The 144,179-nt window shown below is 43.6% G+C and overlaps 2 protein-coding genes and 2 pseudogenes across 4 annotated transcripts; 2 read left to right on the top strand and 2 right to left on the bottom strand.

Annotated features, from left to right (window-relative positions):
• Positions 1 to 4,955: 4,955 nt before the first annotated feature.
• Positions 4,956 to 20,868, top strand: LOC135557263 (uncharacterized; annotated as a pseudogene).
• Positions 20,869 to 32,277: 11,409 nt separating this feature from the next.
• LOC135557262 (uncharacterized) lies at positions 32,278 to 41,137 on the bottom strand (annotated as a pseudogene).
• A 47,610-nt stretch (positions 41,138 to 88,747) lies between these two features.
• LOC135557481 (mitotic deacetylase-associated SANT domain protein-like) lies at positions 88,748 to 112,188 on the bottom strand. Of its 2 annotated transcripts, none has more exons than XM_064990756.1 (13): positions 111,601 to 112,188; positions 109,070 to 110,883; positions 99,342 to 99,563; positions 98,691 to 99,039; positions 97,816 to 97,885; positions 97,227 to 97,372; positions 95,124 to 95,227; positions 94,836 to 94,911; positions 94,567 to 94,655; positions 94,203 to 94,346; positions 93,998 to 94,090; positions 93,625 to 93,803; positions 88,748 to 91,123 (listed from the first exon to the last, which is right to left on the bottom strand). In XM_064990756.1, the coding sequence occupies exons 2-13, from the start codon at positions 110,588 to 110,590 to the stop codon at positions 90,862 to 90,864; spliced, it is 3,255 nt and encodes a 1,084-aa protein (XP_064846828.1). In that variant the 5' UTR covers positions 110,591 to 110,883; positions 111,601 to 112,188; the 3' UTR covers positions 88,748 to 90,861. The 2 variants fall into 2 exon arrangements, with proteins under 2 accessions (XP_064846828.1, XP_064846826.1); XM_064990754.1 differs by having other exon boundaries at positions 99,342 to 99,566; positions 111,601 to 112,155.
• Positions 112,159 to 133,696, top strand: LOC135557482 (tau-tubulin kinase 2-like). 2 transcript variants are annotated; one of them, XM_064990757.1, is made up of 16 exons: positions 112,211 to 112,263; positions 112,595 to 112,871; positions 113,837 to 113,978; positions 114,292 to 114,439; positions 114,680 to 114,753; positions 114,889 to 115,029; positions 115,526 to 115,630; positions 115,945 to 116,010; positions 116,092 to 116,184; positions 116,260 to 116,385; positions 121,547 to 121,704; positions 126,659 to 126,875; positions 128,330 to 128,529; positions 129,122 to 129,542; positions 130,088 to 130,797; positions 131,180 to 133,696. In XM_064990757.1, exons 3-16 carry the CDS (start codon positions 113,907 to 113,909, stop codon positions 131,544 to 131,546), a joined length of 2,898 nt encoding a protein of 965 aa, XP_064846829.1. In that variant the 5' UTR covers positions 112,211 to 112,263; positions 112,595 to 112,871; positions 113,837 to 113,906; the 3' UTR covers positions 131,547 to 133,696. The 2 variants fall into 2 exon arrangements, with proteins under 2 accessions (XP_064846830.1, XP_064846829.1); XM_064990758.1 differs by having other exon boundaries at positions 112,159 to 112,871; positions 131,183 to 133,696.
• Positions 133,697 to 144,179: the final 10,483 nt, after the last annotated feature.

The raw sequence follows: 144,179 nt of genomic DNA, 5'->3' as shown, positions 1-144,179 counted from the left end.
ATCCGCCAAACCCAGATTCGTCCATCGGACTGCCATGTTGTAAAGTGGCTGTTCCACTGGATGTCAGAAGGTGAATTCACCAATTTGTAAGTCGCTCTGGATAAGAGCGTCTGCTAAATGACTTAAATGTAATGTAAATGGTGAAGTGTGATTTCCACTGCTCCAGAGTCCAATGGTGGTGCACTTTACACCTCTCCAGCAGACGCTTGTCATTGCGCATGTGTGCAACTGCTCGGCCATAGAAACCGATTTCATGAAGATCTCAATGAACCATTCTTGTGCTGACCTAAACTTCCGTAGAAAATGTGCAACACTGTAGTGAGTCCCGACGCGGACGGCGTCGGGCCGTGCAGCAGAGCCGGATCTTCCAGGAAGTCATCAAACAAACTCTCTCGGACATTCGGTTTACGTTTTATAAAATAGTCACATTTTTGTCATTTTTCCACTGTCCCGGTAAATCCCACAAGAGGGCGAATATGGAATCACATTGCAATTGTACAAAACATCACCAATCACGACGTGGCCTTATCTCCTAAACGGAAAATATTTTGGAGATGAAACTTGGTGAGCATAGGTTTGGCATAATGGGCAGTTGGCCCCGAACAAGATGGCATCTAGGCCTCAACGGTTTTTGAGTTATGGCCATTTTTCTGGGATTAAAGGTCAAAAATGAAAATAGAAAAATAATTTGACTGCTTCACGTCAAAGTAAGTGAGCCTACGGTGTCAATAAAAAAAGAACCAGCCATTTATCTACCGTCATTTAAGAGAAATCGTACAATGTCAAATTGGTAATGTTCAAAAATAGTTGTTTTTTTAAGTGACAGATCCAGTTGCAGTGTGTTCATACGAATATTTTTAAAGTGTGCTTCGGAGCTCTGCGAGATATCTGTAATTTTCGGAAATAACACACACTCATTCAACCCTCCATAAATAAGTCAGTTCTTGACGTAAAGACTTAAAACTCAAAATTCTATAAGCGCCTACCCCAAGGAGGAAATGTGTTCGCTTCCTGTGTAAACTGGAAGTGCCTTAAAAGGGGGTCTTAGGTGCTGTTTTGAAGGTTTAAAAAGGTCTGATCTTTTCAAAACGTCATATGTGTTATTAGGCAACCCTCATGAACTGTAATTCAGTAATTTCTCCCAACAGATGTCAAAGAAACGCTCTCTCTCTCACACACACACACACACACACACACACACACACACACACACACACACACACACACACACACACACACACACACACACACACACACACACACACACACACACACACAGCAAGGATGAAGTGACAAAGTGCGGTGCTTAAAGACACTCAGAGCCTGCAATGGCATTACCATAGTCTCTAGGCTGTGCCGAGTTCAACGATATATGCCCCGCTTGACTGTAGCTCGCTCATTTGCTTTTGGGTGACAGTGGGAGAACCTTTAGGGTCAGAAGCACAATTTGACCTCAGGAACGTTAAATAAAGGTAAAAAATACAATTAAAATAAACCTTGACCTTGTGGCATTAACCCTTAATAGTAAAACAGGGTTTTTTGATCTCACAGATTACAATGACATCTCTCCCCATAGGAATACATTGCCTGCTCCCCTAAATTCAACCTAGAGCCTATGTGGGTTAATAATGCCTTATGAACCTGTCTTCAATGACAATCCATCAGGCCACTATGACGTCTACCTGTGTCAATTCTCAGCCTCCTTGAGCAAACGGAAGTGGTTCAATTCACACAAAAGGTATTTTGATGTACATAACCTGCAAATGTGAAAATGACTGCATTCAACCCTGTGTCGATCAGTCAATTCTTAACATAAAGTCTTTAAACTCAGCACAGCGACCATGAGAAAAAGTAGGCCCAAAATGAAGCCTGTCCCTAAATGTAATTTGCTTTTGGGTGACAGTGACAGAACCGTTAGGGTGAGAAGCACAATTTGACCTGAGGTACCTGAGGTCCTCCTGATCTGTGCAAGCCTAACCTTGACCGTGTAGCATCAACCCTTAACAGCTAAAAGAAGGTGTCTACATCAAAACAGTTTTCAATGACTTCTCTCCCCAAACGAATACATTGCCTGCACCCCTAAATTCAACCTGAAGCCTATGTGGGTTATGAATCTCTTATGAACCTGTGTTCGATGACAATCCATCAGGCCACTATAAGGTCTACCTGTGTTGATTCTAAGCTTCCTGAAGCAACCGGAAGTGATTAAATTCACCCTAAAAGTGTTTTGATATACATAACCTGCAATTATGAAAGTCACTGCATTCAACCCTGTGTAGATCAGTCAATTCTTAACATAAAGACTTAAAACTCAGGATTCTGTAAGAGTGTACCCCAATCAAGATATGTGTTTACTTACAGCTTTCTGTGCCTTAAAATGGTGTCATAGGTGCTGTTTCGAAGGGTTAAAAAGGTCAGATCTTTTTAAAACTTTAGGCAACCCTCATGAACTGTAAATCAGTAATTTTTCCCAACAGATGTCAAAGAAAAGCTCTCTCTCACACACACACACACACACACACACACACACACACACACACACACACACACACACACACACACACACACACACACACACACACACACACACACACACACACACACACACACACACACACACACACACACACACACACAGCTAGGATGGAGTGACCAAGTACGGTGCTCAAAGACACAGAGCCTATAATGGCATTTCCATATTCTCAAGGCCGTGCGTTCAACGAGATGCTCCGCTTGACCGTAGCTCGCTCTGAGTGCAGCGACCTTGAAAAAAAGAAGGCCCAAAATGAAGCCTGGCCCTAAATGTCATTTGCTTTTGGGTGACAGTGAGAGAACCGTTAGGGTGAGAAGCACAATTCGACTCCAGGTACGTTCCTGAGGTCCTCCCGATCTGTGCAAGCCTAACCTTGACCGTGGGGCATTAACCCTTAACAGTAAATCAGGGTTTTTGATTATCACAGATTACAATGACTTCTCTCCCCATAGGAATACATTGCCTGCTCCTCTAAAGTCAACCTGAAGCCTATGTGGGTTATGAATGCCTTATGAACCTGTCTTCGATGACAGTCCACCAGGCCACCATGAGGTCTACCTGTGTCGATTCTAAGCTTCCTGAAGCAACCGGAAGTGGTTAAAATCACCCGAAAAGTGTTTTTCCATACCCAACCTGCAGTTTGATAGAAATAGTGCATTCAACCCTGTGTAAATCAGTCAATTCTTAACGTAAAGACTTAAAACTCAGGATTACGTAAAGGCATATCCCAATGAGGATATGTCTTTACTTGTAGCTTCCTGTGCCAACCAGAAGTGCCATAATTGGTGTCACAGGGTTAAAAAAACAGATCTTTCCAAAACTTCATATGTGCTTGGACCGAGAAACAGCCTCGTACATTTGCAATAACTTCAATTCATTTTTACATCATGAAAATGCTGACATTTAGAAATGTCCCAGAGTCGCAAGAAATGTCCCAGAGTCGCGACCGCCTTGGCCCATAGGGATGGACCCCAACGTTTCTGTCCGATAGCTCATTCAAGGACCCCATAGCAAGTCATGGAAAAAAGTGGATTTTCAGCACCAATTAAGGTCTTGCTCGGGCACCAAATGACCTATCGAGCTGAAACTTGGGATTCGGGGTCGCCTCAGCTAGGCCTACACATAATGTCAGAACTGGACCCGCAGCTAGAACGTAACTATGTGTTTTACGTTTTTATTATGGTTTGAACAGAAGGCGTTGTGAATTTTGGGCCATCTCTGAAGTATGTGATAGTTGGCTTCTAAACGAGTTGGAAAAGGTGGGTGTGGTGTCAGTTTGTATGAGTTTGGTGTCAGAATGATATCTTATTGACTGATGGATGGTAACTTGCTGGTGACTTTTGTCCATTTGCAACGCCTTCTGTTTAAACAGTGAGGTACCATCACCAAAGTGAAATTCTGAAATCAACCCCAACGAGCGATGGAGAGGAACCAGAGGCACTGCCCAGCCTTCCCGAGTTCATCGGACCAGTCAATTTCGCATTCCTGCAGGATTTTTGAGCATTCCAAATCCGTGATGGTAAATGCCTATTGAAACATATTGCAAATGCACGTGAAAATGCTGCCCCCTATCCATAAGAAGTTTTAACAGCGTGGAACTGGACTATGGCGCAAATGAGGGGTATTGGGAAGTATGCGTCATGGGCAGTGTTATTAGTAGCAGGGGTTACTTTGGTAGCATTGTTGGGATATCATCTTCTGAGGGCATTGATGTTGAAATGTATACCGTGCTGAGTTACCTCAAGAGGAGGTAAAGTTGAATAATCCCAACTCAATTGTATATCAGGTGGCTATGGAGGAAGGAGATGAGGAGCAAAGTGAAAATGACATGGCTTGGGAACACCGATTGGAGCCTGTGTTCTGAACAGGGAAGACATGGTGAATGCATGAGTTTTTTTTAGGGACTTAATTTTTGTCGAAACCAGCAGAAAAGTATCCTGAAGGCATAGTCAGGTGAATAGAGAGTGGGAATTGTCATGTTATCAAACTTTGGTTTAGTCTTTGTATATACATTGGGGCAAAAAAAGTATTAAGTCAGCCACCAATTGTGCAAGTTCTCCCACTTAAATAAAATCCAGAAAATCACATTGTAGGATTTTTAATGAATGTATTTGCAAATTATGGTGGAAAATAAGTATTTGGTCACCAAACAAGCAAGATTTCTGGCTCTCACAGACCTGTAACTTCTTCTTTAAGAGGCTCCTCTGTCCTCCACTCGTTACCTGTATTAATGGCACCTGTTTGAACTTGTTATCAGTATAAAAGACACCTGTCCACAACCTCAAACAATCACACTCCAAACTCCACTATGGCCAAGACCAAAGAGCTGTCAAAGGACACCAGAAACAAAATTGTAGACCTGCACCAGGCTGGGAAGACTGAATCTGCAATAGGTAATCAGGTTGGTTTGAAGAAATCAAGTATGGGAGCAATTATTAGGAAATGGAAGACATACAAGACCACTGATAATCCCCCTCGATCTGTGGCTCCACGCAAGATCTCACCCCGTGGGGTCAAAATGATCCCAAGAACGGTGAGCAAAAATCCCAGAACCATACGGGGGGACCAAGTGAATGACCTGCAGAGAGCTGGGACCAAAGGAACAAAGCCTACCATCAGTAACACACTACGCCGCCAGGGACTCAAATCATGCAGTGCCAGACGTGTCCCCCTGCTTAAAACCTCTACGGGATAGGTGTCCCTAAACCGGGACGGTTATTGCTAACTAATGTGACTCGAATGATGTTGAATACAACAGCCAACATTTCGGGACATAGACATGTCTATTATTAGCTGAAAGCTAAAATGATTGTTAATCTAATTGCAGTGTCCAATTAACAGTAGCTATTACAGTGACAAAATACCATGCTATTGTTTGAGGAGAGCGCACAACAACAAAACACTTTTATAACAGCAACTGGTTTGATACATTCATCTCTGAAGGTAAATAATGTACTTACATTCAGTAATCTTGCTCTGACTTGTCATACTGAGGGTCTCAGAGATAAAAAGTAGCATAGTTGTGTTTGATAAAATCAATTTTTATGTTCAAATGTAGGAACTGGGGTCTTCAGTTTGACCCCACTGCTGTCTCTGGCTCTACACCCACCCCGCCCGGCCATCTAGATGTGTGAAAGTTAGAGTATTAAGCTAATGATCCAACATGTATGACATTCATGGGAGTGTGTAAACTAAAAAATGTTATGACCATAGCATTTTTGTATGTTCTCTATAGTTAGATGTATCAACTGACCAATTGGAAAACTCCTGGCAAACTTGATACAACATATTGTGCAGTAATGTAATTCTTCACTGGATCAGTCTGAAACTTTGGACAAACACTTCTGCCGTCTGGTGGCCAAAATCTAAATAAATTACAACTGGACTACTATCTGAAAGTGTGGCCTTTCGCTTGCATTTGGAACAAAAAAAATCAGATTCTTTTTTGGGGGGATGCATGTTTTTGTGTTTGTATTATCTTTTACCAGATCTAATGTGTTATTCTCCTACATTAATTTCACAATTACACAAACTACAAAGTGTTTGCTTTCAAATGTTATCAAGAAAATACATATAGTTGCTTCAGGTACTGAGCTACAGGCAGTTAGATTTGCGTATGTCATTTTAGGGGAAAATTGAAAAAAAAGGGTCCGATCCTTAATAACAGACTCAAACACAATCACGCAATAGGCTAAATACAGTTCGCTTCACAGCTTCCCCGGGAAAGACAACATATTGTAGTAGCAAAATATGATGTGTTGAGGTGGTGCTTCGGGAGAATAGACAGACAGAATAGATAGGTAGGGAGCAGTGGAGGCTGGTGGGAGGAGCTATAGGAGGACGGGCTCATTGTAATGGCTGGATTGGAATTAATGGAACGGAGTCAAACGTGGTTTCCATATGTTTGATGTGTTTGATACAGTTGAACGTGACATAAGTTAGAACAATAAAAGGAATAATAAAAATAAGCTAGATGGAATTAAAAAAGTACATTTGCAGAAATATAAAGGGAAGGCTCTCAAACACATTTACTCTACATGACAGAGAAGCATGTCAGTTCTATAGAACACATTTCTATCTGACCGTCCTGCCCTCTGATTACAGCTAACACGCTGTGAATGTGGGCTGTTAAATTGCTAATGACTGTCACTTGCTGCCAGTGTGATTGGCTACCAGATAAAACACCTGGGGAGGGCCACATGAGACATCAATTACTGTGTTCCAGTGGTATAGTTTACAGCTGGGCTGCCCTTGGTTGTTTGACAGTGGTGGGCCACCTACAGGCCAAAGCTCCCTTTTGATTTGGCATGATGCATGTTTTTGAATGTTTCTAAGTCTTCTGAGATTTTCTTATGCGGTGTACTTGTTACATCTGGAAATATTAATGAGTTATATATTTTTGTATTATCTTAGTGTGACATGGATTTTGCTAGCTGTTCCAGTCTCTGGTCTGTTCCAGAGTCCTAGTTCCAAGCCCAGTTCACATCCAGGTTAGTGCTACCTAATTTATTTTTTGTTTAACCAGGTAGGCCAGTTGAGAACAAGTTCTTATTTAGAACTGCGACCTGCCAAGATCGAGCAAAGCAATGTGACAAAAACAACAGTTGTACATAAACAAATGTACAGTCAATAACACAAAAGAAAAACACATGTATATATTTATTGTGCAAATGTAGGGAGATAGGGAATAAATAGGCCATAGAGGTGAAGTAATTACAATTTAGCATGAATAACACTGCTAGATGATAGATGTGTAGATGATGATGTGCAAGTAGAGATACTGGGGTGCAAGAGGGTAATAATATGAGGGTGAGGTAGCTGGGTGTGCTGTTTACAGATTGGCTGTGTACATTGATTGGTAAGCTGCTCTGACAACTGATACTTAAAGTTAGAGGGAGCTGTAAGACTCCAGCTTCAGAGATTTTTGCAATTTGTTCCAGTCAAGGATTGGAAGGATAGTCAGCCAACAAGAGCGTACAGGTCGCAGTGGTGGGTAGTGTATATGGGGCTTTGGTGACAAAACGGGTGGCACTGTGATAGACTGCATCCAATTTGCTGAGTAGTGTTGGAGGCTAATTTGTGAATGATGTCGCTGAAGTCAAGGACTGGAAGGACATTCAGTTTTATGAGAGTATGTTTGGCGGCATGAGTGAAGGAGGTATTGTTGTGAAATAGGAATTTGATTCTAGATTTAACTTTGGATTGGAGTTGCTTAATGTGAGTCTGGAAGGAGAGTAGTCTAACCTGACACCTAGGTAGTTGTCCATATATTCTGGGTCAGAACTGTCCAGAGTAGTGATGCTATTCTGGCGGGAGGGTGCAAGCAGAAATCTGTTGAAGAGCATGCACTTAGTTTTACTAGCATTTAAAAGCAGTTGGAGGTCACGGAGTGTTGTATGGCGTTGAAGCTCATTTGGAGGTTTGTTAGCACAGTGTCCAAAGAAGGGCCAGAAGTATACAGAATGGTGTCATCGGCATAGAGGTGGATTAGAGAATCACCAGCAGCAAGAGCGACATCATTGCTATATACAGAAAAAATAGTTGTCCAGATAACTGAACCTTGTGAAACCCCCATAAAGACTGCCAGAGGTCCGGACAACAGGCCCTCAGATACGACACACTTAACTCTATCTGAGAAGTAGTTGGTGAGGCAGTCATTTGAGAAGCCAGAGCTATTGAGTCTGTAATAAGAATGCGTTGATTGACAGTCGAAAGCCTTGGCCAGGTTGAATACGGCCGCACAGTATTGTCTTTATTTGAGGGTGGTTATGATATTGTTTAGGACCTTGAGCATGGCTGAGGTGCACCCATGACCAGCTTGGAAACCAGATTGCATAGTGAAGGGACTGTGGGATTTGAAATGGTTGGTGATCTGTTTGTTAACTTGGCTTTTGATATTTTTTTTTTGAAAGGCAGGACCGGATGGATATCGGTCTATAACAGTTTTGTTCGAGTGTCTCCACCTTTTAAGTGGGGGATGGCCACGGCAGCGTTCCAAACTTTGGTGATCTCAGACAATACCAAGGAGGTTGAATAATTGAATTAATCTTCTCCTTTCCCCCTTCTGATGACCAGGTGGCGAATCGCATCTCTGCATGTCTGGCAGACATATCAGTGTGGATGACGGATCACCACCTCAAGCTGAACCTCGGCAAGACGGAGCTGCTCTTCCTCCCGGGGAAGGACTGCCCGTTCCATGATCTCGCCATCACGGTTGACAACTCCATTGTGTCCTCCTCCCAGAGTGCTAAGAACCTTGGCATGATCCTGGACGACACCCTGTCGTTCTCAACTAACATCAAGGCGGTGGCCCGTTCCTGTAGGTTCATGCTCTACAACATCCGCAGAGTACGACCCTGCCTCACACAGGAAGCGGCGCAGGTCATATCCAGGCACTTGTCATCTCCCGTCTGGATTACTGCAACTCGCTGTTGGCCGGGCTCCCTGCCTGTGCCATTAAACCCCTACAACTCATCCAGAACGCCGCAGCCCGTCTGGTGTTCAACCTTCCCAAGTTCTCTCACGTCACCCCGCTCCTCCGCTCTCTCCACTGGCTTCCAGTTGAAGCTCGCATCCGCTACAAGACCATGGTGCTTGCCTACGGAGCTGTGAGGGGAACGGCACCGCAGTACCTCCAGGCTCTGATCAGGCCCTACACCCAAACAAGGGCACTGCGTTCATCCACCTCTGGCCTGCTCGCCTCCCTACCACTGAGGAAGTACAGTTCCCGCTCAGCCCAGTCAAAACTGTTCGCTGCTCTGGCCCCCCAATGGTGGAACAAACTCCCTCACGACGCTAGGACAGCGGAGTCAATCACCACCTTCCGGAAACACCTGAAACCCCACCTCTTCAAGGAATACCTAGGATAGGATAAAGTAATCCTTCTCACCCCCCCTTAAATGATTTAGATGCACTATTGTAAAGTGGCTGTTCCACTGGATGTCAGAAGGTGAATTCACCAATTTGTAAGTTGCTCTGGATAAGAGCGTCTGCTAAATGACTTAAATGTAATGTAATGTAAATGGGTTGCAACAATTTTGGCAGATAATTTGAGGTCCATATTGTTTTGCCCAGCTGATTCGTAGGGATGCAGAATTTGCAGCTCTTTCATAACATTGGCTGTCTGGTTTTGGGTGGAGGAGAAGTGGGTGGGGGTTTGGGCAAGTTGCTGCAGGGGGTGCTGAGGTGTTGGCCGAGGTAGGGGTTGCCAGGTGGAAAGAATGGCCAGCTGTAGAAAAAATGCATATTGAAAGTATCAATAATTGTAGCTTTATCGGTGGTGAGTGTTTCCTATCCTCAGTGCAGTGGGCAGCTGGGAGGAGGTGCTCTTATTCTCCATTGACCTTAGTGTCCCAGATCTTTTTGGAGATAGTGCTACAAGAAGCAAATTTCTGTTTGAAAAAGCTAGCCTTAGCGTTTCTAACCGACTGAGTATATTGGTTCCTGACTTCCCTGAAAAGCTGCATATCGCAGGGGCTATGCGATGCTAGCCCCCCCCCAGTTAAGTCTGGGGTGAACTAAGGGTTATATCGGGTCTTAGTTCTACAATTTTAGAATGGGGCATGCTTATTTAAGATGGTGAGGAAAGCACTTTTGAAGAGCACCCAGGCATCCTCCACTGATGGGATGAGGTCAATATCCTTCCAGAATACCTGGGCCAGGTCAATTAGAAAGGCCTGCTCGCTGAAGTGTTTTCGGGAGTGTTTGACCGTGGACCCACGACGGGCAATGAGGCAGTGATCACTGAGATCCTGGTTGAAGATAGCAGAGGTGTATTTAGAGGACAAGTTGGTAAGGATTATATCTAAGAGGGTTCCCGTGTTCACGGGTTTGGGGTTGTACCTGGTAGGTTTATTGATAATTTGTGAGATTGAGGGCATCTAGCTTAGATTGTAGGATGGCTGGGATGTTAAGAGTGTCCCAGCTGAGGTCACCTAACCGTACAAACTCTGAAGATAGATGGGGGGTGATAAATTCACATAGTGTCCAGGGACCAGCTTCAGGCTGCAGGGGGTCTAACAAGCAGCAACGGTGAGGAACTTGTTTCTGGAAATGTTTTTTTTTTTAAGTAGAAGCTTGACTTGTTTGGGCACAGACCTGGAGAGCCTGCATAGTTCTGTCATGCTAGCTCTGTAGTAGATTGCAACTCTGCTCCCTTTGGCAGTTCTATCTTGTTGGAAATGTTCGTTAGGGATGGACATTGGTGGTCTTCCTAAGCCAGTGAATAAATCAGTGAATAAATCAACTTGAGGCTTCTAATGTTAACATGCATGAAACAATGCTTTTACGGTTACAGAAGTAAACCAATGAGAGCGCCTGGGGAATGGGAGTGATGCTGGGAGCTGTAGGGCCTTCTTGGTTAACCTCTACATCACCGGAGGAGTAGGATAAAAGTATGGCTGAAGGCCAAAAGAACTGGTCGTCCAGTGCTTTCGGAACAGAGTAAAAGGAGCTGATTTCTAGGTGTGGTAGAATAGATTCAAGGCATAATGTACCGACAAGGGTTTGGTAGGATGTGAGTACAGTGGAGGTAAGCCTAGTCATTGAGTGACGATGAGAGGTTTTGTCTCTAGATGCTCCTTTTAAGCCAGGTGAGGTCACTGCATGTGTGGGGGGGTGGAACAAAAGGGCTAGCTAAGGCATATTGAGCAGGGCTGGAGGCTCTCCAGTGAAATAAGACTAACCAAAACAGCAGTAGACAAGCCACCTTGAAAATAGGGAGAGGTATGTGTAGCCGAGTGATCGTAGGGTCCAGTGAGTAACTTGGTGACCTGGAGGCATTGCAATTTCAGACAGCTAGCAGATGGGCCTCGGAGGTCGCAACGGGAGAGTCTGAAGTAAAGCCCCTCGGACGGTTACATCGGCAGACCAGTCGTGATGGATCGGCGGGGCTCCGTGTCGGCAAGAAATTGTCCAAGTCAATTGGCAAAATTTATTGAACCCCAGGAATTGTCTGGATCTCTTCGGATAGCCGGGAGATGGGGCCTAGCTCGAGGCTAAGTGTCGCTTGCTTCAGGACAGACGTTAGCCAGGAGTAGCCACTCGGATAGCAGCTAGCTAGCTGCGATGATCCAGAGTAAAAGTTCAGAGCTTGCAGTAGGAATCCGTAGATGTAGTAGAGAAAAAGCCATCTGATATGCTCTGGTTTCGAAGATGTCTGAGTCAATGGTGATGACTGCTAGCAATGGCTAACTGACTACTAGCCGTTAGCTGGCTAGCTTCTGAACGGGGTTCCAGTTCTCAAGTATAAAAAATATTAGATCCATACGACATTGGGTGAGATGGGTTGCAGGAGAGCATATTCAGTCTGTAGATTGAGATTAAAAATATATGCGAAGAGAAAATGAGACACGGGACAAGACAGAAAGAACAGATATCTGACTGCTACCCCAAATTATCTAAGTTGTATAATTTTTGCCTGTACTGCATCTGTACCTACTTAACACTGACCAATATGACTTACTGGCACCTTCTCTCCAAACAGATGGTGGTTTGAGGTCTGAGTGCCTTTGGAATATCATGAGGCTAACATTGGACGAAGCTCTGGCTGTGGGGAGCCAGCTAGAAATTGCTGCCATCAGTGAGTAGTTTCTCCATGTTTATGTGAACGTTACACTCAAATCTGCTCTGCTCTTATCCACCACTGTGCTTTCAGATGGCACTGACATTATACCGTTGTCGCCTACCTTGGCTGCCCAGTGTGGATACAGCATGGACCCTGACCCTTGGGGGAACACAAAAGTCTTTGTGTCCTTGTTGGGCTGTTATGTTGACAACCAGGTAAATCTTAAAGGGACATTGAAGTTCACAAATGACAACTTGAGGGGGTTTCTTGATCTGGTTATCTGGTGTGTTTTAACTCCTTGAATCACTAATGCATATTCATTTAGGGAAATGTCAAAAGCTCTTGCAGCACTACCAGCGTTCTATGTATTCAACCCCTGCTTCAGCCAGTTATGTTTAGTGCATAATGAACTTGACCCAGTACTAAATTTGTTCCATAGGCGGATGAGACATTTAACCTTGGCCTGCAATTCCAAATGTATGGCGATGGCCTGTCAAAGAAGGTCCAGCATGACATGACCGAGACATGCAGCTACTCCCGCTGGGCGTCCCGGGAAATTCTCTGTGACAGGAACTACATGGAGGTGAGGCAATCCTGATCATCCCTAGATTTTCAGGTGGCCATATCAATACATGGCTTTACAGTACATTTGGATTGGGGGTGCTGGCAGGCAATGGTTGGGTTTAGAATTTACTGAGCACACGTTGGTGACTTGCTCTGTCCCTTAGGTGTCAACCCTCATGGTCACTCCAGAAGTCCCAGTCACCATGGATGGCCAGAAAGTTCAAGAGACCTGGCAGGATGCCATCCCTGACGTATGTTTCATGAATAGATTTAGTTTTTATACAGCTGGCAAGAATGACTTGTCTGAACTGAGTTGCTATTTTCCCTTGACAGGCCGTTGCGCTAAACAGCATCTGGAAGATGACATTTCACACCCCTGACTTGAAGGGCATGGTGCTGAAGGATGCTCACCGAGCTGGCTACGGTGCAATGACTACCCCAACAAGACTGGTGTTGCGAAGCCCCTACAACATGCCGGAGACCTACGCTGAAGAAGTGAGCCTCTGCCCAAGCATCTTCTGCACCCTGGTGTATCACTTCCCTGTTAGCATGGCAGACATTTATTGACTAGAATATGCCTGTCATGTAGAAGGATAATTTTCCTTCTCTCCCCAGGTGGCAGGAGTTCCCATGGAGGTCTTCAGTGTGTCCACTTACTACAAGCAGGTTCGCAGGCTGGCCATCATAGTTTCGGCTGCTGCCTGTCCTACAGGTATGTGTATATGCTGTTTAAATGGGACTCTCACTATGTTTTCATTCCTGCTTGGAGTACTGCTGTAGCATAGGGGTTTTGTCCCAGCTTCATTTATCACACCTGACTAAACTGATTGGTGAACTCCCTGGATTAGCAGTATTGGCAGGTTCGCCACTGAGCTGGTGGGGCAACTTAGCATTGAGGATCACTAATCAATGTGCCTATGGAACTGCTCATTTGCTTCCTCTGCAGGTGGCTTGGTCTTCACTGATGAGGTGATCACCTGGTACGTGCCTCGCCGCATCCCCCCGCTGATCTCTAGCGCCTTCAAGATCCTGGAGACTCACATGGGCATCGATGGCCAGAGGTTGGACAAAACCATGATGGCCATCAGACGCTACAAGCTGTCAATCACAGAGTCTCATGTTGTCATTGAGCTTCCTGTGGGGTCACCTGATGGCTACTACAAGGTCTGACATGACTTACATTTTCATTACGGCACAACTAATAATTTGCAATGGTTAATTAGCATTTTGGACTAGTCCCTTTCAGTCAATTTTCATCTGTTTGGTGCCCACTGAACACAACCCTCTTAAGATGACATTATTTACCTGATTTGTAATTACTTCATTCTGAGTGCAGAGTCACGCCCCAGATTATTCATACCACATAACCTACACTGTTGAACCCATGCTTGAGTTGCTGTGGAGGGCAGAAGACACAGGCTGACACGTGGTATAAAGTCCTCTTTCCCATCACTACCCCTCTGATGCCCAGACCTCCACATGTTACTGAAAGTAGGTCTGCTTCACTTGTAGTAAAGGCAGGCTGTATAGTGCTAAACTGTTTCCCAATGTCTAGTCTAAACAGGTGCTAGCCCAAGTAGGAAGTCATAGCTTGCTGGTCCCTAATACAAAAATGATGACACGGATGTAGAATATGGCATGTTGGCTCTAATTCAATTACTCTCTGCAATGTTTTGTGCATTAACACACCCCATTAAACTGAGCTGTTTAACCCATGTTGGCCTCTACCCGTTGTCTTCTAGACAGAGTTCCTGAGCAGAAGGTGTTCAACGTCCCCCTAGGGACCTTCCTCCATGATGTGTCGCTGCTGAACATTACTTTCACTACTGGGGTGCTGACTGTCACGGAGTGCAATGCCAGAGGCTTTGACTTTCAGGAGCACCACTTCGCCAACAGCTCAAAGACCTTCTCGCTACAAGTGCCCTTCTCAGATGAAGTTGTCCTGAAACATGTAGGCCTCTTTGGTCAAATCGATTGTAGAATGTTGTAAATATATTTATGCCAGTATAAATCTCGTAAAGTAACATTTTAGGATTTTCAGTTTAGAGTACTTGAACAGATGACATGCAGAACACTACCAACATGTAATGCTCTATTTTTTCCACAATCTACAGAACCCTAATCACTTGACAACTGTCTACTTCCTCCCTCTGGTCTTCGGTCTGCTCATCCTGCCTGAACAAATCCCATTCCCGCACCCTGCAGAGCTGGAGGCCTCCCTGGAAGATGTTGGTAAGGCCACTTGGGTTAAATCTCCTCTAGCTCCCTTCAGTAGAATGACTCAAACCCCTACAATTCATCCAGAACGCCGCAGCCCGTCTGGTGTTCAACCTTCCCAAGTTCTCTCACGTCACCCCGCTCCTCCGCTCTCTCCACTGGCTTCCAGTTGAAGCTCGCATCCGCTACAAGACCATGGTGCTTGCCTACGGAGCTGTGAGGGGAACGGCACCGCAGTACCTCCAGGCTCTGATCAGGCCCTACACCCAAACAAGGGCACTGCGTTCATCCACCTCTGGCCTGCTCGCCTCCCTACCACTGAGGAAGTACAGTTCCCGCTCAGCCCAGTCAAAACTGTTCGCTGCTCTGGCCCCCCAATGGTGGAACAAACTCCCTCACGACGCCAGGACAGCGGAGTCAATCACCACCTTCCGGAGACACCTGAAACCCCACCTCTTCAAGGAATACCTAGGATAGGATAAGTAATCCTTCTCACCCCCCCCCAAATTTGTAAGTCGCTCTGGATAAGAGCGTCTGCTAAATGACTTAAATGTAAATGTAAATGTCAAGGATGTTGGGCATCATATGACATGCACCCAGCCAGGTGCTTCAGATCAACTAAAGGATTAGATTATTTGTCATGACAGAACTGAATTTAAGCTTTACCCCTTTAGTTCTTCCCACGGCCACTGGATTCTGTGACCAGGAAAATTTCTACATTTCTGTCAAATATGGGAGCCAAGGGGATAACTTCCAAATCATGATGCTTCATGCTGGTTCATGGAGGGAGCTAGACACTGAGCTGTATAGTCTCACTGACAACAACACTCACGTCAGTATCGTAGTGCCGTACACCGCTCCTGATACAGTTTTTGAGGTATGAGGTGTCTGCTCATATTTACTTGTAGCTCTAATACCACTACACTACCCTTGCAAGCCAAACTTGTGTAACAATTTTGACGCGTGGGGATCAGCTAACTTTTTATTGAACAACCTAATAAGCCAGGGGTTGTCAGACTTTTGCCCCAGTTTCCAGATTTGTACATTTCCACGTTGTCTTAATGTAACATGTTTTGAAGTTTAGCTTACTTGGGGCCAATTAGCAGTGACTGTTCCTGACCATCAGTTTAATCTTGTCCAGCTGCTAAATCGTACTTGCCTACCCCTGAATGATTTTTAATTTTTTAAAGATGGTGCAGTCTGACTCTATCAGAGACAGAGTAGACTTGTTGCTCTTGGAGACCCCTAACGTGGCAACTCAACGACCTCTCGCTTGCCTGCTACTTCCCCTTGACCATGACTGGTTTGTTTTCAATTTTAAGTCATATGCCTTATACTTGATTAAGACTATTAGAAAGTTAAAGAGCTGATTTTAAATATTACAAGAACAGCATGTTGACTTGGGTAAGGGTGCACTACCTTTTCTACACTTGCTTTGTTGAACACTTTGCTTTTTATTTCAGAGTGCTACCCCAATGGCACAGTGACTGCACTAGCAGTGAAGGTGGAATCTGTTCGCAACCTAAACCCCAAATACCTGACCTTGAGTGACCAGTCATGTGAACCGGTCTTCAGCAATGACCGCTTTGCCTTCTTCTCCTTCAACCTCAACTCCTGTGGCACCACCAGAACAGTGAGACTATTTCTGGGCCCATAGTTGTAAAGTGTCTCAGATTAGGAGTGCTGAGCTGTGACCCGGTTTTTAATTGCAGGGGGTGTTTGCGCCTATGTTAGCACTCCTGCGCTGTCTAGACTTTACCTTTCTGTACTGTAAATGACTTGTCTAATACTGTACATGTACTGATAAGTTTGCAGCTCTAATAGTGTACGAGAATGAAATCGCCATGCACCACAGCATGGGCAAACATCAAAGTAGGAAAGCTCTAATCAATCCAGACTATAGGTAAGAATGTGCCACTATGTTGTGACCACCCCTCAGTCATATGCATATTCCTCACTGGTTTGACTGCTTCTTTCAGGCACACAGTCTCCTGCTACTACCTGGTCAACGACACTGAGACCATGGCATTCCGTACTAGGCCAAGGAACAGCGACCCCCAAGGTTGATCCTGGAGTGGGACAACTAGTGGTCCAAATGAGACTCGCCCAGGGTAAAATTAGACTAGTTGGGGAGGGGGGGGGCAGAAGCTGCGAACAGTTTCCCTATTCCCTGAAAGTGATGTAAAAATATTTTTGATAATTCATTAACATCTAATCACATGGCTACCCTGACTTTTTGCATACCCCCCCGCCTTTACAGTGCTGCTATAATCTATGCATCGTCACTTTAATAACTCCACCTACTTGTACATATTACATCGACTAACCGGTGCCCCTGTACATTGACTCTGTATCTGTATATAGCCTCGCTGCTATTTTACTGCTGCGCTTTAATTATTTGGTACTTTTTATTTTGTAGTTATTTTTAAAACTCCATTTGAAGTATTTGCAAGGTCTACATCTCTTGGTGCATGTGACAATTCTATTTATCTGTTTTCAGAGGTGTCTTATGACTTATTCTACCAAACTGAGGACTACCCAGTGGTGAAGTACTTGCAACAGCCTCTGTATTTTGAAGTGGAGCTGATGCAGTCTACTGACCCTCGGATTGCACTGGTCTTGGAGAACTGCTGGGCAACTCTACATGAGGACAGGACCACTCTATCTAGCTGGGACCTCATTGTGGACCGGTAGCTAGCATGACTTTTGATATACAAACTTTGAGACTTGTCTTGGGCAGGATAACCAAGTGACATGACTAGGGTTGCAACATTAAGGGTCTACTTGTTGCCAGCAGTTTGCTTGTCTGCACACTGGGCAAAAAAAGTAAACGTCCCATTTTCAGGACCCTGTCTTTCAAAGAATTTGTAAAAATCCAAATAACTTCACAGATCTTCATTGCAAAGGGTTTAAACACTTTCCCCTGCTTGTACATTGAACCCTAAACAATTAGTGAACATGCACCAGTGGAAGGGTTAAGACACTTACAAATGTCAGACAATTAAGGTGACCATTATGAAAATGTTGGCCACTAGAGGCCTTTCTACTGACTCTGGAAAAACACCAAAAGAAAGATTCCCAGGGTCCCTGCTCATCTGCGTGAACGTGCTTTAGGCGTGCTGCAAGGAGGCATGAGGACTGCAAACATGGCCAGGGCAATAAATTGCGACGCCCGTACTGTGAGATGCCTAAGACGGCGCTACAGGACAGACAGCTGAACGTCCTCGCAGTGGCAGACCACGTAACACCTGCACAGGATTAGTACATCCGACCATCACACCTGCGGGACAGGATGGAAAGCACAATTCCCTCCATCAGTGTTCGCAGGAGGCTGGACTGAGGGCTTGTAGGTTTGTTTTTAAGGCAGGTCCTCACCAGACATCACCGGCAACAACGTCGCCTATAGGCGCAAACCCACCATCGCTGGATAAGACAGGTCTGGCAAAGGGTGCTCTTCACTGCCGAGTCGCGGTTTTGTCTCACCAGTGGTGATGGTCAGATTTGCGTTTATTGTCACCGGAATGAGCATTACACTGAGGACTGTACTTTGGAGCGGGATAGATTTGGCGGTGGAGGGTCCGTCATGGTCTGGGGCGGTGTGTCACAGCATCATCAGACTGAGCTTGTGAGATTGCCTACAATGACGTCAACGCTGTGTATTACAGGGAAGACATCCTCCTCCCTCATGTGGTACCCTTCCTGCAGGCTCACCCTGACATGACAATGCCATACTGCTCGTTCTGTGCGTGATTTCCAGCAAGACAGGAATGTCAGATCTGCCATGGCCAGCAACGAGGACGGATCCCATTGAGAACGTCTGGGACCTGTTGGATCGGCGGGTGAGGGCTAGGGCCCCCCCCTTTGTTTAAGGACACGCTACTCCATTTCTGTTAGTCACATGTCTGTGGAACTTGTTCAGTTTGTCTCGGTTGTTGAATCTTATGTTCATACAAATATTTACATGTTAAGTTTGCTGAAAATAAATGCAGTTGACAGTGAGGACATTTCATTTCTTATGTTTTTATATGAACCTGACAACTTGCCCTGAATTCTTGCTGCTATATCAATCTCCATTCATTGTGGGGGATTGCCTATGGCTGGAGTGATGTGGATGGGTAGCCAGGCTAAAAATGATTAGAACCCAGGGTCAGTCACTACACACCAAACAGGGAGAGACTTCCATTTATTTGTTTATGCTTCATTGTACAATTTTAAATAAATTCCGATTTGGTTTAGTCAGCACCTTAAGAACTAATTTCTTTCCAACTGTAACGTGGTGCTGAGTAATGAGCTAGTCCAGGGATAACTTGAAAAATGGTGTGCCCCCTCAACAGAAGTTGTTGGGACACTGACACTTGGTCATGGCAGTCAATAAAGTAATACAATTGTATTAACATTTTAACACTGGTTCAACTCTTTCCTACATTTCAGGACCAGTGCTAACACTACCTAAATAATCTAATAACTAAGACTTGACAGTCTTGGTGACCCAGGTACATGGCATCAAGGCCTTCTCCCATGCACTGTAAAGGCTTTGTCTCAAAGTGGTGCACAACAGTATTCCCACTGGAAGTAGGAGGGTTGCCCCTTTCACATTGCCAATGCATCCTGTGACAAACTAACCAGGGGAATGAAGTGTGTACATTTCCCATTGGCTTCTGACATTATGCCAAATATTTGACAACTTTCTCTTGCAATGTAAACCCCTTGCTACTTAAATTTCCAGGTGTTTTTTAAAGGGGCACTGCACCTGTTGACTTTGCTTCTGGGGGGGGGGTTGCTCCTGCAGAATTGCTGGCAGAGCCAAATCTGAGTTGGCTTGGTCTCTTGGCAAGTACACACCAGTCAAACCTTGCCTACAGCTGCTTCCTCCTACTCAAACCTGCAGGTTGAGTTCAGTTACTACAGCTGTATGAGATTCCGGAGGAAGCTTTGACTAGGTCAGTAGCGTAATGTAAATGCAGTTGCTGAATTTTAAACCCTTTTACCTACCTCTGTTGGACCAGGTCTCTTAGAAGAAGAAAAAAGCCAGCAGCAGGTGTGAACAATGAGACATATCACAACTTTGAATTGAACGGAAAAGCATCCAAGTGCTCAGCATATGTGGAAACTCCTTCAAGACTGTTGGAAAAGCATTCCAGGTGAAGCTGGATGAGAGAATGTGCAACGCTGTCAAGGCAAAGGGTGGCTACTTTGAAGAATCTCAAATATAAAATATATTTTGATTTGTTTACTTTCTTGGTTACTACATGATTCCACGTTATTTCATAGTTGTGTTCACTATTCTACAATGTAGAAAATAGTCAAAATAAAGAAACCCTTGAATGAGTAGGTGTGTCAAGTTGACTGGTACTGTATATATTTTTTGGATAAGAGAAAAGGAAAAACAATTCTAAATACGTTCCTAATTTAACACATGGTGTGTGTATAGTGGAGTTTCAGAATTGGAAGCCATAAACTAAATTGAGTATAATTCTTAATTTATATCCCTCATCTGCACAAAATTGAAAGCTCTCTCAGACTTACAGTATTTATATTTACTTCGGATCCGGAATCCCTCAACTGAAGCTAGCCAGCTAACTACCAGCTATCAGTCAGCAAACCATTGCCAGCGGTCATCAGCTAACCTTCAGCTCGGAAAGCTCTCGTCAGGTCGAACAACGTGACTCGAACCAGAGCATAACGGACCTGTTATTTTTATCCCCGGATTCCTACCGCAAACTGAACATTTTCATCTGGATCTTCACAACTAGCTGACCGCAATCAGAGTTCTGACTAGCGTTTCCATCCCAGAGCAAGCACCAATTAGCTTGAAGCTAGCCCGGCCAGGGTTCCTGTGCTACCACCGAAGTATACTCCTGGGCTACAATATCCGGACCCCTTCTACAGCCGGTACGGGGCATGGAACCCTGCAGATCCCCTACGACCGGAATACCGAAATAATCTGCCCGAGGACTCCAACAGGCCCCTCAGGCGCGACGCCTGCTGAAGGCCCATTATGCTAACCAGCTAGGCCTGCTAGCTACCTAGAGCTACCTGGAACCCTACTAATTCCACGACTGGTCTATCGTTGTCACCGCACGAAGAGGCAAAAACAGACTTACCCCCATCGCTACGTCCCCCAAAGGCTAACTATCTAGCCCCTGCTATCTGCTTGCTTGCTAACCCGGCCTGCTAACTGCTAGCTTGTTTAGCCCCGGCCTACTAACTGTTAGCTTGTTAGCCTGCTAACTGTCTGAATCGCCGTGTCCCCAGCCAGCCCAACCACTCACTGGACCCATATGTTCACTTGGCTACGCATGCCTCTCTCTAATATCAATATGCCTTGTCCATTACTGTCCTGGTTAGGGATTACTGTCTTCTTTCACTGTAGAGCCTCTAGCCCAGCTCAATATGCCTTAACCAACCATGTTGTTCCACCTCCTACATATGCGATGACATCACCTGGTTTAAACATCTCTAGAGACCATATCTCTCTCTTCATTACTCATTGCCTAGGTTTACCTCCAAGGTACTCACATCCTACCTTACCTTTGGCTGTACACGATGCCTTGAATCTATGCTATCGTGCCCAGAAACCTGCTCCTTTTACTCTCTGTTCTGAACTTGCTAGACGGCCAGATCGTATAGTCTTTAGCCGTACCCTTATCCTACTTCTCCTCTGGTGATGTGGAGGTTAATCCAGGTCCTGCAGTGCCTAACTCCACTCCCGCCCCCCAGGTGCTCTCATTTGATGACTTCTGTAAACGTAAAAGCCTTGGTTTCATGCATGTTAACATTAGAAGCCTACTCCCTAAGTTTGTTTTACTCGCTGCTTTAGCACACTCTGCCAACCCAGATGTCTTAGCCGTGTCTGAATCCTGGCATAGGAAAACCTCCAAAAACCTAAAAAAAAATCTACATTGATAACTATAACGTTTTCCGCCAAGATAGAACTGCCAAAGGGGGCGGTGTTGCAATCTACTGCAGAGATAGTAATACGGAACTCTGCAGGCTATCTAAGTACCCAAACAATTTGAGCTTCTACTTCTCAAAATTCACCTTTCCGTAAACAAGTCTCTCACTGTTGCCGCTTGCAATAGACCTCCCTCTGCCCCCAGCTATGCCCTCGATACCATATGTGAATTGATTGCCCTCATCTATCTTCTGAGCTCGTGTTACTAGGTGACCTAAACTGGGACATGCTTAACCTTGTGTGTAGGGGGCAGTATTTTGTTTTTTGTCAAAAAAATGTACCCATTTGAAACTGCCTATTAAAACATTGGTTCCAAATTGTGCAACATGACTACAAAATATCTCAAAAGTTACCTGTAAACTTTGCCAAAACATTTCAAACTACTTTTGTAATGTAACTTTGTGTTTTTAACGTAAATAATCAATAAAATTGAAGACGGGATGATCTGTGTTCAATACAGGAGGAAAAACAAACTGTAGCATGCTTTCAGGTCACGCGCCGCTATCTAACAGTACACTTCAAGTTACCCTCGTTCAAGATGGCCGTACTTCTTCATTACACAAAGGAAAAACCTCAACCAATTTCTAAAGACTGTTGACATCCAGTGGAAGCGATAGGAACTGCATGAAGGTCCCGTGGAAATCTGGATTCCCAATGAATCCTCATTGAAAAGAGAGTGACCTCAAAATGAATGGTTTGGTCTGAATGGTTTGTCCTCTGGGTTTCGCCTGCTAAATAAGTTCTGTTATACTCACAGACATGATTCAAACAGTTTTAGAAACGTCAGATTGTTTTCTATCCAAATCTACTAATTATATGCATATCTTATCTTCTGTGGATGAGGAGCAGGCAGTTGAATTTGGGCATGCATTTCATCCGGAAGTGAAAATACTGCCCCCTGTCACCAAGAAGTTAACCTCTCTGGTATAAGTTTGAAGCTAGCGTCCCACCTCGACAACAGCCAGTGAAATTGCAGGGCGCCAAATTCAAAACAACAGAAATCCCATAATTAAAATTCCTCAAACAAGTATTATCCACCATTTTAAAGATAGACTACTTGTAAATCCAACCACAGTGTCCGATTTCAAAAAGGCTTTACTGCGAAAGCACACCATGCGATATTATGTTAAGTCAGTACCTATTCACAGAAAACCATACAGCCATTTTCCAACCAAGGAGAGTGCTCACAAGTCAGAAATAGCGATGAAATGAATCACAAACCTTTGATGATCTTCATCAGGTGGCACTCATAGGACTTCATGTTACACAATACATGTATGTTTTGTTCGATAAAGTTCATATTTATATCCAAAAATCTCAGTTTACATTGGAGCTTTATGTTTAGAAATGCATTGTCTCAAACAAACATCCGGTGAAAGTGCAAAGGGCCACATCAAATTACAGAAATACTCATCATAAACACTGATAAACGATACAAGTGTTTAACATACGAATAAAGATAAACTCAAGCAGGACCATCCGGTTGTTCATATTTATATCCAAAAATCTCAGTTTACATTGTAGCTTTATGTTTAGAAATGCATTGTCTCAAACAAACATCCGAGTCAGAAATAGCATTAAAATTAATTACTTACCTTAATGATCTTCATCTGGTGGCACTCCCAGGTCTCCATGTTAGACAATAAATGTTTGTTTTGTTCGATAATGTCCCTCTTTATGACCAAAAAAACACTTTTTTGCTTGTGCGTTTTGTCCAGTAATCCGAATGCTTAAGTCCAGACTAAATGTTTTTTAAAAGTACAATAAAAGTTAGTAGAAACATGCCAAACGATGTTTAAAATCAATCCTCCTGTTGTTTTTGTCACAAATAATCAATAATATTTCAACCGGACAAAAGCTTCGTCAATAGGAAAGGAGAAACAAGAAAGGCGAGTTCCCGATCAGGCGCATGGCTGGATTTTCCTCGGGTTTTCACATGCCATATCAGTTCTGTTATACTCACAGACATTTTAACGTTTTGGAAACTTTAGAGTGTTTTCCATCCAAATCGACTAATTATAGGCATATCCTATCTTCTGGGCCTGAGTAGCAGGCAGTTTAATTTGGGCACACTTTTCATCCAAAATTCCAAATGCTGCCCCTACCCTAGTGAAGTTAATGGACTGTACATTTGCAATAATGGAGATCCTCATCAGCCATACGGGTAATGCCATCGGTGTATCTTATCTAGGTAAGTCACTAAAGTGAGAGTGGTCTGGAGCCTTCGAGGGACTCCGCAGAACCGTCTTTGTTTCGGCGATGGTCTCAGTGTTGCGACGAGAATGCAACTTACAGCTGGAGCTGAGAAAGCAGGGAAGACTGAAGTACTAACAATAATGGTCTACAGAGGTATTTGTTTTATTTTATTTTTTATTTTTACAGGATAGTGGACATTAATCAATGTTTTAGTAAAAGTGCCAGTTTAGCCAACCGGCTAATTTTCAACCGTATTTATTAGTGATCCCCATTCTCTTCCCGGTTTCATGACCGAGGTCAGATTACAGTGGATTACAGTTCTACAGAAATCTCTCCCTCCAGCAGAGAGATTGATGGGGGGGTTATGACCTCATTGCCCATCGGAAGTTATAAGGCAGCAGCCATCTCTAGCGTGAGAGACTGGAATGTTTGTCTGCCTTAGGAAGAGTTCACAGCCCAAAACTACAGGACATCAAATTTGTTCAGCCAAAACGGTGGTAACAATGATAGATGGAATATGAAGATGGAATATCCAGATCAAAGAGAATGTTTTTGTAACGATGAACTGTGATTTTAGTTGTCTAAACAAGATCATAGTTAGTTCTAATACCTTGCCTTGTAACTAGCTATGCCCCAAGGAATCCAGAGAGTGTTTCATAAATACAGGAACGACCCCTTCTACCCTGGGGTATAAAACATGCGAGTTAAGAATTTACATAGCACGTGGTCCTCTAGTCTGCAGCCAGGGTCCACGATTAGTCACGATCCCAAAACGAGGTTGAGGAAGACAAAGGAACCTCTTAACAATCAATGCTACGGTTGATTGCTGTATCTAGGAAGGTGAATTCAAGCAGGACCATCCGGTTGTTCTTTTCAAGTTACCGGTTGTCTACACGGCTTTCCTACCCATGGCTGATTAGCCGTCCTCGGAAAACCACTCTCACAGAATGAGTGCAAGGAAACAGACAACTAAGAGAAAGGACATTGTGACATCTTTGGGCCTCATCACAGTAAGGTCACGAGACTGGGGTCCAAACACAGATATTGTCACAGATATATTATTACCCCTGTTTTTCACAAGCGTAGCAGACTGTGAATTCTGCAAACCACATTTCTGGCAGGACAATATATAATTGTCATATTGGTCATGACTCCTGAGTGGCGCACAATGGGATTGCCTTGCTGTGCTCCAGCTTTATCCACTGAGATAGCGGTAGGTGCACAAGTTTCAAAGCAGGGTCACGGGAAGGGCCACAGAGCAGCGCACAGAAGACAGACCTTGCCCATGGGGAAAGGAGAAAAGGAAGGGTGGGTGGACCCCCACTGGGTAGCACAGAGCTACACTTTAAGGGGCATTGCATTAATAATGGCACTGACAAGGGAAACATTCCCGCTGTTCTTAGTGTCTGTCCACAAGTTCAAACCAAAACAATGTAACTAATAATGGTGTGAAAAATGCCTCTTAGATATGAATTCTGAAGATAGAAATGTAAAAAAATTAGAGCATTATATATACCTCTCACTAAAGGTGTCGGTCAAAAGTCATACTTTAATACAAACTGGAATTTACGAAAAATTACATGAAAAGCACATATTTGTAAATTCCAAACTCTAAAAATAATTGGAAAGGTAGATACAAATTATTTGTGACATTGTGGTTACAATAAAGAGTGTAAACAAGATGTAAACTATTTCCAGCAGTGGCATTTTGAAAACAGGTTTTCATGAATAAAAAACACAAGCTGGCGCATGCTCAGAAAAAAATATTTTGTGTGGAGGTGCATAAACGGAGAATAAACTTTCAACTTTCAAAACAAAGGGAGTTTTGGTAATATATATATTTAATATGGCATAAACTATTGTTTTTAACAGTTTCACTAATTCATACTAATTAAGTTAATCATTATGACATAACCTGGCTCAAGTATTCATGACATTAACCTGAAGAAGGCACAGTGATGCCCAAATGATGGTAAATACCTAATAAATTATTGGGATTTCATGTGTGGAGAGTGTGATTCTTTGTTTTGATAGAAAACAGGTTTTGACAAGTTTACTGTAGTACTGTAGCAGGTGTAGCCCTATAGTAGTAGCAGGACAATATACTCTTATGCAGATGTTTATTTCAAGTACATTTTAGATGCACTTCCACTATTGTTCCTACTCGATCACGTGTAATGTGCTTTGTGACTTCCAAATATGTTCTCTTGGTCACGCCCTGATCTGTTTCACCGGTTATTGTGATTGTCTCCACCCCTTCCAGGTGTCGCTTATTTTCCCCAGTGTATTTATCCCTGTTTCTTTCTCTCTGTGCCAGTTCGTCAAGTCAACCTTTGTGTTTTTCCCGTACTCCTTTTGTTATGCTCTTTTTGTTAGTCCTCCCGGTTTTGACCCCTGCCTGACTCTGGACTACTTTCCCGCCAGCCTGATCATGCTGCCTGCCCTGACCTTGATTCGGCCTGCCCTTTAGTACCTTTTGAACTCTGAACTGGTTTTGACCTTTTTTTCTGTCCATCACCATTCTCTTGCCTTACCTTATTGGATTAATACAAATTGAAAGACTCCAACCATCTGCCTCCTGTGTCTGCATCTGGTTCTCGCCTTGCTGTACTTTCCCATATGATGCCTTTTGACCCCGCTCTACCAAATAGTTTACTAATGTGGTGATGTCTGGCATATGAGTTTGTCTTTTTATGCCAATTACAAATTCACATACTGTATCAACACAGAACCCGCAAATTTGAACACTTTAGTGATTGTTTAAATGCGGCGTGATACAAAGTTGGACTATTTGTAAACAGTATTCGTGCTCACGCCCATATATACTGCCAATTTGAATATGTACCTAATATCCCGTTTTTATTTATTAATAAATGTTACCTAATAATGTTACCTAATATCCAGCTTATTTTTTTATTTTTATTATCCAACCCCAAAATCGGCTTCCGATTCTTCCCGTTACCCCACTAAATATACTACTTTTCTTACGTAATTTTAGCCAATTTCGAGCTCTATTGCCTCTACACTCACTTTTCCAATGACCAACGGCCCCACACACTATGCTTCGGTATTTTTCCACTACCCCCGCAATATACATTTTGAAACCTGCCATCAAAAAATACGTACACATTTTATCAATATACTCACATACCCAAGCTGTGCTCGAATAACCATATTAATATATTTTGTACTACATACTGAATGAGTATATACTTCATACTATTAGTTAATTTTAGTATACTGTAAAACACACCATAACATTTCAGTTTGAGCTTCACATGTTTACAGGAAGTTGATGTTGTTGCTATGCAGCCTCTTGCTAGCTTGTAAGCATAATAAATTACTAGTTTAGACATTTTACGACTTTGGGTGTTTCGCAGTTAAGCACCCAAGCTAACTGGCTAAAGTTGGCTAGATTGCTAGTTACTTCCAGACACAAATAAGAGGTCTGGTTTTCCAACCTCCCCTAGCTGCCCTCTGTTTGGTAGGTTTGTTTTGACATGCTGGCGAAATGTCCCTTCTTTCCGCAGTTGTAACAAGCAAAGTCTTACCCTTAGAGTAAAAAATAAGATCACCTCAAGATAAAAACGTAATATTCAATATTGGTAAGTTAGACTTACTGAAGCCTTACTTGACATACAGATTAGATCCATGAGAGAAAATCTGGTACTTACAGGTATCCAAGAGAAAGAAGAAGTTACTAAATGTGTAGTTAGGGAGTTCCTCCTTACAGCGTTTCAGATCCCACTCGAAGCTGTCCAAAATCCAACTGGAACATGTACACCGTTTCGGACAAATAGGGCAGAGGTATGAATGCCCAATCGTTACCAAATGTGCTTTCTTTAAAGATAAGGTAATGGTTAAAATCCTGGGTAAAAGACTTGCTGGCACAAAAATAGGCATGAACGATCAATTCCCAAAGGAAATTGCAGAACGGCGTAAAGTTCTGTATCCAGTCTTAGATTGAAAGGAAAATAGATTGAAAGGGAAACGCATAGCTTTCATAGTCGTTAAACTGTATATTGATAACCAAATGTTCAGAGACACAGACTACTCTAAAGATTACAAATAATTACGAATTTATTTATTTATTTTTATTTCACCTTTATTTAACCAGGTTGGCTAGTTGAGAACAAGTTCTCATTTGCAACTGCGACCTGGCCAAGATAAAGCATAGCAATTCGACATATACAACAACACAGAGTTACACATGGAATAAACAAAACATACAGTCAATAATACAGTAGAACAAAAGAAAACAAAAAGTCTATATATAGTGAGTGCAAATGAAATAAGTTAAGGAAGTAAATAGGCCATGGTGGAAAACGTAATTACAATATATCAATTAAACACTGGAATGGTAGATTGGCAGAAGATGAATGTGCAGGTAGAGATACGGTGCAGAGGAGCAAAATAAATAAATACAAGTATGGGGATGAGGTAGGTAGATAGATGGGCTGTTTACAGATGGGCTAAGCTGCTCTGACAGCTGGTGCTTAAAGCTAGTGAGGGAGATGTGAGTCTCCAGCTTCAGAGATTTTTGCAATTCGTTCCAGTCATGGGCAGCAGAGAACTGGAAGGAAAGATGACCAAAGGAGGAATTGGCTATGGGGTTGACCAGTGAGATATACCTGCTGGAACGCGTGCTACGAGTGGGTGCTGCTATGGTGACCAGTGAGCTAAGGCGGGGCTTTACCTAGCAGAGACTTGAAGATAACCTGTAGCCAGTGGGTTTGGTGACGAGTAAGAAGCGAGGGCCAACCAACGAGAGCGTACAGGTCGCAATGGTGGGTAGTGTATGGGGCTTTGGTGACAAAACGGATGGAACTGTGATAGACTGCATCCAGTTTGTTGAGTAGTAGTGTTGGAGGCTATTTTATAGATGACATCACCGAAGTCGAGGATCTGTAGGATGGTCAGTTTTACGAGGGTATGTTTGGCAGCATGAGTGAAGGATGCTTTGTTGCAATATAAGAGGCTGATTCTAGATTTAAGTTTGGATTGGAGATGCTTAATGTGAGTCTGGAAGGAGAGTTTACTGTCTAACCAGACACCCAGGTATTTGTAGTCGTCCACGTATTCTAAGTCAGAGCCGTCCAGAGTAGTGATGCTGGACGGGCGAGCATTTGCGGGCAGTGATCGATTGAATAGCATGCATTTAGTTTTACTTGCATTTAAGAGCAGTTGTGGAGGCCACGGAATGAGAGTTGTATGGCATTGAAGTTTGTTTGGAGGTTAGTTAAACACAGTGTCCAAGGAGGGGGCAGAAGTATACAGAATGGTGTCGTTTGTGTAGAGGTGGATCAGAGAATCACCAACAGCAAGAGCAACATCATTGATGTATACAGAAAAGAGAGTCGGCCCGAGAATTGAACCCTGTGGCACACCGATAGAGACTGTCAAAGGTCCGGACAACAGGCCCTCCGATTTGACACACTGAACTCTATCAGAGAAGTAGTTGGTAAAACCAGGCGAGGCAATCATTTGAGAAACCAAGGCTGTCGAGTCTGCCAATAAGAATATTGTGATTGACAGAGTCGAAAGCCTTGGCCAGGTCGATGAACACAGCTGCACAGTAATGTTTCTTATCGATGGTGGCTATGATGTCGTTTAGAACCTTGAGCGTGACTGAGGTGCACCCATGACCAGCTCTGAAACCAGATTGCATAGCGGAGAAGGTATGGTGGGACTCGAAATGGTCAGTATTCTGTTTGTTAACTTGGCTTTCGAAGACCTTAGAAAGACAGGGTAGGATAGATATAGGTCTGTAGCAGTTTGGGTCTAGAGTGTCACCCACTTTGAAGAGGGGGATGACCGCGGCAGCTTTCCAATCTTTGGGAATCTCAGACGATACGAAAGAGAGGTTGAACAGGCTAGTAATAGGGGTTGCAACAATTTCGGCAGATCATTTTAGAAAGAGAGGGTCCAGATTGTCTAGCCCGGCTGATTTGTAGGGGTCCAGATTTTGCAGCTCTTTCAGAACATCAGCTATCTGGATTTGGGTAAAGGAGAAATGGTGGGGGCTTTGGCGGGTTGCTGTGGAGGGTGCCGGGCAGTTGACCGGGGTAGGGATAGGGGTAGCCATGTGAAAAGCATGGCCAGCCGTAGAGAAATGCTTATTGAAATTCTCAATTATAGTGGATTTATCGGTGACAGTGTTTCCTAGCCTCAGAGCAGTGGGCAGCTGGGAGGACGTGCTCTTATTCTCCATGGACTTTACAGTGTCCCAGAACTTTTTTGAGTTAGTACTACAGGATGCAAATTTCTGTTTGAAAAAGCTTGCCTTAGCTTTTCTAACTGCCTGTGTATATTCGATGCTAATGCAGAACGCCACAGGATGTTTTTGTGCTGGTCAAGGGCAGACAGGCCTGGAGTGAACCAAGGACTATATCTATTCCTAAGTTCTACATTTTTTTGAGAGGGGCATGCTTATTTAAGATGGTGAGGAAGGCACTTTTAATGAATAGTCAGGCATCATCTACTGACGGGATGAGGTCAATGTCATTCCAGGATTGTCGATCGATTAGAAAGGCCTGCTCGCAGAAGTGTTTCAGGGAGCGTTTGACAGTGATGAGGGGTGGTCGTTTGGTCGCAGACCCATTATGGATGCAGGCAATGAGGCAGTGATCGCTGAGATCTTGATTGAAAACAGCAGAGGTGTATTTGGAGGGCGAATTAGTTAGGATGACATCTATGAGGGTGCCCGTGTTTACTGATTTGGGGTTGTACCTGGTAGGTTCATTGATAATTTGTGTGAGAGTGAGGGCATCAAGCTTAGTTTGTAGGATGGCCGGGGTGTTAAGCATGTCCCCGTTAAGGTCACCTAGTAGCACGAGCTCAGAAGAAACATGGGGGCAATCAATTCACATATGGTATCGAGGGCACAGCTGTGAGCAGAGGGAGGTCTATTGCAAGTGGCAACAGTGAGAGACTTGTTTCCGGAAAGGTGAATTTTTAGAAGTAGAAGCTCAAATTGTTTGGGTACAGACTTAGATAGTAATACAGAACTCTGCAGGCCATCTTTGCAGTAGATTGCAACAACTCCCCCTTTGACAGTTCTATCTTGGCGGAAAACATAGTTAGCAATGGAGATTTCAGGGTTTTTGGAGGTTTTCCTACGCCAGGATTCAGACACGGCTAAGACATCTGGGTTGGCAGAGACAGGGTAGGATAGTGCTCTTATTCTCCATGGACTTTACAGTGTCCCAGAACTTTTTTGAGTTAGTACTACAGGATGCAAATTTCTGTTTGAAAAAGCTTGCCTTAGCTTTTCTAACTGCCTGTGTATATTCGATGCTAATGCAGAACGCCACAGGATGTTTTTGTGCTGGTCAAGGGCAGACAGGCCTGGAGTGAACCAAGGACTATATCTATTCCTAGTTCTACATTTTGGTACCACCCGTACCGGCTAAAGCAGTGAGTAAAACAAACTTAGGGAGTTGGCTTCCAATGTTAACATGCATGAAACCAAGGCTTTTACGTTTACAGAAGTCATCAAATGAGAGCACCTGGGGGGCGGGAGTGGAGCTAGGCACTGCAGGACCTGGATTAACCTCAACATCACCGGAGGAACAGAGGAGAAGTAGGATAAGGGTGCGGCTAAAGACTATACGAACTGGCCGTCTAGCACGTTCAGAACAGAGAGTAAAAGGAGCAGGTTTCTGGGCACGATAGCATAGATTCAAGGCATCGTGTACAGCCAAAGGTAAGGTAGGATGTGAGTACCTTGGAGGTAAACCTAGGCAATGAGTAATGAAGAGAGAGATATGGTCTCTAGAGATGTTTAAACCAGGTGATGTCATCGCATATGTAGGAGGTGGAACAACATGGTTGGTTAAGGCATATTGAGCTGGGCTAGAGGCTCTACAGTGAAAGAAGACAGTAATCCCTAACCAGGACAGTAATGGACAAGGCATATTGATATTAGAGAGAGGCATGCGTAGCCAAGTGAACATATGGGTCCAGTGAGTGGTTGGGCTGGCTGGGGACACGGCGATTCAGACAGTTAGCAGGCTAACAAGCTAACAGTTAGTAGGCCGGGGCTAAACAAGCTAGCAGTTAGCAGGCCGGGTTAGCAAGCAAGCAGATAGCAGGGGCTAGATAGTTAGCCTTTGGGGGACGTAGCGATGGGGGTAAGTCTGTTTTTGCCTCTTCGTGCGGTGACAACGATAGACCAGTCGTGGAATTAGTAGGGTTCCAGGTAGCTCTAGGTAGCTAGCAGGCCTAGCTGGTTAGCATAATGGGCCTTCAGCAGGCGTCGCGCCTGAGGGGCCTGTTGGAGTCCTCGGGCAGATTATTTCGGTATTCCGGTCGTAGGGGATCTGCAGGGTTCCATGCCCCGTACCGGCTGTAGAAGGGGTCCGGATATTGTAGCCCAGGAGTATACTTCGGTGGTAGCACAGGAACCCTGGCCGGGCTAGCTTCAAGCTAATTGGTGCTTGCTCTGGGATGGAAACGCTAGTCAGAACTCTGATTGCGGTCAGCTAGTTGTGAAGATCCAGATGAAAATGTTCAGTTTGCGGTAGGAATCCGGGGATAAAAATAACAGGTCCGTTATGCTCTGGTTCGAGTCACGTTGTTCGACCTGACGAGAGCTTTCCGAGCTGAAGGTTAGCTGATGACCGCTGGCAATGGTTTGCTGACTGATAGCTGGTAGTTAGCTGGCTAGCTTCAGTTGAGGGATTCCGGATCCGAAGTAAATATAAATACTGTAAGTCTGAGAGAGCTTTCAATTTTGTGCAGATGAGGGATATAAATTAAGAATTATACTCAATTTAGTTTATGGCTTCCAATTCTGAAACTCCACTATACACACACCATGTGTTAAATTAGGAACGTATTTAGAATTGTTTTTCCTTTTCTCTTATCCAAAAAATATATACAGTACCAGTCAACTTGACACACCTACTCATTCAAGGGTTTCTTTATTTTGACTATTTTCTACATTGTAGAATAGTGAACACAACTATGAAATAACGTGGAATCATGTAGTAACCAAGAAAGTAAACAAATCAAAATATATTTTATATTTGAGATTCTTCAAAGTAGCCACCCTTTGCCTTGACAGCGTTGCACATTCTCTCATCCAGCTTCACCTGGAATGCTTTTCCAACAGTCTTGAAGGAGTTTCCACATATGCTGAGCACTTGGATGCTTTTCCGTTCAATTCAAAGTTGTGATATGTCTCATTGTTCACACCTGCTGCTGGCTTTTTCTTCTTCTAAGAGACCTGGTCCAACAGAGGTAGGTAAAAGGGTTTAAAATTCAGCAACTGCATTTACATTACGCTACTGACCTAGTCAAAGCTTCCTCCGGAATCTCATACAGCTGTAGTAACTGAACTCAACCTGCAGGTTTGAGTAGGAGGAAGCAGCTGTAGGCAAGGTTTGACTGGTGTGTACTTGCCAAGAGACCAAGCCAACTCAGATTTGGCTTCTGCCAGCAATTCTGCAGGAGCAACCCCCCCCCCCCCGAAGCAAAGTCAACAGGTGCAGTGCCCCTTTAAAAAACACCTGGAAATTTAAGTAGCAAGGGGTTTACATTGCAAGAGAAAGTTGTCAAATATTTGGCATAATGTCAGAAGCCAATGGGAAATGTACACACTTCATTCCCCTGGTTAGTTTGTCACAGGATGCATTGGCAATGTGAAAGGGGCAACCCTCCTACTTCCAGTGGGAATACTGTTGTGCACCACTTTGAGACAAAGCCTTTACAGTGCATGGGAGAAGGCCTTGATGCCATGTACCTGGGTCACCAAGACTGTCAAGTCTTAGTTATTAGATTATTTAGGTAGTGTTAGCACTGGTCCTGAAATGTAGGAAAGAGTTGAACCAGTGTTAAAATGTTAATACAATTGTATTACTTTATTGACTGCCATGACCAAGTGTCAGTGTCCCAACAACTTCTGTTGAGGGGGCACACCATTTTTCAAGTTATCCCTGGACTAGCTCATTACTCAGCACCACGTTACAGTTGGAAAGAAATTAGTTCTTAAGGTGCTGACTAAACCAAATCGGAATTTATTTAAAATTGTACAATGAAGCATAAACAAATAAATGGAAGTCTCTCCCTGTTTGGTGTGTAGTGACTGACCCTGGGTTCTAATCATTTTTAGCCTGGCTACCCATCCACATCACTCCAGCCATAGGCAATCCCCCACAATGAATGGAGATTGATATAGCAGCAAGAATTCAGGGCAAGTTGTCAGGTTCATATAAAAACATAAGAAATGAAATGTCCTCACTGTCAACTGCATTTATTTTCAGCAAACTTAACATGTAAATATTTGTATGAACATAAGATTCAACAACCGAGACAAACTGAACAAGTTCCACAGACATGTGACTAACAGAAATGGAGTAGCGTGTCCTTAAACAAAGGGGGGGGCCCTAGCCCTCACCCGCCGATCCAACAGGTCCCAGACGTTCTCAATGGGATCCGTCCTCGTTGCTGGCCATGGCAGATCTGACATTCCTGTCTTGCTGGAAATCACGCACAGAACGAGCAGTATGGCATTGTCATGTCAGGGTGAGCCTGCAGGAAGGGTACCACATGAGGGAGGAGGATGTCTTCCCTGTAATACACAGCGTTGACGTCATTGTAGGCAATCTCACAAGCTCAGTCTGATGATGCTGTGACACACCGCCCCAGACCATGACGGACCCTCCACCGCCAAATCTATCCCGCTCCAAAGTACAGTCCTCAGTGTAATGCTCATTCCGGTGACAATAAACGCAAATCTGACCATCACCACTGGTGAGACAAAACCGCGACTCGGCAGTGAAGAGCACCCTTTGCCAGACCTGTCTTATCCAGCGATGGTGGGTTTGCGCCTATAGGCGACGTTGTTGCCGGTGATGTCTGGTGAGGACCTGCCTTAAAAACAAACCTACAAGCCCTCAGTCCAGCCTCCTGCGAACACTGATGGAGGGAATTGTGCTTTCCATCCTGTCCCGCAGGTGTGATGGTCGGATGTACTAATCCTGTGCAGGTGTTACGTGGTCTGCCACTGCGAGGACGTTCAGCTGTCTGTCCTGTAGCGCCGTCTTAGGCATCTCACAGTACGGGCGTCGCAATTTATTGCCCTGGCCATGTTTGCAGTCCTCATGCCTCCTTGCAGCACGCCTAAAGCACGTTCACGCAGATGAGCAGGGACCCTGGGAATCTTTCTTTTGGTGTTTTTCCAGAGTCAGTAGAAAGGCCTCTAGTGGCCAACATTTTCATAATGGTCACCTTAATTGTCTGACATTTGTAAGTGTCTTAACCCTTCCACTGGTGCATGTTCACTAATTGTTTAGGGTTCAATGTACAAGCAGGGGAAAGTGTTTAAACCCTTTGCAATGAAGATCTGTGAAGTTATTTGGATTTTTACAAATTCTTTGAAAGACAGGGTCCTGAAAATGGGACGTTTACTTTTTTTGCCCAGTGTGCAGACAAGCAAACTGCTGGCAACAAGTAGACCCTTAATGTTGCAACCCTAGTCATGTCACTTGGTTATCCTGCCCAAGACAAGTCTCAAAGTTTGTATATCAAAAGTCATGCTAGCTACCGGTCCACAATGAGGTCCCAGCTAGATAGAGTGGTCCTGTCCTCATGTAGAGTTGCCCAGCAGTTCTCCAAGACCAGTGCAATCCGAGGGTCAGTAGACTGCATCAGCTCCACTTCAAAATACAGAGGCTGTTGCAAGTACTTCACCACTGGGTAGTCCTCAGTTTGGTAGAATAAGTCATAAGACACCTCTGAAAACAGATAAATAGAATTGTCACATGCACCAAGAGATGTAGACCTTGCAAATACTTCAAATGGAGTTTTAAAAATAACTACAAAATAAAAAGTACCAAATAATTAAAGCGCAGCAGTAAAATAGCAGCGAGGCTATATACAGATACAGAGTCAATGTACAGGGGCACCGGTTAGTCGATGTAATATGTACAAGTAGGTGGAGTTATTAAAGTGACGATGCATAGATATAGCAGCACTGTAAAGGCGGGGGGGTATGCAAAAAGTCAGGGTAGCCATGTGATTAGATGTTAATGAATTATCAAAAATATTTTTACATCACTTTCAGGGAATAGGGAAACTGTTCGCAGCTTCTGCCCCCCCCTCCCCAACTAGTCTAATTTTACCCTGGGCGAGTCTCATTTGGACCACTAGTTGTCCCACTCCAGGATCAACCTTGGGGGTCGCTGTTCCTTGGCCTAGTACGGAATGCCATGGTCTCAGTGTCGTTGACCAGGTAGTAGCAGGAGACTGTGTGCCTGAAAGAAGCAGTCAAACCAGTGAGGAATATGCATATGACTGAGGGGTGGTCACAACATAGTGGCACATTCTTACCTATAGTCTGGATTGATTAGAGCTTTCCTACTTTGATGTTTGCCCATGCTGTGGTGCATGGCGATTTCATTCTCGTACACTATTAGAGCTGCAAACTTATCAGTACATGTACAGTATTAGACAAGTCATTTACAGTACAGAAAGGTAAAGTCTAGACAGCGCAGGAGTGCTAACATAGGCGCAAACACCCCCTGCAATTAAAAACCGGGTCACAGCTCAGCACTCCTAATCTGAGACACTTTACAACTATGGGCCCAGAAATAGTCTCACTGTTCTGGTGGTGCCACAGGAGTTGAGGTTGAAGGAGAAGAAGGCAAAGCGGTCATTGCTGAAGACCGGTTCACATGACTGGTCACTCAAGGTCAGGTATTTGGGGTTTAGGTTGCGAACAGATTCCACCTTCACTGCTAGTGCAGTCACTGTGCCATTGGGGTAGCACTCTGAAATAAAAAGCAAAGTGTTCAACAAAGCAAGTGTAGAAAAGGTAGTGCACCCTTACCCAAGTCAACATGCTGTTCTTGTAATATTTAAAATCAGCTCTTTAACTTTCTAATAGTCTTAATCAAGTATAAGGCATATGACTTAAAATTGAAAACAAACCAGTCATGGTCAAGGGGAAGTAGCAGGCAAGCGAGAGGTCGTTGAGTTGCCACGTTAGGGGTCTCCAAGAGCAACAAGTCTACTCTAGCTCTGATAGAGTCAGACTGCACCATCTTTAAAAAATTAAAAATCATTCAGGGGTAGGCAAGTACGATTTAGCAGCTGGACAAGATTAAACTGATGGTCAGGAACAGTCACTGCTAATTGGCCCCAAGTAAGCTAAACTTCAAAACATGTTACATTAAGACAACGTGGAAATGTACAAATCTGGAAACTGGGGCAAAAGTCTGACAACCCCTGGCTTATTAGGTTGTTCAATAAAAAGTTAGCTGATCCCCACGCGTCAAAATTGTTACACAAGTTTGGCTTGCAAGGGTAGTGTAGTGGTATTAGAGCTACAAGTAAATATGAGCAGACACCTCATACCTCAAAAACTGTATCAGGAGCGGTGTACGGCACTACGATACTGACGTGAGTGTTGTTGTCAGTGAGACTATACAGCTCAGTGTCTAGCTCCCTCCATGAACCAGCATGAAGCATCATGATTTGGAAGTTATCCCCTTGGCTCCCATATTTGACAGAAATGTAGAAATTTTCCTGGTCACAGAATCCAGTGGCCGTGGGAAGAACTAAAGGGGTAAAGCTTAAATTCAGTTCTGTCATGACAAATAATCTAATCCTTTAGTTGATCTGAAGCACCTGGCTGGGTGCATGTCATATGATGCCCAACATCCTTGACATTTACATTACATTTAAGTCATTTAGCAGACGCTCTTATCCAGAGCGACTTACAAATTGGTGGGGGGGGGGGGTGAGAAGGATTACTTATCCTATCCTAGGTATTCCTTGAAGAGGTGGGGTTTCAGGTGTCTCCGGAAGGTGGTGATTGACTCCGCTGTCCTGGCGTCGTGAGGGAGTTTGTTCCACCATTGGGGGGCCAGAGCAGCGAACAGTTTTGACTGGGCTGAGCGGGAACTGTACTTCCTCAGTGGTAGGGAGGCGAGCAGGCCAGAGGTGGATGAACGCAGTGCCCTTGTTTGGGTGTAGGGCCTGATCAGAGCCTGGAGGTACTGCGGTGCCGTTCCCCTCACAGCTCCGTAGGCAAGCACCATGGTCTTGTAGCGGATGCGAGCTTCAACTGGAAGCCAGTGGAGAGAGCGGAGGAGCGGGGTGACGTGAGAGAACTTGGGAAGGTTGAACACCAGACGGGCTGCGGCGTTCTGGATGAGTTGTAGGGGTTTGAGTCATTCTACTGAAGGGAGCTAGAGGAGATTTAACCCAAGTGGCCTTACCAACATCTTCCAGGGAGGCCTCCAGCTCTGCAGGGTGCGGGAATGGGATTTGTTCAGGCAGGATGAGCAGACCGAAGACCAGAGGGAGGAAGTAGACAGTTGTCAAGTGATTAGGGTTCTGTAGATTGTGGAAAAAATAGAGCATTACATGTTGGTAGTGTTCTGCATGTCATCTGTTCAAGTACTCTAAACTGAAAATCCTAAAATGTTACTTTACGAGATTTATACTGGCATAAATATATTTACAACATTCTACAATCGATTTGACCAAAGAGGCCTACATGTTTCAGGACAACTTCATCTGAGAAGGGCACTTGTAGCGAGAAGGTCTTTGAGCTGTTGGCGAAGTGGTGCTCCTGAAAGTCAAAGCCTCTGGCATTGCACTCCGTGACAGTCAGCACCCCAGTAGTGAAAGTAATGTTCAGCAGCGACACATCATGGAGGAAGGTCCCTAGGGGGACGTTGAACACCTTCTGCTCAGGAACTCTGTCTAGAAGACAACGGGTAGAGGCCAACATGGGTTAAACAGCTCAGTTTAATGGGGTGTGTTAATGCACAAAACATTGCAGAGAGTAATTGAATTAGAGCCAACATGCCATATTCTACATCCGTGTCATCATTTTTGTATTAGGGACCAGCAAGCTATGACTTCCTACTTGGGCTAGCACCTGTTTAGACTAGACATTGGGAAACAGTTTAGCACTATACAGCCTGCCTTTACTACAAGTGAAGCAGACCTACTTTCAGTAACATGTGGAGGTCTGGGCATCAGAGGGGTAGTGATGGGAAAGAGGACTTTATACCACGTGTCAGCCTGTGTCTTCTGCCCTCCACAGCAACTCAAGCATGGGTTCAACAGTGTAGGTTATGTGGTATGAATAATCTGGGGCGTGACTCTGCACTCAGAATGAAGTAATTACAAATCAGGTAAATAATGTCATCTTAAGAGGGTTGTGTTCAGTGGGCACCAAACAGATGAAAATTGACTGAAAGGGACTAGTCCAAAATGCTAATTAACCATTGCAAATTATTAGTTGTGCCGTAATGAAAATGTAAGTCATGTCAGACCTTGTAGTAGCCATCAGGTGACCCCACAGGAAGCTCAATGACAACATGAGACTCTGTGATTGACAGCTTGTAGCGTCTGATGGCCATCATGGTTTTGTCCAACCTCTGGCCATCGATGCCCATGTGAGTCTCCAGGATCTTGAAGGCGCTAGAGATCAGCGGGGGGATGCGGCGAGGCACGTACCAGGTGATCACCTCATCAGTGAAGACCAAGCCACCTGCAGAGGAAGCAAATGAGCAGTTCCATAGGCACATTGATTAGTGATCCTCAATGCTAAGTTGCCCCACCAGCTCAGTGGCGAACCTGCCAATACTGCTAATCCAGGGAGTTCACCAATCAGTTTAGTCAGGTGTGATAAATGAAGCTGGGACAAAACCCCTATGCTACAGCAGTACTCCAAGCAGGAATGAAAACATAGTGAGAGTCCCATTTAAACAGCATATACACATACCTGTAGGACAGGCAGCAGCCGAAACTATGATGGCCAGCCTGCGAACCTGCTTGTAGTAAGTGGACACACTGAAGACCTCCATGGGAACTCCTGCCACCTGGGGAGAGAAGGAAAATTATCCTTCTACATGACAGGCATATTCTAGTCAATAAATGTCTGCCATGCTAACAGGGAAGTGATACACCAGGGTGCAGAAGATGCTTGGGCAGAGGCTCACTTCTTCAGCGTAGGTCTCCGGCATGTTGTAGGGGCTTCGCAACACCAGTCTTGTTGGGGTAGTCATTGCACCGTAGCCAGCTCGGTGAGCATCCTTCAGCACCATGCCCTTCAAGTCAGGGGTGTGAAATGTCATCTTCCAGATGCTGTTTAGCGCAACGGCCTGTCAAGGGAAAATAGCAACTCAGTTCAGACAAGTCATTCTTGCCAGCTGTATAAAAACTAAATCTATTCATGAAACATACGTCAGGGATGGCATCCTGCCAGGTCTCTTGAACTTTCTGGCCATCCATGGTGACTGGGACTTCTGGAGTGACCATGAGGGTTGACACCTAAGGGACAGAGCAAGTCACCAACGTGTGCTCAGTAAATTCTAAACCCAACCATTGCCTGCCAGCACCCCCCAATCCAAATGTACTGTAAAGCCATGTATTGATATGGCCACCTGAAAATCTAGGGATGATCAGGATTGCCTCACCTCCATGTAGTTCCTGTCACAGAGAATTTCCCGGGACGCCCAGCGGGAGTAGCTGCATGTCTCGGTCATGTCATGCTGGACCTTCTTTGACAGGCCATCGCCATACATTTGGAATTGCAGGCCAAGGTTAAATGTCTCATCCGCCTATGGAACAAATTTAGTACTGGGTCAAGTTCATTATGCACTAAACATAACTGGCTGAAGCAGGGGTTGAATACATAGAACGCTGGTAGTGCTGCAAGGGCTTTTGACATTTCCCTAAATGAATATGCATTAGTGATTCAAGGAGTTAAAACACACCAGATAACCAGATCAAGAAACCCCCTCAAGTTGTCATTTGTGAACTTCAATGTCCCTTTAAGATTTACCTGGTTGTCAACATAACAGCCCAACAAGGACACAAAGACTTTTGTGTTCCCCCAAGGGTCAGGGTCCATGCTGTATCCACACTGGGCAGCCAAGGTAGGCGACAACGGTATAATGTCAGTGCCATCTGAAAGCACAGTGGTGGATAAGAGCAGAGCAGATTTGAGTGTAACGTTCACATAAACATGGAGAATCTACTCACTGATGGCAGCAATTTCTAGCTGGCTCCCCACAGCCAGAGCTTCGTCCAATGTTAGCCTCATGATATTCCAAAGGCACTCAGACCTCAAACCACCATCTGTTTGGAGAGAAGGTGCCAGTAAGTCATATTGGTCAGTGTTAAGTAGGTACAGATGCAGTACAGGCAAAAATTATACAACTTAGATAATTTGGGGTAGCAGTCAGATATCTGTTCTTTCTGTCTTGTCCCGTGTCTCATTTTCTCTTCGCATATATTTTTAATCTCAATCTACAGACTGAATATGCTCTCCTGCAACCCATCTCACCCAATGTCGTATGGATCTAATATTTTTTTTATACTTGAGAACTGGAACCCCGTTCAGAAGCTAGCCAGCTAACGGCTAGTAGTCAGTTAGCCATTGCTAGCAGTCATCACCATTGACTCAGACATCTTCGAAACCAGAGCATATCAGATGGCTTTTTCTCTACTACATCTACGGATTCCTACTGCAAGCTCTGAACTTTTACTCTGGATCATCGCAGCTAGCTAGCTGCTATCCGAGTGGCTACTCCTGGCTAACGTCTGTCCTGAAGCAAGCGACACTTAGCCTCGAGCTAGGCCCCATCTCCCGGCTATCCGAAGAGATCCAGACAATTCCTGGGGTTCAATAAATTTTGCCAATTGACTTGGACAATTTCTTGCCGACACGGAGCCCCGCCGATCCATCACGACTGGTCTGCCGATGTAACCGTCCGAGGGGCTTTACTTCAGACTCTCCCGTTGCGACCTCCGAGGCCCATCTGCTAGCTGTCTGAAATTGCAATGCCTCCAGGTCACCAAGTTACTCACTGGACCCTACGATCACTCGGCTACACATACCTCTCCCTATTTTCAAGGTGGCTTGTCTACTGCTGTTTTGGTTAGTCTTATTTCACTGGAGAGCCTCCAGCCCTGCTCAATATGCCTTAGCTAGCCCTTTTGTTCCACCCCCCCACACATGCAGTGACCTCACCTGGCTTAAAAGGAGCATCTAGAGACAAAACCTCTCATCGTCACTCAATGACTAGGCTTACCTCCACTGTACTCACATCCTACCACACCCTTGTCGGTACATTATGCCTTGAATCTATTCTACCACACCTAGAAATCTGCTCCTTTTACTCTGTTCCGAAAGCACTGGACGACCAGTTCTTTTGGCCTTCAGCCATACTTTTATCCTACTCCTCCGGTGATGTAGAGGTTAAGCAAGAAGGCCCTGCAGCTCCCAGCATCACTCCCATTCCCCAGGCGCTCTCATTGGTTTACTTCTGTAACCGTAAAAGCATTGTTTCATGCATGTTAACATTAGAAGCCTCAAGTTGATTTATTCACTGGCTTAGGAAGGCCACCAATGTCCATCCCTAACGAACATTTCCAACAAGATAGAACTGCCAAAGGGAGCAGAGTTGCAATCTACTACAGAGCTAGCATGACAGAACTATGCAGGCTCTCCAGGTCTGTGCCCAAACAAGTCAAGCTTTTACTTAAAAAAAAAACATTTCCAGAAACAAGTTCCTCACCGTTGCTGCTTGTTAGACCCCCTGCAGCCCGAAGCTGGTCCCTGGACACTATGTGAATTTATCACCCCCCATCTATCTTCAGAGTTTGTACGGTTAGGTGACCTCAGCTGGGACACTCTTAACATCCCAGCCATCCTACAATCTAAGCTAGATGCCCTCAATCTCACAAATTATCAATAAACCTACCAGGTACAACCCCAAACCCGTGAACCCTCTTAGATATAATCCTTACCAACTTGTCCTCTAAATACACCTCTGCTATCTTCAACCAGGATCTCAGTGATCACTGCCTCATTGCCCGTCGTGGGTCCACGGTCAAACACTCCCGAAAACACTTCAGCGAGCAGGCCTTTCTAATTGACCTGGCCCAGGTATCCTGGAAGGATATTGACCTATTCTAAAATTGTAGAACTAAGACCCGATATAACCCTTAGTTCACCCCAGACTTAACTGGGGGGGGCTAGCTACGCATAGCCCCCGCGATATGCAGCTTTTCAGGGAAGTCAGGAACCAATATACTCAGTCGGTTAGAAACGCTAAGGCTAGCTTTTTCAAGCAGAAAGTGCTACAAGAAGCAAATATCTCCAAAATGATCTGGGACACTAAGGTCAATGGAGAATAAGAGCACCTCCTCCCAGCTGCCCACTGCACTGAGGATAGGAAACACTCACCACCGATAAAGCTACAATTATTGATACTTTCAATATGCATTTTTTCTACAGCTGGCCATTCTTTCCACCTGGCAACCCCTACCTCGGCCAACACCTCAGCACCCCCTGCAGCAACTTGCCCAAACCCCCACCCACTTCTCCTCCACCCAAAACCAGACAGCCAATGTTATGAAAGAGCTGCAAATTCTGCATCCCTACGAATCAGCTGGGCAAAACAATATGGACCTCAAATTATCTGCCAAAATTGTTGCAACCCCTATTCAACCTCCTTGGTATTGTCTGAGATCACCAAAGTTTGGAACGCTGCCGTGGCCATCCCCCACTTAAAAGGTGGAGACACTCGAACAAAACTGTTATAGACCGATATCCATCCGGTCCTGCCTTTCAAAAAAAAAAAAATATCAAAAGCCAAGTTAACAAACAGATCACCAACCATTTCAAATCCCACAGTCCCTTCACTATGCAATCTGGTTTCCAAGCTGGTCATGGGTGCACCTCAGCCATGCTCAAGGTCCTAAACAATATCATAACCACCCTCAAATAAAGACAATACTGTGCGGCCGTATTCAACCTGGCCAAGGCTTTCGACTGTCAATCAACGCATTCTTATTACAGACTCAATAGCTCTGGCTTCTCAAATGACTGCCTCACCAACTACTTCTCAGATAGAGTTAAGTGTGTCGTATCTGAGGGCCTGTTGTCCGGACCTCTGGCAGTCTCTATGGGGGTTTCACAAGGTTCAGTTATCTGGACAACTATTTTTTCTGTATATAGCAATGATGTCGCTCTTGCTGCTGGTGATTCTCTAATCCACCTCTATGCCGATGACACCATTCTGTATACTTCTGGCCCTTCTTTGGACACTGTGCTAACAAACCTCCAAATGAGCTTCAACGCCATACAACACTCCGTGACCTCCAACTGCTTTTAAATGCTAGTAAAACTAAGTGCATGCTCTTCAACAGATTTCTGCTTGCACCCTCCCGCCAGAATAGCATCACTACTCTGGACAGTTCTGACCCAGAATATATGGACAACTACCTAGGTGTCAGGTTAGACTACTCTCCTTCCAGACTCACATTAAGCAACTCCAATCCAAAGTTAAATCTAGAATCAAATTCCTATTTCACAACAATACCTCCTTCACTCATGCCGCCAAACATACTCTCATAAAACTGAATGTCCTTCCAGTCCTTGACTTCAGCGACATCATTCACAAATTAGCCTCCAACACTACTCAGCAAATTGGATGCAGTCTATCACAGTGCCACCTGTTTTGTCACCAAAGCCCCATATACACTACCCACCACTGCGACCTGTACGCTCTTGTTGGCTGACTATCCTTCCAATCCTTGACTGGAACAAATTGCAAAAATCTCTGAAGCTGGAGTCTTACAGCTCCCTCTAACTTTAAGTATCAGTTGTCAGAGCAGCTTACCAATCAATGTACACAGCCAATCTGTAAACAGCACACCCAGCTACCTCACCCTCATATTATTACCCTCTTGCACCCCAGTATCTCTACTTGCACATCATCATCTACACATCTATCATCTAGCAGTGTTATTCATGCTAAATTGTAATTACTTCACCTCTATGGCCTATTTATTCCCTATCTCCCTACATTTGCACAATAAATATATACATGTGTTTTTCTATTGTGTTATTGACTGTACATTTGTTTATGTACAACTGTTGTTTTTGTCACATTGCTTTGCTCGATCTTGGCAGGTCGCAGTTCTAAATAAGAACTTGTTCTCAACTGGCCTACCTGGTTAAACAAAAAATAAATTAGGTAGCACTAACCTGGATGTGAACTGGGCTTGGAACTAGGACTCTGGAACAGACCAGAGACTGGAACAGCTAGCAAAATCCATGTCACACTAAGATAATACAAAAATATATAACTCATTAATATTTCCAGATGTAACAAGTACACCGCATAAGAAAATCTCAGAAGACTTAGAAACATTCAAAAACATGCATCATGCCAAATCAAAAGGGAGCTTTGGCCTGTAGGTGGCCCACCACTGTCAAACAACCAAGGGCAGCCCAGCTGTAAACTATACCACTGGAACACAGTAATTGATGTCTCATGTGGCCCTCCCCAGGTGTTTTATCTGGTAGCCAATCACACTGGCAGCAAGTGACAGTCATTAGCAATTTAACAGCCCACATTCACAGCGTGTTAGCTGTAATCAGAGGGCAGGACGGTCAGATAGAAATGTGTTATATAGAACTGACATGCTTCTCTGTCATGTAGAGTAAATGTGTTTGAGAGCCTTCCCTTTATATTTCTGCAAATGTACTTTTTTAATTTCATCTAGCTTATTTTTATTATTCCTTTTATTATTCTAACTTATGTCACGTTCAACTGTATCAAACATATGGAAACCACATTTGACTCCGTTCCATTAATTCCAATCCAGCCATTACAATGAGTCCGTCCTCCTATAGCTCCTCCCACCAGCCTCCACTGCTCCCTACCTATCTATTCTGTCTGTCTATTCTCCCGAAGCACCACCTCAACACATCATATTTTGCTGCTACAATACGTTGTCTTTCAAGGGGAAGCTGTGAAGCGAACTGTATTTAGCCTATTGCGTGATTGTGTTTGAGTCTGTTATTAAGGATCGGACCTTAATTTCTGTAATTTGATGTGGCTCTCTGCCCTTTGACCGGATGTTTGTTTGAGACAATGCATTTCTAAACATAAAGCGCCAATGTAAACTGAGATTTTTGGAAATAAATATGAACTTTATTGAACAAAACATACATGTATTGTGTAACATGAAGTCCTATGAGTGCCATCTGATGAAGATCATCAAAGGTTAGGGATTCATTTAATCACTATTTCTGACTTGTGAGCCCTCTCCTTGGCTGGAAAAAGGCTGTAATGGTTTTCTGTGACTAGGTGCTGACTTAACATAATCGCATGGTGTGCTTTTTGAAATCGGACACTGTGGTTGGATTTACAAGTAGTTTATCTTTAAAATGGTGGATAATACTTGTATGTATGAGGAATTTTAATTATGGAATTTCTGTTGTTTTGAATTTGGCGCTCTGCAATTTCACTGGCTGTTGTCGAAGTGGGACGCTAGCTTCAAACTTATATCAGAGAGTTTAACTTCTTGGTGACAGGGTGCAGTATTTTCACATCCGGATGAAATGCAGATTTGGATAGAAAACACTTCTGAAGTTTCTAAAACTGTTTGAATCATGTCTGTGTGTATAACAAAACGTATTTAGCAGGCGAAACCAGTTCAGACAAACAGTTCAGATTTTATATTTTGAGGTCACTCTCTTTTCAATGTGTTTTCATTGGGAATCCAGATTCCTAAGGGACCTTCATGCAGTTCCTATCACTTCCACTGGATGTCAACAGTCTTTAGAAATTGGTTGAGGTTTTTCTTTTGTGTAATGAAGAAGTATGGCCATCTTGAACGAGGATAACTTGAAGTGTACTGTTAGATAGAGGCACGTGACCTGAATGCATGCTACAGTTTGTTTTCCTCCTGTATTGAACACAGATCATCCCGTCTTCAATTTTATTGATTATTTACGTTAAAAGACACCTAAAGTTGCATTACAAAAGTAGTTTGAAATGCTTTGTCAAAGTTTACAGATAACTTTTGAGATATTTTTTAGTCACGTTGCACAATTTGGAACCGGTGTTTTTCTGGATCAAACGTGCCAAATAAATGCACATTTTGGATGTATATCGACGGAATTTATCGAACAAAAGGACCATTTGTGATGTTTATGGGACATATTGGAGTGCCAACAAAAGAAGCTCATCAAAGGTAAGGCATGAATTATATTTTTATTTCTGCGTTGTCGCGCCTGCAGGGTTGAAATATGCTTTTCTCTCCTTGTTTACGGAGGCGCTATCCTCAGATGATAGGATCGTTTTCATTCGCAGAAAGCCCTTTTGAAATCTGACATGTTGGCTGGAGTGTAGCTTCAATTTGGTATCTTACGTGTGATTTCATGAAAGTTTGATTTTTATAGTAATTTATTTGAATTTGGCGCTCTGCATTTTCACTGGCTTTTGGCCAGGTGGGATGCTAGCGTCCCACATATCCCAGAGAGGTTAAGCACAGAATAGTCGAGAATGTCATTATAAGCTGCAGCATTAACATTTCCCTTCATTGGAACTAAGAGGACAATCCAGACCCGTGAAAAACATCCCCAGACCACTATTGCTCCTCCACCAAACTTTACAGTTGGCACTATGCATTTGGTCAGGTAGCGTTCTCCTGGCATCCGCCAAACCCAGATTCGTCCATCGGACTGCCATGTGGTGAAGTGTGATTCATCACTCCAGAGAACGCGTTTCCACTGCTCCAGAGTCCAATGGTGGCCCACTTTACACCTCTCCAGCAGACGCTTGGCATTGCGCATGTGTGCAGCTGCATGGACATGGAAACCCATTTCATGAAGATCCCAACAAACAGTTTTTGTGCTGACGTAAACTTCTGTATAAAAAGTGCAACACTGTAGTGAGTGTTGCAATTTTTACACTCTCCACCCCTCAGCGGTCCCATGATGTCAGCTTGTGTGGCCTACCACTTTGTGGCTGAGCCATTGTTGCTCCTAGACGTTTCCACTTCACAATAACATCACTTACAGTTGACCGGGGCAGCTCTAGAAGGGCAGAAATTTGACTGACCGGTTGAAATGGTGGCATCCTATATCTTCCGGTTCCGGTTGGAGCGAGCGGCCGCATCTACACTTCGGTCCGTAGGTAGTATAACTTTTTATAACTTTTCATTACATTTCGTTATAGTACAACGGTTTGATTTGTCTAATCTTAGCAATTTCTTCTTAGCCAGCTACATAGCCGTCTTTGTATCAACGACAATTGCATAATTATCGTATTTCGTCGTCCTAACGTATCTGCCCAGCAGCTAGCTAAGCAGCTAGCTAAGCAGCTAAGCAGCTAGCTAACATCCACTGTCCACTAGCACTGTAGAAACTATTACACTCAACTGAACGACTCGATTAGCGTAGTGTCAGCTAGCTACATAGTTGTCTTCGTATCCAAGATAATTGTGCAGTTTAGAGTGTGTAGACTTAGAGTGATTATCTTAATTTACCGAGGTTAGCTAGCCAGCTATTTGTCGTCCTTAACGTAGGAAATGCTGCTAGCTAGCTAGCCAACAGCTAGCCAACCTCTACCGAATTGAACTCCAACTACCCGGTCAACATTCCGCGTCGTTCCACAGGTAGTATCACATTTTCATTTCACTTCATTACAGTACAACGGTTTGATTTGTTTGATCGTAGCTAGCCAGCTACATAGCCGTCTTTGTATCTAAGACAATTGTGTAGTCTAGAGCGATTTTCTAGGTTAGCTGGCCAGCTATTGTCGTTCTTCTAACGTAGCTAGCCAGCTAGCCCCGAATAGCAGCACTGTTGTAACTATTACAGTACAACGGTTTGTTTTGTTTGATCGTAGCTAGCTAGCTACATAGCCGTCTTTGTATCTAAGACAATTGTGTAGCCTAGAGCGATTTTCTAGGTTAGCCAGCCAGCTATTGTCGTTCTTTTAAGTAACGGAACGCAATCAACCTTGCTAGCTAGCCAGCTAGCCCCCGAATAGCAGCACTGTAGAAACTATTACACTCGACGGAACGACTTGATTAGTGTAGTGTCAACATCGCAGCCACTACCAGCTAGCCTACTCCAGCAGTACTGTTTCATTTCAATCATTTTAGTCAATAAGATTCTTGCTACGTAAGCTTAACTTTCTGAACATTCGAGACGTGTAGTCCACTTGTCATTCCAATCTCCTTTGCATTAGCGTAGCCTCTTCTGTACCCTGTTAACTATGTGTCTATCTATCCCTGTTCTCTCCTCTCTGCACAGACCATACAAACGCTCCACACCGCGTGGCCGCGGCCACCCTAATCTGGTGGTCCCAGCGCGCACGACCCACGTGGAGTTCCTGGTCTCCGGTAGCCTCTGGAACTGCCGATCTGCGGCCAACAAGGCAGAGTTCATCTCAGCCTATGCCTCCCTCCAGTCCCTCGACTTCCTGGCACTGACGGAAACATGGATCACCACAGATAACACTGCTACTCCTACTGCTCTCTCTTCGTCCGCCCACGTGTTCTCGCACACCCCGAGAGCTTCTGGTCAGCGGGGTGGTGGCACCGGGATCCTCATCTCTCCCAAGTGGTCATTCTCTCTCTCTCCCCTTACCCATCTATCTATCGCCTCCTTTGAATTCCATGCTGTCACAGTTACCAGCCCTTTCAAGCTTAACATTCTTATCATTTATCGCCCTCCAGGTTCCCTCGGAGAGTTCATCAATGAGCTTGATGCCTTGATAAGCTCCTTTCCTGAGGACGGCTCACCTCTCACAGTCCTGGGCGACTTTAACCTCCCCACGTCTACCTTTGACTCATTCCTCTCTGCCTCCTTCTTTCCACTCCTCTCCTCTTTTGACCTCACCCTCTCACCTTCCCCCCTACTCACAAGGCAGGCAATACGCTCGACCTCATCTTTACTAGATGCTGTTCTTCCACTAACCTCACTGCAACTCCCCTCCAAGTCTCCGACCACTACCTTGTATCCTTTTCCCTCTCGCTCTCATCCAACACTTCCCACACTGCCCCTACTCGGATGGTATCGCGCCGTCCCAACCTTCGCTCTCTCTCCCCCGCTACTCTTTCCTCTTCCATCCTTTCATCTCTTCCCTCTGCTCATACCTTCTCCAACCTTTCTCCTGACTCTGCCTCCTCAACCCTCCTCTCTTCCCTTTCTGCATCCTTTGACTCTCTATGTCCCCTATCCTCCAGGCCGGCTCGGTCCTCCCCTCCCGCTCCGTGGCTCGATGACTCATTGCGAGCTCACAGAACAGAGCTCCGGGCAGCCGAGCGGAAATGGAGGAAAACTCGCCTCCCTGCGGACCTGGCATCCTTTCACTCCCTCCTCTCTACATTTTCCTCCTCTGTCTCTGCTGCTAAAGCCACTTTCTACCACTCTAAATTCCAAGCATCTGCCTCTAACCCTAGGAAGCTCTTTGCCACCTTCTCCTCCCTTCTGAATCCTCCTCCCCCTCCCCCCCCTCCTCCCTCTCTGCAGATGACTTCGTCAACCATTTTGAAAAGAAGGTCGACGACATCCGATCCTCGTTTGCTAAGTCAAACGACACCGCTGGTTCTGCTCACACTGCCCTACCCTGTGCTCTGACCTCTTTCTCCCCTCTCTCTCCAGATGAAATCTCGCTTCTTGTGACGGCCGGCCGCCCAACAACCTGCCCGCTCGACCCTATCCCCTCCTCTCTCCTCCAGACCATTTCCGGGGACCTTCTCCCTTACCTCACCTCGCTCATCAACTCATCCCTGACCGCCGGCTACGTCCCTTCCGTCTTCAAGAGAGCGAGAGTTGCACCCCTTCTGAAGAAACCTACACTCGATCCCTCCGATGTCAACAACTACAGACCAGTATCCCTTCTTTCTTTTCTCTCCAAAACTCTTGAACGTGCCGTCCTTGGCCAGCTCTCCCTCTATCTCTCTCAGAATGACCTTCTTGATCCAAATCAGTCAGGTTTCAAGACTAGTCATTCAACTGAGACTGCTCTTCTCTGCATCACGGAGGCGCTCCGCACTGCTAAAGCTAACTCTCTCTCCTCTGCTCTCATCCTTCTAGACCTATCGGCTGCCTTCGATACTGTGAACCATCAGATCCTCCTCTCCACCCTCTCCGAGTTGGGCATCTCCGGCGCGCCCACGCTTGGATTGCGTCCTACCTGACAGGTCGCTCCTACCATCTGTCTCCTCGCCACGCGCTCTCACCACTGGTGTCCCCCAGGGCTCTGTTCTAGGCCCTCTCCTATTCTCGCTATACACCAAGTCACTTGGCTCTGTCATAACCTCACATGGTCTCTCCTATCATTGCTATGCAGACGACACACAATTAATCTTCTCCTTTCCCCCTTCTGATGACCAGGTGGCGAATCGCAACTCTGCATGTCTGGCAGACATATCAGTGTGGATGACGGATCACCACCTCAAGCTGAACCTCGGCAAGACGGAGCTGCTCTTCCTCCCGGGGAAGGACTGCCCGTTCCATGACCTCGCCATCACGGTTGACAACTCCATTGTGTCCTCCTCCCAGAGCGCTAAGAACCTTGGCGTGATCCTGGACAACACCCTGTCGTTCTCAACCAACATCATGGCGGTGGCCCGTTCCTGTAGGTTCATGCTCTACAACATCCGCAGAGTACGACCCTGCCTCACACAGGAAGCGGCGCAGGTCCTAATCCAGGCACTTGTCATCTCCCGTCTGGATTACTGCAACTCGCTGTTGGCTGGGCTCCCTGCCTGTGCCATTAAACCCCTACAACTCATCCAGAACGCCGCAGCCCGTCTGGTGTTCAACCTTCCCAAGTTCTCTCACGTCACCCCGCTCCTCCGCTCTCTCCACTGGCTTCCAGTTGAAGCTCGCATCCGCTACAAGACCATGGTGCTTGCCTACGGAGCTGTGAGGGGAACGGCACCGCAGTACCTCCAGGCTCTGATCAGGCCCTACACCCAAGCAAGGGCACTGCGTTCATCCACCTCTGGCCTGCTCGCCTCCCTACCATTGAGGAAGTACAGTTCCCGCTCAGCCCAGTCAAAACTGTTCGCTGCTCTGGCCCCCAATGGTGGAACAAACTCCCTCACGACGCCAGGACAGCGGAGTCAATCACCACCTTCCGGAGACACCTGAAACCCCACCTCTTCAAGGAATACCTAGGATAGGATAAGTAATCCTTCTCACCCCCCCTTAATGACTTAGATGCACTATTGTAAAGTGGCTGTTCCACTGGATGTCAGAAGGTGAATTCACCAATTTGTAAGTCGCTCTGGATAAGAGCGTCTGCTAAATGACTTAAATGTAATGTAAATGTAATGACAGCTCTTCAGTGAGGACATGCTTCTGCCAATGTTTGTCTATTTGTTATTCTTAAACAGGCAAGTCAGTTAAGAACAAATTCTTATTGACAATGACGGCTTAGGAACAGTGGGTTAACTGCCTTGTTCAGGGGCAGAATGACAGATTCTTACCTTGTCAGTTCAGGGATGCGATCTATCAACCTTTCGGTTACTACTCCAATGCTCTAACCACTGCCTTCTAACTGCGCTAAATTGAGAGGTTTGATGGGGTTATAAGAAATGAACTATTAGAATGTTACCTCTATTCCTACATATTTCTATCACCACACATTCTATCACCACACGGGGGTCTAGGGTCAGTCTGTTATATCTGGAGTAGTTTTCCTGTCTTATCCGGTGTCCTGTGTGAATTTAAGTATGCTCTCTCTAATTCTCTCTCTCTATTTGTCTCTCTTTTTGTCTTTCTGTCTCTCTGAGGACCTTAGCCCTAGGACCATGCCTCAGGACTACCTGGCCTGATGACTCCTTGCTGTCCGCAGTCCACCTGGTCGTGCTGCTGCTCCAGTTTCTTTTTTTTCTTCTTTTTGACATACCTAAATCTAACTGCCTGTAGCTCAGGACCTTGAAGCAAGGATATCCATTTTCTTGACACCATTTGAAAGGAAACACTGAAGTTTCTGGAAATGAGAAATTAATGTAGAAGAATAGGGTACCATCATCTTTGAAATGCAAGAGAAAGGCAATAATGTATTTATACAGCCCAGGCGCAGTTTTGGCCACTAGTGGGCAGCAGTGCATGTCCAAAGTTTTAGACCGATCCAATGGACCATTGCATATATTGTAGCGGTATTTATTAGAGAGGGGTAAAGAAACATTTTGTTCAGGCGCCAGGCAGGTATTAACCATGCCGAAAGGAAAAGAGTAGAATAGAGAGAGTACCACTACCAGACCCACACACATCAGCAGAAGAGACTGCCTAGAGTGTAGCCTGTTTACCAGATAGCCAGTGGAGAGAAAAGAGAATACACACCATATAAAACCCACATCACAGCACAGGGGTAACCCCAACAAGAATACTTCATACAATAATACTAATACTAATAATGGCAGAGCAATTCAACAGCATCTTCATACAAGAACGAACCCAGTCATCAACAGAGGATTTGCAATAATCTGTATTATTTTCTAGTGGATGAGTGCAGAGGGTATGAATGTGGGGGGTGTTCATCGACACAACAAAGGCCTTAAAAATGTCCACAGTCTTCTCGGCCACATGTCATTAGTACACCTCACCTCAATACAGTTCACATTACAATACACAACTTGCAAGAAACCTCCCTTTTAACTAAAATGTCCATCAAAATACTTCTGGCAGGGCAATAATAGTCCAGCTCTAATGAACTTCAATGGGAAGTGCATTTGAAAAATAGAGAGTCTGTTGCAGGGTAAAGCACTGGAACGAGAGGGAAGAGAAAGAGAGAGAAAAAGAGAAATCTTAGCTGTGGTCTTCAGGCCTGCCGGTGTACGGTCTGACTGTCCGATGGTTTGTTGGTTTGTATGGTAAAGATTCGCAACAATGTTGCTACTAATCCATGCGATCCATAACGGGCGCGGTCCCAAACAAAAACAACCACGATCTAAAGCGATCACACCGATGATTGAGTTAAATACTTTATAAACTACAAATGCTGAAAAACAAACAAAACTTCTGCAGCACAGCACACACAATCAAACTGTCGCGCCAGCCAAGAGCCCCTCCCCAAAGAGCTGAATGAGCTCTCTTTATCTCCTCCTTCCTTAGTGCTCATGCGCTCTTAAAGTGGCAGTGCACGGTGAAGGCTCCGTGCAGATTTCGCCACACTCCTCCCCCCATGAAAAAACAAAGCCTGTAGAATCAGAGAGGACGCAGGCTTTGACAGGTTCATGTTCCTGCTACACAAAACCAGGGAAGTCCTCATCATCAGAGTCCTCCACGAAGAGGTCCTGCAGGTGTTGCTTTTGCCTGCGATCCAGCTCTTCTGCCGTAGGGTAGCAGGGCTTTAGGTCAACAACATGCACTGTCCTGACATCTTCCCCAGTGTCCTCCAAACAGACCAAGTAGTTCACTGGTCCCAACTGCTGCACTACACGGTATGGACCTTTCCATCTCGAAGCTAGCTTGGCAGTGAACTTCTTAGATGCCTTTGACAGATGATGTGAACGTACCCAGACACGAGACTGGGGTGGAAAACACACGTCTCGTCTATGTTTGTCATAGTTTCTCAGCTGTCGTTGTTTGGCTTTGGTTTTGCTGGCCTCCACTCTGGCTAGCAAGGTGTGGTGGTGTTGTACGGCATCAAACGCTGGGCAGTCAGGTGAAACATTCGAACTTTGCAAGACCCTGTCCATCGGACCTTTTAGTGGTCTTCCCAGGTGGAGTTCGGCGGGAGTGACCCCAGAAGTCTCCTGCACGGCAGAGTTCAGTGCAAAGCGAAATTCTGGAAGATGCTGATCCCAACTTGTGTGCTGATCCCCCACGAATGAAGCAATCATCCCCTTCAGGGTTCGGTTTACCCTCTCGATCAGGTTGGTCTGAGGATGATAGGCTGTGGTCAACTTGGCAATTACACCCCAGTAGGTACAGAGCTCTTTGTAGATTCCTGATATGAACTGCGGACCTCGGTCAGAGAGGATTTGGTCTGGAATCCCGAATCTGGTAAAAACCTCCCTTCTCAGAATTAGAGCAATGGCTGATGCAGTGGCTTTGCGGAGGGGAAACAACTCCACCCAGTGTGTGTAGTAGTCCACTACCACCAATAAAAATTCATTCCGTGTCCCCGGCTGGGAGGAAAAGGTCCCATGAGGTCAATTCCCAACATTTCATTTGGATGGTTCACCACGGTCTGCTGCATTTTCCCGGCAGGTCTGCCAATGTCTGGTTTGTATTTCTGGCAGACTTCACACTGCTGTACAAACTTCCGGGTATCAACCCACATGCCTGGCCAGTAAACCACCTCTTGTAGTCTTCGATAAGTTTTAAAAACTCCAAGATGGCCACTCATGGGATTGGCATGATAAACTTGGATTATCTGGTCACACAATGTAGAGGGAATGAAGACGCGATAATGGGTGCTGTGTATTCCATCTCCTCTTGGAGTTTTTCGATACACTTTATCCTGAATTATGCTATACTTATCATTGAAGCGACTCTTGGTGTCTTCTTCAGACAGACTCTTGTGGATCACCATTATGGCAGCATCCTTCTGCTGTGCTCTCCATACACTCTCATCATCCAGAGGAAAGGAATCATCCAGACATTTAGCGGTAGCATAAGTACTGCACAAGGGAGGACAAACATTGGCAGTCTCTGTAATCCGAGAAAGGGCATCTGGTACAACGTTCAGTTTTCCTTTGCGATACTCAATGATGAAGTCAAACTTCTGCAGTCTGATAGACCAGCGAATAAGGCGGCTGTTGGTCTTGCCTGATGCCAGAACCCACTGCAGAGCAGCATGGTCTGTGACAACGGTGAAGATCTTTGCCTCCAAGTAGTAGCTCCATTTCTCCAAAGCCCAGACCACAGCGAGGCACTCCCTTTCAGTCGTTGAATAATTCCTCTCGGCTGAATTAAGGGTGCGACTTGCATAGGCAAGAACTTCTTCTGTTCCAAGTCCTGTTTGTTGAGCCAAGACTGCTCCAAGTCCTGTTTGACTTGCATCCGTGTACACAATGAAATGAGCATTCAGGTTAGGATGTCCAAGCACTGGAGGAGTAATTAGACTGTTTTTGAGTGCTTCAAATGCACTTTGGCATGCAGGGGTCCATTGGAATTTCACACCTTTCTTCTTAAGGTGGTTGAGGGGTTCAGCTACCTTTGAAAAGTCAGGCACAAACCTGTGGTACCATCCAGCCATGCCCAGAAACCACTGAACAGCCTTAAGGGATGTGGGAATTGGGAATTCCTGCACGGCTGCAACTTTGGCTGGATCTGCATGGATACCTTCAGCATTAACCACATGACCAAGGAACTTGAGTTCTGGCAGACAGAAACGACACTTCCTCAAGTTCAAGGTCAAACCTGCAGCCTGTAGCCTGTCGAAGACTGACTGAATGTCTTGCAGATGATCCGCGACAGAGGAGGAGTAGATTATGATGTCATCCAGATACACAAGACAATTTCTACCCCTCAGATCTCCCAGGACAGTCTCCATCAACCTTTGGAAGGTTGCTGGAGCATTCTTCAAACCAAAAGGCATGACTTTGAAGGAGTACAAACCAGCAGGGGTGACAAAGGCAGTCTTGTCCTGACTAGCGGGATCCATTGACACCTGCCAATAGCCACTGTTCAGATCCAGATTACTAAAGATGGATGCTCCTGCCAGAGATTCCAGTATGTCATTTATGTTTGGTAGAGGGTAGGCATCGCTTTCTGTTATGGCATTCGGCTTCCTGTAGTCCACACAGAATCGATATCCACCATCTTTCTTAGGAATCAGGACAACCGGAGAAGCCCATCCGGAAAAGAAGGTTCCACAATTCCATTCTCCAACATGCTTTTGAGCTGTTCATTGAGAATTGCCAGTTTGGCAGGGGACAGCCTGTAGGGACGCTGCTTAATGGGGACCTCATGCCGGGTATAGATTTTGTGTTTGAAGACGGTTGTACGGCCGAGTGTAAGAGTACAAACCTCACTGTTCATGTCCAACATCTGGGAGAGCTGCCACCTTTCATCATCTGACAGACATGCCTGTTCCACAGCTTGTTTGAGGTAGAAATCCGCATTAGGTTTGTTTTTGCTCTTGGATAGAAGGGGGGGGTACGGCGGTAATCAGGGTGATAGTTGGGTTCTCGGACTTCACTGGTGGAACATGTTTTTGTCTTTGTCCGATGACTTGACCTTGTCCGGACTCTGCATAATGTAGCAGGCTCCAGCCTGAAATCAGTGCATTACCAGGTTGAAATGGATGAGGCTGAGAATAGTCAGAGTGCAGCCGATAGGGGGGTTCAGACATCGAGATGGTCAGTCCACTGAAGAACAGGAAGTCGAGGCCAAGGACTACAGCAAATGCAAGGCTTGAATCTGCAAGAATAGCCACAGGAAGGTTAATAGTCTCACCATGCAGTTTTATTATTATACTAATCCAGCCCAAGGGAGTGGTAGGTTCTCCATTGGCCAAGTACAATGGTCCCTCCTCCCATGTTTGTAGCTCCTCATGAGGTAATGCCATGTTCTGCCACAGGGCCTCTTGCATCAGGGTGTAAGATGCCCCTGTGTCGATTATGGCCTTCCCTCTCCAGTTCCTAACAGTCAGAGGAACCAATAGTTGTTGCGGAATAGGAATAAGACCGCTAGCTGTGCTGTCTAAAGGCTTCATGGTGGGCATTAAGGCTGACCCAATTGTGTGCAAGCCACCACGTCTGTCTAGACTTTTAGTCTTCGGTCCTTTCTGACCTTTTCCTGAATCCTGACGCTGGACGTAGAGCGGGCAAGAATCTGGAGGATGTTGGACTTTACACCTCCAACACACGACTGGACATTTGTCCTGGATCTTGGGTACAAATATCTGAGACGGTTTAGCCCCAGGAGAGTTATGGGTATACTGGGATGAGGGAACAGGGTTTTTAGTTTGGAGGTGGTGCTTCCAGTCCTTCTCAAACTGAGTCCCAAGACGCACCAGATCATCCACGTTCTGCACACGTTCTCGAAGTTGACTAGCAAGGCGGGGAACCATGTTCTTAAGAAGGAGTTTGACCATCTCCTGCTCAGTAATGTCAGCCTTCCATCTCCTACATAGAACTCGATAGGAGAAGGCAAAGTCCCGTATTGGCTCTGCTTCACCCTGGACTCTGTTACGAACACGTTCCGCCAGTTCATCCACATAGTCCTCTGAGAGGAAGGCTAAGAGGAATATATTTTGAAACTCCTCCCAGGTTGACACATGTTCACGGGCTATCTCCCACCAGTCTCTTGCTGTACCATGGAGAACACTGCGGAGGGTAGCAAGAACCTCCAAGTCAGTAAGGGGCCGGATAGAAAGAAAATCATTACACTTAGATAAGAAAAACAGTGGATCAACATCATCTTCTGGGCTGCCAAAAGTGGGGAAAAGTAGTTTGATAGGGAGGGAGCGCTCTAGAGGAGGCATGACAGTGGCAGCGGGAGTTCTGTTGTTTAACAGTATCTTCAGAGGGGGTTTTGTAGTACTACCTGTTCCTATTCCTTTACTGGCCAAGCCAGTGGCAGAGGTAAAACCTGAGGGAGGTGCAGAAGATTTGTCCAGAAGGGAAAAGCACTGCATTACCTCCTGGTGCAGCTCTTCCAGTTGAAGGTCTATGGCCTTCTGTGCTTTTTCCATCTCATTAACGGTGTCCTTTTGAGTCTGTTCAATCAAAAATCGTAGTTCCCCTGTGAGAGAGTTCTTCATGTCCTCCATAACTTCCTTCAGATAAGAACACACTCCCTTCACAACAGAGGCTGACTCCTCTGCTCTCTGTTTTTGTTCCTCCTCAAGAAAGACTATGACTTGATGATGGTTAGTTTCCATTTGTGTTTTGAACCGGTGCAGTTTTCCTTGAATATCCTGCTTCAGAGAATCTTGTAAATATTTCTGTCTCTGAACAATTTGTTGTTGGTTTTCCTCCATTTGACAGGGAAGGTAATCCAACCTCCGCTGCACATCTGTCTGATGAGCCTCCACACATTCACTGAGTTTGCGAATGGCATTCTCCTGCATTGTCAAACTATGATTGGTGTGTGTCCATTGATGTTCCAGTTGTCCAGTGATCACAGAGACACCTCTCCCAGTCTCTCTGGACAGGGTAACCGGAAGGGTTTGAGGGGAGGGTAATGGTGGAGATGTTATAGGTGAACCAGAAGCCTGGGGATTAGGGTCAGTGCTATCCAACTCCATTAGTCCATCAAGTCCTTCCACAATGAAAGAATCCTGAACATGATTACCATCAGGTGTGTCCACATTGACACAGTATGGGGTTCCAACAAAAGACATGATTCAACCTTGTGTGGCTGGTGTCATGAGTGTTTCTCTTCAAGTCCCTGTTCGGGCGCCAATTCTGTGGCGGTATTTATTAGAGAGGGGTAAAGAAAGATTTTGTTCGGGCACCAGGCAGGTATTAACCATGCCGAAAGGAAAAGAGTAGAATAGAGAGAGTACCACTACCAGACCCACACACATCAGCAGAAGAGACTGCCTAGAGTGTAGCCTGTTTACCAGATAGCCAGTGGAGAGAAAAGAGAATACACACCATATAAAACCCACATCACAGCACAGGGGTAACCCCAACAAGAATACTTCATACAATAATACTAATACTAATAATGGCAGAGCAATTCAACAGCATCTTCATACAAGAACAAACCCAGTCATCAACAGAGGATTTGCAATAATCTGTATTATTTTCTAGTGGATGAGTGCAGAGGGTATGAATGTGGGGGGTGTTCATCGACACAACAAAGGCCTTAAAAATGTCCACAGTCTTCTCGGCCACATGTCATTAGTACACCTCACCTCAATACAGTTCACATTACAATACAATACAATACAAGAAACCTCCCTTTTAACTAAAATGTCCATCAAAATACTTCTGGCAGGGCAATAATAGTCCAGCTCTAATGAACTTCAATGGGAAGTGCATTTGAAAAATAGAGAGTCTGTTGCAGGGTAAAGCACTGGAACGAGAGGGAAGAGAAAGAGAGAGAAAAAGAGAAATCTTAGCTGTGGTCTTCAGGCCTGCCGGTGTACGGTCTGACTGTCCGATGGTTTGTTGGTTTGTATGGTAAAGCTTCGTAACAATGTTGCTACTAATCCATGCGATCCATAACGGGCGCGGTCCCAAACAAAAACAACCACAATCTAAAGCGATCACACCGATGATTGAGTTAAATACTTTATAAACTACAAACGCTGAAAAACAAACAAAACTTCTGCAGCACAGCACACACAATCAAACTGTCGCGCCAGCCAAGAGCCCCTCCCCAAAGAGCTGAATGAGCTCTCTTTATCTCCTCCTTCCTTAGTGCTCATGCGCTCTTAAAGTGGCAGTGCACAGTGAAGGCTCCGTGCAGATTTCGCCACAATATGTTCAAAATGTTCTATCAAGACTGTCCAAATGTGCCTAATTGGTTTATTAATACATTTTCAAGTTCATAATTGTTACGGTTTTCTTCTGGTGAAAGAGAGGAGGACCAAAATGCAGCGTGGTTATCTTTATACATCTTTAATGAAAGATGAAAAATACGAACAATATAGACTTACCTAGAATACTATACTAAACACAATCCCATAAACTACAAAACCCCTAGACAAAACAAACTACATAAATCACCCATGTCACACCCTGGCCTGACCAAAATAATAAAGAAAACACAAAATACTACGGCCAAGGCGTGACAGTACCCCCCCCCCCCAAAGGTGCGGACTCCCGGCCGCACACCTAAACCCATAGGGGAGGGTCTGGGTGGGCGTCTATCCACCGTTGCGGCTCCGGCGCTGGACGCGGACCCCACTCCATCATAGTCTTTGTCCACCTCCTTAGCGTCATTAGATTGGCGACCCTCGCCACCGACCTTGGCCTACTAATCTTAACAAAGGGACAGCTCGGGACTGAGGGGTAGCTCGGGACTGAGGGGTAGCTCGGGACTGAGGGGTAGCTCGGGACTGAGGGGTAGCTCGGGACTGAGGGGAAGCTCAAGACTGAGAGGAAGCTCAAGACTGAGAGGAAGCTCAGGCAGGTTGATGGCTCTGGCAGATCCTGGCTGACTGGTGGCTTTGGCGGATCCTGGCTGACTGGCGGTTCTGGCGGATCCTGGCTGATTGGCGGATCCTGGCGGATCCTGGCTGACTGGCGGATCCTGGCTCAATGGCGGATCCTGGCTGACTGGCGGATCCTGGCTGACTGGCGGCTCCGGCTGCTCCATGCTGACTGGCGACTCCGGCTGCTCCATGCTGACTGGCGACTCCGGCTGCTCCATGCTGACTGGCGACTCTGGACAGGCGGGAGACTCCGGCGGCGCTGGACAGGCGGGAGACTCCGGCGGCGCTGGACAGGCGGGAGACTCCGGCGGCGCTGGACAGGCGGGAGACTCCGGCGGCGCTGGACAGGCGGGAGACTCCGGCGGCTCTGGACAGGTGAAGCGCACTGCAGGCCTGGTACTTGGTGTCGGCACTGGTGGTACTGGGCCGAGGACACACACAGGAAGCCTGGTGCGGGGAGCTGCCACCGGAGGGCTGATGCGTGGAGGTGGTACTGGATAGACCGGACCGTGCAGGCGCACTGGAGCTCTTGAGCACCGAGCCTGCCCAACCTTACCTGGTTGAATGCTCCCGGTCGACCCTGTCAGTGCGGCGAGGTGGAATAGCCTGCACTGGGCTGTGCAGGCGAACCGGGGACACCATGCGTAAGGCTGGTGCCATGTACGCCGGCCCAAGGAGACATACTGGAGACCAAGATGCGTAGAGCCGGCTTCATGGCACCTGGCTTGATGCCCACTCTAGCCCGGACGATACGAGGAGCTGGTATGTACCGCACCGGGCTATGCACCCGCACTGGGGACACCGTGAGCTCCACAGCATAACACGGTGCCTGCCCGGTCTCTTTAGCCCCCCGGTAAGCACAGGAAGTTGGCACAGGTCTCCTACCTGGCTTCGCCATACTCCCTGTGTGCCCCCACCAATACATTTTTGGGGCTGACTCTCGGGCTTCCTTGCCAACCGTGTTTCCTCGTATCACCGGCTCCTCTCTCCGGCTGCCTCTGCTCTCCTTGCTGCCTCCACCTGTTCCCATGGGAGGCGATCCTTTCCCGCCAGGATCTCCTCCCATGTGGAGCAACCCTTGCTGTCCAAAATGTCCTCCCATGTCCATTCCTCCTTGCACTGCTCCTGCTGCCGCTGCCTGTCACCATGCCGCTTGGTCCTGTTGTGGTGGGTGATTCTGTTATGGTTTTCTTCTGGTGAAAGAGAGGAGGACCAAAATGCAGCTTGGTTATCTTTATACATCTTTAATGAAAGATGAAAAATACGAACAATATACAAAAACAAGGAACAGCCCTATCTGGTGCAACAAACACAGAGACAGGAACAATCACCCACGAAATACTCAAAGAATATGGCTGCCTAAATATGGTTCCCAATCAGAGACAACGATAAACACCTGCCTCTGATTGAGAACCACTCTAGGCAACCATAGACTTACCTAGAATACTATACTAAACACAATCCCATAAACTACAAAACCCCTAGACAAAACAAACCACATAAATCACCCATGTCACACCCTGGCCTGACCAAAATAATAAAGAAAACACAAAATACTACGGCCAGGGCGTGACAATAATTGTGCACTCTCCTCAAACAATAGCATGGTATTATTTCACTGTAATATCTACTGTAAATTGGACAGTGCAGTTGCATTAACAAGAATGTAAGTTTTCTGCCCATATCAGATATGTCTATGTCCTGGGAAATGTTCATGTTACTTCCAACCCCATGTTAATCGTGTTTTATTTTTTGTTCATTTATAAGTAATTTCCAAGTCTATATAATGTTCAAAAGTGGGGACTGATTGATGGGTTCTGACTTCTAAACTTGAACAAATGAAATTTCCTTACTCGTGTCACTGAGGGAGAGAGGGGAACGTAGAACGTTTACAATCTGTCAGAATATGTTATTGTTAGACATCAGGGATCCTATTGTAAGGAGAATGGCCACAGTCTGGTAAAAGACAACAGGACAGCCGTGAGTTGGGGAGGAGTGAGGAATTTGGGCCGAGTTCAGGTCAGATGAAGTGAGGAAGAACAGATATCACTAAAGTTCTGTCACGCAACAGAGGTGTACTGGCTGTTCAGATGTGTAAGGAGGATACTCAGCATCGGAGAAAGATTTAAATACCAGTACTTGTGTGATTCCAGCATCTTACCTTGGCCTCCACCCCACACTTGCCATATTCACGTGGTCCCCCACACCTCACACAACGTCTCTGCCCCTTACAGACGCTAGCTTCATGTCCCATGTGTTGACTTAAAGCACCAAAGCGTCGCTGGCACAAACTCCCTAACATAAAAGCTGATGAATCATAGATGTTAAGGGAGATTAAGGAAGAATCCCTTCAAACTCTAACAGCAGTGTAGTACTTTCTACTCCACCCTCACTTGTCTTACTGCTCATTCGCCTCACCTCAACCACTTTTCCCCCCGGTCACCTCCCTCTTAAAAACCTCTACAGGATCAGTGTCCCCCCCACGGGACTGTTAAGCTAACGTAGGCTAATGTGGTTAATTAACCTTTTGAAGCTAGGGGGCACTCTTTTTATGTTTGGAAAAATAACGTTCCCAAAGTAAACGGCCTATTTCTCAGGACCAGATCCTAGAATATGCATATAATTGACAGATTAGGATAGAAAACTCGAAGGTTTCCAAAACGGTCAAAATATTGTCTGTGAGTATAACAGAACTGATATTGCAGGCGAAACCCTGAGAAAAATCTAACCAGGAAGTGGCTTCTATTTTGAAAACTCCATGTTCCATAGCCTCCCATTGCTCCTTTTAAAGGCAACCAGATTCCTTTTCATATCGCTTCCTCAAGGTGTCAACAGTCTTCAGACACAGTTTCAGGCTTTTATTTTGAAAAATTAGCCAGAAAGATAACATCGTGTCAGGTGGTCTCATGAGTTTTGCTTGCGCAACAGAGACAGCCATTTCCTTTCCCTCTCCTCCTGAACAAGACCGTTGCGGATGATATATTATCGATTATATATTTTAAAAACAACCTGAGTTTTGATTATAAAAACGTTTGACATGTTTCTGTGGACATTACAGATATTATTTGGAATTTGTCTGCGTTGTCGTGACCGCTCTTTCCTGTGGATTTCTGAACATAATGCTCCAAACATTTTGGACATAAAAATAATCTTTACGGAACAAAAGGAACATTTGTTGTGTAACTGGGAGTCTCGTGAGTGAAAACATCCGAAGATCATCAAAGGTAAACAAATAATTTGATTGCTTTTCTGATTTTCGTGACCAAGCTACCTGATGCTAAGTGTACTTAATGTTTTGTCATGCGATCGATAAACTTACACAAATGCTTGGATTGCTTTCGCTGTAAAGCATAATTTCAAAATCTGAGACGACAGGTGGATTAACAAAAGGCGAAGCTGAGTTTTGCAATATTGCACTTGTGATTTCATGAATATGAATATTTTTAGTAATATTATTTGACTGGGGTGCTACGCTATTCAGCGGTTTCTGATGACAATTGTCCCGCTTAAATGTAGAAAGTTTGCAGCCATCCACTTCCTTATGTCTGAAACACATGCTTCTAGCGAGGGCAATTTTGGGGCTTCACCATGTTTCATTGAAATGTACAGCTGTGTGTCATCCGCATAGCAGTGAAAGTTAACATTATGTTTTCAAATGACATCCCCAAGAGGTAAAATATATAGTGAAAACAATAGTGGTCCTAAAATGGAATCTTGAGGAACACCGAAATGTACAGTTGATTTGTCAGAGGACAAACCATTCACAGAGACAAACTGATATCTTTCCGACAGATAAGGTCTAAACCAGGCCAGAACTTGTCCGTGTAGACCAATTTGGGTTTCCAATCTCTCCAAAAGAATGTGGTGATCGATGGTATCAAAAGCTGCACTAAGGTCTCTATTCTGTCAGGGTCAAGAAGTATGCCTTCTCTGTCGTGATAGTCATGAATGTACTTGTCTTTGTCACGTCCTGACATTAGTTCCTTTTTTATGTCTCTATTTTGGTTTGGTCAGGGCGTGAGTTGGGGTTTTTATGTTTGTCATTATATGTTTTGTTCTGTGTGTTGTATTTCTATGTGTTTGGCCAGGTGTGATTCCCAATCAGAGGCAGCTGTCAATCGTTGTCTCTGATTGAGAACCATAATTAGGTAGCCTGTTCCCAGCTGTGTTTGTGGGTAGTTGTTTTCTGTTTTTGTATTCTGTACCAGACAGAACTGTTTCGTTCATTCTCTTTTGTTGTTTTTCCATTCAGTGTTCAATTCATTAAAAAAGATGAACACATACCACTCTGCACCTTGGTCCTCACCTTCTTCAACCCACGACAGCCGTTACAGTCTTTGCTCTCCTAATCTGTGACCGATGCAGGATAGCCTGAAGCCATTTGCTTGCATCTCAAGAAGGTCTTGATGTACTCTTTAAAAAGAGTGTCTGATTTCCTGGAAAAGTTCCACACTTCAAAGACTTTGGCCACACGATACCCCATCTCTAGAGCCTTAGAGAATTCAACTGTGACCCATACTCCTGTCAGGACTCTTTCTTGATCGGAGTGATCACAAGGCTTTTCCTGGTTGTTTTTTCACTTCAGGTGCAACAAAGAGGAAAGAAAAGTTTTCCTTGAGGTCCCTTATAAGGCAACACTGGCATAAACAAACCCCTAGGAGGGTAGACAGCTGCTTTGATCAGACCAAAATAGTTTTGGGGTAAGTCAAAGTCATGGTGAATAATTTCAGGATGCCCCATAGGATAGCATGAGGAACTCATTACATGTGGAAAAAGGGATGTAAAATCTACATATCCTATTGTCTCGTCGGGTTGCGCTACATACGGGAGGCAGCAGGGTAGGCTAGTGGTTAGAGCGTTGGACTAGTAACCGGAAGGTTGCAAGTTCAAATCCCCGAGCTGACAAGGTACAAATCTGTCGTTCTGCTCCTGAACAAGGTAGTTAACCCACTGTTTCTGGGCCGTCATTGTAAATAAGAATTTGTTCTTAACTGACTTGCCTAGTAAAATTAATAAAAATACCTCAATGTCAATGCATTGGTAAGGTTTGTCGTGGTTCTGGCTTTCAAAGCTGGAAAAGAAAGCTCGAACATGAGGATCAGACTTTTTTGAGTGCTCCCACATCACATTCACTTTCAACCCTGTAAAGAAGCATGTAAAGATTCCTATTTGTCTTGGAACTCTTGGTGCATTTCCCCAAAATAATTTTGGGTTAGGACACACATGGTCTGGGGCACAAAGCAAGATTTTCAAACATGGAAGAAACAACCGTTGTACTCCGACACGGTCTCAACACCGTCAATCTGTGTGTATCCATCTATGTGATAAGGCCCAAACGCCTTCTCACCCCTATTCAAAGCATGTTGAATATTTTTTTTTCATCCTGGGCCAAGTACTCCAACCATTGAATGGACCAACTTGAGTATGACTTGAATTGGCGTCGGTAGTTGTCAGGCAATGGAATAGCTATGGATGCTGGAGGTAAAAGGTGTGTACGATAGGTTTTCATGCATGCCGATGCAATAGTTGTACAGCTCCAGGGGTCAATTCCTGCATCTTTGATTACCTCTTCTTTGAATCTGAGGCATCCTTCACAAGGTATAACCACACCGTTGTCACAGTATGACTCCATCTCTTTATGGAAATCAAAGGTGCTATGTATTACATACGGTCTTATACCAGGTCATGAATCTCTCTCGCTCTTTGGGAGACATTTGATCACACCTGTACATTTCGGGGCTGGGATAACATCCAATATAATGTAGATTCTACTCAGATGTGAAGAAATGAGGAAACCACCCTTTTACAGAGTTTTCTAAACCCAAGGCCTCAGGCATTTGAGCCAATCTCATTGGTAAGAAACTTAAACTGTCAATATATCTCTGGTTGAAGGCGGGTCTACAAAACACAAGATTTTACTACCTTGAGCTATGACACAACACCTTGTGTTGTTCAAAAGAAGATAGGATTCGTAGTCTCTAGAATTGTGAGCTATAAATGTGAAGTGTCTGTACCGGGGCTTTCTGAAAGTGTTTTAGAAAGAGGAGTGCACAATTGAGCCCCTCTGCCGACCACTTTTCAACCTTGAAAGTCATGGTATATACAAAAATAGGCAAATGAACCCCTGATTGCTGACTAGAGGATGATGATGATGATCTGAGGATGAGGTTGTGGGTTGCTCTGGAATTTCAAGAGAGCTGCATTAGCTCTACTGTGGTACAAAACCACAATCTTGATGTTCAGAAATGTTTCAAATTTGACTATGTCAGAGAAAGCCACAGCATCCTGTATACCTAGACCCACGGTATTTTGAAGCTCCCGAGACATTTGTAAAGCCTCTAGATTAGTACATCCAATGTTGACTAAATGTGCTAGGCCTATTGCAAAGCATAGCTGATTACCAGGATTGTGAACGTTGATGAGATATGCCCTTTTATTGCTTATGATTGCATGAGTATCAAGTTTCCTTCTCTGACCCCCTCCACCTAGGGGTTGACGTATTATTTATACTACGAGCTTGAGGGTCCTATCAGCTATGATGGAAACATTTGATTGAACAAGTCGTTCCAGCAGGGATATAAATGATTCCATATCTGCTGCGCCATTGGGTAAAACAAGAGATACAGTGTTTTGCATGTTATCTCCACAAATTTCAAGCTGTAAGACACCACGAGGTTCGGCAAAATCTAACTGTTCGTTCAGAGTATCCAATATCATCACATAACAATTGCATAATCAAGGTTCTGATTCAGCCATGTGAAATTAAAAAACCGTCAAATCTCTGTACTGCTGAATTTATTTTGGTACACAACCCGAACCCTTCTATCAAGACCATCGCCCCCCTGATTTATTATACAATATTCCAATTCCTCAAAAACATCATATTGTGTTTCAGATTCCTCGGACATGGGAGTTAAAGGAGGGGTGTGTGGGTGTTCATATGGTTAATTAAGGATAGGAGTTCGACAAGGATCTGTGATAACAGGTTTTCATCTGTCGGCCCTGCCTCATTCATTTGATTAATTAAGGATATGAGTACGGCTGGGATCTGGGATAACAGGTTTTCATCTGTCGGAATTATGGGAGATGACCCTCTGGTCTCATTCATTTGGTTAATTAAGGATAGGAGTTCTTCTGGAATCTGCGATAACAGGTTTTCAAGTGTCTGAATTATGAGATCTGTCGCCCGGTCTAATTCGGTTAATTAATACTTCTTCGGGCTGCAATCCCGTCAATGGCCAGTGAAAGTGCAGGGCGCCAAATTCAAAACAACAGAAATCTCATAATTAAAATTCCTCAAACATACATGTATCTTTTAACGTTTTAAAGGTAATCATGTTGTTAATCCCACCACAGTGTCCGATTTCAAATAGGCTTTATGGCGAAAGCACCACAAACGATTATGCCACAGAAAGCCACAGAAAAACACAGCCATTTTCCCAGCCTAAGATAGGAGTCACAAAAAGCACAAATAGAGATAAAATGAATCACTAACCTTTGATGATCTTCATCAGATGACACTCATAGGACTTCATGTTACACAATACATGTATGTTTTGTTTGATAAAGTTCATATTTATATTTAAAAAAATCTGAGTTTACATTGGCACGTTACGTTCACTAGTTCCAAAAATATCCGGTGATATTAGAGAAAGCCACATCATTTTACAGAAATACTCATTCTAAATGTCGATGAAAATACAATTGTTAGACACGGAAATATAGATATACAGTGGAGAGAACAAGTATTTGATACACTGCCGATTTTGCAGTTTTTCCTACTTACAAAGCATGTAGAAGTCTAATTTTTATCATATGTATACTTAAATTGTGAGAGACAGAATCTAAAACAAAAATCCAGAAAATCACATTGTATGATTTTTAAGCAATTAATTAGCATTTTCTTGCATGGCATAAGTATTTGATACATCAGAAAAGCAGAACCTAATATTTGGTACAGAAATCATACGTTTCCTGTAGTTCTTGAGCAGGTTTGCACACACTGCAGCAGGGATTTTGGCCAATTCCTCCATACAGACCTTCTCCAGATCCTTCAGGTTTTGGGGCTGTCGCTGGGCAATACAGACTTTCAGCTCCCTCCAAAGATGTTCTATTGGGTTCAGGTCTGGAGACTGGCTAGGCCACTCCAGGACCTTGAGATGCTTTTATGGAGCCACTCCTTAGTTGCCCTGGCTGTGTTTCAGGGTCGTTGTCATGCTGGAAGACCCAGCCACAACCCATCTTCAATGCTCTTACTGAGGGAAGGAGGTTGTTGGCCAAGATCTCACGATACATGGCCCCATCCATCCTCTCCTCAATACAGTGCAGTCGTCCTGTCCCCTTTGCAGAAAAGCATCCCCAAAGAATGATGTTTCCACCTCCATGCTTCACGGTTGGGATGTTGTTCTTGGGGTTGTACTCATTCTTCTTCTTCCTCCAAACACGGCGAGTGGAGTTTAGACCAAAAGGCTCTATGTTTGTCTCATCAGAATAACATGCCCTTCTCCCATTCCTCCTCTGGATCATCCAGATGGTCATTGGCAAACTTCAGACGGGCCTGGACATGCGCTGGCTTGAGCAGGGGGACCTTGCGTGCGCTGCAGGATTTTAATCCATGACGGTGTAATGTGTTACTAATGGTTTTCTTTGAGACTGTGGTCCCAGCTCACTTTAGGTCATTGACCAGGTCCTGCCGTGTAGTTCTGGGCTGATCCCTCACCTTCCTCATGATCATTGATGCCCCACGAGGTGAGATCTTGCATTCAGCTCCAGACCAAGGGTGATTACGGTCATCTCGAACTTCTTCCATTTTCTAATAATTGCGCCAACAGTTGTTGCCTTCTCACCAAGCTGCTTGCCTGTTGTCCTGTAGCCCATCCCAGCCTTGTGCAGGCCTACAATTTTATCCCTGATGTCCTTACACAGCTCTCTGATCTTGTGCCATTGTGGAGAGGTTGGAGTCTGTTTGATTGAGTGTGTGGACAGGTGTCTTTTATACAGGTAATGATTTCAAACATGTGCAGTTAATACAGGTAATGAGTGGAGAACAGGAGGGCGTCTTAAAGAAAAACTAACAGGTCTGTGAGAGCCGGAATTCTAACTGGTTGGTAGGTGATCAAATACTTATGTCATGCAATAAAATGCAAATTAATTACTTCAAAATCATACAATGTGATTTTCTGGATTTTTGTTTTAGATTCCGTCTCTCACAGTTGAAGTGTACCTATGATAAAAATGACAGACCTCTACATGAGAAGTTAACATAAGAAGTTAAGGATGTGTGTTCTTGTGGTATTCTGGAAGGATCCATGTTACATATAGGTTTTTAGCGCATGTATTTGCATTTTTAATCAGATTATTGTTTAACAAACGGGGCATTGTTCTTTGCCAGAATGATAGATCTTGACTGTATTGGCGCTTGAGTAAAGCCACCATTAGTTTGTGTAGTGAGACCTTTTTGGATTTTAGAGCCCTGTAAAAGGCTGTGAGGAACCTATCTGGTGTTTCTACCTCAGAATTGGCTCTATCAAGATGGCTGGCCGCTTCGTACAACAGCGAATTGTCGAGCTCAGAATTGTCTTTTAAAGCATTGAAATCATCCGGTTTCAGTGTTTATCTGTGGATGTCCTGGGCTCTCAATGTGTGTTAGGCCTCCTGTGCCAGTATACGTCGGGGAGGAGTCTGAAAGAAAAATATATTACATAAATATTTCAAATCCATTTCCAAATCCAAATCCAAATGACCTCTGCTTTTTTGATGCGGGCTGTTCTGACGAATCGTGGATACAGAGGGCTCGAGACTTTTTTCACCTGGCTTTGCAGGTTCTGCCATGCTTGTATCGTTGGAGTCTGAAAAAACAAATATTATTTGACATTGCTTTGACATATTCTATCAAAAAACGTCTAACTAATAAAAAATGTATAACTAAAAACAATTGTATACCGTATCCATACCATAGAGCACCGTTTTTTGAATCCGTACGTTTTCAGCCGTGTAGCCTTTCTCGGGCCGGTGTGATTCTGCGCAATGCACTTGGGCCACAGTTGTGCGGAGTCATAAAGGACTATGAAGCATCGTAAATGCCAGATTATGGAGCGATTGACTTGAGGTTCCCAGGGGTGTGGATCTGCTGGTTATAGCCTCGGTTCTTGGAGTGTTTGGAAAACCGTTCGTACAAAATGTCAGAATACGGTCTGTTTCAATGGCTCCTCCGAGTCCATAACGCATCACATATCCTTGCTGGGGGGCTGTCCGCTGTAAACACAAAATTAGCTTTTAAAATAGGGTACACACTTTTTGTTTTGTGTATAAATATTATTATGGATTTTATTTTTGGATTTATGTCGAAAATAGTGTGATGGTGTCAGGTTAGGTAAAGGACCGGATGCTGTTTGCTTCTGAGAACCCCCATCTAATTATTCTACCTTTATTTCAACAAGGAACACAGACTGAGACCAAGGTCTCTTTAACCTCTTACACTTATGGTGGCGCTATTTCATATTTGGAAGAAAAACGTTCCCGTTTTAAACAAGATATTTTGTCACAAAAAGATGCTCGACTATGCATATAATTGCTACTGTTCGAAAGAAAACACTCTGACGTGTCCAGAAATACAAATATCTTCTCTGTGCGTGCCCTTTAACGTGAGCTTCAGGCAAAACCAAGATGACTTGGCATCCAGGAAATGACAAGGATTTTTGAGGCTCTGTCTTTCATGATCTCCTTATATGGCTGTGAACGCAAGAGGAATGAGTCTGCCCTTTCTGTCGTTTCCCCAAGGTGTCTGCAGCATTGTGACGTATTTGTAGGCAGATCGTTGGAAGACTGACCATAAGAGGCCACATTTACCACGTGTCCGCCCGGTGTCCTGCGCCGAAATTGGTGCGCAAAAGTCACCTGCCAGTATTTTTCCATGGGGCACAGAGAGAGAAGCAAGCTTCCACGAACTGCATGTCAATGAAGAGATATGTGAAAAAACACCTTGAGGATTGATTCCAAACAACGTTTGCCATGTTTCGGTCGATATTATGTAGTTAATCCGGAAAAAGTTTCACGTTGTAGGTGACTGCATTTTCGGTTCGTTTCGGTAGCCAGGCGCAATGTAGAAAACGGAACGATTTCTCCTACACACAGACGCTTTCAGGAAACACTGCGCATTTGGTATGTGGCTGGGAGTCTCCTCATTGAAAACATCAGAAGCTCTTCAAAGGTAAATGATTTTATTTATTTGGTTATCTGGCTTTTGTGAAAATGTTGCGTGCTACATGCTACACAAAATGCTATGCTAGCTTTGCATACTCTTACACAAATTAGTCAATTTCTATGGTTCAAAAGCATATTTTGAAAATCTGAGATGACAGTGTTGTTAAGAAAAGGCTAAGCTTGAGAGCAAACGCATTATTTTAATTTTATTTGCGATTTTCAGAAATCGTTAACGTTGCGTTATGCTAATGAGCCTGAGGCTTAGTCACAATCCCGGATCCGGGATGGGGAGTTTCAAGACAGCTGGGCCCTGCGTATACATGTTTACACATACAGTTGAGGTACAATGATTAAGAAACTACACGAGACAAACAAAACAATCACAGATAATACAAAAAAATACAAAAATAAAGCAACAGATTTCATTTACACATAGGTTATTCTACTAACAGCACAAGAACTTGCATTACCCGAAACAGTTGCAAGCAATACAAAAATAAATGCTCCAATAAATAATTAAAATGAGCAAGGAGGGGGACAAGAGTCTAGTCTGCAGACTATTCCATAGGCAAGGAGCGTAACAGGAAAGGCCAGCCATACCCTACTCTGTGGAAATCACATGGGCCTCAAGTGTAATCCGTGCTTGAGACCTGGTGTTAGGAATTCTAATTCTAATATTGATGAGTGATGATAAATAAGAAGGTAGCTTATTCAGAATTGCTTTATAGACAAACATGAGAGCATGTTGTTCTCGTCTCACAGACAGCGAATTCCAACCCACATTATGATATAAAACACAGTGGTGAGTTCTGTAGCTAGCACCCGTAATAAACCTAAGTGCGCAATGATAGGTAGCATCCAGCGATTTAAGTATTGATGCCGTAGCATGCATGTAAATAATATCCCCATAATCTATAACAGACATAAAAGTAGCTTGCACAATTTGTCTTCTATTTGTAGAGGACAAGCATGTCCTGTTTCTATAGAGGAAGCCTAGCTTTATTTTTAGCCGTTTAAAAAGCTAGTCAATATACATTTTAAAAGACAGTTTATCATCCAACCATATCCCTAAGTATTTATATGCAGAAACCTGGTTAATTCGAGAACCATCTAAGCTCGTAAGTGCAAGTGTATTTTCAACCAACTTTTTGAACCTATTAAAAATCATAAAATGTGTTTTCTTTGCATTTAAAACAAGTTTCAGCTGTATAAAATACCCTTGTAATATCTTAAAATCTGTCTCCAATATTGATAATGCCTGGTCAGCCGTTGAAGCGATAGAGTACATGATAGTGTCATCAGCATATAAATGAATTTGACACTTTCTTATCTCATCACCGATATTGTTTAGGTAGAGTGAACAGTAATGGACCAAGTATAGAACCTTGTGGGACCCCTTTCACCAACTCCAATGGCTCTGACTGGATGCCGTCGACTCTAACTGTCTGACTTCTATCCTTTAGATAGTCATGAAACCAATGACAGGCATCCAGTCCCAGCCCTATTGACGAAAAAAGTATTGCATGGTCTATAGTGTCAAAAGCTTTAGAGAAATCTATGAACAAGGCGGCACAGTACTTTCTATTATCTAGGGCATTAGTAATATCCTTTACAACACGTACAGTGGCCGTAATAGTACTGTGTTTAGGTTTAAAGCCAGATTGATTACTAGAAAGGGTATTGTTAACTTCTTGCATCGAGCAATCCCGTATCCAGGAGCGTAAATCATAGCCTCAAGCTCATTACCATAACGCAACGTTAACTATTCATGAAAATCGCAAATGAAATGAAATAAATATATTCACTCACAAGCTTAGCCTTTTGTTAACAACACTGTCATCTCAGATTTTCAAAATATGCTTTTCAACCATAGCTACAAAAGCATTTGTGTAAGAGTATTGATAGCTAGCATAGCATTAAGCCTTGCATTCAGCAGGCAACATTTTCACAAAAACAAGAAAAGCATTCAAATAAAATCATTTACCTTTGAAGAACTTCGGATGTTTTCAATGAGGAGACTCTCAGTTAGATAGCGAATGTTCATTTTTTCCAAAAAGATTATTTGTGTAGGAGAAATCGCTCCATTTTGTTCATCACGTTTGGCTAAGAAAAACCCCCGAAAATTCAGTCATTACAACGCCAAACTTTTTTCCAAATTAACTCCATAATATCGACAGAAACATGGCAAACGTTTAGAATCATCCTCAAGGTGTTTTTCACATATCTATTCGATGATAAATAATTTGTGGCAGTTGGGTTTCTCCTCCATAGCAAACGGAAAAATACACGCAGCTGGAGATTATGCAAAAATTGTGACGGAGGACACCAAGCGAGCACCTGGTAGATGTAGTGTAAAATGGTCAATCTTCCAATGATATGCCTACAAATACGTCACAATGCTGTAGACACCTTGGGGAAATGACAGAAAGTGTAAGCTTATTCCTGGCCCATTCACAGGCATATAAGGAGACATTGAAACACAGTGCCTTCAAAATCTGGGGGCACTTCCTGTTTGAAATTTCATCTTGGTTTCGCCTGGAGCATCAGTTCTGTGGCACTCACAGACAATATCTTTGAAGTTTTGGAAACGTCAGAGTGTTTTCTTTCCAAAGCTGTCAATTATATGCATAGTCGAGCATCTTTTCGTGACAAAATATCTTGTTTAAAACGGGAACGTTTTTTTATCCAAAAATTAAAAGAGCGCCCCCTATATCCAAGAAGTTAACAGTTAAGGAAGATTGTAGTTGCCTATTCACCAGTGACTCTAGAAGTTTAGCCAAACAGGAGAGCTTAGAGATGGGCAGTTAATTATCCAATTCACTACCATCACCTCCCTTGAGGAGTGGTAAAACAAAAGTTTTCCAAGATTTAGGAATCTTTCCTACGACAAATGTTTGATTAAAAATATGCGTCACTACACCAGCTATAATAAGTGCCGCACACTTATTATTACACGAGTAAATATGGATCCAGATTGGCGGTGCCTAATGATTTCTTAGAATCTATAGCAGATAGTGCAGATAAGACCTCATCTTCTGTGATGGCTGATCCAAATCAATTATTCCCGGTAGCAACTGGGTAAATGATGGATAACCTAATATGTTAATATGTTAGTACGAAATATATACATTTTAAGTTGTACAAATATTTTCATGCAATTTTCATAAATACTTACCTTGAAGAATCGATGTCCACCCATTTTAGAATATCTGTAAAAACATATATAACACCGGTTTAATATTAGAGAGAGAGAGAGTTCCCAACAATGCATTCATTTTGTAATATCCAAACAATTCCCAGAAAATACCTAACGCACCCCAAAATCGATTATATTAATATCCTCACCTTCAAAAGTCTCCATCTGGTGACCAGAAGACCATGGTGCTTGCCTACGGAGCTGTAAAGGGGAACGGCACCGCAGTACCTCCAGGCTCTGATCAGGCCCTACACCCAAACAAGGGCACTGCGTTCATCCACCTCTGGCCTGCTCGCCTCCCTACCACTGAGGAAGTACAGTTCCCGCTCAGCCCAGTCAAAACTCTTCGCTGCTCTGGCCCCCCAATGGTGGAACAAACTCCCTCACGACGCCAGGACAGCGGAGTCAATCACCACCTTCCGGAGACACCTGAAACCCCACCTCTTTAAGGAATACCTAGGATAGGATAAAGTAATCCTTCTCACCCCCCCCCTTAAATGATTTAGATGCACTATTGTAAAGTGGCTGTTCCACTGGATGTCATAAGGTGAATTCACCAATTTGTAAGTCACTCTGGATAAGAGCGTCTGCCAAATGACTTAAATGTAAATGCAATGTAAATGTAAATCTGTATAGGCGTGCAGAAACACAGGAAAATAGTTTTCAGCAGGACCTCTGTTGTGACCGAGACATAGTATGGAATGAATTTACAGAGCGTGGGTGAAGTTTAGTGTTTTTCGGGCGACATCCTCTATGCAAAAATGAACCGTTAGTAAAGCGTTTGTTTAGAGAAGAAAACAGTGCTTTGAAACACCATGGGGGCAGTCTAGACATATTATGGCTGGCTGGATTGCATTTTGCTTCCTACATCTTCAGGGGAAACAGCTTGGGGAGGTGTTTTTAGTGACACCCTGTATGCATAAGCAACCGTTAGTACCGGTATTGATTAGAAATAACATTGTTTTTAAACCCCAGGGGGGCGGTCTAGACATATTATATTCTGGCTAGGCTGATTGACTTTTGAGCCCCTCATATCCTCGGGGGGGAAATAAATTTGTGTTTGAAAGGCTTGTGTGTTAATGACACGAAAGTGCCTCCCTGGTTTCAAACCTCCCATGCTGACACACAACCTCAAAAAACCCATTGTTTTTTAAACACACACACATACAAGCCCGCACCCGCACGCGCATGCTCCTGTCTTTCCTGAAAGCCTTTTACTATTACTTTCTTAGAGATAAATGGGCCGGCTATAGGGTTAGCCCTGACATCCATCCGTTTCCAATTCACCGTTGTCAAGACAGGCTCTCTTGCTCATTAAATATCCCACCCATTCCACGTCCAGCAAGTTTTCATTCCTTGGATAGATCAAACGTCTTGCATGTAGACCCTGGGTTTGTCTTAAGGATAGAAGTGCCCAGCGACGTAATTGTTCACGATTTTGTAAAAGATTGTCCAGCTTTTTCATGATGGCCAGGAATATATGATAATCTGCCATTTAAAGCTAAAGACAGGATTTAATTATTCACATCCTTACAGGCTTTGGAAAATACATATGAACTGATTTTGTAGCATTTGAACTATCGTATTGTTCACAGGCTAAAATTGTCCCTTTGGAGTCGGGGCAATATGCCATTGAAGAGATTCTTATGACTTTCAAATCATCGCGCCCGCACACCTTCTCTTCCAATGCATAGCCGGGCAGTGATGTACCCCTCAGGGCTTGTTCAATCTGACATAGCGCTAACCGTATCTTAAGCCATTCTCTCATATGCAGCGTAGGAGAAAAACTCCAGAGTTTTGCTTGATAAAAGGGGGCTGAGGCCGCTGTCTGTGAAAATCTTCACAGTTGAATCCTCAGGTTGGAAAATGAAAGCCATATGTCCATCACTCATATCCAAAACTCCTTTAAAACATTCAGGGGCTTCACACAACATTTCCTCGATGCTTTTGCCATTGGGTTCTTGACACGAGGCAACTAGTACAACAAGAATTGGCCTAGGAGACATCATTTTACGGTTTAATGTTCTGGGTTTAGTTTTAATTCCTTGTTTAGTGTTCTGGGCGCTTGTGCTGTTCTGTTATTTATAATGAGTCTGCTCCCCCTCCCCAATACCCCCGGACATTCCTGTTTCATAGACAACAGCCCTAAGGTCAATAAAACATGGGTTGGGGGCCAAACTCTTTGATATGTTCAAACACATCCCCCCCAGTTCAAAGAGGTCCCTACACATCAATCATGGCAACTTCAAAGGAATAGATGCAATGTATGCATAAATTAACACACACTCTAACGCGTGAGAACAGGAACATGATGCCCATATATGGGCACTCCCTAGAGCATGCCAGGATGTCCTGACAGGATGCCCATATATGGGCATACACACAAGACCCATGACATAGGGTCATAAATCCCACGTTTGACGTGTGCCATCTACTGTATTCTCTCAATTACCTGTATATTGCCATGCTATTGTTACTCATTATTTTTATTTGTTTTCACTGTGTATTTATTCCTCCTGTCACTATTTCTAATAGGAAAAGGACCCGTAGGTAAGCATTTCACTGTTAGTCTACACCTGTTGTTTACGAAGTAAGTGTGAAATAAACATGTATTTGATTTGATTTAGAACGCCATTTTTATTCCTATGGTCTATTTGCCAAAATCTAAGGATTTGGCTTTCTAACACACTGACATGCACAGCACTCTGGGTGAGGTTCTGTCTTCAAGTCTCCCGTGAGGGATGAAGTCCCATCCATCTATGTAATTTATTATAGATTATGGACACATGCAGTCAAGTGGTAGGAGGGGTGGAGTGCATGACACTCCATGCTCGATATGACAGCATTTACCTCTTGGGTCCAGCAGGCAATAACTACAGTCAGATGTGAGATGCAGAAGGATGGCACTCTTCTCATGCTGATGGCCTACAAAGTAATATGAGAAGAATGCAATTAGTGAATTTATGTAGATATTATAACCAAAGTGTTTTGATAACTTCCAAGGTTAACAGTATCATCTAGAATAAACCATTCTTCACATAATACTGTAAAAGCAGTGTTCTGCTAATATAACAATGGGCAAATATTACACCTGTCTTTCATTCTTTATTGTCATTCACAGCCAAAACAGATACTGTACCAATCAACATTTTGCCTGGTGGTGCTGGGCTCCCTTGCCAAACATGTCAGTCGTCATACATTCCTGTTTTGTGTGCCATATCCACCCCCACCCTTCATGGATAGCACCATTCGATTAAATAACAAAAGGCAATAAAAAGTTATAGATGTGTCTTGTATACTTTTAATGCTGAATGCAATGTCTTTCCAAATCCAGACATCAGTCAGAGGACTCCATGACCAAGTCTCTCTCCATCTGTAGAAAAACGAGATAGAGTGGATGAGTGACAAGTATTGAAAGGGTGCTGTTATCTTGGTATTATCACCTTTTATCCAGTTTGTCTGTCTGTAAATTCTGTTTATTGTGGCAGCACTATTTCACCGAATCAAATTCTTGTACATGAAAATATTTGGTGAAAAAAGGTGATTCTGATGTACAGTCCCTTCGGAAAGTATTCAGACCCCTTGACTTTTTCCACATTTTGTTAGGCCTTATTCTAAAATGTATTAAATATTTTTGTATCCATCAATCTACATACTACAATACCCCATAACGATGAAGTAAAAACCGGTTAAGACATTTTTACTAATTTATCAAATAAAAATAACAGAAAGTAAGTATTCAGACCGTTTACTCAGTACTTTGTTGAAGCACCTTTGGTAGCGATTACAGCCTCTTGTCTTTTTAGGTATGACGCTACAAACTTGGCACACCTGTATTTTGGGTGTTTCTCCCATTCTTCTCTGCAGATCCTCTCAAGCTCTATCAGGTTAAACGGGGAGCGTTGCTGCACAGTTTTTTTCAGGTCTTTCCAGAGATGATTTATCGGGTTCAAATCCGGGCCACTCAAGGAAAATCAGAGCCTTGTACCGAAGCCACTCCTGCGTTGTCTTTGCTGTGTGCTTAGTCATTTTTTTATTGAACCTTTATTTAAACTAGGGAAGTTAGTCAAGAACAATTTCTTATTTTACAATGACAGCCTACCCCAGCCAAACCCTCCCCTAACCCGGACGACGATGGGCCAATTGTGCGCCGCCCTGTGAGACTCCCAATCACGGCCGGTTGTGATACAGTCCGGGATCAAACCAGGGTCTGTAATGATGCCTCTAGCACTGAGATGCAGTGTCTTAGAATGCTGCACCACTCGGGAGCCGACAGTCGTTGTTCTGTTGGAAGGTGAACTTTATGACCTCAGACTGGTGCTGTGTGCTCAAGCAGGTTTTCAACAACGACCTCTCTGTACTTTGTTCAGTTCGTCTTTGCCTCGATCCTGACTAGTCTCGCAGTCCCTGCCCCTGAAAAACATCCCCCAGCACGATGCTGCCACCACCATGCTTCACCGTAGGGATACTGCCAGGTTCCCTCCAGACATGACACTTGGCATTCAGGCCAAAGAGTTTAATCTTGGTTTAATCAGACCAGAGAATCTTGTTTCTCATCTGAGAATCCTTTAGGTGCCTTTTTGGAAAACACCAACCAGGCTGTCATTTGCCTTTTACTGAGGAGTGGCTTCCGTCTGGCCACTCTACCACAAAGGCCTGATTGGTGGAGTGCTGCAGAGATGGTTGTCTTTCTGGAAGGTTCTCCCATATCCACAGAGAAACTCTAGAGCTCTGTGACCATCGGGTTCTTGGTCACCTCCCTGACCAAGGCCCTTCTCCCCCGTTTGCTCAGTTTGGCCAGACGGCCAGCTCTAAGAAGAGTCTTGGTGGTTCCAAACATCTTCCATTTAAGAATGATGGAGCCCACTGTTCTTGGGGACCTTCAATGCTGCATACATTTTTTGGTACCCATCCCCAGCACTGTGCCTCGACACAATCACGTTTCGAAGCTCTACAGACAATTTATTTGACGTTGTGGCTTAGTTTTTGCTCTGACATGCACTGTCAACTGGGGGACCTTATATAGACAGGTGTGCCTTTCCAAATCATGTCCAATCAATTGAATTTACAGCAGGTGGACTCCAATCAAGATGTAGAAACATCTCAAGGATGATCAATGGAATCGGGATACACCTGAGCTCAATTTCAAGTCTCATAGCAAAGGGTCTGAATACTTATGTAAATGAGGTATTTCGTTTTTTCTTTCTAACACATTTCTAAAAACCTGTTTTTGCTTTGTCATTCTGGGGTATTGTGTGTAGATTGCTGATCATTTAAAAACATGTTTTCATCCATTTTAAGGCTGTAACGTAACAAAATGTGGAAAAAGGAGTCCCAGTCAAACATGTGGACACACCTACTCATTCAAGTGGTTTTCTTTATTTTTACTATTTTCTACATTGTCAAATAATAGTGAAGACATCAAAACTATGAAATAACACATATTGAATCATGTAGTTAAACAAATAAAATAGATTTTATATTTCAGATTATGCCTTGATGACAGCTTTGCACACTATTAGCATTCTCTCAACCAGCTTCATGAGGTAGTCACCTGGAATGCATTTCAATTAACAGGTGTGTCTTGTTAAAAGTTAAAAGATTATTTAGGTATCATACAGTAGCTAGCCAGTTTGAGTTAAAACATTATTGAATGCAAGCTGGCAACATGCATCAAACATGTCATCAGGTTTGCTTGATTATGAGTTAACTATTGTTGACTAGCAGGGATCAAACCTGTCTTTGAGTGCAATGTTATCTATGCATATCTTCCACTCATATTACACGTTAGGGAGAGGCTATATATTTAGCTAGTTGCCTACATCACAGTATCATAGCCTAGCCTATCAAATAACCACATGTAGCTAGCTATCTATAAACTAAATGTAGCTACTTACCAACAAACCAGTCATGGGTAAAAGTAATGTATAGCAACCCCAGGGGTAAAATAATGGCTACTTCTCAGAGAGTTTTGAACTGTTTGAACTGAGGAGTTAAACAAGGGTGTCCGCTGTCACCATATCTATTCGTTATGACCATTGAAATGCTAGCTATTAAAATCAGATAAAATAGATTAAGGGATTAGAAATCCAAGTAAAAAAAAACGAAGGTGTGCCGATGACTCAGGTTTAAAATTAAGTCGGCAAGGTAGATTACTGCATTATCTCATTGAAGATCTAGATAACTTTTCTGGCCTCTCTGGAGTTGACTTATAATAACATTATAACATTATGCCTTCTCTTATCGGGTGATATCCATCAATGCCCTGTACCTCACTTTTCACGAACCCCATCAAACGGCCTATGCACTCATGCTCCTCTTGCGAACGTTTGATAAACAGTAACAACAAAGTTTTGGTATGTTTGGAATGCGCGCAGTGGATTCATCTAAAATGCAGCGATCCTAGCTTTGGACATGGGGTCAATGAAGCTTACCGTTGCTGTCTGTGTGCTGTACCGGCGGGGTGTGTGAGGTGGAGTGAGACCAGAGGAGAGTGCACCAGAGGGGGGGTCCACAGTGGAGCGGAGGTGACCAGAGAAACGTGACGGGGGACACAGTGGTGAGGACAATGGAGTAGCACTTGGGGAGGGGTGTTCCATGGCGACAGAGAAGCCACCGGAGGCAGTACAGTGGAAGATGGCAGCGCAGTGGGAGGTGAGTTACAAGTGGATCGGGAATTCAATGAGGCCTTTCGGAAGAAGGGTTTACATTTTGTGCACTTAAACGTCCGAAGCCTACTACCGAAGATCGATGAGATACGCCTGTTGGTTTGCAAATCAGAGGTGGGTGTCTTATGTTTTACTGAGACATGGTTAGATTCATCTGTTTGTGACTCAGAAATTGAGATAGATAATTACTCTTGTCAGGAAGGATCGGAAGCGGAATGGTGGGATGAAATTGTCTACATTTTACATGTAGACAATGCCAAAATAAATGTGAAACTGTTTCTGGATGCTCAACACAAAAAGTACAATCAATGTTAGTCTTTTTAAAAAGTTTCTTCAGGTAATTATTCGCAGGGTTATACTTACGAATCATTCTGAAGGAGACCTTTCACCTTGTTAACAAGCAAGTATTTATGTGGTAACATCCAGAATTTTTTCCAACAGATATTAGTGACCAATGTATTCCAGTAACTTGTGACATAAGGAATGGATACAATATCCCTTTGAAATAAAGCACGTATAGATCTGTTGTTCTGAGGGAGCAAGGAGAAACATATAGGGCAGCGTCTTCAGTTTCGCGTCAAGACTTCTGCATACAGTAGCACGTTTGTATGAATGTGTGATTATTCACAGGCAAATTGTTATATGCGTATTTTTGTCGAAATCAAAAATAATTGGTCTGAAAGCAATTTTTTCCCCGACACAAAAGGAAGTCTAAGCGGACACCTACAAAGATGGCATCTCAGGTAAGCAGCACTGGGCTGTATTGACATCCTATAAAATGACATGTGCTACTTTAGATTGAACGGTCATATCCAGATGTTCACTGTGTGAGGACCAGGCTGTGGAAGCTTTATTGCTGGCAAAAAGTGTCCGTAACCAGAGGTAATTAAACTGTTCTTTTTCACCGTGGAATCAGTCTCGGGAATTAAAAAACCCTTAATTATGATGTCAGCTGCACACCACAAACATTTCCACTTGACTATCTGTTGAGTCTGTCACACAGATCAATTATAATTCCAAACACTCCAGGTCTAATGACGGGTCTCACTCGTCCATGATCCACCGCCCAATAAACGCCATCGCTCATCCTTGCCTGGGCACAAATCTCAATGCACTGAGATGCACAAGGAGATTAAGTCGCTGGACAGTCGTATTGCAACCATTGAGTCTGCCCTTGAGCACATCCTGGCCGGCTGGTACCAAACACAACCCTACATCTGAACGGAGCGTGGTTGTTACATTTACATTTAACATTTAAGTCATTTAGCAGACGCTCTTATCCAGAGTTGTTGAATCGAAACTGACGTACTGCACACAAGAGCCTCTGACTCTTATGACAGACTATTAGCCCTCTGATGATGATGCTATGTACCACAGCTCAAGCCTTATTCAGTCCCAGCCTGCCAGACTGGCAGTGATGGTCGACCAGAAAATATCCTTGACTGAAATCGTTGGGAGGGCAAGCAGGAACCTCAATGTGGAGCATGCACCTACTGCCATGGCATTCACATCCAAGTTTGATTAATTCAGTGCTTCGAAGACTGAGACATCCATCAGATTGTCCAAAGACTTTGTGTGTGAGCTCCAATGCACTTGGAGGATGCGAAATAACAGAAGCCCTGCCATGCCAAGCATATGCACTCCCTTAGCTACAGTTCATGGTGCAGATGAGAATGGTTTTGTCCATTTGTCCAAGAGCTACCTAACAAACAATTCAAGGAATCTGATCACTTCCTACACAGGACACATGACAGCACCTCTTCAGCCACTAGTCTTAGCAATTCAGCAGCAATACTGGACTTCTATCAGAAGGAGCTGAAGTGTCACGACTTCTACCGAAGTCGGTTCCTCTCCTTGTTCGGGCGGTGTTCGGCGGTCGATGTCACCAGTCTTCTAGTCTGTCATCGCCGATCCAGTTTTCATGTTTCATTTGTTTTGTCTTGTTTTCACACTCACCTGGTTTCAATTCCCTAATTATATGTTGTATATTTTCCCTCATGTCCTTGTCGGGAATTGTTTATTGTAAGTTATTTTCCTATGTGTTACAGGTGCGCAACGGTTTTTGTACCCATGTGTTTGTTGTTTTGTATGCCTTTAGTTTTATATATTAAACTGCTCCGGCTATTCACCAAGTTCTGCTCTCCTGCGCTTGACCTCCCCTGCCACCAGTTACGCACCCCTTACATGAAGGCACCCTCTCCGTAAACTATGATTATGGGACCATGAAAGAATTGTCTTACAGTTGCTGACATCCTCATCCAATGCCTTCAGATTAATGTTCAGATGGTTGGGAAATCATTGCAACAGTGTGCTGCACGACACCACCTATGTTTAGCACAGTCCAAGCTCCCTGACAAAGAAAATGTTCCACTCCATTGAACTACTTAGATGATTGGCTAATATGTGCAGAGTTACGGACACACACATCCATTGGGACTAACAATGAACTTGAAAAGCAGTGCTCTGGTTCCCACTCAGTGTGTGCACTTCCTAGGCTTGACACTGGACACTCAAATCATGTGAGCAACAGTCTCTCTAGAAAGAGTGGTATCGTTGACAAACTGTCTTTCAATATTCAAACTGAGAAAACAGGTGACAGTACTCGATAGTCAGAGGCTTCTAGGCCTCCTAGCTGCTGCCGTCCATGTTATACCATTGGGTTTGATGCAGCCAAAACAGTGCTGGTACAACAGACACAATCTATGTCCCAGAAGGGACAAACACAAACTATTGCAATGAGTTTCTGGAGAGCAATACAATGGTGGCGCCTAGTATTTCAAACTCCCAGTGGAGTTTTCCTTGGCACAATTCACAACCAGCTGACTTTGACCATAGACACATCCCTACAGGGATGGGAATCAGTCTTGAACCAGTCCAGGGGTCCATGGTGTATGGTCTGCACCATGGACAACAGCTCACATCAATGTACTGGACCTCAAGGCGGTTCACCTTGCACTCTGACTTTTTCTCTGAGTACGGAGAGGACAACAAGTACTGACACGGACGACAACACAACTGTGGTTGCACGCATCAACCACCAGGGAAGATTGAGGTCAATGGCACTGCACCAGGTATATTGCGCTCAGAAGGGATGGAGAATCAGGCAGCAGACCTTCTCTCCAGAGGAGGCCCTCTTCCCTCAGACTGGAGGATACATCCCACAGTAGTGGAGATGATCTGTTTGCAATGCAGGAATCAACCCATTGTCCAAGGGTCCAGCAGGCCCACTCGGGGTCGACGCCCTATCACACAGATGGCCAAGGGGGCTGCTGTATGCATTTCCACCAATTCCCTTGCTCCCTCATGTCTTGAGGAAGATGTGTCTCGAAAGCACGTCAGTTCTACTTGTTGCTCCACATTGGCCACAGCATCCTTGATTTTCAGAACGTATACAGCTGATAACCTCCCAACCATGGGAATTCCCTCTTCAAGCTACCTCCTGTCACAAGCAGATGGCATGTTTTGGCACCACAAACCTAGCATATGAAGTTGTGGCTGTAGCCCCTGAATGTGACCGCCTTGTAGCTGCAGGGTTGCCCTCCCTGGTAATTGATACAGTTCAGGCAGGCAGGGCAAGGGAAGTCCTCATCTACATTGAAAGTGTATATGGCAGCCATCTCTGATGTCTGCGTGGTCCCATGGTGTTTATACTTGCGCACTATTGTTTATACATATGAACGTGGTACCTTCAGGCATTTGGAAATTGCTCCCAAGGATGAACCAGACTCCTTCCTTGCCATGTTGCTCAATATTGTTGAATGCATTAGAAGTTTACACAAACTTTATGGGAGCCCATTTTCTCTCCTTTGCAAGCAAGTGTGCGTGCGTTGACCACAACATAGCTGATCACACCTTTTTGTCTCTGGGAAATTGGACATCATTGGCATAAATAGGCATGTAAGTAATCCATAACCAACCCAACCATACCAGTCTTGACCCACCCACTTCCAAATCTCATTTTGGACAAGACAAACTTTATGACCCAAATTATCATATTTAAACTTTGTAGTACATTTTGACAATTCTGACTCATATCGATGCCACATTGGCCGTTTATAATCAGAGAAGTTGGTTCTAGGAGGCAGATCCCCTTTAACTGGATCTTGGGACCAATGTCCTGATATAAATCTTGGATATTACCTTAGTCTTTGGATAACAAACCATAGTCAACCCAATTTGAATAATACAATGCTCTCTGATCATTTGTTGATCACTCCCAGCGCATAGGAATCCCCATCTAGCTGAGTACTTTCAAATGATGGAAGCCCTCAATGGCAATGTCTATACTAAAACAAGTTAGAGTTCAAGTTGGAAGTTTACATACACTTAGAGTAATTAAAACCTGTTTTTCAACCACTCCACAAATTTCTTGAGGAAGATGCGTCACAAACTAGTTTTGGCAAGTCGGTTAGGACATCCACTTTGTGCATGACACAAGTCAATTTTCCAACAATGGTTTACAGACAGATTATTTCACTTATAATTCATTGTATCACAAATCCAGTGGGTCAGAAGTTTACATACACTAAGTTGACTGTGCCTTTAAACAGCTTGGAAAATTCCAGAAAATGATGTCATGGCTTTAGAAGCTTCTGATAAATGATGTCAATTAGCCTGAGTCAATTGGAGGTGTAGCTGTGGATGTATTTCAAGGCCTACCGTAAAATGCAGTGCCTCTTTGCTTGACATCATGGGAATATCAAAATAAAATCAGCCAAGACCTCAGAAAAAAATTGTAGACCTCCACAAGTCTGGTTCATCCTTGGGAGAAATGTCCAAACACCTGAAGGTACCACATTAATCTGTACAAACAATAGTACGCAAGTATAAACACCATATGACCACACATCCGTCATACTGCTCAGGAAGGAGACGCGTTCTGTCTCTTAGAGATGAACATACTTTGGTATGTTCAGAACAACAGCAAAGGACCTTGTGAAGATGCTGGAGGAAACAGGTACAAAAGTATCTATATCCACAGTAAAACAAGTCCTGTATCAACATATCATGAAAGGCTGCTCAGCAAGGAAGAAGCCACTGCTCCAAAACCGCCATAAAAAGCCAGACTACGGTTTGCAACTGCACATGGGGACAAAGACCGTACTTTTTGGAGAAATGTCCTCTGGTCTGATGAAACAAAAATATAACTGTTTGGGCATAATCATCATCATTATGTTTGGAGGAAAAAGGGGGGGCTTGTAAGCCGAAGAACACCATCCCAACCGTGAAGCACGGGGGTGGCAGCACTATGTTGTGATGGTGCTTTGCTGCAGGAGGGCCTGGTGCACTTCACAAAATAGATGGCATCATGAGGACAGAAAATTGTGGATATATTGAAGCAACATCTCAAGACATCAGCCAGGAAGTTAAAACTTGGTCACAAATGGGTCTTCCAAATGGACAATGACCCCAAGCATAATTCCAAAGTTGTGGCAAAAAAGTCATGGTCATGGTGGAAAGGCCATCACAAAGCCCCGACCTCAATCCTATAGAAAATGTGTAGGCAGAACTGAAAAAGCATGTGCAAGCAAGGAGGCCTACAAACCTGACTCTGTTACACCTGCTCTGTCAGGAGAAATGGGCCAAAAACTTATTGTGGGAAGCTTGTGGAAGGCTACCCAAAATGTTTGACCCAAGTTAAACAATTTAAAAGGCAATGCTACCATATACTAATTGAGTGCATGTAAACTTCTGACCCACTGGGAATGTAATGAAAGAAATGAAAGCTGAAATAAATCATTCTCTCTACTATTGTTCTGACATTTCACATTCTTAAAATAAAGTGGTGATCCTAAATGACCTAAGACAGGGAATTTTTACTCTGACTAAATGTCAGGAATTGTGGAAAACGGAGTTTAAATGTATTTGGCTAAGGTGTATGTAAACTTTCAACTTCAACTGTATATCCATCTAGAGTTCTCATTTCTCTCTATGATTGACACTGACACCGAAACACATGTTATTTTGCCAAAATAAAGACCGATAAAGTTATATACATCTAACAACATAATTAATGAGATGCATAAGTGATTCAATCAATCAACAAGTTTCAGATTCATACAATCAACATTTTACAGAGAACAATATAATATATGTCTCTGAATTCAATTTAAAGGTTTTGAAAATCAGGTTAAAAATCATGTTTTACTATTTTGTTAATTTGCTATGCAAATAACATTTCTAAAATGTGTCTGTAATAGAAGGTTAATCAATGTTTTTCTCTCTTCTACAGTCATTGACAGATGTGTGTATTGGACTTATGTATACCAATAAAGAAATAGTTTCTGGGTACGGTTGAAATAACAGGCGAAACCACATTTCTGCAAATAAAAAAAGATATGGAACTTTGTTGTATAAACATTTCTGTTGTGTCAGGTCAAGTCACTTGACATTTACTACAATTATGCTATTTATTGATTTGTCTTAATATTTGTATAATTTTGTTATATTATGAATACCACAATATACTAATGTATTGAAACCCAAGGGAAAGCTCTTGAATTGTAAATTGTAGGGATTATTGCCCATTGTTGATATTGAATCACTGCTTCCCTCTACTGGTTCTGGCATTAACAGCATACAGGAGTGTATTAACCAGGAACCAAATGGAAGTACACAGGCTGAAACAGGGAGTTACCTACCTGAATTTTAATAAGAATAAGAAACTAGTTCATTGCAAACATTTTCTGTTGTAAAACATTTTTGCTACAGAGTGTACTAATTAATAAACCATGTTGTATGTGAGAGAATTATATAAAGCTTAGATAAGACCTCTTCAGGGAATGACAGAAACATAGTTTCTGAATAGATTTTTAATCAACTTTTTCAATTCAACGGCAGTTGACATTATTGATTAGTTAAAAGTTGGCAACATTATTTGCAATGCAGTAATTTTCAAAATATAACTTTTTATAAAAACATTTTTTTTACACAAGACACATTACTATGATAGTCCAGAGACGGCATTATGAATTAAATGTTCTTTTCCCCTCATTATGTCGAGATCACAACTTATTTATCTCATGATCACATAACAAAAGTTGTTTTGTCGAGATCAAGAGATATTCAAAAGTACCATGGGTCATACATTGATTTGTTCAGATGCATGATAACCACTTCATCAAGGAGCCCTTTGGCTGCGTTGATCGCAATACTGGGTAATTAAGCCCTGAACGATGCCTGACAGGCAGCAATGTCTCCCAGGCTACGTGCCGCCCCCAAGACCACAACCAATCACATGCAAGGAACAACGCAGCTAACTTGGCTAGTCTTGTGAGCTAGTTAGCTCGGTTGTCTGGGGCTGAAATTGAATCTGATCAGTCTGATCAGTCTGTCTGGAATGGAGCTTACCCACTCAATTTAAATATCATCCAAAAAACATTAAGTGTCCCTTACAATTATACTAATATCAGTTATGAAAGATAACATAGCTTGCTAGCTAGCTTGTTATCTAACACGACTACCTAACTAGCTAGCAAGCACACTCACACGACTAGCCAAGTTTACTGCGTTGTTGCTTGCATGCATTGATTGTGGTCTTGGGGGTGGCACACAGCCTGGGAGACAGAACTGCCTGTCAGGCAATGTTCTGGGCTTAAATGCCACATGAGGGCTTAGATGCCCCGAGAGCTCTTAGCTCAAGGTAAGGGACATTTAAATTTGATAATGTTCTAACTTATAAAACTGATAATAATAATCAAATCAAATTTTATTTGTCACATACACATAGTTAGCAGATGCACAAGCATTTCGCTACACTCGCATTAACATCTGCTAACCATGTGTATGTGACAAATCAAATTTGATTTGATTTGATAAGCTCCAAACACAAATGAAAGCATGATGTTAGCATGAAATGTGCCATCCCTTACCATAGCAATTAATAAAAACGTACTGAATCCACTGCGGGCTCTGCAGCCTCAGCCATACTTTCAAGCCACTCCTCTTTATGGAGTTCATCTCAACCGAACAACTTTCGTTATGTCATGATCATGGGAAAATGATCTTGTGATCTCGAACAAATCAACTTGTTACGTTGTGATCATGAGATAGATAAATAAGTTGTGATGGACATAATGAGGGAGTGATCTTTTCATTAATATGTCCTCTGGACTTTCGTACATTACATTTGAAAGGTCCCTTACTTTGTAGTATAAATGTGCAATTCAACCTTAGAGTTTGATGACAATTCTTAAACATTTCTCCACAATATTTACCTTAAAAGCAAAGCAGAATTCATAAAAGGTCATATCTACATTATCCCCAATTTTAGAAAACAGACCGATATTATAAAAGTGAAAAGTCTCTTTGATCATGATTTAGTAAGGCAAAACAGGTATCCACTGAGTATAGCTAGTTTGCTATAAACATCCACTGCAGTACAAACGACTAAGAACAACCAAAAGTCTAAATAGTACACACAATGAAAATAGCCATATTGATATTCCAATACAGATATTCAATTAAATAAGGGATACAAAAGAAGAAACATTGGCAAAAGCAATAGAATACAATGTATAAGTGCATTTACAAAAATATATTCCCTTGTGAAAAGTTAAGATGTGGAGTGCGGAAAGGGATTAAAAGGAAGACTGAAGTTGTGGTACTGGGATGTGAGACAAAGTGGATGTTCCAGATATTATTTTTTTGTAGTCACATTGAGCATGTCAGAATATTGTTATATCATATGATTATGTGCTTCCTAGATGTTTAACAGTTCCACGGGTGTTACAATATCTGATAATCTACAGATACATGAATGACCTGGAACGCCACCATACTCAATCTCATGGTCTTAGGTAAAGATTCTTTAAACTTTGTTTTTATAGGAGTGGGATCTCTCTTTCCTTCCCTTTTTCTCTGCCTCACGCCCAAGTCTCCCCCCACTCTTTTCTCCCCTTCTCTCTCTCTTTCAGTGCCAATCCTCGTCCTCTTCATCTTCTGCCTCTGAAGGCACATCCTCATCACTGACCTCATCCTGTTCTCCCGCTTCATTCCCACAACCATTCCCATTCTGCATAGCCTCTGCTGCCTCCTTGGCCCGTGCCTCGGCTGCTGCCGCCGCCAGGGTCGCCCGCTCCACCTCCTCTTTGAGTTTGAGTGCGGCGTCCTTCTTCTCCCGCTCAGCATGGCTCTTCATGTGGGCGCTGCGGCTCTTAACCTTGTAGAACACCCTGGAGGTCAAAGGTCAGATACATGAACAATATAACATATAATCCAGATCGCTATATACACTAAGTACACAGAGGTATGTGGACACCTTCAAATGAGTGGTTTCGGCTATTTCATCCACACCCGTTGTTGACAGGTGTATAAAATCGAGCACACAGCCATAGACAAACATTGTCAGTAGAATGGCCTTACTGAAGAGCTCAGTAACTTTCAACGTGACACCGTTCTAACAAGTCAGGTTGTCAAATTTCTGCACTGCTAGAGCTGCCCCGGTCAACTGTAAATGCTGTAAATGTGAAGTGGAAATGTCTAGGAGCAACAAAGGCTTAGCCGCAAAGTGGTAGGCCACACAAACTCACAGAACAGGACCCCCGAGTGCTTAAGTGCGTAAAAATCTATTGAGTTCCAAACTGCCTCTGGAAGCAAGGTTAGCACAAGAACTGCTCGTTGGGAGATTCATTAAATGGGTTTCCATGGCCGAGCAGCCGCACACAAGCCTAAGATCACCATGCGCAATGCCAAGCGTCAGCTGGAGTGGTGAAGAGCCTGCCGCCATTGGACTCTGGAGCAGTGGAAATGTGTTTGTGAATCACACTTCACCATCTGGCAGTCCAATGGACAAATCTGGGTTTGGCAGATGCCAGGAGACTACTACTAGCCCCAATGCATAGTGCCAATTGTAAAGTTTGGTGGAGGAGGAATAATAGTCTGGGGATGTTTTTCATGGTTCGGGCTAGGCCCTTTAGTTCCAGTGAAGGGAAATGTTAATGCTACAGTAAACAATGACATTCTAGACGATTCTGTGCTTCCAACTTTGTGGCAAAAGTTTGGGAAGGCCCTTTCCTGTTTCAGCATGACAATCCCCCGGGGCACAGAGTGAGGTCCATACAGAAATGTTTTGTTAAGATCGGTGTGGAAGAACTTGAAAGGCCTGAACAGAGCCCTGACCTCAACCCCATTGAACATCTTTGGGTCTAATTGGAACGCCGTCTGCGAGCCAAGCCTAATTGCCAAACATCAGTGCACGACCTCACTAATGCTCGTGGCTGAATGGAAACACGTCCCCGCAGCAATGTTCCAACATCTAGTGGAAAGCCTTCCCAGATGAGTGGATGCTGTTGAAGCAGCAAAGGGGGGACCAACTTCATATTAATACCCATGATTTTGGAATGAGATGTTCGGCAAGCAGGTGTCCACATACTTTTGGTATTGTAGTGTATATAAAGAGAATTATATGGCTCGGATAGAACCTACAGTCACACAGGTGGTGTACCAGGTCATCGTGCTGTGCATCTCAGAAGACTGCTATACCATATCAATATGGTTACTGAGACGTAAAATTATTCTCCAGGTGTTGTAATAGGGATGGGCATTTGAAATGATTTCACTATTCGAATAATATCATGACATTTTGGATATCCAGAAAGTCGAAATACATGTTTATAATCAAATGTTTTACTTCAATGGAGACTTGCTAACACGACTCGACAGAAAGACAGTGAGCGGTGCCGAGAGTGCTGCAGCACCTCCTTAAAAATAAAAATAATATTAATAATTCGGAATATAAAACATAAATAATTGAAGAAAATGTATTAGTCCTGTATTAGCGGCTATTGACAAAAGTATTGCACTGTGCCTTTACTAGTCCTGTATTAGCGCAGTGGTTCCCTCCCTTGGGTGCACGTTTTGGTTTTTGCCCTAGCACCACACAGCTGATTCAAATAATCAAAGCTTGACGATGAGTTGGTTATTTGAATCAGCTGTGTAGTTCTAAGGCAAAAAAATAAATGTGCACCAACAGGTAGACTGTTGTTTCATATGAATGGAGTTGTTGTAGACAAGTAAGGGGAGTGGCAGATATTTTTTTGATAGCGCTTCAAACGGCTATATTGGTCCGCTAATACAGCGTTTGTATTAGAGACAGTGCCCTGTACCCCTGTATTAGCAGACTGACATAGCTGTTTGAAGTGCTATCAAAAAAATATCTGCCACTCCCCTTACTTGTCTACAACAACTCCATTCATATGAAACAACAGCCTACCTGTCACATAGATCATTGTATTTAATTTTAGACAAAGCCTTTTCATTGTTAAAATGTGCCTATATTTTCTGGTATCAAAAATGTATCCTCTCCCAAGTAATCAAATACTAACGTCTCTTTGGATAGTCAAATATTCCAATAACCGTGCATATCCCTTTGTTGTAAAATCGGATTATCCGTGCAGCGGAACTGCAACAAAGACCACCAATGGATTTTGTCTCCATTGTCACCCCACCAGTCTGGGATGTTTCCAGTGAACACTGGTCTCTAAGAGAGATGCCTGGTTTATAATACTCTTGGTCAATCCCTTTCTTTCACCCTGTTTTCTTTCACTGTAAAAACTGTTAGGTGGAAACTGTTAATGGTGGTAGGATTGCATGGTGGAGTATGTGTCTATCGGTTTGCAGATACAATACACATAAAAATACACTTACATAGACAGACACACACAAACACACTGACCTGCTACACTTCTTGCAGGGGAACACGCCCTCTGGGTCGCCCGGGGGCTTTGGGGGTGCTCTGCTCTTCTTCCCTGCAGACTCGGGACGAGGATTTCGGAGTGCAGAGGAAGGGGTTGGATGGTGAAGTCCCACCTTTTGTACAGTATCCTGGTCCTTGTGTCCTAGCACTGCTCCTGTCTTGTGGGCCAAACATTACATTTCATTGTGTTAGTCTGTCATACCAGTGTTGTATTGCACTGTTGGTGGATCCTTGGTCAAAGAACATAGACATAGGATATACCAGTATGGGATGGATATAAACATGATACAAAGTGGTTGAATAGTTTAACATACACTTTTAAATGTAATTTCAAGTGAAAATGAGCACTTACATTGTCGTGAGCCTGTAGTGTCTGGTTAACCCTCAACTGGCTGCCATCTTTACCCCATTCCCAAGACCGTTCCCACTTCCTGTTGTCTTCTCCCTGAGGTGGCATATAACACAATAAATGTTCATCTTAATGAAAGTAATGTTAAAAAAACGTAATCATTAACTACTTGTTTTATTATATTTGTTTTCATTAACTTAAGCCCTACTTTGACATCCAATACTGCCTCTGTGTGTTTCGCCGCTGGTGACTCTGGAGGTCCGTAGGTAAGGGTCCCACTGCGACCGATCTTCACCCGTTTCTTATACGTGTAGTAGAACTCAACACACTGTGCCACTGTCTTAGTCCGCACCTGTATATGGAGCGACAACACACACGCACGCAGACACACACACAGACAAAGGTATTCATTATACTCTTCCTCTCATTCCCGTACACACATAGAAATACAGACACAGTTATTAAAAAGTTATTAACTACTAATGGTACTCCCACTGTTTGCCCAGGTAGTGATAACATGCCATGTGGTGAAAGTGTTATGGCCGACATGGCCTGATTCGAATTGGGCGTACCAATTTCTGCACCATGAAGAAGTCCTTCCTGTAGGCAGAGATGCCTTTGTTGAAGTAGCGCTTCTCTGAGGGAGTCCAACTGTCTGATCCTGGGAGGGAAATTATTCACCATACTGTCAATGACGTCACACAGTGTGTGTGTGTGTATGTGTGTGTGTGTGTGGGGGAGTTGTGAGTGAATTAATTCCATCACTCCGCTGCCCCTTCTCCCCTTTAACAAGCATACGCTTTGGAAAGAAGCACATGAGGAAACAAGACAAATTCCCCACCTGAGTAGTGATAGTCTGCCAGGTGATGGCCTTTAGAGAAAATGGGCTCCTTGAGCAGCAGGAATGCCAGGGCCTCCTGGGGAGCACAACACAATTCATCACCAGGGTGTTTCCCAAATGGCACTACATTTGACCAGTGGCCACAGAGATGTACTATCAAGTGAATAGGATGCCATTTGGGACACAGTCTGTGATAAACTTGCCACAATGGATCATTCTGAAAGCGTAGGGGAGGCAGCGTCGTTGTAAACTACTCGGTTATATCAATGGATGAGTCACTGTACTCACAAGGACATTGCCCCCGCACTCATGCAGACAGTGAAGGGCCAACTCTTGATTGGTGCCTCCGCCATACAGAGCGCATGAGCAGGCCAGGCTCATCAGGTCATCCACTAGGGGGGAGAGTGAGGCAGTTTTGAGAGAGGAAGGCAGGGAGGAAGAGGTGCAGGGAGAGAGAAAGTGAGGAGGGGTGGAGAAGATAGACAGAGCCAAAAAAAATTGACAGAAAGCAAAAAGTTGTTGTTGTTCAAATGTGCATACTTTAAGTTTCATACAAAAAGCAAGCTCTATTACCGCTCACACTACAGTGCTGAGCTGGCCTGATTATGCACACAACATAGTTTCTAGAACCATGCTGAAAAAAATGTAAATTAAAAAGCTGTAGTGCTAGCACAGTACGGTTCGGATTGCCTCTATAGTCTGAAAACACATTTAGATGGCTATAACCTTTGAGGAAGGGACAGCAAAGTTCAGGCTTGGGCAGTATACCGTATTCCGGAGTATTTGGAAATGGCGTCGGCATGGTTTTTCAATACCGTTGAAACTATTTATTCGGAAAGTATTTAGACCCCTTGAATTTTTCCACATTGTTACGTTACAGCCTTATTCTACAATGTATGAAACAACAAAATCCTCATCGATCTACACACAATACCCCATAAAGCAAAGCGAAAAACAGTAAAAAAACAAACTGATATACCTTATTTACATAAGTATTCAGACACTTGCTATGAGACTCGAAATTGAGCTCAGGTGCATCCAGTTTCGATTGATCATCCTTGAAATGTTTCTACAACTTGAATTCCACTTGTGGTAAATTTAAATTGATTGGACATGATTTGGAAAGGCACACACCTGTCTACAGTGCCTTGCGAAAGTATTCGGCCCCCTTGAACTTTGCGACCTTTTGCCACATGTCAGGCTTCAAACATAAAGATATAAAACTGTATTTTTTTGTGAAGAATCAACAACAAGTGGGACACAATCATGAAGTGGAACGACATTTATTGGATATTTCAAACTTTTTTAACAAATCAAAAACTGAAAAATTGGGCGTGCAAAATTATTCAGCCCCCTTAAGTTAATACTTTGTAGCGCCACCTTTTGCTGCTTGGGGTATGTCTCTATCAGTTTTGCACATCGAGAGACTGAAATTTTTTCCCATTCCTCCTTGCAAAACAGCTCGAGCTCAGTGAGGTTGGATGGAGAGCATTTGTGAACAGCAGTTTTCAGTTCTTTCCACAGATTCTCGATTGGATTCAGGTCTGGACTTTGACTTGGCCATTCTAACACCTGGATATGTTTATTTTTGAACCATTCCATTGTAGATTTGGCTTTATGTTTTGGATCATTGTCTTGTTGGAAGACAAATCTCCGTCCCAGTCTATCTGTATGTTTGTAGAAACTTTAAGTAAATAGCTGCAGTCAACTACATTAGGAGATAAAGTAGATCACGTTCTTCATTTCACCTGTCACATTATTTTTCATTATGAAGCTTACTGGTAGTCCCCAGTCACATGGTGTTTGTTTACAACCACAAAACATTGAGAGACCCATGCCTTGTAAGTCGCTCACTGTTGTGCAGCACGTGCCAGGTGATCAAGTTACAGTATGGAATTCACAATTACATGTTTGCCAGATATCTTTTAACTATTAAGTTAACTATCTAAAATGTGTTAAATGCTCTGCAGTTGTACATGTGGTATGCTAATTTAGTAGCTAGTTATTTAGCTTCTTGCAAAATCAAGCTTATTTTGGTAACAGCAGAGAATCCCCTCCTGGATCAAGAGCCTTGCTGTCTAATATGTATTTTGTGTGCGCAGCAAACTGTGAGTAGCATTTTTAAGTTACTTGTATAAGTTTATGACCTGGGATGTCTGCCCGACAAATTGTTTGTCAGAGACTGTATAAAATGTTTGCAATGCACTCGTTAGCATTTAGCATTCACTATGGGTATTTACATGTACTTGTTAGCATTGCTAACCTTCGGATTACGCTTTTGAAAAAAGCGCCCCTTGTGTTCAGTGCTGGTATTACCAAATGTCCTGTGATGGCACAAGGTCGGTATGAAGGTATGTCAATCAGGATACCGCCCTAGCCTAGTATAGTTACCAGTCTCCTGCACTACGTGGCGTAGCTGGGATTCCTTCATGGGGAGCCAGACCAGGTCAGCCTTGTGCTGGTCCCAATGGGTCAGCGAGCAGTCCCGCTGCAGCTCTGGCACCTCTGCCTGGTACTGCAGACCAATGTTAATACGCCTGGAGGGAGGGGGGAGAGGGAGAAAAAGGGAGAGGTTGGGAGAGGGTGGAGGGAGGGGGGGTGGAAAGAGAGAGAGAGTGAGAAAGTGGGGAGGGAGAGAGTGGAGGGGGAGCGAGAGAGAAATGTTAGGAAATCAGCAGCCATTGTGGCCATACCAGTCTGAAATTCTGCTATAGGCTCTCTCCATGGGGACCATGCTGTGTGAATAGAAATTGTAGATACACAGGTAGATTTGCAGATAAAAGTGTCCCCTGAAGGCACAAATCAAGGGCTGGTGCCACCAACTGAAAAAGTTAACATTTTATAGTCTCGAGCCATGGATGGGCCATAAAACATTATATATTATACATGCTTAGGACAAGTCTTTCAATGCATTATAAGTGCATCATAATGCATAATACCTGCAGACTTTGAGTAAAGTGTCACAGAGGTTTGTACTCACGGGTCAAAGCTGACAGGTGTGGCATCGGTGATTAAAGGGAGGACCGGGGGTGTGATGTCTGTAGAGCTGGCTGTAGAACACACAAGGAAGGCAGGGCCTTTAGGGCACTACTAACTGGACCAAAACAGAGAGGCAGACATGGGTCTATTTCACCCCTGGAAGACTGTGGGTCTGCATCCCAAATGTCACTTTTGGCTAGGGTCCATAGGACTGGTCATAAGTAGTGCACTTATACTAGGAATGGGGTATTATTTGTGGCTGGCTGCAAAGTCTAGACAGACATTAATGTGGAGAGTAAAAAGGAAGAGAGAGCAGTGGTGGAAAAAGTACCAAACTGCCATACTTGAGTAAAAGAAAATGACTAAAGTAAAAGTGAAAGTCACTCAGTAAAATACTACTTGAGTAAAAGGCTAAAAGTATTTGGTTTTAATAAATACTTAAGTGTCAAAAGTAAAACATTTGTCAAATTCCTTATATTAAGTAAACCAGCCTGCACGATAGCCAGGGGCACACTAGTGAGTCTGCCAGATCAGAGGCAGTGGGGATAACCAGGGATGTTCTCTTGATAAGTGCATGAATTGGACCATTTTTCTGTCCTGCTAAGCATTCAAAATGGAACGAGTACTTTTGGGTGTCAGGGAAAATGTATGGAGTAAAAAGTACAATATTGTCTTTGGAAATGTAATGAAGTCAAAGTACAAATACCACAAAAAACTACTTAAGTACAACTTTAAAGTATTTCTACTTAAGTACTTTACATCACAGAGAGACAGGACTGCAAGACTAGGCAGACAAGTGATTGTGTGAAAAGCAGAGAGAGAGAGAGAGAGACAGGGATACAGAGACACTCCTCGAGGCTCCATGATAACACTTACTGGAATGCAGCAGGCTGCGCGAGTTTGACTTGGGTGTAATGGGTGGTGGTTGCAGGGTTTGGTTGCTGGTGGTGATGGAGGACAGGAAGGTGGAGAAGTAGAGCCCTGAGCCCCCGCGCACCGGTGACAGGATGGGAGGCGGGGTGTAGGGCGGCATTGTGAAGGGGTGGTCAGGCAAGCGGATGGGTGAGCGTAGATGGCTCTGGTAGGGAGTGATGGCGGAGTAGACCGAGGGAACGATGAACGTGGTCGGTTTGGGCGGAGGGATGAAGAGCGGCTCGGGACGAGGACAACGTTTGTGCTTGGCCAATTTCCCATCATTGTCCTGCCCCGCGTTGCTCTCCTCGTCCTGTTTTGGTGAGACGATTGTGAGGATGGCATTTGTTTTCTTCCAAATAATTTAGCATTGAGCTTGTCTGGCTGGTGGAATGTAGACAAGGGAATAGCCCCAAAAGTGCAAACCCCAGCCATCTTGTACTTCAGGCAGGTAAAATCAAACAAATACTATGTGATCGTGTTCATTAGGCACCAAACGGAAGAATATGGACTGAAACAATAAGAACTTGTCCTACCATAAACACTCAAACGGTGCAAAGGTTTTTACTACGATGTGCCCTAATGAACACAACCCTGGTCTGCAACAGGACCTACCTGGCTGAAGCTTTCCGACAAGGAGTTCCTCAGGGAACGGCGCCGGGCCACGATGACAGAGGGCTTGTGTTTGGGCTGGGGCAGGAGCAGGGGGTGCTGGCTCGGTGGGCGCCCGTAAAGCCAGTTGCCCGGAGGGGCTGGCTGACCCTGACGCACTGGCACTGACACAGGCATAACCAAGGGCACCATGCCAGCCTGTCTGCCTGTAGGACCCTCCTGCAGCTGCTGGGGAAAGAGAGAGGGGGAGAAACAGAAGGGAATAACATGAGGTGAGAGAGAAAAAAATGGGAGTGCATTAGTAAACTTAACATTCTACATGGAGCAATTGTTTATGTCAGACCGTAAGTATGCATGTCTCACACACACACACAACATTTATGAACATTGCTTAGAGGCAGTCTTCAGTGTTGCAAGATCCGGTACCACAGACTTGAGAATACACTGCAGATGTGGTATGAACAAACAGTTACTTATAGGTAGCACATGGTTACTGCCAGCTTACAAAACTTACTGAAAATTCATTAGAAAACCCATTCAGGCCAGGATAGAAAATAAAATGTGAAATCAAATTCAAATGCCTCCAGTAAATGTGTCAACCTCAATTCTGCACTTTTCTCCATTCAACTCCACTCCAGCCAATATATGGCCAACTCAGCAGTCTTCTGGCTGGGCTTGTGATTTAGAAATAGAAAAAAGGATTGTGACTATTAGTAGTAGGACTGTTTTATTAAGGCAACTGGTCGGGCAGAGAGTGTGGAGGAGTGCGAGTTTGAAGGTCTGGCTGTGGCGCCAGGCTGCATCCGCGGCCCCTCCCTGGCTCAGCTGAATGGCTGGTGAGGAAGAGCCATGAGGAATGTGGAGGTGTGTAGACATGCAGCTGCTTCAGCAGTCTGCACCCAGCACACTGCCTCTCTTTCGCCATCTTTGCAGGCTGTAAACACACACACACACACACACACACACACACACACACACACACACACACACACACACACACACACACACACCTCCCTGTGGGCTGAAGTGCAGGTAGGTTTAAAACAGAATGACAACAACCAGAGCAATGTGTTTTATCACTTGGTGAGTGGATGTATCAGCATGTTTTGCCTTTAAAAAACAAGAGTTGAAAAAAATGCAGCTGCTTCAGTGGGTGTGCCCTAGGGAAACATAAACATCAAATTCCAGACAGCAAGGCTAGGGATCGCTCTCTTTTCTCACAGCAGTATAATCAGAGTCGAATTGTGACTAGGCCTTTTGAGGGACCAAAAATCTTCCAATATGACAGAAAACATAGCATCACTTAATGCGCCCGGCATATCTTCTGTAGTCAAACCATTCTAGTTCTAGTGAAGGAAGAGCAATGCTTTTTGATGACATTATGAATGAATGAAACAGGCCTGGCTGTGCTTCGGGCTGCCGCATTCACACACACACACACACACACACACACACACACACACACACACACACACACACACACACGTGACACACAGCATAAAATAATGCAATCAGTGAAACATAAAACACACTGTTTACACAACCTATGGCAGCCTAACACCACTATCACCAATAGTGACAACAACAGTGTCACATTAAAGGTGACAGACTCATGGTGCTGAAAAGGACAGACCCGTAAGACTTGTGCTCTCCATGGCACTGAAGGAGAGACCGTTTTGGGCACACACAGCATCAAATAACGTTAAAGAATAAGCAGACCATTCACTCCAGTAGGCCCCATGAAATCACAAGAATATAAAAGAAAGGTTTAATTTTCAAAATTGAATTAACAAACCAGCTATTACTTCCCATTGTAAATATATTTTATCACGCTCATCACAATAACCGGTGACAGTTTAAATGCAACAATGTTTCACAGTCATTATTTTCAAAGAGATAGTTAACAGCAAGCGAGCTGCAACGAAAAAGAGGGCATAAACCCACGCACTTTGGAGCCAGGACCACCCATTCCTGCAGTCAACATGCCAATCACACACCCAATGTGTGGCGTAGTGTTGTGTGACAAAACTGCACATTTCCCGAGTGCTCCTGAGTGGCACAGCGAGGCACTGCATCTCAATGCTAGAGTCGTCACAACAGACCCTGGTCAATTCCAGGCTGTATCACAACCGACCGGGATTGGGAGTCACAGAAGGCGGCGCACAATTTGCCCAGGGTCGTCCGGGTTAGGGTTTGGCCGGGGTAGGCCGTCATTGTAAATAAGAAATTGTTCTTAACGCACTTGCCTAGTTAAATCAAATTTAAAAAATGTATTGTCCCCAACACAAGGTGTAATTGTCCCTAGCACCTGTGTAATGATCATGCTGTTTAATCAGCTTCTTGATATGCCACACCTGTCAGATGGGATGGATGATCTTGGCAAAGGAGAATTGCTCACTAACATGGGATGTAAAACAAATGTATGCACCAAATTTGAGACAAATAAGCTGTTTGTGCGTATGGAACATTTCTGGGATCTTTTATTTCAGCTCATGAAACATGGGACCAACACTTTACATTGTGTTAATTTTTGTTCAGTATAAAAAATAAAAAAATCAAAGAACACAATCATGGTACCAATAATTGCTTCTATTTCACCAGATGTACATCCTCGGACCAATTACTTTAAAACAGGGTTCCCCAACTGGTGGCCCACAGGTGGTTTTTATGTGGCCCCCCAAGTTTTCTGAGTAAATAAATAAATAAAAATCTAGACATTTATGTAACAGGTGGGTCTAATCCTGATTGGTTAAAACCACATTGCAGACAGTGACTATTCCACTAGCTAAATCTGACGTTAAAATGCCTATTTACTCTGTTACATCTGAATGTGCAATATACAGTCTCATCAGCCCAGACAGGCAATTTATAAACATTATTTCTTTTAGAATAACATTTAGTTTTCAACAGAGGAGATTTGTATAAACCTTGCTGTCTGTGTCTCTAACATTTGCAACATTTTGAAAATTGAAAACTGCTGTCCCATAGTAATGAACGTGTCGGGATGAGACAGACAGGCAGGCAGCTTTTCTCAGCCGAAATCATGAAACAACATAGTTCTTTGTATATATCCATAAAAATTATCAATCGTAAACAGGTAAAACGAAACGAAGTGCAGCTAGTTTGGCATCTTTCCAGCTTCAGTTTGAAGTGATTGTGTTAGCGGTGCTGTTGGCTAGCTCCTCTGAACAACAGTGTCCTGACGAGAGAGCACATTTTCTATGCCAGGCGAAATCGCGCAAAATTAGCTCATTGTTATGGATGTATCCAAATAACTGTCACTAGAAAACAGCTTAAACAAATGTGCAGCTACTTTACTGTTATTCTGGCTGCACTGTTTGACGTGACTGTAAGTTAGACATAGTTTCATAGCTAGCAAGCAAGGGATAAGAACGTTGCCAGCCAGTACGGAAATGGGACATTTAGAACGAACGACTGTGTCGCGTCCATAGTTACAGAACAAAAAGTCTGAACGATTGTGTCGCATTTCTGGCAACCGAACCGGTAGAACGAACAACCGGCTGGCTTGGTTAGCAACCCTAGATTTGTGTTGGAACTATATCTTGTGGAAAGATGAAATAGTATGAATAAATTCATCAAAATAAAGTTAACGAAAACATGTTAAATCATATTTGAATATGTCGGTAACCCGTTGTGTAAAATTGATACTGCCCAAGAAGCCGGTGTTTGGAGGATATTGGTACGGTTTGTCTCGGGCCTAACAGCACCCGTTCCATTATATCCTACAAACACGGCTTCTGTGGCATTATCACTTAAATATACTGTTCCAGTCAAAAGTTTGGACACACCTACTCATTCAAGAGTTTCTGTATTTTTACTATATTGTAGAAAAATAGTGAAGACATCAAAACTATGAAATAACACATATGAAATCATGTTGTAACCAAAAAAAGTGTTAAACAAATCAAAATAGATGTTATATTCTTCAAAGTAGCCACCCTTTGCCTTGATGACAGCTTTGCACACTCTTGGCATTCTCTCAACCAGCTTCATGAGGAATGCTTTTCCAACAGTCTTGAAGGAGTTCCTACATATGCGGAGCACTTGTTGGCTGCTTTTTCTTCCAACTCATCCCAAACCATCTTAATTGGGTTGAGGTCCGGTGATTGTAGAGGCCAGGTCATCTGATGCAGCAATCCATCACTCTCCTCGGTCAAAAAACCCTTATGCAGCCTGGAGGTGTGTTTTGGGCCATTGTCCTGTTGAAAAACAAATGATAGTCCCACTAAGCGCAAACCAGATGGGATGGCATATGGATGCAGAATGCTGTGGTAGCAATGCTGGTTAAGTGTGACTTGAATTCTAAATAAGTCACCGACAGTGTCACCAGCAAAGCACCCCCACGCCATCACACCTCCTCCTCCATGCTTCATGGTGGGAACCACATGCGGAGATCATCCGTTCACCTACTCTTGCGTCTCACAAAGACACGGCAGTTGGAACCAAACATCTCAAATTTGGACTCATCAGATCAAAGTACAGATTTCCACCAGTCTAATGTCCATTGATCGTGTTTCTTGGCCCAAGCAAGTCTCTTCTTCTTATTGGTGTTCTTTCGTAGTCGTTTCTTGCAGAAATTCGAACATGAAGGCCTGATTCACGCAAACTCCTCTGAACAGTTGAGGTTGAGATGCATCTGTTACTTGAACTCTGTCAAGCATTTATTTGGGCTGCAATCTAAGGTGCAGATAACTCTAATGAACTTATCCTCTGCAGCAGAGGTAACTCTGGGTCTTCCTTTCCTGTGGTGGTCCTCATGAGACGCAGTTTCATCATAGCGCTTGATGATTTTTGCGACTGCACTTGAAGAAACTTTTAAAGTTCTTGAAATTATGCAGATTAACTGACCTTCATGTCTTAAAGTAATAATGGACTGTAATTTTTTCTTTGCTTATTTGAGCTGTTCTTGCCATATGGACTTAGCCCTATTTGGTAAAATACCATCTTCTGTATACCACCCCTAACTGATTGGCTCAAACGCATTAAGAAGGAAAGAAATCCCACAAATGAACAAGGCACACTTGTTAATTGGAATGCATTCCAGGTGACTACCTCATGATGCTGGTTGAGCGAATGCCAAGAGTGTGCAAAGCTGTCAAGGCAAAGGGTGGCTATTTGAATCTCAATTATATTTTGTTTTGTTTTACACTTTTCTGGTTACTTCATGATTCCGTATGTGTTATTTCATAGTGTAGATGTCTTCCCTATTATTCTACAATGTAGAAAATAGTAAATACACTGCTCAAAAAAATAAAGGGAACACTAAAATAACACATTCTAGATCTGAATGAATGAAATATTCTTATTAAATACTTTTTTTTCTTTACATAGTTGAATGTGCTGACAACAAAATCACACAAAAATTATCAATGGAAATCAAATTTATCAACCCATGAAGGTCTGGATTTGGAGTCACACTCAAAATTAAAGTGGAAAACCACACTACAGGATGATCTAACTTTGAAGGAATGTCCTTAAAACAAGTCAAAATGAGGCTCAGTAGTGTGTGTGGCCTCCACATGCCTGTATGACCTCTCTACAACGCCTGGGCATGCTCCTGATGAGGTGGCAGATGGTGTCCTGAGGGATCTCCTGGACTAAAGCATCCGCCAACTCCTGGACAGTCTGTGGTGCAACGTGGCGTTGGTGGATGGAGCGAGACATGATGTCCCAGATGTGCTCAATTGGATTCAGGTCTGGGGAACGGGCGGGTCAGTCCATAGCATCAATGCCTTCCTCTTGCAGGAACTGCTGACACACTCCAGCCACATGAGGTCTAGCATTGTCTTGCATTAGGAGGAACCCAGGGCCAACCGCACCAGCATATGGTCTCACAAGGGGTCTGAGGATCTCATCTCGGTACCTAATGGCAGTCAGGCTACCTCTGGCGAGCACATGGAGGGCTGTGCGGCCCCCCAAAGAAATGCCACCCCACACCATGACTGACCGCACCAGCATATGGTCTCACAAGGGGTCTGAGGATCTCATCTCGGTACCTAATGGCAGTCAGGCTACCTCTGGCGAGCACATGGAGGGCTGTGCGGCCCCCCAAAGAAATGCCACCCCACACCATGACTGACCCACCGCCCAACCGGTCATGCTGGAGTATGTTGCAGGCAGCAGAATGTTCTCCACGGCATGTCCAGACTCTGTCACGTCTGTCATGTGCTCAGTGTGAACCTGCTTTAATCTGTGAAGAGCACAGGGCGCCAAAGGCGAATTTGCCAATCTTGGTGTTTTCTTGCAAATGCCAAATGTCCTGCACGGTGTTGGGCTGTAAGCACAACCCCCACCTGTGGACGTCGGGCCCTCATACCACCCTCATGTAGTCTGTTTCTGACCGTTTGAGGAGACACATGCACATTTGTGGCCTGCTGGAGGTCATTTTGCAGGGCTCTGGCAGTGCTCCTCCTTGCACAAAGGCAGAGGTAGCGGTCCTGCTGCTGGGTTGTTGCCCTCCTACGGCCTCCTCCACGTCTCCTGATGTACTGGCCTGTCTCCTGGTAGCGCCTCCATGCTCTGGACACTACGCTGACAGACACAGCAAACCTTCTTGCCACAGCTCGCATTGATGTTCCATCCTGGATGAGTTGCACTACCTGAGCCACTTGTGTGGGTTGTAGATTCTGTCTCATGCTACCACTAGAGTGAAAGCACCGCCAGCATTCAAAAGTGACCAAAACATCAGCCAGGAAGCGTAGGAACTGAGAAGTTGTCTGTGTTTGCCACATGCAGAACCACTCCTTTATTGGGGGTGTCTTGCTAATTGCCTATAATTTTCACCTGTTGTCTATTCCATTTGCACAACAGCATGTGAAATGTATTGTCAATCAGTGTTGCTTCCCAAGTGGACAGTTTGATTTCACAGAAGTGTGATTGACTTGGAGTTACATTGTGTTGTTTAAGTGTTCCCTTTATTTTTTTGAGCAGTGTATAAAGAAAAACCCTTGAATGACTAGGTGTTCTAACACTTTTAATCGGTATTGTGAGTATAACGTATATACACAATTTTTGGGGTGCAATTTTTTATTGTGGGTCATAGGGGCAGCAGGGTAGCCTAGTGGTTAGAGCGTTGGGGCAGTAACCAAAAGTTTGCTGGATCAAATCCCCGAGCTGACAATGTAAAAACCTGTCGTTCTGCCCCTGAACAAGGCAGTTAAACCCACTGTTCCTAGGCCGTCATTGTAAATAAGAATTTGTTCATAACTGACTTGCCTAGCTAAATAAAAGTAATACAATTATCATTTTTTTAATGACAAAAAAACCCCACCAGTAAATCAGCTCCAAGTTATTTTAATTTAGAAAGAAATCCCACACATAGAGACCCAATGTGATTGTATATGTAACGGATGTGAAATGGCTAGCTAGTTAGCAGTGGTGCGCGCTAATAACGTTTCAATCGGTGACGTCACTTGCTCTGAGACCTTGAAGTAGTGGTTCCCCTTGCTCTGCAAGGGCCGCGGCTTTTGTGGAGCGACGGGTAATGATGCTTCGTGGGTGTCAGTTGTTGATGTGTAAGTGTAAATATGTAAGTGTAACAGTATAACTTTAGTCCGTCCCCTCGCCCATACCCGGACTTGAACCAGGGACCCTCTGGACACACAGACAACTGACACCCACGAAGGCCCTCGCAGAGCAAGGGGAACCACTACTTCAAGGTCTCAGAGCGAGTGACGTCACCGATCGAAACATTATTAGCGTGCACCACCGCTAACTAGCTAGCCATTTCACATCAGTTACATAAGCAAGGTTTGAAATTATTTAGTCAAGCATATCAGTTCGGGCTTCTTGTGGTCAATTTGCAGTCTACAAATTGTTTGTAATTATGTTCCTGCCCCCAGACCATACACTGCTTTAAAAATCACACAGACGTAGTTAAAATGAGAATTTAGTTGCTAATGGCAGTATCTCGGTCGGCCATCCGATTGAGACACCCAATGAGGGGGAAGCACTCTGCTAGCCTACAATGCCACTCCCTAGAGCAGGGATTCCCAAACTTTTTCACTCCGGCCCCCCCATCCAGCATTCGGGAACATACTGCGCCCCCCCTATTTCTATGGGCACAAGCACTGTTATTGACATAAACTGTTCACATCTCTCTTGTTGGTGGAGAGAAAATGTTGCAGGTTTAAAGCTTATTTCATGAAATTCTACACATTTTGCCATGGGGTGCAGAGAAAATGCTGCAGTTAAGAAAATGTTCTTGCAATTCTATACATTTTGCCATGTCTATTATTCATGTGATGTTTGAGTGACTCGAACTTAAGTACAAAATACTGTATATGGGAAGAAAAAAAACAACATTCGCTAACATGGGCTAGTTTTTCAAAAACAGCTCTTTAAGGTATGCAATGACTGACATGACAAGAGAAAAACTGATGATGCAACTAACCAATTTCAAATTTGCACCTTGTGCATTCTACTATTACAACTTTAAGAGTAAGTTGAAAGACAGACTTTAAAAGTTCCTTAAAAAATGTTTTATAATAATCATAATAGTAATAAATAGGAGCCCCACAGTTTGGGAACCACTGTCCGAGAGTAACTCAAACTGCCCATGTGACATTTCCAAAAACTCCTCAATGTAGCAAGATGGTGACATGCTCATATGACACTTCTGAATTTTCAAATATGCCACTGAGCATACTCAGAGGAAACAAGGGGTCTATGTCATCGACGGCTTTGTCCATATTTTTTACAGTCTATGGAATGGCAGAAGCCTTCAGCTTCTTGATTGGATATTTTTTTCTCTTCAGTTTTAACCCTTTTCTTTCCAACACAAACTGAAGAGAATAAATCAGAAGATCGTTAAAATTATTGAAAAGATTAAATAGAAACCAAATCCTTAGGCCTTTCAAGGCCCTCGGTTTCCCACTGAGTATAATGTGGATAGTACAGGGATGTCACAGGAGGTTGGTGGCACCTTAATTGAGGAGGATGGGCTCGTGGTAACGGCTGGAGCAGAATCATATCAAATACCGTTCCATTTGCTCCGTTCCAGCCATTATTATGAGCCGTCCTCCCCTCAGAAGACTACTGTGTGGGATGTAGGATTTCCTACGAAAGCAGAGGATTCACCAGAAATTCTCAGGAAAAGACACTTTTCAGGCTGGACAAGTATCCTGTGTATGAGGGGGATGTACAGTAGATGGAGAGAGAGAGTGTGTGCACTAGGCCGTATAGCTGGATTGCCAGTTCTAAACAAACCAAACAGCTTGCCAACTAACAAAGTCAAGATGACAGACCTCCTACCATACTCTTCCTATTGAAAGAGGAACAGTGCATTGTCGTGGTCACAGTGGCAGCCAAGTACAGGAATAACACAATCAGTTCTCCCGTCACCCGGGAATTAATCTAACTTCAAATCGTCACGTCCTCTTATTTTTCCCTTCAGGAAACACATCAGGAAAATAGTAACTAAATCAATATCGATTTCCCTGACCCATTGTGCAGGCCTTTATGTACACAGCAAGAATTTTTGACAATGTCATTGTATTTTTGGGTTTATTGGATAGGAGAGCGAGAGAAGTAGATAGGAGTGTGCTACAACATTGGGTCAGATTCAAATCCATGCTCGCAGCGCTACACAGTACATGCAATCCATAAGCAGTGGCTTAGACCGCTGGACAACCCCATCTCACTATGTGAATGAATTTAACTTGGAACAGGTTTTAGGCCTGGTTGAACGAAATACAACAGTGCAAACAAACCTTGAATATCTTGGCAACCTTGGCAGCGGGCATCGACTCCATCTCGGAAGCCTTCTGGGCCAGAGTCTCCAGATTGATCTCTTTCGACGCCCTCCGACGGGTACAATGTATGACCCCCCCGGTGGGACCCTGGCCTTCCCCCATCCTCCCTCCCTCTCCTCCGGCCACCACGCCGTTCTGGGGTACCTCCCTGGAGGTCTGGTTCCAGGAGGTTAGTGAGGGAGGGCCACCCAGGGGGGACAGCCCGTCTCTGGAGAGGCGGCGCGAACGGCGGGGGGCAGCCGAATGTGTGTCGGAGGAGGGTGACATGGGGTTAGGTGAGACCATTGGAGGGCAGGGATTGCAGGGTGGGCTTGACAGATCAGTGGATGGGGTCTCTACTTCCGGTGTCTGTCCCTGTCCATGAGTTTCCACAGACGGAGGCTTGTACTTCTGAGAGGGTGGGGGGCTAGCGCTAGACGGACAGTTGTCAGGGGGCTGGTGGTAGCTAAGGAAGTGTTGGTTTGGCTGCTGCTTTTGCTGAGACTGTGGCTGCAGTATTTCTTGCGGCGGTAAACTGTGTGGTTGCTGCTGTTGTTGCAACTGGTGAATTTGTTGCCGTTGCTCCTGTTGTAGTTGCTGCTTGTGAAACTGCTGTTGCATTTGCTGATGCAGTTGGAGCTGATGCTGTTGCATTTGGTGCTGGTGCTGTTGCTGCAACTGGTGCTGCTGCAACTGATGCTGTTGTTGATGCATTTGGTGCTGCTGTTGCATCTGAAGCTGCATCAGTTGGTGTTGTTGCTGGGCTTTAGACTGCTCATTGTAGTTCAGGTTGGGCATGGCTTTGGTTCCACCTTGGAACACCTGGTAGTACCCAGATGGAAGGTGTTGCTTGGTGGGTCCAAACGCTAGCTGGAAGGGCTGCAACAAGGACCCTTGTGGCATGGAGGGGTGAGAGGGGGGAGCATGGGGGTTCTGAGCCTGGAGGGCTACACCCTTATGGCCCTGCTGGAGGGCCTGGAGCTGGGCTTGGCGTATGGCAGCCGCCGCACCATGCTGCTCCCACTCCAAGCCCCTATCCTGGGCTATGGATCCTGGAGCCTGCTTCTCTGCTGGCCCCATCTGCAAAGCAGCTCCTCCATCGTGGTTCCCCTTGGTGAAAGCCACCTGGCCCCTAACGTTGTTCAAGCCGCCCATATACTGGCCAAAGTTCTGCCCCCATTGATTGGTTGGCATGGGCCCGGGAGCTTCCTGAGACCAGCCAGGGGCCTGGATGGGGTCCTGGTGCATCCATTTGACAGGGGCAGTCTGCTGGTAGTGAGCCCGACTTTGGGGCCCCTTCTCTGGGTTGAAAACCCCACAGCTGTGGCCTCCAGGCTCAACGACCCCATGAGCAGACTCCAGAGCCGGGGGGCCCATACCCCCATAGAAGACATCAGAAGCCACGACGTGCTGCACTGAGGGCTCCTTCATGGCAGCTCCAGCCCGATGTTTGCCCCCACTCTTATCAGGGGCCACTTTCTGCTGGGGAGGAAGACTCATACTAATAATCTAGTAAACAACAGGGGAAAAAAGGTCTGGGTTCTTTGTATATCCCCAGTCAATTAAGTGTAAAACAGGGACAAGACCAAGTGTGCCTGTCTACACTGCCTTTGTCTGGGTCTATTGTAGCCTGCTTTGTTTAATAGAGAGAACAGACGGATTCGGGAGGAAACATAAGTCCTACAGGAAAGGGTAGAGACCACACAACCCTCCTCCCCCAAATCAGATCTGAAGAAGTTTGCTGCCGTTTGCGGTCACGGCGGCCCTTGTGGCCCTCATTCATGTGCAGGACCCTGAAAGACAGAGGATGAGGAAAAATGACTGTTAATAAAGTATGTTTTCAACAAGCTTTTGTGCAGGCCAGGCCTGTTTGCTTACCTCAGAGGAAGGAACTAGGCTACAGGCTATTTATAATGAAAGCAAAATAAGTTTCTGATAGCATGCACTGCAAGTATCGTGCAAGCAAATCATTATCACTTCAGTACATCCAAATCACATGAAATGACATGTCAGACAAAGGTATCCGTGTCGGCCCATTGTTTACATAATTTATACGTTCATTTCGACAGTGATAAAAGCAGATAGCAGCAACAGAGTGAGGCGTGGACTGTACACATAATTGCCATTTAACACAGCGCGAAATACAGGAAACGAGGGGAAACAAGCAGAGCCGCTTTCTATCCTCCTCGTGGAGTCCACAGTCCTCAGCCAATTGCATCGAACTTTCAGGCAACCTTTTGTCTTACATTGAAGTATTATGTTGCAACACTATTACCGTCGCAGATTAGATACCGTAACAATCTGTGCGGGGGTGTGTGTGTGTACAATACATGTTGACTGGCTCTATATATCACATCGTGGCTCCTTGAGTTAAAAAAAAAACGAAACCTACAAAACACACATTGTAAACAGAATCCCATGGCAGTATGCAATTTAAAGTTCTCCATGTTTTGCGCTCATATTGATCCACAACAGAAACGTGATATGCCACGAATTCAATAGGCACTTACCGTTTCAATATCGTTTTATGTATTTGACAGTAAGTTCTCTGGAGCCAATTTGCTCTGGTCCAAAGTCGACTGCATGGCGGGATCGTGCGCAGCAGATGACATACTTCGACTACTTCTCTTCAGACCAACGAGTAAACAACTTGCATCGAAACCATGCAAACACTGGACTTGGTATCGCAATGTTTATCGTTTAATCCGAAATCAGGCTATAGTCTCTAGGATGTTACGCACCGTAACAGTGAATTAATAATACACTTTTATGAAAACATGTCCAAAAACTTACTCCCCGCATCGAGTGTTTAAACGTACATAAACTGATAACGTTGGGTATGCTCAAAAAAGTGAAGTACACTGTATTTTGTTTTTTCACAAATCTGTCTGTCATATACATTGGTTCCTATTTTATTCCTAGAGACAATCAGCCTGAACAGTGTTTATAAATCTGTGAACCTGCGCAAAATCGTTGAATTTCTGACGCTCGTGAATGCCCCACTTCACCCTTCAACTGAAGTCCTGTTATCCAATTCCACTGTCTGACCACGCCTCTTATCCACTTTATACGGTTGTCCCAATGGTTGTCCCACTGCTTGCGTTTGGCGTAATCAAGGAAATCGCAGTGTTTCTGCCGGGAAATTCCGTCTGCAAGGGGGCGCCCAGCCTCCCGTAAGGATCGCATGTTGAAGGGTGCCTGCATGGCTAAAACCAAAGTGATTGAATTTGGACAGCACAGTGGTGTGGCAATGTAACAATAGGTGGATAATATCATTAGCACAATTTGCATTTCTAAAGTATTCTATGTAGCATTTGATAGCACAATTGTCACTGTCGATCAGTCTTTGGTGTCAATGCACTGTCTGCATTGCTGTTCTGAGGTGCCACTCTTTTGCGCATAATACTGTAATCTCACAATCTCATCACAGTTTTATTATGTGCCAGGAAACGCTGTTGATTCTAATAATGCAATGACAGGGACATCTATATTTCGTATCCCTAGCCCGGCAGCGGAGATGGAGCATCCTCTTATGGAAGAGAGAACTCTGCAAAGATGCAGAGGGATGCAGATTGATCAATCAATCGATAGAAGGAGCGCTTGCCCGTGACGTAACCGCTTCTGTTGTGTGAATGAGCGGAGGAGAAGCCTTCTCCCCATTCCATTATGTACACAATGAAACGTTTTAAGAGTTGAAAGCACAGCACTGGATATGGAGAAATGTCACTTAACTGCCAGGATTGAAAATAGTATATTCTTGGAAATGGTGCAATCAAATAAGGTAAGTTAGATGAAAGCCGCATGTAAATCTGCCTTACTAGCCAGCTAGCTAGGCTTGCTACATCGCATGATAGCTATTTTGCTTGCTAAATAATCGACATGTTACAGAGACAAGAAATCGTTTGCTTGTACCAGTTAGCTAGCTAGCGTTACCCATATTTAGTGTTATCCCAGCTACTAAATACCATATAGATAGATAACGTTAGATAGATAGCTGTCTAAAAAGATAGCTAGTTGCTAGCATTGGTTTGTTGTTAGCTGACTGGTCCAGTGCGTGATGGATGCAAAGGATGCTTTGTTGTCAAGCAATGTAACGTTACGCTGTCTAATTTTAACAAAGCAATCCTTTCTCCCTCTCTTTTGTAAGACCTTAACGTTACTAGACCATAACTAACGTTAGCCAGCTAGCCTACCAACTTGCCAGATATTTTATCAAATGAAATGCCTCGATTAACAGTTTTCAGAATGACAGCTGATGATGTTGGAATAGGATGGCTATGTTGGGTTGGTACATTGCTATGTCTGTTGTCTCCGTAAGCAACGCACAGGGTAAGTTCAGAACAAGCAGCTCTTATGTCAATCACCGTGTTCATGCATTATTCTTAGTTATATTAGCTATTACAACAGTAAGAAAAATGACTTGGCTAAATGGGCTTTAAAAGTAGCCTGCAATAGAGGTTGAAGATTCTGCTGATGTCCAGTGATGCGATTTTTAAAATGTCCAGTGATGCGATTATCCAAAGAAACATTAGTTGCTGTGAGTAAAAACAAATGGAAGTAAATGTTCCAATACGTCCTTTACATTAGTATAGAGGTGAAGAAAGTAAAATGACAGTGACAACACACACATTTTGACATCTCTCTGGGTACACATGAAGATGGAGGTCATCAAGGACTCGACTTTGGCACGATTTGTCAGTTGTCCAAATTGAAATGTTTCTCTCCTTTCCTCATTTCTTTCTGCAGTAAGTAAAAAGCCAGCGACACTGATGCCAGGTGCAGGCCGTCGTTGGGAGCACTCCGAGCAGCACCTGGGATGAGTGGTGTAGTAGAGCAGGTGGCAGACATTTTGTCAGTCACAGACTTGGTCCGGGAGAGATGGAGAGTGGTGAGTTACTATAAATACTACCAGCTACAGAAAGGGCACAGCCAGCTTCGGTCAAATCTGTCTTGTTGCTGCTCCCATTCTCCTAGCGAGGTCAAAGCAGCATTCTGTAATGTGTTATGTAATGTGTCTAACCGGTATGAGATGTGGTGTGTGTGTACCTTCTGTAGGTACGGTATGGCACTTTTCTTACAGAACACTCACAACTTCCCTCTCGTTCTCTCTCTCTCTCTCTCTCTCCACCTCCATCCCCCACCCACCCGCTCTCTCTTCTTTCTTTACTACCTGCATTCCACCTTCTCCATTCTATTTTCAGGTGAAGAAAATTGGCGGGGGTGGCTTCGGGGAGATCTACGAGGTGCTGGATCAGCTGAGCCAGGTCAACGTGGCCCTGAAGGTGGAGTCTGCCCAGCAGCCAAAACAGGTGCTGAAGATGGAGGTGGCCGTGCTGAAGAAGCTCCAGGGTGAGAGACAGGGGCCCTGTTGGAATACAGTACGACCTCAGATATAAGTCTAGAATGGAGGTCGTTCGGAAATACACTGAAATGTCCATAACTTTGAAATTCACACAACCGTATCAAACCTTTGTGGAAAATATTGATTGGATATTTACGTGTTTCTAATAATTTGGCCAGATAGTGTAAATATCTAATGTGTTTTAGAAGAGAGACCTTCTAAGCAACATTTATGTTTCTCTGTTTCAGGTAAAGATCATGTGTGTCGCTTTGTAGGCTGTGGCCGCAATGACCGCTTCAACTATGTGGTGATGGAACTTCAGGTCAGGTTTTTGGCTGCGTGTGCGCGACCTTTGAAATATTTGAATCCCTTTAATTGTAATGTGATTTGTGGATTCAAATAAAGTGTGTGTGTGTGTGTGTGTGTGTGTTGTTGCTTTGCTGTCTGTGTCCTATAGGGGAGGAATCTGGCAGACCTGCGCAGAACTATGTCTCGCGGCACCTTCACCGTCTCCACCACTCTGAGGCTGGGCCGACAGATGCTGGAGGCCATCGAGAGCATCCACTCTGTGGGCTTCCTGCACCGCGACATCAAACCGGTGAGGGGTCATGGGGTCAGAAGATGAGGGAATAATAAGGGGTCATGAATCAGGGGTAAGGGAACAAGATAAGAGCATAAATAATGTACTGGTAACATTCAAGCCTTAAAGGGATAGTCTGACATTTTGGCAATTAAGTGTCAGATGAACTAATGTATACAGTTTTTATGTCTCTGCGTCCAGTGTATGAATGCAGGTATAGCGCTTTAAGTGGTTATAATGCATTGCACAACTTTTCATAAGCATGTATGACAATATTATAATGTCTCATAGTGATCCTGACTACTTCCCAGCCATTTTGTTATTATCAGTAAAAAAAAATGATGCATGGTGAGAAATGCCTTATTATAAGACCGCTTCAAGTTTCAAAGCATTGTACCAGGCATTGCTAGAAAGAGTAACAGGATTTACTTAGATTATTGCCTGCTTCATCAGATCAATGGCAAGGACAAGACTAAGTATCACTGACTGATTTACTGTGTTTGTACCACCCCAGTCAAACTTTGCCATGGGGCGCCTGGCCAGCACGTGTCGATGCTGCTACATGCTCGACTTTGGTCTGGCCCGACAGTTCACCAACTCTTGTCAGGAAGTGCGTCCTGTAAGTATTCCTGCCCGTGCATGTGTGTATGCGCATGTGGCTCAGTTGCTGAAGCATGATGCTTGCAATGCCAGGGTTGTGGATTCGATTCCCATAGGGGACCAGTATGAAAAAAGTATGAACATGATGCACTCAGTACTGTAAATCACTCTGGATAAGAGTGTCTGCTAAATGACTAAAATGTCAATGTGATGGCTACATTTCAATCGCCACTTAAAATGAAGCAATGCATTGGGCATGTATTCTAAGTTGTATGCTAGTGTGAATATTGAAGATTCAATTTCATTTCTTATCCATCTCTCTCTCTCTGTCAGCCTCGTCCCGTTGCAGGGTTCAGAGGAACGGTGCGCTATGCCTCAGTCAACGCACACAAGAATAAGGTGAGGTCAATCTTATACTAGGCTATATGAGTACATGTTCTCACCTTGCTCACCCATGTTGTGTGTGTCTGTGGTATTCAGGAGATGGGTCGCCATGATGACCTCTGGTCTCTCTTCTACATGCTGGTGGAGTTCATGGTGGGCCAGCTACCTTGGAGGAAGGTCAAAGACAAAGTAAGTGCATGTGCATGTGTGTGTACTGTACATGTATGAGCATGTGTGTTCATGCTCTTTTCCCTCTGCTCACAGGAACAGGTGGGGAACCTAAAAGAGACCTACGACAATCGCCTCATGCTCAAACACCTCCCCTCAGAGTTCAGCGCCTTCCTGGATCATATCCTGACCCTGGACTACTTCACTAAGCCTGACTATCAGGTAAGATTGGTCTATATGTTTCCATATGTGTGCATTAACTCAAATATCCAGAAAATACTGAGTGGACTGATCCATTGTGGAGGCTGCGGGAATGGCACTGTCCATCAGTCTAATACATGTTCTACTTAAATTGTGCATGGTTATATTACATAAGAACAATGGTGCAACACTAATAGAAATCATATTATTTTATAACAAATGCACTTTCTCCCTCTTCAGTCCACTGTTCTGAAACATATCAGTGTGCTTTTGAATTGGCGCCTTTTCGTAGACCATGTTGCTATGTGCATAATAGCAAAGTTAAACAGCATTTTTGTGTTGAGAACAATGCTGCGTAGGCAGCAGCAGAATGACAAAACGTAAACTCAATTAGTTCTGTAATCAATAGTCTAACTGCTTTATACTTTACATTTTATTCATTTATTTAACTAGGCAAGTCCGTTAAGAACAAATTCTTATTTACAATGACGGCCTACCCCGGCCAAACCCTAACCCGGACGACGCTGGGCCAATTGTGCGCAAGCCTATGGGACTCCCAATCACGGCCGGTTGTGATACAGCCTGGAATCGAACCAGTGTCTGTAGTGACGCCTCTAGCACTGAGATGCAGTGCCTTAGACCGCTGCGCCACTAGGGAGCCCATGAATTTATCTACAGAAATAAGACAGATCCTGCTTCTGTTGCCTCTGAGTGTTTGTTTAATAGCCTACTGATTCATTGAGCACCAAGCCCCATGCAATGACAAGTTAAGTAAACAATTTCACAAATTCGGCTGTTTTTAATCTTTGCTTTGCTATAGTAAAGATTTAGACTTTTTTTTTCTCTCGTTAGAACTGCCTCTCTGGAATGATTTAAAATGTGTTTATTGTTTACACTGTTCCAAATTGTCTGAATTAATTATATTTATAATAGCAATAACGCTCCTTTTTCTTGATCTCCTTCTTATTGTTATTGTTTTTCTTATTCTTATCCTTCTCATTAGGCTTAGTATAGCAGTCTGGTATAACCACCATTGTGTTGCAGGCATAAAAGTGCATCCTTTTTAGTCTTAATAGCGTAACTTATTTGGCCTATATTTCAATACTTATACAGGCTACTGTACCAATCAATCAATCATTCATTCGTTAATGTCATCACACAGCATATGAGTCATTCATGATTTGAAATGCAATCAAGCATTTTAGTTTTAAAATAAAATAAAGCGAGCCTTGAATAATTACTTTAAACAATAAATAACCGTTCCATTTTGAAAATTGCATTCATGAATGAGTGGAACTGTTTTTAGTCTTTGCAGTAATAAAGGCTTAACAAAAAAAATGTTTCTGTTACAACAGACTCTCTGGTATGCTTACACTTTATTTTGTGTTGTTTACATTGTTCCAAACAGTCAGAAAATTATTTTGTAATTAGATGTCGACCGATTAATCGGAATGGCTGATTAATTAGGGCCGATTTCAAGTTTTCATAACAATCGGAAATCGGTATTTTTGGGCGCCGATTTTAATTTTATTTTTTATACCTTTATTTAACTAGGCAAGTCAGTTAAGAACACATTCTTATTTTCAATGACGGCCTAGGAACGGTGGGTTAACTGCCTTGCTCAAGGGGCAGTACGACAGATTTTTACATTGTCAGCTTGGGGATTCAATCTTGCAACCTTACAGTTAACTAGTCCAACGCTCTAACCACCTGCCTCTCGTTGCACTCCACAAGGAGACTGCATGTTGTGTGAATGCAGTAAGCCAAGGTAAGTTGCTAGCTAGTATTAAACTTATCTTATAAAAAACAATCAATCATAATCACTAGTTAACTACACATGGTTGATGATATTATCTAGCGTGTCCTGCGTTGCATATAATTTGACTAAGCTGACTAAGTATCTGACTGAACGGTGGTAGGCAGAAGCAGGCGCGTAAACATTCATTCAAACAGCACTTTCGTGCGTTTTGCCGTTGTGCGTCAAGCATTGCGCTGTTTATGACTTCAAGCTTATCAACTCTCCAGCTAGTTAGCTCGCGCTAATTGTCGTTGTGTTGCTGGTTCGAGCCCAGGGAGGAGCGAGGAGAGGGAGGGAAGCTATACTGTTACACTGGCAATACTAAAGTGCCTATAAGAACATCTAATAGTCAAAGGTTAATGCAATACAAATGGTATAGAGGGAAATAGTCCTATAATTCCTATAATAATTACAGCCTAAAACTATTTACCTGGGAATATTGAAGACTCATTTTAAAAGGAACCACCAGCTTTCATATGTTCTCATGTTCTGAGCAAGGAACTTAAACGTTAGCATTCTTACATAGCACATATTGCACTTTTATTTTCTTCTCCAACACTTTGTTTTTGCATTATTTCAATCAAATTGAACATGTTTCATTATTTACTTGAGGCTAAATTGATTTTATTGATGTGTTATATTAACTTAAAATAAGTGTTCATTCAGTATTGTTGTAATTGTCATTATTACAAATAAATGTAATACATTTAAAATAAATTTAAAAATCATACGATTGATCGGTATCGGCTTTTTTGGTCCTCCAATAATCGGTATCGGCTTTGAAAAATCATAATCGGTCGACCTCTAATTGTAATCTATACAGCACCTGTTTGGTGCCCACAACCTTTTCTGTAGCTTAGAGGTTAGAGATAAAATGTATGACACTGTAACGAGACAGACACTTCTTACATCATGCAGGTTTCTCAGATCAAAAAACCTAAATGGCGCTCAATCAAATAAATTGAAAAAAAGAGCTGTCACAATTTAATATATTCTAAAAACAGTCAAAATAAAATGGACAATATGGAATGGACAATCACAACTGTTGTCCAGGAGTTTCACCCCATTGTCATGATCAGTGGTTTGAAGTTTGTATCCAGGCATTTTTTTACTAGCTGATCATAGCGAAAAAGAAAGTACTTCTGTATTTCCCGCTGTGTAAACACATTGTGTTTACACAAATAGGCTCAGGATAACTCCTGATAAAGTTGTGTAGCTGATATTCAGAGCTGAAATAGCCAAATTGACTAGTCACAGGAATCAGGACTAATAAAACCAATGCAGCGGCCTGTTTTACAAATGGTGGGGCTACCACATGGATGGGCATTCATAAAATTCCATTGCGGGCGACATAGTAGGCTTCACCCTAGTAAGCACGAGCCAATGTCTTTTTTTTGGTCCTGTCTGGATGTTTTTTTTGTGTGTTAAAAAGGGTAGGCTTACCACATACTGTAGATGGGCATTCATAAAATTACATTTCAGGCAACACTGTAGGCGACACCTCAATAAGCACGGACCGACGTCATTTTTTTGGTGCAGTTCCGGACCGGCCTTGATTTCCACGTAGGGCCTTGATGTCCATGTACATTGTTTTTTTTGTCTGGTCCGTACCAAATATGACCCAATCATGGACGATTTGGTTCAGATTTTGTCCAGTTTGGACCCGTCTTGATTTGGTCGTCTATAAATGACTCATTTTCATTCAGGACCAAAAAATTGCCTGATTTCAACATCTCGCCAAAAGATTTGCAACATCCGTAAAATATGTTTTTTCAACATCTGTAAAATGTTTTTTTCAGCATCAGGAAAATAAGTATTTTCATCTTTCATTAAGAACCCGAAAATGAACCTGATTTCAACGTCATGAAAATACATATTTCTCAAAGTCCTGAAAAGATGCCTTTTCAGCATCCTGGATACCATTTAATATTTCATTCAGAACCTATATTGAACTTGGATGGCATTTTTTGGTCTCACCTAGGCCGTCAGAAAGGCAATGACCGGACCTGGCTGGTGCACTGTTTAGTCACTCTTACTCAATTCAAATATTATGGCGACGCTATAGCAAAGATGGGTTGGTATGGTTTAGAAACTTAGGAACCAAGCTTGAGTTATCCATGTGGCCCTATCACCTGGACATGTTGAAATACTGTATCTTCATGCCTAGAATTCAAACCTCCAGGCTTCTGTCATAACTGTCAATTTATTGGATTTTTAGAAATGAATATCATCTGAATTGTCCTCTGGAATAACAGACATTCTGGAGTAATAATTACATAACCAAAGTTCTCTAGTAATACTAGTCCCATACAAATACAGTGGGGTGGATTGGCCTAGCCAGTCTCCAGATCTCAACCCCATAGAAAATCTTTGGAGGGAGTTGAAAGTCCGTGTTGCCCAGCAACAGCCCCAAACATCACTGCTCTAGAGGAGATCTGCATGAAGGAATGGGCCAAAATACCAGCAACAGTGTGTGAAAACCTTGTGAAGACTTACAGAAAACGTTTGACCTCTGTCATTGCCAACAAAGGGTATATAACAAAGTATTGAGATAAACTTTTGTTATTGACCAAATACTTATTTTCCACCATAATTTGCAAATAAATTCATAAAAAATCCTACAATGTGATTTTCTGGATTTTTTTTCTCTCATTTTATCTGTCATTGTTGAAGTGTACCTATGATGAAAATTACAGGCCTCATCTTTTTAAGTGGGCGAACTACAATTGGTGGCTGACTAAATACTTTTTTGCCCCACTGTAGGTACTTTGTCATGTGCATGCGATGCATACATGTCATGTAAAGAGAGCAAGGGTCGAGGGAATGGGGAATTAAGGATTTCGGTAACAGAAATGGCAATAATTATGTTGCACCTTCATCAACAAACACTTTGATGTTCTGTGGTGGTCACTGCAGCAGGGAGGAGAGAGACAACGGGTGCCAGTTACAGTCATTCGCTGTCTTCTTTTTTTTTAACACAGTGCAGCAAGTCTGAGCTGGCTCGGCACAATCAAATCAATTGCTGGTCGGGCACCCTCTAGTCATTTGTGTGTCTTAATTATTTAATAAAACCGTGTGCTTAAAACATCAGACAAGCTCAGTGAATATATTTGATTTGATTTAAACACATAGGATGTGTAAATATTTGGAAAGATACATGTTTAACAATTTCAACCAATCGATTGGTCAAAAGATCAGATAACTCTTGGCTAACCCCAAAAGAACATTAGTCGAGGACAGCCCTAACTCCCTGGTTTGACTGAATTTGAATGGAATTGACACCCACTCCTTTGTGTGTATATGTCTGCCAACAACAAGTCAACAATAGCTCTTCCCATTGTTTCATAATGCTAAATGTCAATGATTTTGTTTTTTCTGTTCCAGCTACTAATTTCAGTGTTTGAAAATGCCATGAAGAGCCACAACGTGTTGGAAAACGACCCGTATGACTGGGAGAGGTGCGACTCAGAGGATATGCTGACCATCACCGGTTCAGCCACCACCGCTCAGCAACTGACCCGCCTCACACCAGCGTACATTGGGTAAGAACTGCAATGATGGCATATTGTTTTAAAATAGTAGCGGAGAGGTAGAACTGTGTGGTATCAGAAGTAGGGTTGAAGTTTTTTTCAGGAATCCAGGCAGGAGAATTCCTGAATTTCCTACTTATTCCAGGAATCTTCCAAACTGGATATCTGAAAAACCTGGGAATTTTGGGAATGTACCCAAAATGTTACAACTGTAATCCAAAATGTTAACTGTTCCACTCAAAGACTATGTTTAGACAGGCAGCCCAATTCTGATATTTGTTCCACTAATATTTATCAATATTGCTTTGAAACTATTCTAAAATACTACTTACGAACAGAATTTAGAATGTTTGTTTGCATAGAAAAAGTGTGTCTTATCAAACAATCCTACGAGTGTCATATGTACACCGGTAGGAGATGACCATTGATAAATACCAATTGTTCTCAGCCTTAGTGCATATACAGTGCCCTCCACTAATAATGGCACACTTGGTAAATGTTTATCCTCTTGGTCTTTCATTCAAAATATTCACAAAAATCTAACCTTTAATTAAAGTAAAATAATTTAAAGAAAAAATACATTCTTATCATAAAACCAATATTTTTTTCAAAAATATGTGTGCCACAATTGTTGGCACCCCTTCATTCAATACTTTGTGCGACCTCCCTTTGCAAAGATAAGAGCTCTGAAAATTCTTCCTATAATGCGTGATGATGTTGGAGAACACATGGCAAGGGATCTGAGACCATTCCTCCATTCAGAATCTGTCCAGATCCTTCAGATTCAGGAGGTCCACACTTGTGGATTCTTCTCTTCAGCTTATCCCACAAGTTTTCTATGGGGTTTAGGGCAGGGGACTAGGATAGCCATGGCAAAAACTTGATTTTGTGGTCAGTGAACCATTCTTGTGTTGATTTTGAGGTGTGCTTTGGATCATTGTCCTAGTGGAAGATCAAACCACGGCCCAGTTTAAGCTTCCTAGCAGAGGTTTTGATTTAATATCTGCTGGTACTTGATATTCCATGTATCCTGACAAGTTGACCAGGGCCTTTGGAAGACAAACTGCCCCGCAACATCAAAGATCAACCACCATACTTCACAGTGTGGATGAGGTACTTCTCTGCATGGCTATGTTTTGGTCTATGCCAAACCCACCTCTGGTGTTTGTTTCCAAAAATATATATTTTGGTCTCATCTGACTATAGAACCTGGTCCCATTGAAAGTTCCAGTAACGTTTGGCAAACTGTAGGTGCTTGAGTTTGTGGTTTGATGACAGCAAAGGCTTTTTTTTTTATGGCATCCCTCCCAAACAACTTGGTTATGTAAGTGGCGTCCGATCGTAGTTCTGGAGACTTTCTGACCTCAAGACCCAAGAAACGTCTGCAATTCTCCAGGTATTATCCTTGGAGATTGTTTACCCACTCAAACCATCCTCCTCACTGTGCGTGGGGTCTTATAGACACACGTCCTCTTCCAGGCCGATGGTTAACATCTCCAGTTGCTTTAAACTTTTTAATTATTGCCCTGATAGTGGAAATGGCTATTGTCAACCGTTGATCTTTTTTCTTATATCCATTTCCTGATTTTGTGCAGCTCAACCTTTTGTCTCATGTCATTACTGTATTCTCAGGTCTTTCCCATAGTGATGGATGACTATGGGAACTTGGCCTGTGTGTCACCTCATATACTGTATGGTCAATCATCCCTTTTAAAGTCAACGCCTTACCATGAAATACAATGGCGCAACCCAAAAGAATTATAACAGTAACTATTTTCAGAGACTGAATATAAGTGCTAGTGTTAGAGATAAAGTTAAAACAAAATGTTTTTATTTGGTTTGCTCTGTTGTGGCTTGAACAGTAAAAAAATAAAAACATAGCTACAAAGAGAGGACCGTTGGGACAATTCATGTTGCTTTAGCAATGGCAAATATACTTGAAATGAGTAGGCAATACTTGCCAAGAAGCCATCCATCCTCAATAGCTTCCACCTGTAGGCATATAGGCCAACATTGCTGTTTTGCAGAATGAACGAGTCGTGCTTGCCACCTTTCCACCATATTCAGTAGTGTATTTTGCGCATCATATAACCCATCACCTGCACATTTAAGAGTGGAAGCCTTTTCTGTTCAAACAGTTGAACTTGTTTTGGGAGGATGCTTTTATGGCCATGTTGGTGCCGTCTATTGCTATGTTCGTATTTGGAAAACCGGTTGGCATCATGGCAAAGACACCCCTCTTGACTTCAACCTGTTGTGCCATGGTGTACGGGAATATTACGTGTTTCTGTTCCTTTTGCTGATGACGTGTCTCTAATTTAAAGAGAAATGTAAAAAAAAAAAAATGTTCAACTTCATTAATCCACCACAACATATGTGAAAATTGCGGGTTTCTAGGTTTTGTAGTAAAAAAGACAGGAAGATGAGTGTTTCTTATTTACTACAAAACCTAGAAATGCCCAATTTTCACATACAGTGCCTTCGCAAAGCTTCAGACCCCATGACTTTTCCCAGATTTTGTTATGTTACAGCCTTATTCTATTCTAATTGATAGAGTATTTTTCCCCTCATCAATCTACACACAATAAGCCATAATGACGAAGCAAAAACAGGTTTAGACATTTTTGCTAATACATAACAAATTTAAATCTGAAATATCACATTTACATAATTATTCAGACCCTTTACTCAGTACTTTGTTGAAGCACCTTTGGCAGCCATTACAGCCTCGAGTTGACTTGGGTATGACGCTACAAGCTTGGCACACCTGTATTTGGGGAGTTTCTGCTTTTCTGATCCTCCCAAGCTCTGCCAGGTTGGTTGGGGAGCATTGCTGCACAGCTATTTTCAGATCTCTCCAGAACTGTTCGATCATGTTTAAGTCCTGGCTCTGGCTGGGCCACTCAAGGACATTCAGAGACTCGTCCCAAAGCCACTACTGCGTTGTCTTGGCTATGTGCTTATGGTCGTTGTCCTGTTGAAAGGTGAACCATCACACCAGTCTGAGGCCCTGAGTGCTCTGGAGCAGGTTTTCATCAAGGATCTCTCTGTACTTTGCTCCGTTCACCTTTATCTTGATCCTGACTAGTCTCCCAGTCCCTGCCGCTGAAAACATCCCCACAGCATGATGATGCTGCCACCACCATGCTTTACTGTAGTTATGGTGCCAGGTTTCCTTCAGACGTGATGATTGGCATTTAGGCCAAATATAGAGTGTTTAGGTGCCTTTTGGCAAACTCCAATCAGGCTGTCATGTGCCTTTTACTGAGGAGTGGCTTCTGTCTGACCACTCTACCATAAAGCCCTCATTGGTGGAGTCCTTTAGAGATGGTTGTCCTTCTGGAAGGTTCTCCCATTTCCACAGAGGAAATCTGGAGCTCTGTCAGAGTGACCATTGGGTTCTTAGTCACCTCCTTGACCAAGGCACTTCTTTCCCGATTGCTCAGTTTGGCCAGACAGCCAGCTCTAGGAAGAGTCTTGGTGGTTCCAAACATCTTCCATTTAAGAATGATGGAGGCCACTGTGTTCTTGGGGACCTTCAATGCTGCAGAAATGTGTTGGTACCCTTCCACAGATCTGTACCTCAACTTAATCCTGTCTCAGTGCTCTACTGACAATTCCTTCAACGTCATGGCTTGGTTTTTGCTCTGTCAACTGTGGGACCTCATATATAGACAGGTGTGCCTTTCCAAATCATGTCCAATCAATTAAATTTACCAATAGTGGACTCCAATCAAGTTGTAGAAACATCTCAAGGATGATCAATGTAAACAGGATGCACCTGAGCTCGATTTCGAGTCTCATAGCAAAGGGCCTGAATACTTATGTCAATAAGGTATTTCTGTTTTACATTTGCAAAAATGTCAAAAACCTGTTTTCGCTTTGTCATTATGGGGTATTGTGTATAGATTGCTGAGAATTTGTAGTATTTATTTAATCAAATTGAGAATAACACTGTAACGCAACAAAATGTGGAAAGAGTCAAGGGGTCTAAATACTTTCTGAAGTGTCTTCCGTCTGGCCACTCTACCATAAAGGCCTGATTGGTGGTGCTGCAGAGATAGTTGTCCATCTGGAAGGATCTCCCATCTCCATTAGGAGATGAATATGAAGTAGAACATTTTTGAAATTTCCATTTTAACAAATAACAGTACTTGATATGGATTATTGTAACAAATGTGCTTTTGTGAAATATATAATATCTTGACAGGCTAATGGATATATATTTTGTATTTGTATTTATTAGGCATCCCCATTAGCAGCAGCTGCTCTTCCTGGGGTCCAAACACATTAAGGCACTTAAATTACATTTCAAACAAAAGATAACAGTACATTATTACATCGCTACATATCTACAATACAACGTTTTCCACACTCAGCGCTTGATAAGCTGTCCCCTTATTCCACCACTGTGCACACGCATGGTCATGGCTGTGTGTGAATTTATGTACACTCTCAAGCAAACATTCAGATTTTTGCCTATGCATGATGAATGAAAGATGCCCCAGATCTTTTCACATCAGATCTTTTTCAGAGCTGATCTGACAGGTCAGATGGAGAAATGTTATGTTAATCCATAACTCTGTTTGGTGTGATGCAGAATATTTGTGTGAATGGGTGTAATTGATGCCTAATTGGTCAGCATTTGCTGATTTGACTGTAATACCTTCCTTCAAATTGACATGGTATAACTTTTGTCCCACTCACGCAATTCAATCCATAGGTTGATTCTGTAAAATCTGCCAAGCTTTTTTGGGTGGAAAGGAAATCTGTATATTCGGGCAGCAATCCCTTGGAAACCACTGGCCTAATTTGTCCTCTGGAAAGTAGCAGCTGAATGATTTACTCTCTCCTCTCTGTCCCTTTTTCTGTCCCTTTCCCGACTCCCTCTCTCTCACTCGCTCTTTTCTCTTTCTCCTTCTCCCTCTCGAACACCCTCCCTTCCTCCTTCTCTATATCCCGCCAGCATGGCCAATGCCTCGGTGCTCCCCGCCGAGCTGCAGAGGGAGAACACTGAGGACGTACTGCAGAGCGAGCGCCTCAGCGACGCCGACAACTGCCCCCCCATCCCGGCCCAGCACCAACGTGCTGCCCAGGGCGTTGACGTGTGGGAGGAGATGGACCGCAACCGCAACTGTAACCACGCCGCAGCCCAGCAACAACAACAACCGCTCAGCAGGAAGGTCAGGATTGGAACACATGCATATTTGTGAAATAATCAAATGCTTGGTTTTAGACAGGAACACACAATTATTGCATGCTATCAAATAAACACCCCCATTAGTTTCCCTTTACTGCTGCAGTTCAGACAACATTGTCTACTTCAACAAGTACATTTTCTATATTGAAGACTGTATGTTCAGTACTATACTATTTAATTTGTTTTAAATTTGAATTTACCTTTATTTAACTAGGCCAGTCAGTTAAGAACCAATTCTTATTTACAATGACTGCCTACCAAAAGGCCTCCTGCGGGGACGGGGGCTGGGATAAAAAAAGAAATATATATATATATATTATATATATTATATATATATTAGGACAAAACACACATCACGACAAGAGAGACAACACTACAAAAAGAGAGACTTAAGACAACAACATAGCAAGGCAGCAACACATGACAACACAGCATGGTAGCAACATGAAAACAAAAAACATGAAAACAACATGGTAGCAACACAACATGGTACAAACATTATTGGGCACAGGCAACAGCACAAAGACAAGAATTCTATACTGATTTTCTATAAGGTAAGGTACTTACCCCACTTTCCCCTATCTTAGATTCATTCTGACTATTTTGAGGAAGTGATACTGGCTTTGTTCCCATGGCAAGGGTTCTCAAACTTTTTGGGGCCCGGGGACCCCTTTTGGGATTGCAAATTCATCAGGAAGTAATATTTAATACCTAATATCAATATAGACATTTTATTTGCCGAATGCGCCAAATAGAACGGGTGTAGATTTTACCGTGAAATGCTTGCTTACGAGCCCTTCCAAAAGATGCTGAGTTCAAATATTTAGCTGTTTAAAGCTTAAATTATAGTGTTTATTTTCTAAACGTAAAAGAAATACAGGAATGTAATTCAGTTGAATAATGGATAATTGGAGTGCTGTGGATACCAGTATCCCTGTAAGCCTCCCAGGCCCATGTTGCCCAAGGCTAATAAATTGTAGATGATTAATATTACATTGTATTGAATTACACCCTCTAAACATATTCCACGGAGAACAAGAGAGAGAGATGGATCTGGCTGCAGACCGCTGCAGTACCACATCCATGGACACCACTTTGAGAACCCCTGTCCTATGGTGTCTCATGGGGGAAAAACATCAGTAACTGCCACATTGAACCACACCTGAGACTGCATTTTTTTTTTCTCGTAATGAACAACAGAGATAGAAATGCGGAATCAGTGTGTTCAGTCACTCTTTTAAGACCCAGCAATATGACCTGACCATAGGCCGCAAAAGCAATCAAAGATCTTACTAAGAGAGAAGCAAGAGGCTGAAGGAGATTAGCCTCTTACCTTGTCCTCTCTTTGTGTGTCGGAAGTCACCTGGCTTTGGTAACATTTGCGCTGTACTTCCAACACTTTTTTTGTGACAACTACATTCCTTACCCCTTCTCCAGGTGGTGAATGAGGACGAGCACAGCCAGAACCATGGTGGCAACCAGAGCCAGAGCTCCCCCAGAAGGGTGCGCTCAGAGACCATGTTCCTGGACCGGGCGGCCCCCCTGCTCCGGAGGATGAGACACAGCCAGAGCCTGGCCTTCGAGAAGAGACTGGCTCCCGAACCCAAGCCCACCATCGAACGCTTCCTTGATGCTTAGTCAGTACCTTTTACCATTAATTTACAGTATTTTTAATAGTTTATATTGTTCTACAGTGTACAATAGGACAGTGGTTCTCAAAGCCCTCCGGGGGCGCAGACATTTCACAATTTTGTTTTAGACTTGAACTACAAGACCTGATTCAGTACTCAAGGGCTTGATGGTTAGTTGAATCATTGTGCTAGCTCTGGAATAGAACAAATACTGCTGGGGGTCACGGAGGAGATGTTTGAGAACCACTGCACAAGGCAGAGGGACTTGTATTCATTTAGTCCTTAAACTACTGTATGCAGGGTTTTGTTTCAACCAACCTTGAATTTGTTGGACTGTTCTTTGGCTAGTCCAGGGGGTGTACTTGTACGTCAAGCCTCATGCTACAGGAACTGAGGATAAGCTACTGCTTCTAGCTTGCACAAGCCAAGGCTCATGCAAGGCAACTTGCTTAATTAATCTCACTTGTTGGAATGTTCATTAGCTAGTTATGCAGATTTTACAAATATTTTTTTTTAAAAATAATTTCCATTAGTCAAATTTTAAATATTTATTAAGCAATTACTCATGTCAAATCCCAATTTTCTTTTATATTTCCAGTCTGGGGAATCAGCATCCACAGGAGCGAGAGATCACAATCCTCGAAAGCGTCGGAGGGCGGGGTGAGCAGGTTGGCACCCCCTGTGACGAGGACCAGGCGACAGAGACTCCCGACCAGGAGGAGGGGGCTGGGGCCCTGAACCTCAGTTCTGTTCCCCAGGAGGGAAACTCCCAGGATTGGTTGATGCTGGAGCAGGGGGGAGGCAGCGGGGCCTCGGGGGCAGCCAAGCCTCCAGGAGACTATGCTCTGGATGGGAATAAACTAGAGGTGCATTCAGAGGCTGAGGTCCAGGACCACCAGCCTCCCTCAGCCCCGAGCAGCCCCGTCCTGTCCCACACAGCGCTGCCCTGTACCTGGTTACTGGGCGGCAGGAGGCTGCCTGGGATACTATGCCACATGGGCCGAGCCCAGATGGAGCAGGTGAGTGCGAGCAAGGCTTTGGCAGAATAAGAATTGCTCACACATATACATACAGTTCTATTCTGGGCATTAAAATTTCACTTTTTCAAAATGTCCTGCTGAAGTATGGCCCTGACGGTGCAGGAAATGTTTCTTACTCCACTGCAGTACAGGTTAACTTTTGAAGAACTGTACACACGCCAGATATTCACTGACATGAACAGAGATCTGTACCTCTCGCTTTTATCTAAAGCGACTTACTTAAAGTGCGCTCATCTTAAGATCGCTAGGTGAGACAACCACACGGTTGTAGTAGGTCCATCTTTCCTCGATACAGAAGTTATCAGCAATGTCACTGCTAGTAGGAAAAGACAAGTGCAATTTTTGTTTTTTATTGGGAGGATAGAATAAGACTGAGATGTCTTATTTAATATACTGTTTTGAGGAGGTAGGGTTTCAGGCGTTTTCAGAAGATGGGCAGGGACTCTGCTGTCCGAGCTCTACTTGCTCCTCCTCACCACCTCTAATGTCCATCTACCATTAATCTCTGGTCTGCCTCTCCACAGTCTGCCAACCCTGTACCACAATCCCCTGTGATGGAGAAGAGTGAAGCCATACCACTAGAGGCTCTGTCAACCAAACCCAATGACCCCCAAGAGGTCAAGGTCGACGAGCTGGAGATTGTCGAATCAGCCCCCAGCCCTGTGCCAAGCCTCATCCCAGCCCACCTCGCAAATGACAAAGACCCAGAGAGCGACTCAGGCCTCCCCGACCGTTCCTCCGAACCCAACCAACACCCTCAGATGGAGAAGGCCGGAAGTGCCGCGGAGAGCACCTTCTCCTCCTCCCCTCCCCCACCCACCTTGGTCCTGCTGCGAAGAGAATCCCCCTCCTCGCCCAGATTGAGCCGCATCCCCATACGAGATCCAACCACCGTCCCGGATTCCCCCACCATGGACCGCCGCCACCGCTGGAGCAGCCCCGTGCCTGGCTCGCCCTCCCACTCGCCCTCTCCATCGCTCTCCTGCGACAACCTGCTGCCCTGTGGCGTCCGGGAGAGGTTCCTTTCCTGCTCAGACCGCGGCTCACGCTCCGACTGGCTGGGGGAAGACCGTGACTCCCTCTCGCTCTCCTCCTCGGGCAGCAGGAGTAAAATCCCTCGGCCCATCATTCCCCCTCTTCCAGGGCTCGAGCAGCAGCAGCTCTCCTCCTCCGGCAGGTTTCTGCCTCGTCCGCCTCCCGGGAAACCGCCTACCCGCCCAGCTGTAGACAACAGGTATGAAGAACGTGGTATTATGGCACAGCACTGGGCCACGTTTAATAGAAAACTTTATGGAGTGTCGCAGATAGAAATGTAATGAATGAAACTGATGTACTTTCTTATTCGACAGCTATTCAATCTGAGGCATGTTTATTCTACATTATATATGTATCTGAACATTCCACAACGTTGTGCCCTGCCAAACGCAAGACTAGTAGGCTGTGATAGTAAGGGTTGCATCCCACATCACTGATGATAGACAATTTTTTTCTGTGTGGATTGGTTTAGGAACATATCGGTGCAAATCAGAATGTTTAGGCATGAGTGTCTGAATAATACATTATAGTTGCAGAATTGTTTGTTTTTAAAATCCAACCCCTTCTGTTCTCTGCCCCAGTAGGGGTCGGCGTTTCCGGGTGCGTGCCAGCAGCACCAGCGACGCCGACTTCCTTGCCAATCTGACCCAACTGATGAAGGACCGCGGCGGTGCACTTTTCAGTCCGGCGCCACACCCCCGCAGCTCTTCCTCCTCTCTACAGCGCTCACTCAGCTCCTCCCCCTCACGTCACGAGCTCCGTGAGGGGGGAGGGGTCTTCCTGGGGCGTAGCCGCTCTCCGTCCAGCTTCTCGGGGTCCCCTCCCCCTCCATGGTACCCCCAGGACAGGCTTAGTGGGCGGCAGGGGATCCCGTGGGGCGCAGGGCCCGGTGCCAGAGGGAGGGGCCCTAGCCACGAGAGCAAAGGCAGCGGAAAAGTGAGCCGATAAGTGGACAGAATGGGTATCAGTGTGTTGTTCAGAAGGGCACACTGTTGTAAGACATTTTGCAACAATAAACCCGAATCGAGTGTTTCTAATTGGACACGTTCAGCCAGGGCCTTGTCAGCTTATTAGGAGGCCACCTATGGCGGCAGATTGACACGGCTTGCATTTTCTGGGCTAAACTGAACAAGATGCACACCCAACAACACAACCTCAAATAAATCTGCCCCATCTGACAATTTCTATCAAACCAGTGGCATATGGGCTTTTTAGGTGAGCGCTGATGCCGCCCTGTGATAAGCAGTTCCCACTTTGTCAAAGGCAAGGGCACAAACATGTTGCTTGTCCATTCCCAGAGGCGCGCCGTGCGCTCCACCAACGTTCTGTTAAGAAAACTAACATAAATCCATGTAGCAGATATAGCCAGTGTAAAAACATGAGCCATTCACATTAATTACAGCAAAATGTCAAGAAAACTGTATGCTTATTACACCACTTTCTAATTACCGCATGTCAGAGGCATGACAAATTAGCGAATGGACTTGAAAACGGGTGATATAGCCTACAGTCAAATGTGATGTGGTTTGACGAGAACATTGACATTTTGCCAAGGCAGAGACGTGGCGACATGACAATTGCCAAATTTGTCATTTCACTTTTTGTTTAACAGATGTCTCTTTCCATTCACCACGGTTTGGAGTCTGTTAATATGGTGCGAGTGGATGAACGTGCACTGCTAGCCTATGACGGAGCCCTTTGAAGTGATTGTTTAACAATTAGATGAAAACATTTTGACGGGTTGTTTTTATGCCACAGTATAAGATAATGCATTTTAAAAGTGAAATAACAGGTCTTTACCACTAGGCCCACTGAGATCCTATTGAATTAATAGGGACTCTATATATCATTCTATGAATATGCCCTTTGAAAAATGCTGGTGCACTCAGTTGGTCCCATACTGGGAAGAATTTAATTATACTTTCACCCCTGAATATAGCATATGGTAGAAAGAGTATGTGGCCTTTTCTGTAGCCTACAGGCTGGAGATAAAATGTATGACAGTGTAATGAGACGGACACTTTTTTACATCATACAGGTTTCTCCGATCAAATACCCGCGTTGACATGTTACAGCATTTCCTAAAAACAGGACAGGTCAAAGTTAAATGGACAATATGAAATGGATAATCAGGCTATTCACAACTGCTGTCCAGAAGTTTCACCCCGTGGGCAAAATGTTCATGATCAGTGGTTTAAAGTTTGTATCTACATTTTTTTTTACAAGCTGATCATCGCAAAAAAAAAAAAAAAAAAAGTACTTCCTTATTTCCCGCTGTGCAAACACATTGCAAATAGGCTCAGGATAACTCCTGATGAAGTTGTGTAGCTGATATTCAGAGCTGAAATAGCCAAATTGACTAGTCACAGGAATCAGGACTAATAAAGCCAATGCAATGCCTGTTTTACAAACGGTGGGTCTTCCACATGGTTGGGCATTCATAAAATTCCTTTGCAGACCAACACAGTAGGCTGGATGTCTTTTTTTGGTCATGTCCGGACCGGCCGTCTTTTATTGGTATTTTACAAACGGTAGGCCTACTACATAGATGGGCATTCATAAAATTCTAATTAGGTGACACTGTAGGCTACTCCTCGGTAAGCACAGATCGATGCCGTCGCCTTTTGGATGCCTTTTTTGGGGGGTCCTGTCTGGATCGGCCTTGATTTCCACGTCCACGGATGTTGGTTTTTAGTCCGGTCCAGACCAAATCATAGACATCTATGTTTGGTTCAGACCGTCTTTCATTTGCCTCGCCTAGGGTGACAGAATAGTCAGGACCAGCCCTGCCCCTGTACATCTATGTTTCGTCCCCACTGCACACGACCCAGGCGGCTATGGTTACTCAGACTGTAATAATGTATGTGCAGAGAACGTACTGCATCGGATCCAATCTTCAACTTTGACAGCATGTGTACATATATATGATCTACTACTGTACTCCAGGGAATGTACTGTATGTAATGTAAAATGTATGATAGAATGTATCTATTTATTTGATGTGTTTCGAAAAATGTACTTGAAAAATGTAGCTTGATTCCAGCATCGGAACATCAGATTTCCGAAAAACATTGAGATGGTCTACTCTTTCTCCCTGACCCCAGTCCTGGGTTCTTAACACTGTGTGTGTGTGTGTGTGTGTGTGTGTGTGTGTGTGTGTGTGTGTGTGTGTGTGTGTGTGTGTGTGTGTGTGTGCGTGTCATGAGACCAAAAAGATCTGTACTGTATCATATGAGGGCTCTGAAGGAGGTCGCCTTGTATATACAGTTGAAGTCGGAAGTTTACATACACTTAGGTTGGAGTCATTAAAACTCATTTTTCAACCACTCCACAAATGTCTTGTTAACAAACTACAGTTTTAGCAAGTCAGTTAAGACATCTACTTTGTGAATGACACAAGTCATTTTTCCAACAATTGTTTACAGACATATTATTTCACTTATAATTCACTGTATCACAATTCCAGTGGGTCAGAAGTTTACATACACTTAGTTGACTGCCTTTAAACAGCTTGGAAAATACCAGAAAATTATGTCATGGCTTTAGAAGCTTCTGAAAGGCTAATTGACATCATTTGAGTCAATTGGAGGTGTACCTGTGGATGTATTTCAAGGCCTACCTTCAAACTCAAAGCCTCTTTGCTTGACATCATGGGAAAATCAGAAGAAATAAGCCAACAGCCATCAACCTCAGGAAAAAAAAATTGTAGACCTCCACAAGTCTGGTTCATCCTTGGGAGCAATTTCCAAATGCCTGAAGGTACCGCGTTCATCTGTACAAACAATAGTGCGCAAGTATAAACACCATGGGAACACACAGCCATCATACCGCTCGGGATGTAGAAGCATTGTGTCTCCTAGAGATGAACATACTTTTGTGCGAAAAGTGCAAATCAATCCCTGAACAACAGCAAAGGACCTTGTGAAGATGCTGGAGGAAACAGGTCCAAAAGTATCTATCTCCACAGTAAAACGAGTCCTATAACATAACCTGAAAGGCCGCTCAGCAAATAAGAAGCCACTGCTCCAAAACCGCCATTAAAAGCCAAAATGGCTTAAGGACAACAAAGTCAAGGTATTGGAGTGGCCATCACAAAGCCCTGATCTCACTCCTATAGAACATTTGTGGGCAGAGCTGAAAAACCGTGTGCGAGGAATGAGGCCTACAAACTCGACTCAGTTACACCAGCTCTGTCAGGAGGAATGGGCCAAAATTCACCCAACTTATTGTGGGAAGCTTGTGGAAGGCTACCCAAAACGTTTGACCCAAGTTAAACAATTTAATGGTAATGCTACCACATACTAATTGAGTGTATGTAAATTTCTGACCCACTGGGAATGTGATGAAAGAAATAAAAGCTGAAATGAATCATTCTCTACTATTATTCTGACATTTCACATTCTTAAAATAAAGTGGTGATTCTAACTGACCTAAGACAGGGATTGTTTTACTAGGATTAAATGTCATTCATTGTGAAAAACTGTTTAAATGTGTTTGGCTAAGGTGTATGTAAACTTCCGATTTCAACTTTATGTACCGTTTAAAAAATATATATAATAATTGTATAGAGAGCACTTCAGTGCTGTTCATTCAAACTAAATGTTAATCTTATTGCACCAACTTATCAGCATTCATTTGTAATAACCAGTGCATGTAGTCCCATCTAAACTCCATTTCTCCTTTCCCTAAAACTACTAGATGAAATGTGTATTTCAAGCTATTTAAAAGATCTCACTCACTCTGGCGTATTCACAATGTAATTCTGTGATTTTATTGCGAGAAAATCTCTTATTTTAGGTGATGAGGAGGTGTCACAATGTTGGAATGTAAAAAAATAAATAATAAAAAAGCACTCATACTGAATTAATGTAACAAGTGCATGGATATCATTGCAAATATATGTGTTTTAAAAAATAAAAATAAAAATTTGTAGGGTCCGCTAAAACAAATCTGTATTTTTTTAATAAACTGGTCCCGATTTTTAAATACATTTATCATGCAGACCAGCAAAATTGGAGTCTATTTGTATCTGCCCTCCTGAAAAACTGATATAATGATTGCAGAAAATCAAATAAAGTATACATTTGGCTTATAGTAAACTATATGAAATGAATGTTCAATGTAGTAGGCTACCTACCCTTTTGTCTTTATTATGTTACGATTCAACCAACAAATGTGTACAAGGTGTCAAGTTCCACACCCCCCCCCCCAAAAACAAACATTTGCTTCACTTAATATTTATATAAAAAAACTATGCTGTCAAAGCTATTTAATTAAACAGATGTGATCTGTAACAGTTGTTTCTCCTGAGCAGCAGTCTGTTCTGAACCAATCAGGGTTCTAAAGCCCTAAAACGTGTATTTGTCTGGAAACCTAGGCCCTGTCCCCAAACGACCCCTAGCCCCCAAAACCTCAAAGTTGATGTATATCCCTAGGAAAATGCAATATGGTAGAAGTTCCTCCTTGCCTTCTGATTGGCCAAGATGAATCTCTTATGGGAGGTAGGGGCTTGGGGTTGTTAAAAAGTGAACTGAGCTGTACAGTCCAATTCTAGTAGACTATTATGTCTGTGGTCAATAAGGAGTAACATGTTCTATGTTATGTAGACTTTGCTTACACATACTGCTGATGATAAGTATATGGTAAAGAATGAGCTCTGTGCTCTATAAGTGAAATGTTATGTCTGGGCAGAGTCAATAAATAGAGACGCTTGGTTTTGGGTTTTTATACAGTGTGTGTTCTAAAATAATAGTGCATCTCTCTGCCATGGGACTTATGGTTCAAGTTGAGCGTGCAGTTCTTGATTGTTTACGCCTGGTCGTCTGTCTATCATTGTCGTCTGAGTTCTAGAAGAGGGGCCGTTTTCCTGGGATCAACTGGCAGCACACTGATGGAGTCCTCCGCCTTCCCACACAGCCATCGTGTACTCCTGGAATGGACAGAGGACCATGACGTTACCGTCAGGAGAGAAGTCACAGGGAATAGCCAATGCAGCTATGAGGTATTTACCATAGTAACCCCCACCATGGACCAATGTTATTATTTATAGTTGGGTCATTCCACCAATTGCGTGCCTTTGAGAAGTTTAACTTGGTTAAGAAAAAAAAGGGACATTCACTTAATTTTAACATTCTTTCATAAAGAAAGAATGTTAATGCCATCTACTGTATCTTGCCTATGCTGCTCTGTACCATCACTCATTCATATATCTTTATGTACATATTCTTTATCCCCTTACACTTGTGTATAAGACAGTAGTTTTGGAATTGTTAGTCAGATTACTTGTTGGTTATTACTGCATTGTCGGAACTAGAAGCACAAGCATTTCGCTACACTCGCATTAACATCTGCTAACCATGTGTAAGTGACAAATAAAATTTGATTTGATTTAAAGACCACATGTTCAACTGCATAAAAAACACGTTTTCCCATCTCAATGTAATATTTTAAAAACTTACTACAAAACTTACTTCCACTTGAATTCAATCACTTTTTGAAAGCACCCCTTTTCATTTGAACGAAACCTTCGATACATATTTGCCCTTTGTAGAAGTGCTCAGAAAGTGACTTTTTGGACCTGATCGCCAACACATTCAAGAGATAAAGGTGCTCAAAGTTGACCCGTTTTGCATATCCCACCACATTTTTTGATTTTTAATTAAATGTACTTTTTTAACTTTTAATTTTTTTTTTTTTTAACCTCAAACGTCATTCTAAAAACATTTTTTCATATTTGCATATGTTGTAGCTTAGACCCTATTTTACATCATCTGAGGTTTTTTGTTGTGCCTGCCATCGGTTGAGACACAACATGCTCTTGAATACAGAGTGGGTGTCATGTTTTGGCTGAAAGATGTAGTCAAATTCAAATAAAATAGAAATGTCAACTTTTAATTGTTACTGCAAAGACTGTTGGAGGTCCACGCCATAGAGAATGGCAAAGGCCCCTAGTGGCCAAAAGGCTGTATTAGCATGGACAGCTCCATAGAGGGCTTCCACCATTTTAATGTAGTCAACTGGGTGGGATTTACAACTTAATTGGCTGATCCCTCCTGGTGACACTGTTGGAGTCATGTTCAACCAGTTCATCCGGAGGGCTCAGCCAATCATGAGGAAGAAAATTGACTACTTAAATGGAGATGGCGCTGCCAATGCGGTCACAGATGCTATGATGGCACAGATACAAAGATGAGTCCTCTATCTCCATGGTCTACACATCAGAAAATGTTTTGAATGTGAATATCTGTTTTAAATTATACTGTCAATCCTCCATAGGAAACCTATTGAAATCATATAAATAAACATAATAGAATAGATAGACATTTAAGTTGACATTTGACAGCAGACATTTTTACACTTTTTTACAGTAACTAGAAGTACAAATGTCAATGGTGTATCGGATAAATTGAAGTGGTCTGAAGGGATAGGGCCATTGTATAAATGAGATATTTCTGCATTCAAGAGCATGTTGTGACTCAAACGATGGTAGGCACAACACAAAAACCTCAGATGATGTAAAGTAAGGTCTAAGTGTTTGTCAATTGTACTAAATCATTTCTTTCAAGAAATGATATCATAGTTTGACAACCCTGTTTTGTAAGCATTTTAAATTATATCGAACTCAACAGTTTATCCTTTCCAGTGATAAAGGCATGGATGTCTCATGGTATGGTGGGGTTTGCAAAATGGATCACCTTTGAGCAGCTTTATTTCCTGAATGTTTTGGCATACAGGTACAAATCATAATTTTCTGACCACTTTTTCCATGTGAAACATGTATGGAAAGTTTTGTTTAAATCAAAAGGGATGCTGTCAAAAAGTGATAGAATTCATATGGATTTACCCTATATTACCCTAAGTGCCAAATAAAGTAGAAGTAACAGGTTTGATCGTAACAGGGTTGACGATTTAGTTTTAAATCAACCATAAATTCCCTCGTGACAGGGGGAATGGAAGCTTGTTTTGTTCAACCTTGGAGTGGCAATTGAATACAAGATTCACAAAGCCTGAGCGGTGTTTCTTTCCGGTCCTGACGAGAACATTTTTACATTTGGGTTCTCTTCTGCACTGTTGAACCAATCCAGTAAATGTGGAGGAGGAGTTAAGATGGAGTGTCGCCTTGTTAAAGTCCAAAAGCGGAAGTTGCGTCACAGGCTCTCTTTCCCATGCTGATCACGCAGAGGGTGTTCTATGGGTAAGAGGGTTGATGTTTAACGCTCAACCTGCTCTGTTTTCCACCACAAAACACTAGAAAATGTCCCGAAAAGAGTAGAACCAGCTCACCTGCTTTTACACCATGTTCAATGTTTCTTTGGCTTTTTTCTTTATTTTTTTTACAAAAAGAAATAGTTTCACCATATTACAAGAGTTCAGTTCACACAACAGGGTTGACCTTAAAATGAGGGAGTAAATTAATCACTAATCACATTAAATAAAAAATCATCTTTAGCAAATACTCTGCCAAAGCAACAAAATAACGAGGGCTTTACAATGATGGTGAAACTTGGAGAAATGTTTGGATTAAGTGGGCTAAAATCTTAGAAGTGTCAGGGAAGTGTCAGGGAAGGACATGTCAAAATGCTGAATGTTGGCACTTTAGCAAGCCTTTATTCATATTAAAAATCAGATTTATTGAATTATCCATGTGGTCTATATAAAAGGGTACTTCATTTAATATATAACAGGCTTTTAAAATTCAATATTGGTGCACAATTTCTAGTTAAAATATTGTGGAACGAATGGTATGGAAGTCTTATACACTTTTCCCACCATTGTGCCGACCCGAACCTTACTGTGCCGGCAAGGATATGTTCTCTATTCTTACACTGTTCTTTCCAGCACTGTTAGTACTAGCAACTATGGTGGGTGAGTAACCAGTCAGTGCAGTAGACCTACAGCTCAGCTTGGCTTGGCTCAGCTTTGCTCAGTGGTGTAAAGAGGATATTATTGTACTGTTATCTAGTGAGGATTTACCAACAAAAGACAAGGTCCTCACCTTATAATTGTCCACCACAGAGAAGGTATACTCATGCCTGGCTATGACATGGTCACGGTTTTTACACACATCTTCTAGGTAGTAAAGAAAGACCATTAGTAAGATGAAAAATGGACTCCATCACAGACACACCTTTTTCAGGGCCATGTTCATTTGACACAAAACAGAAGAACGATTTAAATTATCAATGGCGAAACATTGACTCACGATCATAGGTGACTATCTCCTCCTCATCCTCTGTGACCTGCTGATCAACACAATGTCCTTTTGGTGACAGTTGGCACAGCCCAGGTAGTTCATTAGATAGGAGTCATTCTCCAAAAACAGTTGTTTCTCTGTCAAACAGATGTATTCATTATGTGAATACATAAAATGTACCTCAATGCAGGGATGGGATATGTCACTGTCCTACAAACTGCACCTTTATCCACACTGATACATCAAAGATGTAAATTCTTTTTAGTTTTCCCTGTATTGAGGTAAGCTTTCTGACCAATATCTCACGCCGGCTCCATGGTGTCTTAATGTAACCATGATTGCATTCTGAACTCAGTGCAGCTCAATGTAAACAAGCTAACGGTAGGGTCGGTATTTTCTGGTAATTTCTCTTTGAGATGACACTGACTGAGAAGGCTCCAACCACAAATGTGGAGAGGACTTGCTATTTCATACTATGCCACAAGGTCTACCTGAAAAAAGTAAGATGATTCATAGTTCATAGATTCATTATTATTTTAGCCTTATTGCCCAGGACGGTGCACATTTCTACTTGGGATCTATTTTAAAGTTGTGCTGTGTTGTTAGCCAATATTGTATCGACGCGTAACAAATTCTAATTGTTACAAGTTCATTGGCTACTGTGTTGTATAGATACTGTGATTTGGTTTAGAGGTTCCAGGCTGAAGCCAATGGCATGCTGTTGATAGCCTTTCTCCCAATTGTCATGTCTTTAGAGATGTTATTCATCTATGCATGTTTTTTGATTTTTCCATCTACTATCCTACAGGACGTGCACAAACACATGCAGATCATGCTACACCACCGAGAGCTTGAGAATGTCAAGGGCAGGTGAGGTAGAATTCCTGGCCATACAGGTATTTTGTGAACTGAATACAGTGACTTTATTGCACATACCTTCAATATTTTTTCTCATATCCATTAAAGAGAAATTGCAAAGACTGACTCCCTTCAACATGGTGGTGGTCAGTGCCACACACCATATAGGCTCCATCTCCAGACCTGATATGCATTTTGAGTACAAACAAATGAGCATTATCAGGACTAGAAGTAGAACTTACATAGTGTGTGGCACTGACCTCCTCTCCTCTTCCCCAGAGACGGTAGGCACTGTTGCAAAGTGGCCCCAATGGGGCCTCGGTGAGGAGCTGCTGTCCGTGGTTAGGCAAAGGAACACAGAACTGCAGAAGACGGAGTGACTTCCATGTTTCCTGTAGCTTCATTAAGACCGGGTGTGGTTAATTCTGGTTATTTGTTCACGTCTTTTATCCAGTCAAACAATTGTTGCTTTCATTGTGTTTTAGACAACAGGAGACGTGAAAGTACTTTTTTAAATGTTCATTGTTGTGCCAATTGAGAAAATTATTAGGTTGTTCTACATACAGCTTACTTGATATTAAGTAGCTACGTAAACTCATCTCACCGGGTCGGACCCCCCTTTGCCTCTAGAACAGCCTGAATTATTCAGGGAATGGATTCTACAAGGTGTGGCGTGCAAACGTTGCTCAACAGGAAAACATTCCCCACACCCTTACACCACCACCAGCCTGTACAGTTGACACCAGGCAGGATGGGGCCATGGACTCATGCTGCTTACGCCAAATCCTGACTGCCATTTGTATTTGTATTTATTAGGGATCCCCATTAGCCACTGCCAAGGCAGCGAACCATTTTCATGAACTAGGTAAACTGGCCACTGACTGGACACTATTGTCTTTGTCAAACAGGACAAATGCAACTAGAGTTTGCTTGGCAAAGAAGCTTGTCTTTATTTTCAATATCATTCTGTTTTCTTCCATCGTAGGAAAAATAAAAAAATGAAGAAAAGGAAACAAAAGCACAGCTAAACCCGGAAAGTGGAAAGTTCGCTAGCAGCCAAACGAACAGGCACTGAATGTGATACCGCAAGTAGCAAAACTAAAAACACTGAAACAAGCGAAACCGAAAATGCCAAAACAGGCCAGTGAGAAGTCACAGAAGCAACCGCAGCAGAAGACATTATCACAGCCACCAAGTGGTAAGATGGTAGAGAACAAGGCTTGCCAGGAGACAAGGATGGCTGCACCCCAGTCAGCAGAGTAGACCTCAGTCTCCCTGGTCAGAGTTTAGGCAAGCCCCAGGTAGAACGTGGATCTATAGTGAACAACACACATGGCCCCAGGAAGTTTGCAGTGACGACAATCCTCCAATGTCTGGCAATCCTAACTTCCAGAGCCTAGGCACTAGAGACAGAGGAAGGGGCTTCCAAGCTGGCAGGGTTAGTACATTGCATAAGAGGAGTTGGAGTAAATGACACCTATGACACCACCTAACACGAGTAATTTGGGTAGAAGATCTGTGGGCAGGGACCCAGTATACCCACCTCCAAAGAGACCCAGGATATGGATTTCACTAGTGATCACCTACCTCCTAAGGGAGCCATCATCTTCGGTCCATGGGAGGGTTTTTCTGGTAATACTTATGCCCCAGTCTCTACCATAAAGCTCCGTTCCCTTGGGTTAGCGACACTGGCCGGATACGGGTCGTTCACGCAGGGGGTAGAGGCAGAGGCCAAGGAGGGCCTAACAGAGGACCGAGCGCGGAGAGGTGGACACACTTCCACACTCCAGCCAGTTCACCAGCCTCCCCTCCCTGCATTCCCCACAGGTTATCACTACCAGATCTGTAGCTTAAAACGTGACCTCTGCCTGGTAACTGAGCTTGGCAGGGTCACAGAGAAAGGTGAACTGGATGGTTATGTACCAGGAGACCAACTAGAAGAAGCAGGAGAAGGTCAAAGGCATGCCCAGGTGAGGAAGTTTCACTGTCACTGAGAGAACCTTAGAACCTGTTTCCTATACTTATGTTGAAGGGCAATTCCGTGTCTGCAACAAACCAGTGTCTGCATGTGACAACAGTGCATTTTTAAGATCTGTGGTTAAAAAGATTAGAAGAAAGGTCCTAAAAACTGTGACATCACAGGATAGGATTAAAAGTAAAAAATAAAAAATAAACGGATTTTCAAAACCGGCAACGAGTTTCTAGCCAGAGGGAGGGTATTTTCTTTCTTCCCACATCACCACAAATCTCATAGTGTTTGAAAATCACTTTATGTTTTATGTTTAGACTTTTGATGATGTCATTGGGTAGAACTTTTGAACTTTATATTTTTTGTAGAACTGTGCTGTTTTCTGATATGTAGACACTGGTATTGTGCTAGAGATGATGAAAAGGAGGTTTAAAAGTGGTGGAATTTCTTGCCTGGCCTGGTGGAGCGAGCATGATCACTGCATTCACCATTCTGTTTTATTTTACGTACGTGATCAGGCTGGCGTGACCAGATTAAGCCTAGACCCTGACTAAAACACACTTTCAATGGAAATTCTTTATTGAGAATATTTTTTAGTCCATGACTAGGGTTAATCTAGGTTCAGGAAACCAGCCCATATAGTCCTTCACATGCAATAATCAGATGATTATTCTGGACCATTCTGTAACTATGCAGTTTAACAATAAAGATAATATCTGAAAGAATGCATCCGGTTTTCCCGCTATGCTGTTATTGGAAGGTGATGGTTGAAGTTCTGCTATTGTTTTTCATGTTTGGCATTAAGCTGGAACCTCCCTATCCAACCCTGAGGGCCTGGTCCTGGACGAAGATGAGGACCTCCCCCTAACAGAGGGCTTCCTATGGGAGTCTACCTTCCCAGAGTCCTGCAGCCATATCCACACTTGATGTCATCAGAGAGCGACCGCCAGATGCTCGGACACATGGCTCGGAGAAACCTAGCATTGTATCGTGGGATAGCAGGTCCTTCCAGGCCCCTGTGTCTGTAATATGTGAAGACTGAATCAGAGCACGAGCAGTACGGAAGTGCAGGAGTAAACAGTGAACAGAGCGAGTAGAACACATAGAGGAAATAGAATAAGCTAAAAGCAGTATAGTAGTATAGTAGTAGTAGAGTTATTGGACAATCAGGCTCCTGCTCCTCTGACTTTATATGAAAGTAGGAGCTGAAGACGAACACCCTAAAGTCTCTTTATTATTAACTGTGCCGGCTAGTGTTAATGTCACTGCACTCTTTTTCTCTTTTGATTTTCCTCTGTCAGGATAGTGAATTGCTTGATGCACTTAGTATTAGAGGTCGGCCGATTATGATTTTTCAACGCTGATACCGATATCGATTATTGGAGGACCAAAAAAACTGATGCCGATTTTTTTAATTACATTTTTTATTTGTAATAATGACAATTACAACAATACTGAATGAACACGTATTTTAACTTACTATAATACATCAATAAAAATCTATTTAGCCTCAAATAAATAATGAAACATGTTCAATTTGGTTTAAATAATGCAAAAACAA

Source organism: Oncorhynchus masou, chromosome 16 (genome assembly GCF_036934945.1).
Source record: "Oncorhynchus masou masou isolate Uvic2021 chromosome 16, UVic_Omas_1.1, whole genome shotgun sequence".
In the NCBI taxonomy this organism is placed as follows: domain Eukaryota; kingdom Metazoa; phylum Chordata; class Actinopteri; order Salmoniformes; family Salmonidae; genus Oncorhynchus; species Oncorhynchus masou.
This window is presented reverse-complemented; position numbering and strand designations above follow the sequence as displayed.

Coding starts and splice junctions, on each gene's coding strand:
- LOC135557481 (XM_064990754.1), bottom strand. CDS start 110,590: ATGAGTCTTCCTCCCCAGCAGAAAGTGGCCCCTGATAAGAGTGGGGGC. Junction 94,656..94,835: donor GGCAGACTATCACTACTCAG/GTGGGGAATTTG, acceptor TTTCCCTCCCAG/GATCAGACAGTTGGACTCCC. Junction 93,804..93,997: donor CACTACAGGCTCACGACAAT/GTAAGTGCTCAT, acceptor TTGGCCCACAAG/ACAGGAGCAGTGCTAGGACA.
- LOC135557482 (XM_064990757.1), top strand. CDS start 113,907: ATGAGTGGTGTAGTAGAGCAGGTGGCAGACATTTTGTCAGTCACAGAC. Junction 113,979..114,291: donor TCCGGGAGAGATGGAGAGTG/GTGAGTTACTAT, acceptor TTCTATTTTCAG/GTGAAGAAAATTGGCGGGGG. Junction 115,030..115,525: donor TGCACCGCGACATCAAACCG/GTGAGGGGTCAT, acceptor GTACCACCCCAG/TCAAACTTTGCCATGGGGCG.